Source organism: Apiospora aurea (assembly GCF_038362705.1).
Source record: "Apiospora aurea strain CBS 24483 chromosome Unknown utg000004l_segment0_segment0, whole genome shotgun sequence".
NCBI classification, from domain to species: domain Eukaryota; kingdom Fungi; phylum Ascomycota; class Sordariomycetes; order Amphisphaeriales; family Apiosporaceae; genus Apiospora; species Apiospora aurea.
In genome coordinates this window covers 2,774,446-2,891,442 of record NW_027117391.1, presented here as the reverse complement: position 1 = coordinate 2,891,442, position 116,997 = coordinate 2,774,446, and the positions used below count along the sequence as shown (strand labels likewise).

At 46.0% G+C, this 116,997-nt stretch overlaps 33 protein-coding genes across 33 annotated transcripts; 17 read left to right on the top strand and 16 right to left on the bottom strand.

Annotated features, from left to right (window-relative positions):
- Positions 1-24,817: 24,817 nt before the first annotated feature.
- On the bottom strand, positions 24,818-26,344 carry PG986_005669 (uncharacterized protein; the record flags this gene model as incomplete). Its single annotated transcript, XM_066841891.1, has 1 exon — positions 24,818-26,344. One exon carries the CDS (start codon positions 26,342-26,344, stop codon positions 24,818-24,820), a length of 1,527 nt encoding a protein of 508 aa, XP_066701753.1.
- Positions 26,345-27,253: 909 nt separating this feature from the next.
- Positions 27,254-29,447, top strand: PG986_005668 (MFS general substrate transporter; the record flags this gene model as incomplete). The annotated part of the gene is made up of 7 exons (XM_066841890.1): positions 27,254-27,508; positions 27,581-27,772; positions 27,837-28,011; positions 28,068-28,163; positions 28,214-28,717; positions 28,777-28,937; positions 29,070-29,447. The coding sequence occupies 7 exons, from the start codon at positions 27,254-27,256 to the stop codon at positions 29,445-29,447; spliced, it is 1,761 nt and encodes a 586-aa protein (XP_066701752.1).
- Positions 29,448-34,979: 5,532 nt separating this feature from the next.
- PG986_005667 (uncharacterized protein) lies at positions 34,980-35,852 on the top strand (the record flags this gene model as incomplete). Its single annotated transcript, XM_066841889.1, has 1 exon — positions 34,980-35,852. The coding sequence occupies one exon, from the start codon at positions 34,980-34,982 to the stop codon at positions 35,850-35,852; it is 873 nt and encodes a 290-aa protein (XP_066701751.1).
- A 412-nt stretch (positions 35,853-36,264) lies between these two features.
- Positions 36,265-38,092, bottom strand: PG986_005666 (nuclear assembly factor NAF1; the record flags this gene model as incomplete). The annotated part of the gene is made up of 2 exons (XM_066841888.1): positions 36,265-36,559; positions 36,630-38,092. The coding sequence occupies 2 exons, from the start codon at positions 38,090-38,092 to the stop codon at positions 36,265-36,267; spliced, it is 1,758 nt and encodes a 585-aa protein (XP_066701750.1).
- A 1,035-nt stretch (positions 38,093-39,127) lies between these two features.
- On the top strand, positions 39,128-41,063 carry PG986_005665 (Dextrin dextranase; the record flags this gene model as incomplete). The annotated part of the gene is made up of 3 exons (XM_066841887.1): positions 39,128-39,198; positions 39,271-39,949; positions 40,008-41,063. 3 exons carry the CDS (start codon positions 39,128-39,130, stop codon positions 41,061-41,063), a joined length of 1,806 nt encoding a protein of 601 aa, XP_066701749.1.
- A 6,064-nt stretch (positions 41,064-47,127) lies between these two features.
- Positions 47,128-49,083, top strand: PG986_005664 (uncharacterized protein; the record flags this gene model as incomplete). Its single annotated transcript, XM_066841886.1, has 1 exon — positions 47,128-49,083. The coding sequence occupies one exon, from the start codon at positions 47,128-47,130 to the stop codon at positions 49,081-49,083; it is 1,956 nt and encodes a 651-aa protein (XP_066701748.1).
- A 1,802-nt stretch (positions 49,084-50,885) lies between these two features.
- PG986_005663 (Clr5 domain-containing protein) lies at positions 50,886-53,015 on the bottom strand (the record flags this gene model as incomplete). The annotated part of the gene is made up of 4 exons (XM_066841885.1): positions 50,886-51,688; positions 51,750-52,291; positions 52,351-52,594; positions 52,898-53,015. 4 exons carry the CDS (start codon positions 53,013-53,015, stop codon positions 50,886-50,888), a joined length of 1,707 nt encoding a protein of 568 aa, XP_066701747.1.
- A 1,180-nt stretch (positions 53,016-54,195) lies between these two features.
- On the bottom strand, positions 54,196-55,802 carry PG986_005662 (Clr5 domain-containing protein; the record flags this gene model as incomplete). Its single annotated transcript, XM_066841884.1, has 2 exons — positions 54,196-55,573; positions 55,651-55,802. 2 exons carry the CDS (start codon positions 55,800-55,802, stop codon positions 54,196-54,198), a joined length of 1,530 nt encoding a protein of 509 aa, XP_066701746.1.
- Positions 55,803-58,448: 2,646 nt separating this feature from the next.
- On the top strand, positions 58,449-59,602 carry PG986_005661 (uncharacterized protein; the record flags this gene model as incomplete). Its single annotated transcript, XM_066841883.1, has 5 exons — positions 58,449-58,591; positions 58,653-58,719; positions 58,783-58,963; positions 59,031-59,334; positions 59,392-59,602. The coding sequence occupies 5 exons, from the start codon at positions 58,449-58,451 to the stop codon at positions 59,600-59,602; spliced, it is 906 nt and encodes a 301-aa protein (XP_066701745.1).
- Positions 59,603-59,967: 365 nt separating this feature from the next.
- On the bottom strand, positions 59,968-61,347 carry PG986_005660 (uncharacterized protein; the record flags this gene model as incomplete). The annotated part of the gene is made up of 3 exons (XM_066841882.1): positions 59,968-60,389; positions 60,485-60,768; positions 60,812-61,347. The coding sequence occupies 3 exons, from the start codon at positions 61,345-61,347 to the stop codon at positions 59,968-59,970; spliced, it is 1,242 nt and encodes a 413-aa protein (XP_066701744.1).
- Positions 61,348-61,957: 610 nt separating this feature from the next.
- PG986_005659 (uncharacterized protein) lies at positions 61,958-63,789 on the bottom strand (the record flags this gene model as incomplete). The annotated part of the gene is made up of 4 exons (XM_066841881.1): positions 61,958-62,176; positions 62,242-63,048; positions 63,106-63,184; positions 63,239-63,789. 4 exons carry the CDS (start codon positions 63,787-63,789, stop codon positions 61,958-61,960), a joined length of 1,656 nt encoding a protein of 551 aa, XP_066701743.1.
- Positions 63,790-64,716: 927 nt separating this feature from the next.
- PG986_005658 (uncharacterized protein) lies at positions 64,717-65,469 on the bottom strand (the record flags this gene model as incomplete). Its single annotated transcript, XM_066841880.1, has 1 exon — positions 64,717-65,469. One exon carries the CDS (start codon positions 65,467-65,469, stop codon positions 64,717-64,719), a length of 753 nt encoding a protein of 250 aa, XP_066701742.1.
- Positions 65,470-66,528: 1,059 nt separating this feature from the next.
- PG986_005657 (uncharacterized protein) lies at positions 66,529-67,601 on the bottom strand (the record flags this gene model as incomplete). The annotated part of the gene is made up of 2 exons (XM_066841879.1): positions 66,529-66,699; positions 66,756-67,601. The coding sequence occupies 2 exons, from the start codon at positions 67,599-67,601 to the stop codon at positions 66,529-66,531; spliced, it is 1,017 nt and encodes a 338-aa protein (XP_066701741.1).
- Positions 67,602-69,386: 1,785 nt separating this feature from the next.
- PG986_005656 (uncharacterized protein) lies at positions 69,387-69,923 on the top strand (the record flags this gene model as incomplete). Its single annotated transcript, XM_066841878.1, has 1 exon — positions 69,387-69,923. The coding sequence occupies one exon, from the start codon at positions 69,387-69,389 to the stop codon at positions 69,921-69,923; it is 537 nt and encodes a 178-aa protein (XP_066701740.1).
- Positions 69,924-70,705: 782 nt separating this feature from the next.
- PG986_005655 (S-adenosylmethionine-dependent methyltransferase) lies at positions 70,706-72,016 on the bottom strand (the record flags this gene model as incomplete). The annotated part of the gene is made up of 3 exons (XM_066841877.1): positions 70,706-71,241; positions 71,293-71,321; positions 71,616-72,016. The coding sequence occupies 3 exons, from the start codon at positions 72,014-72,016 to the stop codon at positions 70,706-70,708; spliced, it is 966 nt and encodes a 321-aa protein (XP_066701739.1).
- Positions 72,017-72,555: 539 nt separating this feature from the next.
- On the bottom strand, positions 72,556-73,137 carry PG986_005654 (uncharacterized protein; the record flags this gene model as incomplete). The annotated part of the gene is made up of 1 exon (XM_066841876.1): positions 72,556-73,137. One exon carries the CDS (start codon positions 73,135-73,137, stop codon positions 72,556-72,558), a length of 582 nt encoding a protein of 193 aa, XP_066701738.1.
- Positions 73,138-74,034: 897 nt separating this feature from the next.
- On the top strand, positions 74,035-75,448 carry PG986_005653 (uncharacterized protein; the record flags this gene model as incomplete). The annotated part of the gene is made up of 4 exons (XM_066841875.1): positions 74,035-74,138; positions 74,203-74,759; positions 74,812-74,938; positions 75,001-75,448. The coding sequence occupies 4 exons, from the start codon at positions 74,035-74,037 to the stop codon at positions 75,446-75,448; spliced, it is 1,236 nt and encodes a 411-aa protein (XP_066701737.1).
- Positions 75,449-75,552: 104 nt separating this feature from the next.
- On the bottom strand, positions 75,553-76,494 carry PG986_005652 (uncharacterized protein; the record flags this gene model as incomplete). The annotated part of the gene is made up of 2 exons (XM_066841874.1): positions 75,553-75,759; positions 75,799-76,494. The coding sequence occupies 2 exons, from the start codon at positions 76,492-76,494 to the stop codon at positions 75,553-75,555; spliced, it is 903 nt and encodes a 300-aa protein (XP_066701736.1).
- Positions 76,495-78,033: 1,539 nt separating this feature from the next.
- On the top strand, positions 78,034-79,968 carry PG986_005651 (uncharacterized protein; the record flags this gene model as incomplete). The annotated part of the gene is made up of 3 exons (XM_066841873.1): positions 78,034-78,459; positions 78,490-78,900; positions 79,507-79,968. The coding sequence occupies 3 exons, from the start codon at positions 78,034-78,036 to the stop codon at positions 79,966-79,968; spliced, it is 1,299 nt and encodes a 432-aa protein (XP_066701735.1).
- Positions 79,969-80,412: 444 nt separating this feature from the next.
- PG986_005650 (histidinol-phosphatase) lies at positions 80,413-81,462 on the bottom strand (the record flags this gene model as incomplete). Its single annotated transcript, XM_066841872.1, has 3 exons — positions 80,413-80,637; positions 80,705-81,244; positions 81,301-81,462. The coding sequence occupies 3 exons, from the start codon at positions 81,460-81,462 to the stop codon at positions 80,413-80,415; spliced, it is 927 nt and encodes a 308-aa protein (XP_066701734.1).
- A 1,180-nt stretch (positions 81,463-82,642) lies between these two features.
- Positions 82,643-85,170, top strand: PG986_005649 (uncharacterized protein; the record flags this gene model as incomplete). The annotated part of the gene is made up of 4 exons (XM_066841871.1): positions 82,643-82,707; positions 82,777-84,585; positions 84,650-84,785; positions 84,841-85,170. The coding sequence occupies 4 exons, from the start codon at positions 82,643-82,645 to the stop codon at positions 85,168-85,170; spliced, it is 2,340 nt and encodes a 779-aa protein (XP_066701733.1).
- Positions 85,171-85,344: 174 nt separating this feature from the next.
- PG986_005648 (uncharacterized protein) lies at positions 85,345-85,806 on the top strand (the record flags this gene model as incomplete). Its single annotated transcript, XM_066841870.1, has 1 exon — positions 85,345-85,806. The coding sequence occupies one exon, from the start codon at positions 85,345-85,347 to the stop codon at positions 85,804-85,806; it is 462 nt and encodes a 153-aa protein (XP_066701732.1).
- A 714-nt stretch (positions 85,807-86,520) lies between these two features.
- On the top strand, positions 86,521-88,161 carry PG986_005647 (uncharacterized protein; the record flags this gene model as incomplete). The annotated part of the gene is made up of 3 exons (XM_066841869.1): positions 86,521-86,747; positions 86,821-87,571; positions 87,628-88,161. Coding segments are annotated over 3 exons (1,512 nt in total), but the record flags the coding sequence as incomplete, so codon positions are not given.
- Positions 88,162-88,464: 303 nt separating this feature from the next.
- PG986_005646 (HET-domain-containing protein) lies at positions 88,465-90,726 on the top strand (the record flags this gene model as incomplete). The annotated part of the gene is made up of 2 exons (XM_066841868.1): positions 88,465-88,808; positions 89,340-90,726. 2 exons carry the CDS (start codon positions 88,465-88,467, stop codon positions 90,724-90,726), a joined length of 1,731 nt encoding a protein of 576 aa, XP_066701730.1.
- Positions 90,727-91,836: 1,110 nt separating this feature from the next.
- On the top strand, positions 91,837-93,231 carry PG986_005645 (uncharacterized protein; the record flags this gene model as incomplete). The annotated part of the gene is made up of 2 exons (XM_066841867.1): positions 91,837-92,419; positions 92,474-93,231. 2 exons carry the CDS (start codon positions 91,837-91,839, stop codon positions 93,229-93,231), a joined length of 1,341 nt encoding a protein of 446 aa, XP_066701729.1.
- A 436-nt stretch (positions 93,232-93,667) lies between these two features.
- Positions 93,668-94,699, bottom strand: PG986_005644 (uncharacterized protein; the record flags this gene model as incomplete). The annotated part of the gene is made up of 2 exons (XM_066841866.1): positions 93,668-94,363; positions 94,418-94,699. 2 exons carry the CDS (start codon positions 94,697-94,699, stop codon positions 93,668-93,670), a joined length of 978 nt encoding a protein of 325 aa, XP_066701728.1.
- A 1,463-nt stretch (positions 94,700-96,162) lies between these two features.
- Positions 96,163-96,546, top strand: PG986_005643 (uncharacterized protein; the record flags this gene model as incomplete). The annotated part of the gene is made up of 2 exons (XM_066841865.1): positions 96,163-96,329; positions 96,459-96,546. 2 exons carry the CDS (start codon positions 96,163-96,165, stop codon positions 96,544-96,546), a joined length of 255 nt encoding a protein of 84 aa, XP_066701727.1.
- Positions 96,547-96,760: 214 nt separating this feature from the next.
- Positions 96,761-97,477, bottom strand: PG986_005642 (uncharacterized protein; the record flags this gene model as incomplete). Its single annotated transcript, XM_066841864.1, has 1 exon — positions 96,761-97,477. One exon carries the CDS (start codon positions 97,475-97,477, stop codon positions 96,761-96,763), a length of 717 nt encoding a protein of 238 aa, XP_066701726.1.
- Positions 97,478-99,955: 2,478 nt separating this feature from the next.
- On the bottom strand, positions 99,956-100,498 carry PG986_005641 (uncharacterized protein; the record flags this gene model as incomplete). The annotated part of the gene is made up of 1 exon (XM_066841863.1): positions 99,956-100,498. One exon carries the CDS (start codon positions 100,496-100,498, stop codon positions 99,956-99,958), a length of 543 nt encoding a protein of 180 aa, XP_066701725.1.
- A 791-nt stretch (positions 100,499-101,289) lies between these two features.
- On the top strand, positions 101,290-103,046 carry PG986_005640 (cytochrome P450; the record flags this gene model as incomplete). The annotated part of the gene is made up of 4 exons (XM_066841862.1): positions 101,290-101,471; positions 101,595-101,805; positions 101,898-102,040; positions 102,098-103,046. The coding sequence occupies 4 exons, from the start codon at positions 101,290-101,292 to the stop codon at positions 103,044-103,046; spliced, it is 1,485 nt and encodes a 494-aa protein (XP_066701724.1).
- An 8,771-nt stretch (positions 103,047-111,817) lies between these two features.
- PG986_005639 (uncharacterized protein) lies at positions 111,818-112,687 on the top strand (the record flags this gene model as incomplete). Its single annotated transcript, XM_066841861.1, has 1 exon — positions 111,818-112,687. One exon carries the CDS (start codon positions 111,818-111,820, stop codon positions 112,685-112,687), a length of 870 nt encoding a protein of 289 aa, XP_066701723.1.
- Positions 112,688-113,135: 448 nt separating this feature from the next.
- PG986_005638 (uncharacterized protein) lies at positions 113,136-113,921 on the top strand (the record flags this gene model as incomplete). Its single annotated transcript, XM_066841860.1, has 1 exon — positions 113,136-113,921. The coding sequence occupies one exon, from the start codon at positions 113,136-113,138 to the stop codon at positions 113,919-113,921; it is 786 nt and encodes a 261-aa protein (XP_066701722.1).
- Positions 113,922-114,173: 252 nt separating this feature from the next.
- Positions 114,174-115,817, bottom strand: PG986_005637 (amino acid transporter; the record flags this gene model as incomplete). Its single annotated transcript, XM_066841859.1, has 4 exons — positions 114,174-114,270; positions 114,322-114,797; positions 114,887-115,443; positions 115,517-115,817. The coding sequence occupies 4 exons, from the start codon at positions 115,815-115,817 to the stop codon at positions 114,174-114,176; spliced, it is 1,431 nt and encodes a 476-aa protein (XP_066701721.1).
- Positions 115,818-116,997: the final 1,180 nt, after the last annotated feature.

Genomic DNA, 116,997 nt, shown 5'->3' with positions numbered 1-116,997 from the left:
TAGTAAATATCGTTTTTAAAATAAAAGTAAACGTTAATTTATTAAAGAGCTTATAGCTTAAAGTTATTTAAATAGTTATTAAGTTATTAAATATATATTTTATTTAATCTTAATAGTGACGAAGCTTTAATAAAGTATTAAATTTATAGTTTACGAGCTATTTTAAATAGTATAATCCTATATAAGTTAAAGCTTTTTAAGTAGATTTAAAGCGTAATTAAAGCGGTATATAAACGTTTAAATATAGAGTTTATATACTCGATTATAATAAAGTTAAAGGTCGATTATATAGGGAGTTTAAAGTATTTTTAAGGGATTATATAAGGTATTTAATAAACTATAAAGCTATTAATATTTATTATATATAAATTTTTAAATTAATAAGAATTATTATTTTATATAATATTAAGTTTAATAAAGATTTCTTTTATTAAAAAGGGGAAAAAAGGGAGTTAAACCGGAATAGGGAGTTTATTAAAAAAATCGAGGAGATTATACTCCTTTTAAGCCTTAAATTATTATTATACGTTACCTTTACTTTTTAAACTTTAATATTATAAGAGGAGTTAAATAATTCTATCGATTTTATTTTTTATCCCGGAGGGCTTAAAGGTTAATCCCCTTAAATTTAAAGGGTGCGGTAGTTTTTAATATACTTATTAACGAGGCTTTAAAGGTAAGCTTAATATTTAAATTATATTTAAAAGGTTATAGAATCGATTATAATAATACGAATAATACGGGACTCCTATTACTAAGCCGTATATTTAAACCGAAAATATAGTTTAAAGCGAAAAAGCCGGCTAAAAGCTTAAAAAAGGGAACTAAGGTAAATAAATTATTATTATTTATTTTTAAAAAACGTTAAATAAACGAGCTTATTAATATAAAGAGCCTTAAAAATCCGGAAGCTTTTAAAGGATAAGAAATAACGTAATCCGATAAAGAATAATAATAATAAGTTTTTAAAAATATTTCTTTTATTATAAAAAAGATTTAAAATAAAATTATTATAGTTATATTATTAAAAGTAATAGAGATATTTATATTTTAATATAAGCCGCGTGCGTATTATTAAAGGTATATAAAAGGGTTATAAAAGTTTAATTAAAAGCGATTATATTTATTATAGTTAAAGAAATAAAAGGGTAGTAATATCGAAAATATATTTTTTATATTAAATAGCGAGATAAAGTTAAATAGCTTATAGATATTAAAGGATTTTAATAAATTAACTCTTTATATAGCTTTTACGATAACCTTATATATATTCTTTATTATTTACTTTTTTAATATTAATAAGGCGTTACTATTAAGAGATAAAGAGTATTAACGTAGTTTATTACTACGCGATATATATTATTTAACGACGCACTTTAATTTAATTCTAATATAATTAAACTTTAATATATAATACTTTTATAACTATAATATTTAATTAATCCTAAGAAAATCGAATAGTTTTAATAATTTAAGCGATATAAAACGGATTAAATTAAATAAATTAAAGAGTAATAGTAAAAGCTTATAATATACCCGAATTAGCTTTATATTATCGAATTTACGACCGAATTTTAAAACGCGAAATCTAATTAAAATAACGTAAAATAAATTTAATTAAAAAGGAGGTACTTTATAAATATATAATTAATTTAAATATTTAAGGGATATCTTTTAATCTCGCTAATATAGAAAATATAATTAATCTCCTTACCGCGTTACGCGGCGGTAACTATTTCGATAAATATTAAATTAAGCGCTTTATTAACTATAATCCGGATTTAAAAATTAAAATAAATTATTAATATAATTATTAAAGGGTTTTTTATAAGGATTTTAAAGTTATTTCTATTTAATTTACGTTAATCGCGAATATAAAGGCGAAATATAAGATTATCGATAAAAATATTTAGAATTTTAACGAGATTAGCTTTATAATAAATATAATCGGGTTAATATTTATTATAATATACGTCGAGTAACGTAAAAAGGTAAAGTCGGTTTAATTTAATAATTAAGAATAGGTAACGGCGATTAAATATATTAATTTATAAGGTTAATATATTCCGCCGTTTTTAATTATTTAAAGTTAATATTACCTCGCGAATTAATCCCGCGAAATTAATTTATCGAGTAATTAAATAATTAAACCGATTTCTAATAATTAAATTAATAATAAAATAGGCTTAAATTAAATTAAATATTTTAATAAATATATTAAATTATAAACGAAGGGTTATTATCGCCTTTTAATTCTTAACGGTTATAAGAATTATATTTTAACTGAATTCGATATATATTATTAAAATAACGATATTATTATTATTAATATATCTCCCTATTTATTATATTTACTTTAACTTCTCGATATAATACTTTATTCGCCTTTTAATAAGCCTTACTAAGGGGATTACTTAATTAGCCTACTAGTGTAGTTTATACATTACACTAGCCCTACTTTAAACTACTTTACTATTAAGCTCGTATACTATTAACTTAAGTACCTCTTCTTTTTTTCCTTATTATTTTATATAATTACGTTACTTTTATATATAATATTATTATAATAATAATATCTCTTTAAAGCTATTTACATAATAAATCTTTATTAATTAATTTAATTAACCTCGATCTTAAATAATAAACTTAAATAATTATTTAAAATTATTATTCGATACGTTAAATAAATTTAAATAGTTTAATTATTATCCGAGAGCCTTTTATTAAGCGAATTTAAGTAATTTAATAGAGATTTAACCTCCTTTCGATCTTTCGATTAAAATTTTTACTATAAATTTAACCTTTAATCGCGTTATTTAAATAAGTATTAAATATCCTTTATACGAATATAATTAATAAGCCTTTAATTTTAAAAATTAATAGCGTTTATATTAAACCTTAATCTTAGAAATAAACGAATCGATTATATAAATAAAGCCGAATTTAAATAAACGTTTAATTCCTTTAACTTATTATTTTAATGAACTTAAATAATTTAAATAATATTTTAAGTATTCTTCTTATTATTTTATATCCGTTTTTCTTATTTATTATATATAAAAAGCTAGCTATTTATTTATAGTTCGTATAATTTTAATTACTCGAAACGCGAGTAAAGAACTCGAAATTAATTTAAACGACGCTTTTATTAAAGAAAATAAAATAACCGACGATAATAATAACGATCGACGCGATGAGTCCGCCACCGTTAAAAACGATTTTAAGCTTAATAAGGTTAAAAATAATACGATTTATATTTAATAGCTTAATAAAGTATTTAAACGTTAATTAAAAGCTAACGATCGACGCGATAAGTATATTAATATACTTTATTAAGCCTTTTTAATTTTTAAAAAGCGTAAAAATAATTTTAAATAAAAACTAACTATAATCTTAAAATTAACGGAAAGAATATTAAAAATATCGTAGAGAATTTTAATAAGTTTCGTATTATATTTAAAAAGATATCGACGGGTAATTAATTAGGATAATTACCTCTCCGTTAACTTAAAAACCTTATAAGTAATTAACTTAACGGTTAATTTAATAATTAACTAGGTAACCGACCTAATAATTCGACTTAATTATTAAGATTTAATTTAAATCTTTAACCTTTTATTTTTAATAATCTTATTAAATTATTAACTTTTTAACTCGGGAAGATAAAATTAATAATTAAATTAAAATAAGATAATATCGATATATTTAACCTTTATTATAAAGATAAGAACGATATTAATATAGTTTAATTTAAATATAATTTAATTTTTATTAATATTATTACTTTTATCGATTATATTCGATTTTTTATTAAGGACGACCTTAGCGGTTTTATTAATAAATAAATTATAAACTTATTTTTAACCTTATTTAAAAGTTTAGCCGCTATTTAATAAAATAACGAATTTATCATCGCCGACCGTCGTAACTTATAATAAGCAAGATTTAATTAAATACTTAATATTTTTTATTAACGATTTCGATTTAATTCTTTCGAAGCGATTATACGATTTATTTATATAACTTTATTCCTTCGTAATATTATAATTAATAATAATATACTTTTTTAATTTTTTAATAAAATATTATAATACTTTTAAGCGATAAGTATTTTTAATTAAAATAACTTTAACGTTTTTAACGTTTTAATATAGATTTAATATAAAACGTAGTTAAAAATTAAATAGTATTTTTAACTACTTCGATAATTTAAGACTTTATTTATATATATATAAGCTATTATAAAAGTTAAATCGAATCTATTTATTTTAACGCGATAAACCTACCCGAATATTAAATAACTTCGATATAATTATAAGATTAAAAAGGACTTTAATTAATCTTAAAGTAAATTTAAAAAGCTTTAAAAAAGTAAATTTTAAGTTTTTAATTTTAATAACGATAACGGTAATCGTAAATAAAAAAAGAGTAAAAAGTATTTAAAGGATAAAGCCGAAAAAAAAAGCCCGTAAGGAGAAGTATAAAAAGAAAGATAAATTTAACGATAAAGAGAAAAAGTCTTCTTATTATATTAAAGAATATAATAATATATTATTTAATTTTTTTTATATTTTTTTTCTTTAATTTTAACTTTAACGAAAAGGTTTATACTTATATCGTTTACGGTTAAAATTATATTTACTTTAAATATTATATATTATTTTCGATTAAGGAATAGATTAAATTTTATTAAAAGAAATATAATAGTACGAAAAAAATATTATTCTCGCCTTTTTTTATTACTTATTATATTACTTATTACTATTACGATTAATCTTTTTCTTCCCGGAATAAATTTTTCTATTACGTTTATAATTATAGTAAAGTTTATAAATATTAAAAGATCGATTTAAATACCCTTTTTTAGCCTCTTTAAAATAACTTTAATATTAATAAGAATAAATATTCTTATATTATTAAAGAAACTCCGTTAATCGAAACTTTTAATACTTTTATTAATAGTTATATTTACTTTAAGGTAAAAGCTTATACTTTATTAAATAGAAACTAAGATTATATTTATTTTAATCTCGGAATAGGTTATAATTTAATCGATTAGGATTTTTTAATTAAATTAGATTATATCGTTTAAAATAAGAAGTATCGATTTAAAGATATTAAACGAGTTAATATTAAATAAAAGGCTCGATTCTCTATTTACTTTAAAAGAATTAATTTTATAGGTAAGCTTAAGTTAATTAAGTTAATTAAAGAAATATAGGTTAAGCTTAATCTCGCCTTTAATTTACTTCTCGATAATAATACTTTATATCCCTATAACGTAATTATTAATTATATAATTATAAAGGTTACCTATAAAAAGTTTATAAACTTCGAGATTAACTTTTAAGTTTTACTTAAAAATAACCCTTATAATCGACGAGTTTTAAATATATATAAAATAACCCTTAAATCGAAGGAATTAATATATACTTAAGTCGATTATAAACCCCTTTTTAAAGGCCGTGACTTCTATTTTTACTTTAAAATAAATACTATTTATAATACTATTATTAACCTTAAAAGCCTTTAAGTTATTATAATAATTAACTCGATAAATAAAACCGTTACTCTTTTTTAAAAGAAAGAAGTTAAGTAGTATTAAAGAGAATATAAATACCGGATTCTTTAAAACTACTTAAAAGGCCGGTATAACTACTCTCGTTATCGTAGCTACTTTAATTAAAATCGCGTAAATACTTATAAATATATTAAGTTTCGAAACTTCTATTAATATATTAACTATTACTACTTAAATTACCTTTAATTATAACACTACTATTTATATTAACGCTAAGTTTATTATAACGCTAATTATAATTATTATTATATCGAATATAATCCTTAATTTAAATAATCTATATATTAATTTTATAAATATTACTTTCGATTTAACTTTTATTAAAAATACTCCTTTAATCGATAAAGTTTATAATATTATTATTAACTCTAATAATTATTCTCTAATTAACTTTTACTTAATAAACGTATTACTTATAATATCACTTAAATTTAATAAATTAAAGATTACTAAATATTTCTCTACCCTAAGTATTAAAAAGCTTATTAACGTTCCCGAATTAAAAACTAAAAAAGGTATAAATATTTATATTAAAAAGAAATCTTTTATCGATAAACTTATTAAAATTATTAAAAAATTTCCTAAGCTTTAAAAAAATAATAAACCGATTAAAGTACCCGAGGACGAATAAATAAAGATCCTTTTAATTAAAGGATAATAAAATTATAAGCTAAATTATTAATTATACTCTTTTAATAAAAAAGATTAAGAAGTAATTAACGTTACTTATAACACTCTCTATAATTAAGGAAAGATAAAATAAATAAATAAGCCTTTATTATTCGTTAACCCTTTATTCGTCGTTTAACGATAAGTTTATAATAAACTTAAAAAATAAATTATTATAAATTTTCGAGTTCTTAATTCTATCGTTATTTTTAATTAATACCCGTTATTATTATAAAATAATATTATTTTTAGTTTATAAAGAAAATATTTTATTATTATTATCGATATAATTACTTTTTTTTATTAATTTTTAATATATAAAAACTTTCGAAATAAATTTACTATAATAAATTATCGAGGTTTTAAACAATTAATAATTACTTTTATAAATTTTCGGAATAATTCTATTTATATATAATAGTTTATAAATAAACTTTTAATAAAATATTAATACTTTTACCGTACCTTTATTAATAATATTGTTATTTTTTTTAAGACGAAAAACGAATATATTTAATATTTAAAAACGATTTTTACCCTATTTAACTTTTACGATATCTTTATATCCTTTATAAAGTTATTCCTCGGTTACTTTTTTATTAAATTATTCGGTTATCGCGTTAATAGTTTTAATTTAATTAATATTAAAGATTATTTCGTTACTTTTTAAAAACTTATATTTCCTAGTAATTTAAAAGCGTTTAAGTAATATATTAATATAGCTGGATTTCTTCGTTATTTAATACTTTATTACGTTTAAATTATTAAACTTTTTTAAAAGCGTAAAATTATATTATTTATTAAAGAATATAAATAAAGTAAAGTAATTAACGGTAATTTAATTAAATATATAGTTTATTATAAATCTATATATTATAAGCCGATAAATTTTAAAACAGCCTTTTTTAATGCTTTTTAATTAATTATTTATAAAGATACCGTTTTATTTTACTTTAATCTTAATAAAATCCTATTTATATAGCTTAATAAATTAATTTAATATAGATTTAACGTTATAGCTTTTTATTTTAAAATTAATTATAAATAAACTTTAAGTTCTTTAATTCCTTTAAATTAAATTTAACCTATTTCGTACCTAAGTTATATACTATCCTAACCGGAAATTAAATATAATCCTTTTAAGCTCGAAGTAATATATTTTATTTAAATAATTAAAAAGCTATATATTATAATCTAATCGAGTAATAACTTTATTATTATTTTAATAGATTATATTACGATTAAAGAAATTTATAATTAAATAACCCTTAATATAATTAATATAAATCGATTTAACGCTCGATTTATTAATGCCTGTATTTATTTATTATAATATAATTTATAAATTTATTATATAATAAGAAAAATTAACTTCCTCTTTAATACTAGAAGCCGCCTCTTAATCGTTTAAGATATTAAACTACGTTTTACCGAACTTACGACGTTAAACGAGGTCTAGTATATAGAATATAACGCTTACTTTTTAAAGGCCGAAATTTTATTTAATAATTAATTTCGTTAACGGTTAATTAAAGGATAATAAATTAATATTTACCTTAAAACGATTATTATAAACCTTAAGCGAAATATTAAAGTTAATAAAGTTATTAAGAATTTCTCTTATCCTAATTATTTTTTTAAGGTCCGCGATAATTTACTTTATAATATTAATCTTTTAAGTTAATAAAGACTTTATATATTATATAAATTTATTTATAAGTTTATAATAATAACTTATAATAATCGATATTATTAAGGAGTCGAAAAAATATTAGAAATATTTAAAAGTTTCGTTATTAAAAATAAAAAATAATTAATAAAATAGTATTATATTTATTACTTTAAATATTAACTTAATATAATAAATTATTAACCGAAGATTAATAATTATTAACCTTTAAAAATAAAGATTTATTATCGATATATAATATTATAATTAATTTTATTTTAAGTCTCTTTTAAATAAATATTAAAAGAACTCCTTAATAATTAAAGGAAAGGAAATATAATTATTATTATAATTATATAATAACTATATTATATTAAACTTTTAAACGAATAATACTTTTTCCTAGTAACGTTTAATATATTATAAAGGACTAGGGAGAAATTCTAGGAATTTAACTCTTTTTTTTAATTAGGGAGTGCTATAAGGTATCGTTTTTAATCGAGACTTTAAATTTATAAACGATTTTTAAAAGGATATATAGAAATTACTTAATATACGCCTATTATTTATAACGGTATAATATCTTTAAACCGATAGTTTTTCGAAATATAAGAATTAAGAAATCGAGATTAATATATATTTTTATATATTTATATTTTTTAATAAAAAAGTAGTTAAACTTTATTCTTTTCCTTTAATAAAATATAAATAATACCTATTAACGTATAATTAATTCTATACCTTATAAATAAATCTTTAACTTTAAAATTCTAAGTCCTTTAAACGTTATTATCGATATTAATGTTATAGGAAAGAGTCTTTTTAAAGTCCGTTATATATATAAATATATTTATAAAGACGCTTTTTTTATTATAGATTATATAATTATTACTATTAAATATTATTACGATCTCTATTATCGAGCTATTAAGTTTAATGTTAATAACGAGATTTATTTAAAGTTATATTACGATTATTATTTATTTAATAATCTTTTATAAAAGTATTTATAATAACGCTTTAGTCCGTTTAAAGTATTAGAATATATTAATAAATTAACCTATAAGCTTAATTTCTTTAAATATATTAAGGTTTATTTAATTATCTCTATTAAATATTTAATATCCTCTTTAAATAGTAAAGATATCTTTAATAAACGAGGTCTCCTTTTAGGTTTTATCGAAGCTAATTAAAAAGATAGATTTTTACGTTATAATATTAAAATTATTTTTAATTATAAATAAAACCGAATTAAGGATAGTTATAAATATTTTATTAAATAAGAAAGCTTCGCTTATTATTAGAATATTTAAAAATAAAAGGATATTTTAAACGGCCTTAAAAAATTAACTAAGGAGTATTAAGTATAAGAAGGTAAAAGGTTTATTAATATATAATAACCTTATTATAAAAAACTTAAAAAGTAACGTTCCGTTTTTTAAGGTAATTAACCCGATTATATATTTCCGTCGCCCGTTATAACTATTAAAAAATTTAAACGCGAAAGTTTTCGTTCCCGTAATTATTTTATTATTATTAATTTATTTAACGAAGGTATTCTTAATATTTTTAATATTTCGCCTATACTATTAATTAATTAATTAATTAAATAAGGTAGAGGTCGCTTTTATAAAAACCCCGTTAACGTATTATATATTAATTTAGTTATTAATAATATATAAATCTTTAAAACTTTAATTTAATTAAAGCGTAAACGTGAAAAGCTTTATAAGTATTTATTATTAAAAGATTAATAAATTACTTTTAATATATAATAATAAATAATATATTATAATACCGCTATATTATAATATAGCTATATTATAATATAAAGAGAATTATATTATAAAATAATTAAGGATATAACGTGGTTTACCACTACGCGACGCATATCACTTGGCGACGCACCTTTTCCACTTCTCGACCCTTTTACATAAATTAATTCAACCACAACGCTTAAAATCAATTAAAACTACTCGCTATCCGATTCCTCGCTTGATTCTATATCCTTTTCACATGTTCGCGCATTATGACCTGTCTCGCCGCAAACACCACAGCGCCTTCCACCGGTCGCCCTCCGCTTCGACGAACCCCCATTTTCACCTTCATCGGGCGCTGAACGCTTCCCTTTTGCCTTCTCGTCCTGTAGCTGCTGAGATTCCTCAATAGTAAGGGCTCCTCCAAGCTGGACTCGCGACTTTTTGGCTCTCCGGCGCTTAGAAAGTGCCAAATTAGCCTCCTCCAGCATATGCATCCTATCGCGCATAAGGGTCATTTCATGGGCCATTTTGGTCATACCCTTCGCCATCTGGTCTACCGCATCTAAAATCGGCGTCGGAGAGCTTCCTTGATGGGTAGACACCCTCTTTTTGATATAAGTAGAGTGCTTAGTTGTTTGTTGGGGTTGGACGGCGTTTGAGGGTCGTAGGTACTGGCCGTCCCTGGACGGGATGGGTTAGGTGTAGGCGTCCGGAGACGCACATTCAGCTTGCTAATTACCTCGTCAGGGTTATGAGGTACTAAACCAGATGCGCTGAATCCAGATTTGATGTTGGCTTCCGTAAAAACAGTAAAATGCGCGGCTTTAAAGGCGATAAAGAACTCGAGCTTGGTAATATGGTTTATAGAAGCCTTGATAAATAGCTCGATTTCTTTCGAATAAGCACGTTTTAAAGGCGAATAAAGTGCTATATCGAGAGGTTGGAGCAAGTGCGATGAATGGGGAGGCATACTAATAGTGATAATATCGTTGTCCTGGCAGTATGCCTCGAATTCGGCCGAAATGTGGCTCTCGTGGCCGTCGAGAATCAGGAGGCGGTAGCGACCCTTCGTCTGCGATCTGGTATGTTTATCGAAGTGTTTGATCCAGTCTAGGCCTGTCTCGTTGTTGGTCCAGCCATTGGAAGTCGGCTTGATCACCCAGTCGCCCGGTAAATCGGTTTCGCGGGACCAGTTCGCGAGGTGATATTGGCCTTGAACGATCAAGAACGGCGGAATGCACCAGCCCTGCGAATTAATGCATTCAATCGCCGTTGACCATTCCCGATTACCAGGCTGGACCGACTTCGCCTTTCCACGCCGCTCGGCGCGTGTTACGACGAGTGTTGACCCGATCATGCCCATCATGAAGCCGGTCTCGTCGAAATTCCAGATGTCTTCGTCGACGATCCCGTATTTCGCCTTTATATTCGCGACCAGCGCAAACCAGGCAGAAATAACTTTAGAATCCTCGCAAAGAGCCCTCTGGTAATCGTACCGACGATTCATTTTGGTCTTCAGGTCCGGGTTGCGGTCGATAAAGCGCCTGACCCAGTGCTTGCCGACGCGGTCGCCGCCGCGCGACGCGGTAAGGAGATTAGCCATATCTTCTACACCAGCGAGATCGGGAGGCATCCCTCGGATATCCAGATCAATTATATGCTTGCGAAGTACCTCCTCTTCAGTTGGATTTATTTTACGTCGTTTCGGTCGGATTTCGCGTTCTGAAGTTCGGCCGTGGATTCGATGGCGTAAAGTTGATTCGGGTATGTTGTAAGCTTTTGCTGCTGCTCTTTGGCTTATTTGATTCGGTCCGTTTCGTGTCGCTTGAATTGCTAAAACTATCCGATCTTCTTGGGATTGATTAGGCATTATGGTTGTGGAGGTATTACGCGTTGAAGTTTAATTGTATTGGAATTGAATTGAGGTGCGTCGCCAAGTGATATGCGTCGCGTAGTGGTAAACCACGTTATAGTCTTATTATATATATTAAATTTATAATTTAATTAAAAAGGATTAAAGAGGATTTATTAAGGTCGGTAGGCTTTTTTTAAGCCGCTAGTTATTTAATAAACTTTATTAAGGGGATTACTTAATTAATTTATTAATATAGTTTATATATTATATTAGCTTTACTCTAAGTTATTTTATTACTAAGCTTATATATTACTAGCTTAAATACCTTTTCCTTTTTTTCCTTATTACTTTATATAACTATATTACCTTTATATATAATACTATTATTTTTAAAGTATATTTATTTAAAAGAAATCGAGCTATTTATTAAAGCTTTTATAAATTATATTATTAAGCTTAAGTTCTTTATCGCCTTTAAAGCTATATATTTTAATATTTTTATAGAAATTAATATTAAATTTAAATTTAATGTATTTAATTTAATACCTTATAACCTTAATAAAGTAATTAATAAGCTAAATATATATCTCCGGATACTTATATTTAACTTATCTCGTTTAAAGACGGTTAATATCTATAACCTTTAAACGCTATTTAACCCTTAATAAATAATTAAATATTCTATTTATATTAAAAAGAAGGTATTTATCTATTAAGGAAACTCTTCGATATCGATTTTAAATACGATAAATTAAATATCGAAGGGTATAATTAAAATAGTTTATAAAATAACCTTTATATATAATAGGATATATATATTAAAAGAGGTTAATTTAATACTTTTTAAGCACTAAATAATTAAAAAGTCGTGAATTTAATTTAAAGGAGCTTTTATTATTAAGGAATTTTAATAATTATAAAATAAAAAGTAAAAAGAAAGCGTTTAATACTTAATAAAAATGAAAATAAAGGTTTATTAAAGCGGAGGGCGATTAATAGAAAGCGTTATAATATTTATAATAAAATAAATTATAATATATAAATATATAAAAAAGATATAGAATTAAGTAAAGAATTAAATAGCGAGTAATTTTAATTAATTTTAAGCGTTATAATTAAATTAATTTATATAAAATAGTCGAGAAATAGAAAAGGTGTATCGTTAAGTAATATATATTATATAGTGGTAAACTACGTTATATTATTTATATTATCGTTATAAAGGTATATTTATTAGAAAAAGTAATTAAAAAGGCGGTATTTAAGCTTTATTTAAAATTACCTTTATACTTTTAAAATAAAGTAGCTATTTATCTTAAAGGGGAGTAGGTTATAATCGTTATTAAACGAGAAGTTAATAACTTAATAAAAATAAGGGTTTAGGAAATTATTAAATGCCTTTATAATAATACCTTATTATTATTAAAGTAAGTATTTATTAATAAATTTAATAAGAATAATGTTTATATATTATATAAAGTTTAAATTTATATATAAAGCGATAAGTAAAATATAAACTCGTTTATAAGTGTAAAGGTTTATAGTATAATTTAAATATCGAATTTATCGTTAAATAAGTGTTTAGAATAAAGCTTACGCTTATTCTTTTTAATTAAAAAGGGTAGTTATCGATATTATATAAGCTTCGAAGGGGGCTTATAAACCCTTTTATTTTAAGCTTAATTAAGTATTATAATAATTATTCTCCTCCCCCGCGAAATAACGGTTTTTCGCTACTTTATAGTGGTTTAATTTTAAATATATAAAAATAATAAAATACGTTATTATTAAAATACCTTACGTTAAAAACCCCGTAATTAACTCTTATAAATTAATTAAAGTAACCTATTCGTTTTTATTTTAATCTTTTACGTATATTATAACTTTTCGCGGAACGCATTATTTTTATAATTATTTCTTTAAGGTTTCGCAGCCTGTTTAATCGCGTTTCTTTCGATTTTAAATTATTATTAATTCCTTTTCTTTATAACGATAATAATATTATTATATTTTCTATTCGTTATTATACCGCGGCTATTCGCGCTATTAAAAAATAAATTCGATTTTTTTATAAAAAGTACCCGAATATAGTAATAATAGGCTATAAAAACGCTTATTACTTTTATATTAATACTTAAATATATAGGTATAAGCTTAATTTCGACGAAAAGCTAGATTTTAATTATACTTAGTATTTATTTAACTCGTTTCGTTACGGTATAAAAAAAGATAGTGCTGTTTTTATTTTTAATTATTACGGTAATAAGAAAACTTATAACGAAGTAAGTTATACTCTTTTACCGAGCTTTTTTAAAACTTTTTTTATAATACTTCGTTAATATTTTAATATAGCCTTTCGCTATATTTACTATTAACTATATCTTTTTTAATAAAATCTTCGAGTTTATTTATTTATTTTTTTAATTTATAAATAACGACGATAAATATAATATTTCGTTAAAGGGTCGTAAAATAATAGAAAACGCTTTTTTATTTTTAATTATTTCTTTTTATCGTTTCGTAAAGAATTATCGCTTTAAGTTTAGTATTATAAGAATTAAAAAAAATAATAAAATTCGTACGGGTTTTTTCGGCTTTATTAACGATATTCGTTAACGTTTTCTTAATTATATAAGCCGACTTTTTTATTTATTAAAATAAAAGTTTTACCTGTAAAATTAATTTTAAGATAAGTTTTACCTGCTTTATTAATAATATTATATATAATTCCTCTTTTTATATTTTTTAAGTTTACGTACTATTTTTAAAGCTTTTCATTAACTTTTTCGTAAAGCTTAAAAAAACACCGTAATTATAAATAAATTACTATAGTTTACGGCCGCCGGGATAATTACGGCTAATCGACTTAAAATATTATTAATTATTAAATTAAAATTACCTTTAATTTAACCGGGGTTTATTACTTCGAAAATAACGAATAAGAGAATTTTTAAGCTCGTTTCGGCCGGTATTTAACGTTTTATAATATAAGACTCTATATTTATATCGAGTAAGTAAATATCGATCGTCCCGGTAATACTCTTTCGTCCCCCGGCTTTTTTTCGCCTGCGCCCGGTCTTTTTTAAGATCCTTTAAGCCGTTTATTAGCTTAGTTTAATAATAACGGTATGTTTATCGAATAATTTAACGATTTCGGTAATATCCTTTTTTAATACAATAAGGATAATAACTTTATTAATTAATTTAATAACGATAGAAACCTATTATAATTTTTTTAAATAGTAGCGGTTTTCCCGGTTATTTTTTTAATATTCTTTATAGTTTTTTAATCGTTTTTTAATTTATTTCCGGTTAATTTAATCCTATTTATAATTAAAAAGTGTAAACGTAAACGTAATTACCGTTTAAATATATAGATTTAAGTTTTACCGAGTATATAAAGGTAAGGCTAGTTTCCGGTTTATTTTTATTATTTTTTTTAAAGTTTTTTATAAGGTTTTACCGCTTTATTTACCGCGTTTAATAAATAAATAATATTAATTTTATAATTTCTTAAGTTTTCCCCTTTTTTTTCCCTTTATAACTTTTCCGGGTATTTGTTTTTAAACTATAAAACGTTCTTTAGGGCGTTAATTAAATTTTCCGTTAGTTTTTACTAGTTATATTTTATAGGTTATTTTTTTATTTAACGAGGTAGTATATTTAATTATTATATATATATATTTTTTTTTATTTCCTCGATTTTTTATTCTTTATTGTCTTTTAATTCCGATATAAGTAAAAGGTTTATAATAATTACTTATTATAGTTTTAAAAACTATATAAAAAAAACGTTATAAAGTTTAATATAATTTTTTAATAACGCTATTCGATATATTAACGAATCGATATATTTTAAAATTTTAAATAGTTTTATAAACTTTAAGGTTAATTTCCGGTTTTAAATTTTAAAGTTTTTTATCGATAAGTTTATTATTTAGCTTACTTTAAATATTATAAGTTAATAATAGTTATTATAATACTTCGTTTACGTTTTAATAGCTTTTCGTTAACGTTTTTTTATATTATTTCGTAACTTTTAAAGTTTTAAAAGTTTATTTCTTATTACCGGTACCTTTCTTTTCTAAGAGTTATTTTTAATGAATATACGAAAGTTTAATTAATATTTATATATTATTTTAAATAAAAAAATATTAATTATTATATTAATTATAAAGTTAATAGTAAAGAAAGTTATATAAAAAAGGTTTAGTTAAAATTCCGGTTATTTTATAATATAATACTATAGATAAATTTCTAGCGTTTAATTTATTCGTTCCGTTTATTTATCGGTTTAAAGGTGAAACGTTATTAAATACCTTAATTTAATTTAGTTATAATAATATAGTTTTAATTAAAACTTATTAATAAATATAAAGCCTTTATTAAATACGATCCTTTTTAAAGCTCCGAATTAATATTTGATTTTTACGTGGAATAGGTTTATTAATTTTATAACGTTAATATTCGTAGATATAAAAAAAAAGAAAGATAATTTAAAATATTTATTTACGATTATTAGTATAGAATTTATTGGTTTATAGCTTAAAAAAGTTTTCGGAAATTTAATAATAAAATCTATAGTTTATTTTTTATTTAAGCGAAATAGTTATAATAATAATATTAGTTCGCTATAAGGTCGGTAACGTTTCGTTTTAAATTTTTAATATATTGCGTAGTAATTAATATATTTTTTTATATTTTATTTTAAAGTGGATTAATAGAATTTTTTTTTAATAAGTCGGTAGTTTTATTTATATCGAAATAATTATTATAAAGGTTATTATAATATATTTTTAGTAATTAAAACTTTAGCGATATTTAATTGGGAATATATAGGTTTTTTTTATATAAGAGTGTTCCCGTTTTAAAAATAGTTTATATTCTTTTTAAGGGGTTTTTTTTTATAAATTTTTTTATATCTTTTAGGTAAACTCGGCCGTTTCCTACGCTTTCGTAATAAAGGATTAAAAGTTTTTAAATGCCTTTTTTATATAGATTTTTTTTAACGCAGTTATTTCTTTAATTTTTCGGTAAGTAATTTATTAAGCTAATATCGACCGTTTTAATATCGGTTTTATCCCGTACACTGTTTATATTAATATACGGGGTTTATATTTTAAAAGTATTATTATAATAGTTAATTTTTTTTATAATATAAGTAATAATATTAGATTATCTTTTTTATTAAAGGTATAATTTAAGCGTTTCGATAGCTTATCGGCGGGGTTTTTTTTCCCGGTTAATAGTTTATAATAAAGTTAAACGGGGCGAGGTATATATATTATTATATTTATCGGCCGTTTAATCGGTTAATTTTTATAAAACTTTATAAGTTCCGGTAATTAATAAGAATTTCGATAAGGTGCTTTACTTTTTTAAAGTAATATTTCTAGTGTTTAAATAATAATATAATCGTAAATATTTCTTAATTAAATATATTATAATTTAGTTTTATCCCGGAAAACTTTTTCGAATAAAAAGTAATAGGGTACTAATAACCCTTCGAACTTTTCTAAGATAAAATTCCGTTTATAATAAATTAAAAAACGTTTATTTCTAATTATATTTATTTCTCGAGGTCGAAATATAATAAAAGTAGTGCTTTTTAAAACGCCTGTTTTAATTATACGAACGCGTACTTTAAAAAGGCGTTTAAAACTAATCGCCTTAGTTTTTATTTAATTTCGTTACCCTTTAATAGTTATATTAAAAAGGTAGCGATATAGGAATACTTTTTTATAAAACGCCGATAAAAATTATAAAACCTTAAAAATACTTAAATATTATAAACGAACTCCGGCTTTAATTATTTTTATGTCGTATTTATTTAGGCTGTATTTATAAATATATTTTTTATAAAAATATAATATCTTAAAAAATTTAATCCTTTTTAAAAAAATAAACACTTAAAGGTTTTAATATATAAGTCCGTTTATAAAAACCTTTTTACTACTATTCGGAGATGTTTCGTATATATTTCTTTATTTAATAAATATATTAATATATTATTAAAGTAAACTATATATACTATATTTACTAGATTTCTTAAAACTTTAATAATATAATATTAAAACGTAGTAAAGGTACTAATTAACCCTATAACTATTATAAAAAACTCGTAATAATTATATCGGGTTCGAAACGTTATTTTCTATTCGTTTCTTTCCTTAATTCGAATACGGTAATACGTATTTTTTAGGTTAATTTTAAAGAAAACCTTTAACCTAAAAACTTTATTTAATAGCTTCGAAATAAGGGGGAGAATATATCGATTTTTAACCGTAACTTTATTTAAGCCTTTATAGTTTATAACTATTTATATTAAACTATTTTTCTTTAATACGAAAAATATTAATACTCTTATAAGGCTTTAAAACTCTTAAATCTTCCCTTTAGCTTTTATTATATTAATAAACTCTTTTAATATTTATAGTTCTTTATAAAAAAAGAGTATATTAATTAATATAGGGGTTAAGCGTTAAGGATAAGGTTAATTATATATTCGGTAATATTAAATAAAAGAATAAAATAGTTCTCTATATTAAAGAATACTTAAAATTTATAAAAATATAGTAATATAAAGCTTCTTTAAACTTTAAGCGCCTTTCTTAATAAGTTCGATACTATCTCTTAAATAGGAATTATTATAAAACACGGCGCACCTTCTTATACTATACGTTTAAATAAATAAGGTTTAACTATTTAAATCTCAATAAAGTTTAAAATAAACCATTATTAATTTATCCTTGAATATATAATAATATTTATTTTTTAAATTATTTTAAAAAATAATAATAAAAAAGCTTCGTCTTTCTTAAAATCTCGGTTAATTATAATATATAGCTTATAAAAATAATAGATAATACCCCGTAAATCGATAATATTAAAATTAACTTAATATACGCCGTATATAAAAACTCTTAGGCTATTAACGAATATAATAGGGATTAATTAAAAAAGAACTTATTATAGTTTTAATTTTAATATAAAAGTGTAATTAATAAGATTAATACCCGAATAAATATTTAAATTAATATAAATAATAATAGGAACGGATTTAAAAAATAAAAAATAAATAAAAATAAATATACGAAAAGTCTTAAAAACCTTAACGAAAGATAAAAGCGATAATAAAGTCGCTCTATTTATTAAAACTTCCTGCCTTTTCCTATTATACGTTAAATTAATATAGGTTTCGTATAACTATTAATATAATAGCTTTTCTTTTAATATTAATAATAAGTAATATCCGAGAAATCTAGTAGGTTCTCGAAAAACTTTCGTCCTCCTCGCGGCCGTTTCTCGCTTAATTTTTTATTTTCTTTATTCTTTTAATTTCCGTGGTATTAAAAATCTTAATCCCTTTTTCGTTTATAATATTATTTTATATTGTAAATATTAATATCGTCGCGTCGTTTTTTCGATATATAATTATAGGGTTTTTCGAGTAGTTTTTTTTTCGTTAAGCCCTCGAAAATATCTCTTATCGTTTAATAATAAAATTAATTATATTATTTCGACGTTTAAATAATTAATCGTAATAACTTATAATTTTTTTTTATAAAAGTTTTAATAATTTCTTATAAAAAAATATAGCTTATTATTTATCGGTTCGTTTATTTATTTAAGCTTTTAAAAAAGCTAAGTATTAATAAAATTAAACGGGGTTTTATTTTAGTTATTATTATATATGTTTTAATTAAACGGTAACTATAATTTTTTCGTTTATCGCTTTATATATTACGAACCTCGTTTATTTCCGATACGTTTTTTAATCCTTTTAAAGGAGATTTATTTCTTTTTTCGAGTCGAAACTTTTTTTAAGCGGTATTATTATTTAATATTATAGTTTATTTAATTATATATATATAGTATTTTTACTCGCGCGCTTTAAAAGTATTTTTTAAAGCTATCGAAAATTATTCTTAGCTCTTTTATTTAATTATTTTATTTAACGCGGGTAAAACGTGCGTTAAGTTTATTATAATTAAACTTAATAAATTTAATAAGGTTTAAGTTATTATCGATAAACTTTAATTAATTTTCGGAAAAATTTAAACTTAACGTGGTATTTCGAAGAAAGGGCGATATATCCTCGTTAAAACTTAATAGATTTTCTTTTAAGTTTCTCAGGGGTTTTTTATATATTTAGCTATCGGTTTTTTTATATTTTAAGGGTCGTAATACTTTCGGTACGGGTATAATACTAATTAATTTTAATTATTTAATTCGTTTTAATAAAGCTTCGATAACTTTCGTTTAATTATTAATCGCTTATATATCGTTATGGTTTTATATTATTATTTAATTTTTATTAAATTTTAAAGTAATTAAATCGGTAAATTCTTTCTTAAAATCTTTTTTATAGGGTTTTAATAAAGCTTCGCTTTTTTTTTCGTTATAAATTTAATATTAGCTTCGAAGCCGCGTCGCGTTTTATTACGGATTGTTTTTTTTTTTTTTTACCGATAACTTAGCTTAGAACGATATTTTTAATAGGTAAACTATTAATAAAAGCGTAAAAATTATAAAGGTTTATAATATAATTTAAGTATCGAATTTATTATTAAATAAGTATTTAAGATAAAACTTATACTTATCCTTTTTAATTAAAAAAGGTAACTATCGATATTATATAAGCTTTAAAGGGGGCTTATAAGCCCCTTTATTTTAAGCTTAATTAAGCATTATAATAATAAGTATATATACTATAATATTAACCGTATAATCCTTTTAAATTATAATAGCCTTAATTATAAAATTTAATTTAAAAACGAAGTAATTTAATATAGTTAATATATTTTTTAATACCACTTTCGTTAAAAGATTTTTATCGGTATATTATAAGCTCCTTTTAAAGTATAAATAAATTAAGATATATATTAAGCTTTATAAAGCTTTTATAAGTTAAAAGAGTCTCCGTTATTATAATATAACGATTTTTTTAATATTCTTCGTAAATTAAGCCTTATTAATTTAAAAGAGGAACCCTATTTATTTTATAATAAAGAGTATATAATATTCGTAGTTTTTTATATAAATAACTTCTTAGTTTATTACTAGAAATTAAAGTAAAATAAAGTCGATAAATTAATAATTAATATTAAATAAATATATAAAGTAAAGGATTAAAGTAATATAGTTTATTACTTTAACGTAAGTATACTTAAAGATAGAATTAATAAATATTTCTAGTTATTTTATAATATTTATTTAAAGAAAGTAATAATTAAATATAGTTTAAAGGTATTACGGGCTATAGTAATACCTTTATTAATTAAGGAGTTATTAAAGTATATTAATAAAGTATTAAAGTTATAAATTAAAGCTTATTAAGAATAAATTAAGTTATTACTTTAACGTAGTTTACTATTAAGTCGATTATATTACCTCGCCGGTTATTAATTTAATTAACACTCCCTATTAAACTTTAATACGTTTTATCTCTATAACTATAATACTTAATTCTTTATTAATAAATAAGCTTAAATTAATAATTTAAGCGACGCGAGACCTTATAAAACCTATTAATTAAAGGGTTATTACGAAAGCTTTCGGCGTCCTATAATTAATAATTAACGACCGATTAAATAATTAAATCTTATAATACGAAATTTAATCTTTATAACGAAACTTAACGTTAATTAAAAAAAGGTACTTTAAAATTATATAATTAACTTAAATACTTAAAAAATACCTCTTAATATTATTAATATAAAAAATATAATTAATCTCTTTACTATATCGCGTAATAACGAGCGCGTTAATAAGTATTAAATTAAACGCTTTATTAATTATAACCCGGATTTAAAGATTAAAATAAATTATCGATATAATTATTAAAAAGCTTTTTATAAAGATTTTAAAGTTATTTCCGGCTAGTTTATATTAATTACGAATATAAAGACGAAATATAAAATCGTCGACGAAAATATTTAAAATTTCGATAAAACCGGCTTTATAATAAATATAATCGGCTTAATACTTATTATAATATACGCTAATCGGTGTAAAAAAGCGAAATCGATTTAACTAGCTAATCGGGAATAAATAACGGTAATTAAATATATTAATTTATAAAGCTAATATATTTCACCGTTTTTAATTATTTAAGGTTAATATTACCTCGCGAATTAAACCCGTAAAAGCGGTTTATTAAGCGATTAAGTAATTAAACCTACTTTAAATAACTAGATTAATAACGAAATAAACCTAAACTAAATTAAATATTTTAATAAATATATTAAATCGCGAATAAAGGGTCCCTACCGCCTTTTAATTATTAATAACTATAAAAGCTATATTTCGATTAAATTCGAAATATATTACTAGGATAATAATATTATTATATTTAATATACTTCCTTATTTATTTTATTTATTTTAACCATTTAATATAATACTTTATTCGGTTTTAAAATATATTTATTTAAAAGAAATCGAGTTATTTATAAAAGCTTTTATAAATTATATTATAAAGCTCGAGTTTTTTTATATATTTAAAGCTATATATTTCGTTATTTTTATAAAAAATAATATTAAATCCGGATTTAATATTTCTAGTTTAATCCCTTATAATTTAAATAAAGTAATTAATAAGTTAAATATACGTCTTTAAACGCTTATACTTAGCTCGTTATATCCGGGGACGGTTAGTACTTACGACCCTTAAACGCCGTTTAACCCTTAATAAACGACCCGATACTCTTTCTTTATTAAAACTTAAGTCTTTATTTATTAAAGAAGCTCCTCGACTTTAATTTTAAATATAATAAACTAAATAATAAAAGGTATATACGTCGTAATATATAAAATAATCCTTTTAAAGGAAAAGAATTATATACTTTAAAAGGTTAATTTAATACTTTTTAAGTACTAGAAAGCTAAAAAGTTATAAATTTAATTTAAAAGAATACTTACTATTAAAGAATCTTAATAATTATAGGATAAAAAGTAAAAAGGAAGCGTTTAACGCTCGATAAAGGTAAAAATAAAGGTTTATCGAAGCGGAGGACGACCGGTAAAAAACGTTATAATATTTACGGCGAGATAGGTTATAATACGCGAATATATAAAAAGGATATAAAATTAAGCGAGGAATTAAATAATAAATAGTTTTAATTAATTTTAAGCGTTATAATTAAATTAATTTATATAAAAGGATCGAGAAATAAAAAAAGTATATCGTTAAGTAATATACGTCGCGTAGTAATAAATTACGTTATAATTTTTATTTTATCGATATTAAATTTAAATCGAGGGGGTATATTATTAATAATAATAATATTAAACCGATTAAAAAACCTTTATATAGCCTCGTTTAATATATATATAAAACGCCGGAAATTTATCGCTTTAATATATATAGTTTTAAGGGCCGGATAATATTTTAAAAAACAGTGTATTTACTATTTATTAATAAGGTAATCGACTTTTTTTATAAGGAGGATACGTTAAGCGTATATATAAAATAGCCGGTACGTTAATATATAGTTTAAGCTAGTTTAAAAAAAGGTTTATTTAATTAAAAAAGTTTTTTCTATAAAAGTAAATAATTATAAAGCTTCGTACTTCTCTTTTTCATTAAGGTTTTCCTTAATTTAATTATAAAAAGTGCCTTTATTAATATTATAATTTTTAATTATATATTTAATATTTTCACCGGTTCATATAATTTAAATCACTTATATAATATATATTTCTTTATTAATTATAATATTAATAAAAAAAGAAAAGAAAACGAAGAGTTTAATATATTTCAATTAATAAACAAATAAAATTTAACCCCTTTATATATTATTATTATTGCTTAAGGGCACTAAAGTCATCTGAAATCAGGGGGGTCAGCCAGAGGGGGTTGCATCTTACACTGCATTCTGAGAACCCTCCCTCCAGGAGGTTCGTAGTAGGCCAAATCCACAAAACAACCAGCACAGCTTTTTGATGGAGCCTGACAACTCCGACAAGGTTCTCCCTCAGCTCCGGCAATGGATAAGCTCGTACGACGACAGCTCGGCAAGCTATTATCTTTTCTCGCCAGATTGGGAAGTGATGGAAAGAACTAGATGGGAAGAATACGAGCGCCTTGAGGCGCGTCGCTTGACGTCCCATCTCCCTGCTCTCGAGGGGCAAATATTCGTGGAAAGTCGCCAAGAAACACTGCTTCAACTTAAACGAGAGAAATACTTTCCTCTAAATGAAGAGCTGTTCGATATCTGTCCGCTGGCTATCCGATTAGACCAATTCGAGGGCCGTGACGCCCAGGATAGGCTGAATCCATGGAATTCCTTACTTGAAAGTTGGAAGCGGTTTCAAGAACTCTTTGCTTTAAGCGATGCCTTTCAACGCTTCTTGTCTCCTTCACAGCGCGCCTCATACCTACTATTGAAGGAATGGTGGGATTCATCCTACTGCGACCGGTATTTTGCGACAATGGCAATTGGCTACCTCGAGGCGCGACGGCATAGGCAAGACGACCTAAGTCCATCTTTGGAAGAGATCTTTGGTGCGAGAACAAACATTTCACTCTATCACGCCTCCTGCTTTGAATTGATCCTACTCGAATTCCACCCCCATAAATGGCAGCCCTACTTGTGCTTGATCTATCTCCAAACCCTTCAGTCTCGGCGATATCGTGCTGGATGCTACGCATTGATACAGCGAATATCTTTCGCCTCGCTTTCCCCGCCTGGTCCAGGTGGTGCCACCAAAAAGCTTTCCCGCCGTACTTCTGAACAAGCCACAATGGACGCGCACGGAAGACCGCCCCGATCATCCTCGCTATCTATGGGACACGGAACAAATGAGGACCGTTACATTTGATAGCATCGCCGGGAGTTCGGAGTACATTTGTATCAGTCATACATGGGGTAGATGGCGGCGTAAGCGCTTACCGGCAGCCAGGATACCTGGCGTGGATTGGAAGGTCCCAAGGAACTCATGATTTGACGTCAAGGGCCTGCCAAAAAGGCTCAAGCGTCTAGGCCATCGGTACATATGGATCGACCTATTTTGCATTCCCCAAGATGACTCCCCAGAGGCGGACATCAAGATAGCACGACAAGCCAGCATATTCAGAGGCTGCCAGGTGTCCATTGCTTGGTTGAACGACGTAGAATCTTGGGATGGTGTCAAGAGCGGTCTACGGTGGCTGAATCTGAAATTGCAAAAGAATACTATGCGAGCTTACGAGTCTGATACGCCGGGGCATCGCTCGGTAACTGATGAGGACCTTGCTGCCGCTGCCCAAGCTGCCCAATCTCCAGCCGAGCTTTGCCAGTATCAAGACCCGCTGGTAGAGCCAATCAGTTGGTTCTCGTCACTCTGGACCCTACAGGAAGCAGTACTCTGTCCTGGCATCACCCTCTGTTCACGAGACTGGACCGAGTTGATCATATCAGGTCGGATAAATGCTTCTTGCAGCGTCCATAATGATGACATCCAACCAGGAACTCGACGTTGCTCCTTCTCGCTGTCTTGAATCCAATGAAAGCCACTTGATCTCGACGCCGCATCTCTCAATCCATCAGTGGCGCATGCAAGCCTATCTTGCATACCCTCGGGAAAGTCCCTGGGCCCATCGTGGAGGTATGTCAGCGCAAGCCATGCTATATTGGCCTCGGCATCAGCCCAGCTCGCAAGATCGGTAAGCCATGTCACCACGGTCTCAGCGTTACGAAAGATTTCGGCCTGTCGCGCCAGTTCCACCTGGGCAATAGGCGCAAGCTTCGAGTCATGTCTGTTTTGTGGGATGCAAAGGAGGTCCATCCAAATGAACCTTACGGCGAACCCCATGTCTCGGATAATACGTGGGAGCCGTTGCACGTCGAACATATTGTTCTCTGGGACCTTCCATAGAGGGACACCGGGGACGTCTGTCCCATCGCCCTCCTTTCTCCACCTACCCCAGGTATGGCTAATGATGGAATAGGATACCGCGCCAGATTCCGGTTGCATAGTACCAGTGTCGACAGTACACCCTTTATTGATATTCCATAGGTATCTTGGATTCCGTCTCCGGACGCTATCCTTTGGAAGCCAATTGCAGGGATTCGGTATAGTAGACAGACCTACATGGCATTTCTTGATCTGAAGAGGGGTGTCTTGCGTGCCAAGCGGGTATCTGTAACTACTTTCGGAATGTGTAGTGGCATGACTAAGACACGTATACCCTAGCCTCATAATTGCCGATGACTGAGCTGCCTTCCGTGTGGCCGAGGATAGGAACCTGTCGGTTATTAAGATAATCAGCTCGTATGCGAACAGTTCTAGCATATCCCGATGGTAAGTGGATCCATAGAAATCCATCCCGATCCTAATCGTCATGGTTTTAGGAGTAACAGTGATGATCCGCTCCCGGGTCTTGAAACGCAGTTCATCGTGGCCACCCTCAAGCAATTGGCCCACGGCACGCCATGTTGCTCGTTCACTTTCGAGCATAAGCTGTTCCGGTTCTGATATCTCTTCGATATGTGCCGAAGCAGCGATGTTGCCGTCTGGACCACTGCCATTAAACAAAATATGCGCGAGAGCAAGCGCGAAGAGGTATGGTTTCACGTCGTTGGCGAGTTCTGCATCGATATCTCGAGTCCACCATTCATCCAGCAAGGCCACTTCGTACCTCTGTGGCGTCGAGAGTGTTTCGATAAAGTCTTGATTCGCGGACAGGGGCGGATTTCCAGCATGGGAATAAAGCAGAAGAAACAGAGTTCGAAGTCCAGTGCCTGTATGTCCATTGGCTGGTCGCTCGATGCCGAGGAAAGCTTCTATTTTAGCACCTAAAGAAGGGTCGTCGCCTTTGTCGTTCATGGTGTAGCGTCGCGTATGTAGTGGTAGATATTTGCATTGAGCCTAGGTGCCAAAGAAGTGTGCTGTAGCTACAGGGACAATGTCAGACGTAAGCACCAGAAGAGGGCCATTTTGCGAATGTGGAGTGGCGATAGATCAAGGGCGTTGTGCTGCTGCGTAGTAGAGCATCTCAACCTTTTACTTGATTGCCCTTCGTGTCGTTCTGTTTCCGCCCAGGAAGATGGTCAATTGTCTTGATAAGTTTAGATGCTTACGGAGGACAGTACTCGCAGATGGCCTCTGAGCGGCACACAGGCTCGCACTAACAGGCCTTACAGGCCCGAGTGATTATTAGGCTAACAGCTCGGGCCCGGACTAAGTGCATATCGTGCATATCTGAGCATATTAACAACGGTGGGATTTCAGATAAAAGAAGCCACGGCGTCTCCATCGTCGCATCACATTTCCATCCCTTTAAATAACCTCATGTCACGTTGATGCCTATCATATGAATTTCAAACTCAGCATCGAGCTCTTGGATTACCGCCTGCCCGCCAGCTGACTCGTGCCAAGCCAAGTCAAACATGCTTGGCAAGGTGCCATTGGAAACGGTGGCTGACAAGGCTTGCAACGGTAGCTCTAGTGACCGGCGGCAAACTCGGGCGAGCTGGACATGAGGTCTTACTCAGCACCCCGCCATTTCCATATTGCTTACGTTCCAGCTTTATCCTGTTGCCTCGCAGCCAGGCGTCGGGCTGATGGCATGGCCAACGAACATCACATGAAGGCGCTTGAACGAACATGTATCACTGACATACATGACTTACCCGCCAACTTTGAACTCAGAGCCACTTTTTAAGCTTAATACTAAGCTCCGCGGCTCTATCCGGAGTTCCGGTTGGCTTAGTATCTATACGAGACATCACCAAAATGCCGCCAGATACACCTACGCGCGAATACGGGAACCGAAAAAGGGTAGAGGAACCGATTCCCCTCGCTGACTTCTCACTCGATCGTGGGCCAGAAGTTGGCAGTGCCAATGGACCGCCGGCCGTGGCTTCACCAGCCAACAGCGATGAAGAAGACGGGCACGATTGGGTTTCCGGGTGGAAGCTGGGTATCATCATCACTGCCATCACTTTACCCTGCTTTCTTTTGTTGCTCGATACTTCTATCATTGTTACGGTGGGGACCGCCTATAAGCCCCTTATTGAACCGTTTTCGATGGTATACTGACAAAACTCGATCGCAACTCAGGCCATCCCTCAGATTACGGACGACTTCCGTTCACTTCCGGATGTTGGTTGGTATGCTGCGGCTTACATGATCTCAAGGCATGTTTTAAATGCAAGCTCCATCATTCTTTCAAGACACCCTCCGGCTGACTTCTATCCCAGTGCCGTCCTACAGCCCCTGACCGGTCGGTTCTACACCAGCTTCAACTCCAAAGTCAGTTCAGATGCAATCCCCTGGGACCACCCGCACGCCTTCTGACCTGCTCGTTGGATTATAGTGGGCTTTCGTCTCCTTCGTCACGCTCTTTGAGCTTGGATCGCTGGTGTGTGGGGTGGCGACCTCGTCCACCATGCTGATCATTGGGCGCGCGGTGGCTGGGATGGGCGGTTCCGGCATCGTCAACGGCGCTTTCACCATCATTGCCGGGTGTGTTCCCATGCCGAAGAGACCACGTACGTCGGTTACTTTACTCCCGCTAAGTAAACCCGCTGGCTAAGATGTTTGACAGCATTGATCGGGTTCGCTAGTGGCATCGCTCAGCTGGGTCTTGTTACCGGTCCCCTGATCGGGGGCGTCCTGACAGAGCACGCAACATGGAGATGGTGTAAGCGGCACTCCCCTATTCATATATGGCACTCAATGACCCTGGAGTAGGCTTCTATATCAACCTTCCCATCGGCGGTCTGGTGCTCGGTCTCATCGCATTCGTCCACGTCCCCGACGAAGTCCCGAAGGCCCCGCCCCTGTCCGTCTTCCGCACTCTCCCGTCCGATCTCGACTTCATCGGTTTCGCAATATTCGCCCCCTCGGCCATCATGCTACTCCTCGCCCTGCAATGGGGCGGCAATACCTTTGCCTGGAACAGCTCCCAGATCATCGGCTTGTTCGTCGGCTCCGGCGCCACGTTCTTCGTGTTTTTGGCGTGGGATCACCATAAGGGCGATGACGCCATGATCCCCTTCTCCATTATCCGCCAGCGATACGTTTGGGCTAGTAGTCTGACCTACGGCTTCTTCATGGGCTCGGTCTTCTGTGCAAGCTATTACCTCCCGATCTACTTCCAGGGCGTCAGGGATGCCTCTCCAACCATGAGTGGTGTTTATATACTTCCCTCGGTGTTGCCGAACATCCTATTCGCCCTCGCAGCAGGCTGGCTTCGTGAGTCAAACCTCGCCGATATCTAATCGTTTTACATTCGCACTGACTGAAGTTGATAGACGGTCGTGTGGGCTACTATTTACCATTCAGTCTTATCGGTGCCATCTTGGTCTCAGTTTCCAACGGCCTGCTCTCTACGCTCTCACCTACCACATCGACAGCTAAGTGGATTGGATATCAAATACTTGGAGGAGCCGGTCGAGGGATTGGAATGCAAGCTGTAAGAAGTATCCCTTCCATCCCTTTCCCCATTTTCCCCTTTTCCCTTTTTCTTCTTCTCGCTCTCCCTTTTCCCAGTTGATTGCTCCATTGCAAATACTGAAGAGACCCCTTTCTAACACACAAAACCCAGTCCATCATCGCCGTACAAAACACCGTCGAACCCTCCCAGATCCCCGTCGCCATGGCCTTCGTCATGTTCAGCCAGGCCTTCTGCGGGGCCGTCTGGCTCGCGTTCTGCGACCTCATCTTCACCAACGGCCTGCGCGCCCTGATCCCGGTCTATGCGCCCTCGGTCGACCCCCAGACCGTCATCGACGGCGGGGCCCGCAGTCTCTCGGCGGGCTCGGAGATGGACGCCGAAGCGGCATGGAGCATCTTGGTGGCGTACGCCAAGACCGTCGACCGCGTCTTCTACTTCGCGGCGGGTTTGAGTGTGGCGTCCTTCGTGCTGTCCTGGTTTCAGGGGTTCAAGGATATTAGGAAGAAGAAACAGGTTGTGGGGGCCTGAATTGATGGGCTACCTGCTTCGGAGCAAGGGGGTTCAACACACCCCATTAAGCTTCTTTTCATAAGTGGTTTCCTTTTCGTGTTTTTCTTTTCTTTTTTTTCTTTCCACTTTCATTGCCTTCAAGAGAACAGGCCAGAATCATAGGTGTTGCGTTTCTATTGGTGGTGATGTATATGTACCGCCTCGCACACCCTTGCACCCTCGGCAGCATGAAGACACATCCTTGAATTTAAAGTCACAATTTCATATGCAACCGTATATACTCACAGGGCGTTTTCTGATCATATTTTACGTAGATAAGCAGTACCATGCAGTTATCACAGAATACTTATGATCTCATAGCGTAATAGGGGCTGCATGTCAGCCAGCAGAAGCAAATAATGAGTTCTGTCATTGCGCTGACAAACCACGTCCTCTCACTGAAGAAGGAGCTCAAGCATCCGTTCCATAACAATGTGTAAGTGCTGAGTACTGTGTTGCACAACCACCTTCTACGAGTTTGGCTAACGCCACCGGGCACTATTATAGTATCGCCGTCCTCTACCACCAGTACCATGACTTGCAGACCGCGGTCGACAAGACGTATGAGATGTTGAAGTGCAACATTGAACGGCTGGCTGATGGCGGGAGAGGCGAGACTGTTGGATCTCTGTCCGGGAAGACGGGGAGATTCGGTTGCAATTGTCGGAGGCGCCAAGACGATGATTACCGGCAACATCACTTGGAGCATCCAGAATGAACGATACGGTCTAGGGATTTCGAAGTGCGACGGTACGACGGAGGTGATGATCTGACGGGGAGTTAGAGTCGGGCTCTTCTCAACACTCACGTATCTGTATGGCGAATAGGTGGTTGGCTTACCTGGGTTGGATGAATGTTTCGTGATATCGTGGCTTTAATAACGTCAGTAAAGGCATTCTGTTGTAGAGCTTGGCGCCGAACTCGTTGGGGTGGAAGGACGGCCAGGCCTGCCTTTGTGTCTATTCATAGAAACAAGAGACGTATATCAATGGTGTATCATTAATATTGCCTGTCTTTGGTCAGAAACGTCTCCTCGCTGGAAGTTAGGAGCCAGCGTCATATGTCCAGTGTCCTTCGGAAACTTTTGCAATCAACATGTGACAAAAGTTAGCAACATACGTAGTTACAGACGTCACAGACTTAGGCGAGGGGACCATCCCTCCGCTAGGGCGGTAAAGCATCGCGCAAAGGGGGCAAACAGCAACACTTCATACACAACAGACCAAAGGCAAACTTAACGGACCAGTGGCGCTTGCTGTCAAGAGCTCAAAATGTAATTCCACGGGCATTCGGTTAAGGATAACCCAAATCATTGTATGCCTCTCTCTGCAGCAGAGTACCTCTCTCAATGGTTGCTCTTTTGTCTTCCTCGCCTGTGTGGGCCTCCGGAGTGCCCTTTCCAACATCCTGCTCTCGTTTTGACCCAGATCCTGTGGTGGAAGCGAACAAGTGATGAGAGGGAAAGCTTCTCAGTTATTCCAGTCAAGACTTTCCGCGTCCTGGTCTTAACTGATCCGTTGACGCCCTCACTGGGGCAAGAACTGCCAGGACAACTTACTTTTGTTAGTCATGGTGTTAAATTTAGTATGTCTTCCTGTTTCTCAACAAATATATATGATACTTACATGAAGTGATTCTACAATTCAGCAAGGTATCCGATATCATTATGGTTCGATTGTCGTGGCTTCATGTGTACTGAACAAAGATCCCTTGCTCGGCAAGCAGTGGGGAAGTGTACAATGTATGTATGTTTGTATTAGTGTTTTCAACACCCGGAGGTGGGCTAAACTACTCTAAAGGCCCTTAAGGGGTAGACTCAATACATGATGACTCAAAACGACGGTGCGGTCTCATGCTTCTCCAGTGTTCGATCACATCTCGCATATAGAGAGTGTAATAATGTGTGACCAAAAAGTAAAAATAAAAAGGTGAAGGGAGTCATAGGACTGTAGCTCCTCCATGACTCAGGGGTATGCCGGGGATACCTTTCGTCCTGCGTGCCTCGTTCCAAGTATATAGTGCAGATTTCTTTCACTTTGAGTACTCTCAACGACCAGGACTTTAACCAGAACAACTATTTTAGACTAAAATGCGCCCGATGCTACTCAAGCTCTCAAACAAGCAATTAGAATCAAAAGGCAAGCAGTATCCGAAACTGAATCTAGAAGGGGGTGACCGGGTCCGGGTCTCCTCCGCAGAAGTTTCAATATACGATTTGTCAAGGTGTAGCAGAGGAAAACGTCAGAAAACTTCAGGGGCGCAACGGACAGCGCGATGTGCTTTTAAACACAACGCGGCTGAGCCTACACGCTAATACTGCTAGCGATATCGGGGTAGCTGTATTGCCTTCGAGGCTGATAACACAGGGAAAACTCGGAGTAGTTGGCCAATCATGCGCCTTGAGGGAAAATTTGGGGTTACCATCAGGGTCGTTTATGGCCTGGACTTGTTATGTTTTGGGGAGAGGCGGCCAAGCATGGTGACACGATATATATTAGGTGATATAAGCATGTCGAGAATGCTGCTTGAGACTTAAGCCGGCCACCCCTGCTACGGGCTAGGGTAAAAAATAAAATAATAATAATACTATAATATAGAAAAATTTAATTAAAAAATAATAATAAATTTTAAAAATATTAAATCAATTATATAATACCTCGATAATACTTTCGGTATTACTCTTAGAGTTAAATTTAATTATAATAGCGTTTTACGCCGACGATAATATAGTTACTATTAAACCTTTTTATGTATCCTTTACTATCCCCCTTTATATACGATATATATTTACTATCGTTATATACTTTTAATTAAGGTCGGGGAATATTTTTTACTTCTTTTTCCTCTTTTTTAAAATTTACTTTTAGGATAAACTTTTCGTACTTTAAATTACCGATTTAATTTATTAAAGTATTAAAATCTTTTTCGAGCTTTTTAAATAAATAACGCTAAATAATACTATTAAATATAATATTATCACTAATAAATAAGGTAGTAAGCTACTTAATTTACCGAGAATTAATTAATATTATTAATTTATAAGAAGTAAATTAAACGTATAAATCGATCGATAATAGCTTAAAAGGTTTAACTTAAGCTTACCGGTTTATATCCCTCTTAAGTTTACTATTTAAGGGCTTATTAATATTACGGGGGAAGATATTAATAGCTTTTTAACTACTTAATATATTAGTTTTTTTAAAAGCTATTTTATAAGCCTCGTATTAATGCTAGATAAAGTTTTTTTTACTTATCGTTATATTTTAAACCTTTAAGTAACGAAGAGTTACTATTTAATAGAATCTCTTTTTTAATATATAGAAAAAGCCGAGATTAAAGGGTTAAAAGAAATATAAGGTGTAAATAAAAAGGAAAAGGAGCTAGATTTTATTATTTAAATACTTTAATATAAACTTTATAATAACGTAGTTAAAATAACTATTTAATATAAAAAGCCTTTATTAATCCTTTTACACTAGTGTAGTTTAAAAGATAAAGATTTTTTAAGCTATATAAGCGTTAGCTTATTACTCGTTTACCTTTTTAATAACGCCGCGAAAAGTTAGTTTTTAATTTTTATTATTAGGTTTTCCTCTATCGTTAGGAATTATTACTATTAAATTAATAACCCCTTAAATATAATTAACAGCGAGAGGGCTTAACTATTTACGTTAACGCATTTAATAATTAACACCTATTTATAATTAATAAAATCTTTAATAATAATTCGTTTTAAATCGGTAAAACCGATTATTATTTAATTACTATTAAAGCTAGTTTAATTACTTATTTTATTAACGTTATAAATATACTTAATAAAAGTATTATAAATAAAGTTATAATTAAACTTATTAAAAAACTCTTATATATTTTCCTCGAAGGTTACTATAATTCGTTTAAAATTTATCGATTTTAAAAAAATAAAATTAATTAATAAATAGCGCCTATAAAACTTTTTTACTTAATTCTTTCTAAGCACGGTATTATTACCGGCGGCTTTAAATATACGTTAGGCGAAAATCCGGAAAATATAATAAAAAAATAAAACGCCGAGAATATACTACGTAAAAATTTAAAATATAATCTAAGCTTCTTCGATTATAAAGAAAGCTTAAAAGAACTTATTTTTTCTCGGATTATTAAATAGCTTTATATTCGCGCGGAAATCGTAGTCTATAAAACATTATATAATTTCGCGGCGAATTTAATTAATCGATTATTTAAAACAGTTTAAATCGTAGCTTATAACTTATTCTCGTTAATTATTATTATAAATAAAAAAAGAAAAGGAAAAGGAAAAAAATGATATATTTTAATTAATTCTACGATAGAAAATAGCTAACTTATATATACATTTAAAGGTAATAATCGTAAGGGTTAATAAAATAAAAGGGTAGCTTATAATAAAGGTAACCGGCTTATTCTAAGAAATAACCCCCCTCTTTATTAAGTGTAATGTTTTAAATATATTAAGTAATAAATATTAATCGAACGGGAAATACTTCTTTTTAACTTACGAAGCTCTTTAAAGACTATTATCTTTTTCTCTTATTTTAATACTTCTCGAAAATAACCGCTATTATTTTATTTTTTAAAATATAATATAGTTAAACTTATTTATTAATATAATAATAATTTCTTAGTCTTTATTATTATACGCCGTAATAATTTAAATTTATAAGTTAAAGTTAATTAATATTTTATTAAAAGCGAAATAAAGTTAAAAAAAGAAAAGAAATATTACTTTATTATATTTTTAAGTAATTAAATATAAAGTTACTCACTTTAAAAAAATCCGTTTCGTGTAAATACATCGTCTCTTATATCTATCGCTAAAATTTAGGTCGGTCCCGGTAAACACTAGAGTTTACTTGAGTACTTAAGAAGGTAGCCAGAGTTTCGAAAGATTTCTTTCCATACGAAGAGTCTACCACGCAGCTTTTCCTCGGCTTGCTATCCAGTCACCGCTTCCATTCCAGGGCAGAAAAATGAGGCAGTTAGCGTTCTACCTGACCGGGGAATTCTTCACTTTATCAAAATTCTGTTGGGCCATGAGCAATTTCGATGCTTTTAATCTCGTGAAGGAGCCGTGTTGTCCGATCACCGAGTTGCGGTATGTCTCCGGAATTGTTGTACATGCCCCAAATAGGCAACCTTCACACGTACTTTGGTGTTCAAATTTGTGTCCGGCATCGAACCCCTGCCACTAAGGTTGGATCTGTGTCCACCACGAGAGCTGTTTCTCGCAAGGCCTCACAACTCTAGTAGGTCCACCATTGCTCTGAATACCGCTATTAGTGGCAACAGCCTGCAAGAGAACGTTGGTTACTCACTGTACTCAACTGTTACTGAACGCATATTTTCTCTATATATATGGATATAAGGTCTTCAATTCTTTCTATATAACAGGGGCACTTGCTCTCGTGCTCGTCATGGCCACCAGAGCATCCCGGCCGAGATCGGTATTCCCAAACGTGCTTCGACTACTCATAATTCAATATCAACGTCGCTATGGTTAGACACATCTTAGCCTGGGGGTGCGAAGAGGCGAGGGGCGGAAACGTCGTTGCGCTGGCGCTACAGATCCCGGACCGAACTCCACCGAGAGACCTGTCCGACAGCATTACCGACACCATGCCAAGCCCCGAATCTGACAGAGCGGCAGAGATAGGCAGCACCACCGTAGTAATACGACCGAAAGCGCCGCGGAACCTCGATACGCTTACTATTCCTGAAAAGAGGGTGGCAAAGAGGACAGCAGACGGCACCGTCAAGGCTCTGCTGGGAAACACATCCAGCTTCCCCTTGTTCAACAAATTGCCGCCGGAGCTGCGTATCCTCATCTGGAAAATGGCGGCCGAGCAGGGGCAATGCCTCGAGATGGGGCAGATGTGTCGGTGCACCAGCAACCCCGGCGCAGTGCACTTCAAAGTCGACATGGAGCTTCTCAAAAGGCGGCTCGCCCTGTTGCACGCGTGCCGCGAAGCGCGCTTGGTTTTGGCTCCTCGTTACGATGCTTTCGAGTACAAGCGCAGCAGACAGGGGCTTGCGAAGAACAACAGCAGAGAGGGGTTCGTGGAGGCGCCGGGAGACCTTTACCTGAGACCGAGTCGTCTAGGAGCCGGGGACGCGAAGCAAAACGAAGACAAGCCGGAGCTGACTTGGAAGTTTGATCACAGCTACGTGCCAGGCGATCTGAGCTGGCGCTATAACCAGCACCCCCATATGCTCGTGGACTGCCAGCAGGACACATTCAAGGGGAGACTGAGTTGGGCTGGCATACCTTATTGTGCCGCCAAACGCGATGTGGTTCAATGTGCTCTTAAGAGACCTGAGGAACCTCTGCCGGGCAGACATTCTGCCAATGGCATTTGGAAGAATTGAAAAGGGGGTAAGTATAATGTATCAATTAGCTTTAGTTAGATCCAGGAAACGGTGATGCAAGGGTCCGGGAGAATGAGGTGCTTCTCAGCAAGGAGACACGCTGAGTATTTAGCATAATGAGAATCGAGATCACCAGCAAAACAGCCGACCTAAACTCTGATGATCAGCATACCGCTTGACTCGGTTATTGCTATGCGATTGAAGGCGTCCCCAGTCTTCCAGTAGGGTTTTCGTATTTGTTGCGCTGAATCCAGCCCTTAGCGAGACCACTAATGCGCAAGAATTATCTCCAATCTCACCTCTTCTCGATTCCCTCCCTTCTTCCGGCTTCCGCTAATTATATGTGAACTCAAGGTCAGCCCCCAAGTGAGTGTCGTCAATAACCGGTACAACAATCTTAGAGTCTCCTCTACTAACCAGATCCCCCTTGCTGAGGAGGCCATTGTCCGTTTTGGGGCGGGTTCTGCCCTTGCATTTGACTCTGTAGCGCCGCGAGGAACGCGGGGTTGTAGAATGCAGCATTCTGCGCGTTTTGCGTCTGTGGCTGCTGCTGCTGTTGGAATTGAGGGGGTGGCGGGGGAATGAAGTTCTGGGGCATGTTCTGTGGCCAAGAGGGGAACTGGTAGGGTGCGGGAGCTACTGGCTGCTGACCACCGGCGCCTCCGAAAAATGGGGGGCAGTGTTGGAGGGTACTGGCCTTGAGCAAACTGCGGCGGGGGAGGTGGAACAGCGAAATTCGGAAATTGCTGAGTTGGCGCTTGCGCCTCCTGACCATACGACCTCGATGCCTGTCCGGAGTCGCCGCGGTGGTACCCGCGGCCGCCACGTCCACCTCGGTCATGGGCACGGCCACGCCCTCGGCCTCTATGGTCGCCACGACCGCCACCGCGATGGGGTCCGCCAGATCCGTGACTGAATGGCGTAGCAGTAGGTGCAGCACCGGTGCCGAAGCCAGCAGGCCGGGCCAGTGGTCTATAAGGGCCATCGTCGTCTTCCTCGTCATCATACTTCAAGGAGCCGGGATCGGCCGCAGCATGTGACGTGCCATCATGGTATCCGCCACGACCTCCACGCTTACTAGGTGGGCCGTTCGCGGCCCCGGCTTTGTTGGGGTTGCGCGCCCTCTTCTTCTCCTTCAATTCCCTCTTGTAGGCCTGCTCCTTCTCATCATCCGAGAACTCCATCTCGTCCTCGGCCACCTCCTCGTCATGCCAATTGCTTGCATCTGTGCCCTTCATGGCCTTCAGGGGCCCTGTATCGACGAAAGTGGAATGTTCGGGGATGAAGAAGACTTTAGACCCAACGGAGAGGCCAAAGGATTTAATTTCCTCCTCATTAGTGAAGCGAGCCGTGTAACGAGGTTCGCGCACACTTCCAATGATGTTGTCCATGGCGGCAATGACCACCCTGTCCTCGTTACAAAGAACAGAACCCGTTTCCAGCGCGCGATATTCGCCAGTGGCGCTAGACTTGACAACGATGATACTGTCAACAATATGTTCGATGTGGCCTAGCTCCTCCATTTTGGTTTCGGGCGTGATGGTGACATCAGGCTTCGGTATCACCTCTTCAGGGATTTCGTTCTTGGTCCGAAGTTGACCGCCAGCGCCGGCACCTTTACCACGGCCTTCGCCGTCATCATCTGATTCGGCCTCCATGAGAATGCGCGCCATGGTCTCGGGGTCCAGCAGCGGCTCTCCTTCATCATCCGAGTCATCATCGGAATCGTCAGAGCTGCTGGAATCGGATGAAGACTCGTACGGCGAAGAGTCCTCTTCCCATTCGGGCTGATCACCTTCGGCCTGCGTTGCCGCTTCATCTGCCGGGGGAGCCTGGGCCTCAGTGCCCTGGTCGAGCATTACCGTATTCTGCACAGCTGTTGGGGGCTGTGACTCTGACGGCTTGCTTGTTTCCACGGGAGCGGCGAAGAAACCCAGCTGGGCCTCTAAACTCTGAAGTAAGGAAGGCGGACTGGGAGGCGACTCAACGGCCGTCGAAGCAGAATCATCCTTTTTGGTGGTAGTTCCAGCCGAGTCAATTTCCATGGATGCGCGTGCCTCGTCTTGGCCCGCTGGCTCCTTTGCCACCTCGTTGTTGCTGGCCAGAGTCTGTTTCTCATGGGATTCCGAGGTGCTTGGCTCCGTGAGAACCTGATCTTGGGGCGGAGCTTGAGCAGGTCCTTGTTGTGCCGGCGGCGACAACGTTGAAAGTCCAGGAATCTGGAAGAACTGCGAACCCATGGTGAAATCGATCTCACTGACCAGTTCCGAGGGAATCAATGTATGAATTTCAGAAGTTGGTGTGTTCTGAACTGGCGCAAGTCGCCTATGGTCGCAAGAACTCGAGAGGCCGCACACACCACTTGGATCTGCTTGTCTGCTTGGAGAATGAAGAATGAGTAACAAAGTGACCGACAGATCTATTTGGCAGCGGTACTGATGCCTACGGGATCTAAAAGAGGGATGATGCAAAGAATGGTATCGCGGTGTGAGCCAACCAAGCGGTAGAGATTTGTTATGAAGGTTCGACTTGTAGTAGCCTGTCAAGAAAAAAAGTCCAGTGGAGCCTGGCTTAGTACCAAAATTTAGACTTCGGGATACCGCTAGCGCCGGCTGATAAGCCCTGTGCAGCTGCGCAACGATGGGGCCTGTCGCCTGTAGAATTTCGGTACGGAATTCCGGCCGCCATTCTCTGCGTTCCCGTCCGTTACTTACTCAATGCACTGTCTCTAGAAACTCGCCGGCTCTTTGCTTTCACTGACCGGTGCCGTTCCACTTCGGACTTGGCTCAACATCGGATGGGCTGTGTTTGGGGTAGAGCTTCACATAGCCAGCCCATAATAAACATGAAATGGCAAAATGTGGTATTTTGTAAGCCTTTTGATTCAACGAAGGACTTCCAGGTTGATGTTTCTACGTCTGTAATTGTACTACAGCAGGCTGGATCTTCCGTATGAAAACCCATCTGAAGGAAGCACCTGCCAAGATGGATCAATTGATTCTGGTCCGATATATCTGAATCAGATTGGTCAATCAACGGTCTGGCATTTTTGGCGGGTGCGGGTACAGGTACAAAATAAGTGCCTAGGCCGAGCTCCAGTGGGATTAGTGGCAGCTTCACGTCATGATTGCTCGGATGCGCTAAAAGACCCTTGCGAGCCTCACCAAAATCTCCAGCTCAGCTGTTCTGGTGCGGGCAGCTGAAAGATGACAACTTCCCACCAATTCCACCAACACCTCGTTGCCAGCCATTGCACCACATTGCAATCCCACACCATGGCGCCGCCGGCAGGAGAAGCAGAGCAGCGCGAGTTTGTCCACCCGACGGCAAGCCATGCTAAGAAGAAGTAGGTTGTTTCCAGCTCTCTCTTGCGATAAACGTGGCGATTGCCCCGCTAACGAATGCCCTCAACACCCAGGCGCCCCTCGGCTTTCGCCATGGAACCCATCACGGCCTTCTACATTTTCCTCGGTGCCAACATGATCTCGGCCCTCTGCGCTCCCATCCAAGACTGCGACGAGACCTTCAACTACTGGGAACCCACCCACTACCTCTCCCACGGCTACGGTCTGCAGACCTGGGAGTACTCGCCCGACTTTGCCATCCGAAGCTGGCTCTACATCAGTCTGCACGCCATTGTCGGCAACATCAGGCGCCTCTTGCCCCAATCAACCAAGCTGAGCGAGTTCTACTTCGTTCGATATGTCTTGGCTTTCGTATGCGCACTATGCCAGGTCTTGCTGTTCCGCGTCGTGAGCTTCACGCTCAATGCTCGAATCGGCCTCTTCTTCCTGATCGCGACCGTCATTTCACCCGGTAACTTCCATTCGGCCACCGCGTACCTGCCGTCCAGTTTCGCCATGTACATGTCTCTCTTGGGAGCAGCAGCCTTTATGAATTGGCGGGGTGGCCTGAAGACGTCCCAGGGAATCTTCTGGTTCGCGGTCGGTGGTGTTGTTGGCTGGCCCTTTGCTGCTGCTCTTTGCGCCCCCTTCCTCCTCGAAGAGGCGATTTTCGCATTGATGAGCGATAAGGAACGGCTCTTCGAAGCCTTCATTCGTCTCGGCCGCGGTGCTGTGGCTACCGTTCTGCTACTTGTCAGTACATGGTCACTTCCTGCTCGTTCTAGCCCCATGCTAACAGTTGTTTTCGCAGCTCGGTGAGGGTACCATTAACTGGTTCTTCTATCGCAAGTTCGAGATCGCGTCGTGGAACATCGTCAAGTACAACCTGTTCTCCGAGACCGGTGGCCCTGACCTGTACGGAACTGAGCCATGGACCTTCTACTTCCGAAACCTGGCCATCAACTTCAATATCTGGTTCGTGCTTGCGCTTCTGGCCCTGCCGCTCTTCCTCCTCCAGAAGGCGTTCTCAACACGCCATCATGGCTTCCAGTCAGGAATGCGCACCATCATTTTCCTTATGCCGTTCTACATGTGGCTGGCCATCTTCACTTTACAGCCCCACAAGGAAGAACGCTTCATGTATCCGGCTTATCCGTTCTTGACTCTTAACGCTGCCCTGGCATTGCACATTATCCTCAATGCTTTTGGGCATACCGATCCCAAATCCCTTATTGGACGCATCCCTGCGCGTCTCAAGCTCTTCGCCGTCACCTTTACTCTGTTCTTATCCCTGGATCTCGGCTTGGCGCGCATCGTCGGACTGTATACCGCTTACTCGGCCCCCTTGAAGCTGTACACGCCCTTGGGCGCTGGCGTATCTGGGCAGCAGGGAGTCGGTGGTCGGGGCGATTTCGTTTGTCTCGGGAAGGAGTGGTATCGATTCCCCAGTTCCTACTCTCTCCCGCGCGATATGCACGCCAAGTTCATCCGATCCGAGTTCCGCGGGTTGCTGCCAGGTGAATTCTCGGAAGCGCGTGTTGGCTTTGGGTTCTTTGGCGGGACTTGGCTCCCCACGAGCGGCATGAACGACCGCAACGAGGAAGACATGGGCAAATATGTCGATATCCGACAGTGCTCCTTCCTGGTTGATACGCAATACCCCGAGCGCGGTGGACCACTCCCGCCCAACGAGCCAGACTACGTGGCCGATGAGCAGAACTGGGATGTGGTCAAATGTGTCCCATTCCTCGATGCGGAGAAGACGCATTGGCTTGCTCGAGTCCTCTGGGTGCCGGATTCCAAGCTCGTGCCTGAGCGGTTCCGAAGGCACTGGGGACAGCATTGTCTGCTGCAGAAGAGGAAATGAGAAGGCGAAGGTTAATCACCATGGATATTATATCTTTCGCCATTTTTACTCATGTATATCGATAGTATTCTTCCTAAATCATATACGTAGGGATCGAACATATTGTCCCAAACTATTAAGCAATTTCAGTATTGCCTCTGTGATACGATGCACACTTGGCTCTGCGAGATCCCCATACATCTTGCTTTCATCGTTTTTAGTGTCGAGTTGACACCGGTTCTCCATGTATCTAGCGTGGGTCCGATATCAAACGTGAAATGGTTGAGGGCAAGTCCAGTGTACTTCTCAGCAACCCGGGACAAGCAGTCAACCAATCATTACTTACACCAACGGACAGTATTGTTTCACTCAGGGGCGTATGTTTAGACAGCAGGCCCTCGGTCACTCCAGCTCAAGAACGTAGACCGCTTTCTCGAAGCAGTGCAAAAGCGAGTTGTTGTACCAGATCGCGCCAGGGCCGTCAGAACATAATAGCCGGTTGCCTATCAGCCCTCGGCATAGTCGCCAGGGTCGTGTACCGAGAAATGACAAATGCCAATACGAGGCCAAAGTATCACAGTGGATCAGGAGGTCACGGGCTTCTTCACTAACTGGGCGTTGTCCTGTTGGTTGGGTGAAAAACCGCCGTCGTCGCACAACTTGGGCCAGCCGTTCTCGTCTATCTCCAGGCCCTTCCCGCGCCGGAAATTCCCGTTGGCCACGAGCTTGTCGAGGAGTCCGTACAGGGTCCGGACTGTGGACAAGGGTAGACTCGTCGTCGGGAACCTGCTGTCTGTGGTGCGTGCCGGCCTCGATTATGGTAGAATGCCTGTGCGAGGGAATAAGTAAATGCACGAGGAGACATGGGATGACACTTGATGTTGACGAAATGGCGTGGCAGTCGCAGCCACGAATATCCATTGGCTTCATCGCCCTCAAATCTTGTAACTGACGGCCATGGACATCTGAGGTGGCGACGGGGTGGTTCTGAGAGGTAAATCCTTGGTTGCTGGCGGGAATCCTGCTACTATTCTGCTCATGGGCCTAATATAAAGTCGCCTCTCTCTTCAACGTTTCTGGTTCGCTTCACCTCTCTTATCTGAACTGGTCTTTCGGACCATCCTTTCCAACAGTCAATCCTTGGGGTTGATCCACTAGCAGTACATATATGGAGTTACATATATATCATTCGTCGCTACTGTTTGTATTTCAACCATACCCTTATATCGCCTGTTGCCCTGGCTCTGGTACGCAGGTGATCATCATCAGCATCTACCCCCATCATTTCTATTTCAGGCTCAACGAAGGCGGAATTGGTATCAGTACCATCTCCGGGGCATTTATGTAAAGAACTCTAGCAGTCGCCATGAAGAGGAATGAGACTGTTGTCGGAGAGCACGAGAGTCTCAACTCTGGCCCCGAGCCCAGCGATGAGACTTGTCATCTCAATAACCATGAATGGAGACTGTTCTAGCGATGAGGGCCTCGAGTATGGCCATAAACCAATGCCATAACTGTCGCCAGGATCAGTAACAACGTAGCAGTCTGCTAAAAAAAGAACACCAAGTAGCGAATTTCAAACTAAACCCAGCAAAATTGAATCTACAAAAAGTCTACAGTACGTTTTGATGTTTAATCCTATTAAATACTGATTTCTATACCTTGTTTCACTTGCTCGTCGGCCATGACAGCCACAAGAGAGATTCAGTGTAAGATTTCTTTCCTCCGCGATCATTGCCGCGACATGACGGATCAGCCCGACGTCCGTCCCTTGAGAGAACATACATTTGGATTTTGAGGAGATAACCCTGTAATAGAAGGCGCTCGATTCTCTGGAGTAAGTAATTTCACTGCGATCCTCGGCATCGTTGCGCGGTTCTATCCCCGCGCTTTGCGCATATGTCGTGATAGATATCCCGGGATAGGTGAGCCCATTGAGGGTCGTCGCCCAATGAAGGAGTGTCGCCATGTTGTTCCCAAAGCCGAAAACGAGACCCTCCGCCCAACTTTAGACTGCCCCATGAATGATAAGTCAGTCAGTCTCCTGCCGGAAAAACTTGGGGCACGCTACGTCAGTCAGCACGTGGAGGTTTGGGCAATGCACACCGCACCGGCCAGTACCCAGAATCCCCTCAGGGCGCCGATCGCCAAAACGTGGAGATGCCGACCCGCATCCTACCGGAAAAGGGGAGAAATGCGACCACGGTCCCTCTGCACAGTCTTTCCACCTGCCATGCGTTATCTCTTGCCGCCCACGGAACAACAGCGGTTCGAGGACGACCCAGGTGCTCGTGGACCAGGACGGCACCAACGGAGTCAAGAACGACCTCAAGACTGTGGGAACCGACTGCGAACGGCGGCTCAAGCTTGATCGACCGCTTGGCCCAGGGTCTCACCATCCGGCAAGCAGGGCGAAAGAAGACGCAGCAGTAGTAGTAAAACAAGCAGGCCGCTACACAGATGTAGACCAGCTGCAAACGTCCGATTGGATACAAAACCTGCCGAGAAAGATGGATCAGCAGCGCGGCAATTGAGACTGCCATCGGGAATCCTTCGGGCCAGTGGCGTCCAGCTAGCCCGGGGTATCCGACCTGAGGCGTTAAGGCTGGAGTAGACCGCTTCTCTGGCATTGCTTGGTCGACGAATCACACCTCTCTACCATGCAGCCTCAACGTCCAGATACCATTCTTATTCTTGCATGACGCCGGTTACGGATCGCATTCTGTGGCATTGCTTTGCTACGAGATTGAAGGGAGGGAAAAAACAAAAAAACAAAAACAAAAAACAAACCTTTGATGTTATGGAGAAAGCGGGACGAGTTCTCAAGAGCCGAGCGTGCATGCATGTCCAAGCAGAAGCAACACGGGCCGCGCACGCCCACCTCCAGCTGTCTGGATCTCCAGCCGGCGCAAAAACACCAAACGTAGATCAGGGTAGCGGTGTGAAAATGCACCTTCCTTATCTTCGGCGAATATGCATTGCATACACACATCTATGGCGGCACAGTATTGCTTTTTTGCCTACTTACATGGACGTTCACGATACCTTGGCGAAGCGGGCCGGGTGGACTGGCTTGGGAACCTGCGGACCAGGAACCCGCCGAGAGATGAAGCGGGACGTAAGTTGGGCGGCACGGGGAACCACTCAGCCACAAACGCGCAATGCGAAACGGCCATCATCTCTTTTTTGTTGGGTTTCGAACCTTTCGAGCTAGAAACGCCGACTTGGTATCATTAGTGTGCTTTGCATATTTTCGCGTCAAGGCAAGCATGAGGCATGTCTTGGAGAATATGTACCTACCCAGCGCTGTGGAAGGGGGAATGGAGGGTTCTGATGAGGCATGGCATAAGCCAGCCCGGACCACCAGGGCGGGTCGGGAATGTTCTGCAAAAAGAAGGATGCTGACAATGCGATGGGACGTGATGATTAGAAAACGTCATCGCAACACCCTAAATACCTTGCGCACTGCAGTGCAGTTGGTTGTTGCTGCCCGTCTCCAACTTCTCGAATGATCATCGTCAGCACAGCGCGTGGCGTGGTGTTCACGCCCAACGAGCCAACCGCTGGCCAAAACAATCCAAAAAGGCTGCATTGCCCTGTCCGTTTTTAATACGGATCGGCCTTCTTCGAGGGCAGGGATGACGACGAGGCCAGGAAGGAGAGCATATCCTGGCTCTCAGGCCCTGGGGCTAGCTCGATGCGATGAGCTGCACCTGGCTGTCAAGTTTCAACAGGAGAAACTGGGGAGAGATCATCTGATTGCCCTGATGCAAACGCGACTCGCGGGTTGAAACGAAACAAAGAAAAAAGGAATCCCGAAAAAACCTTGGGACGAACTCAATCGGAACAAACACCTGTAACAGCTAGACAGTTCCATGATTGGGCTGCCCGATGATCGATCCACCGCTGGAGGTCCGTGGCTTTCAAGACTCGCCGCCAGAATACGAATATGAAGTATTAGTAGACGCCTCCAGCTTCAGGTTGCTGCCAGCTGCCAGTCTGTCGTTTCTGCTTCTGGAAGAAGCCCGACGAAGTCAATCATCGGGTCTGCACTGCGCTGCTCTCCTCGTGAAAGCGCCAGGGCGGCGTTCGGAGTAGGTACTCCAATTCTCACCCAAAGCCGCGGACTGTTTTAGCAGCTGTGATGGGATGGCATGATGAAAGCTCATTTCGGCTAAGCAGCTGGAGCTCTGCACTGCCGGCCAATCAAAGAGCTCGTGTTCCTGGATTGTGGCTGCCTGCGTGCCTGACTAGCGCTCTTTAGTCGGAGCCAGCGCTGGGCAACCTGCAGTCCAGGGTTTGGGCTAAGGGGTTTTTTTTGTTTGTTAGTCGGGCGCTACGAAGAAGCCGCCTGTTTGGGTCTTCTGTTCGCCTTCCTCACCTACCTCACCCTGTCCGTCCGGTAACTTGTTGTTTGCACAAGCTCAAAAGTTTGAGGGTCCGAGGACATTGACAGAAATGACTGACTGACAGTGAGAGAGAGAGAGAGAGAGAGAGAGAGAGGAGAAGAGCCTTTTATGTCAGGCCTGTGCTGCGTATGCAATTGTCTCACCTGCGTGTCTGTCTTGTGTCTCTTGAGAATGACAGGTGCTCATGCTCTGTTCTGTTCTGCTCTGCCGAAAACAGGCTGAGCTTGGTCCTCGGGAAAATCAATCGAATGTAACGTGGCCATGTGCCCCCGTCAATTGATTCTATTGCAGGAGAACATACGTATGCGCTTGCTTCCAATATTGTGATGTGTGTATGTGATTGCGTACGAATATGACTTCCTCCGTAAAAAAAAAAAAAAAAGGTAAACAAAGGTCGGAGACATGTTCCGCAAATTGTATGCTATCAATGTCAACCCTAAGACCTTGCCCAAAGATGATTCGCATCGATTGATTGATTTTCTGCTTCGGCTTCTGGCCTCACCATCCAGAAATAGAGAAAAGGCGCATCAGTGAAACAGTGTACAGTAAATACTACAATAATCCAGGAGGCATGATGGTGCCAAAATTGGACAAAATGCCTCTTCGCTGTGAATAGCAGCGCACGGCATGACCAATACCACGCACTGATGGTGGCCCGAAATTGTAAAGGATGCAGGTCAGCCAAAATTGATGGAGATGTTCGTGATCTTCGACTGTTCCCCTCCCAGCTTGAGCCACTCAGAGCCGATCCTGCCAGATGGTGGCTCCACCCACGGGCTCTCTCTGCTCCCGCCTTACTGGAAGCGGTTAGCAGCTTATGGTCGCGAGAAAGTGATGATCCCTGATCCCTGCCTGCTTCTGGCTTGTTCCTGGCCTGGTCCTGGGCCTCGTACCCTCATTAGCTGCAGGCTCGCAGGCAGGCCCAGGCAGGCCCAGGTAGTTGTGCCGGGGCCCCAATACCTGTCGTATGCACCCAGGCGTTCACACACGCCCTCTCCAGGAAAACGAACGACCATTTCTCTCCTCCCGTCCCCTCTCCCGCCTTTTTCCTTCTTTTCCCTTACTTCGTCAAGTCGTTGCGACCCTACGGCCTCTCCTCCCTACCCTAGAGAAATCTGGCTTGTGACCTCACTATCACGACCAATTCTCGTTCCATTCTTTCCTCCCCCTCCTCGCGACTCAACTGCAAACACGCCTATCAAAACAAACGACGCCGTCGATATCCGTAGTTTCGATCCCATTCCTTAATTTCACCAAAACAACGCCTTGCTGGTCAGCACGATTCGATTCACTGCTCAACCCAGTCAACACCAAGCGCGTACATTCCGCTCGTTCTCCCCTCGACCCGGATCCAAACCCGAAAGTAGCCCATTCAGCTGCTTGACGTGCAACATTCACGACGACGCTCTTGAGCGCATTACATTCACTGATCAAGTTGGACTGTGACGGTCTATTACTCGCACTCGACTTACTCGCAAGGAGGACCCGTACGACACACACGGCTACCGACACATACCACGCACCACCACCTCGATGCAGTGAAGCGCGCGCGCCCTACTTCAAAAACAACCCTCGCGCGCGCCTGTGTAAATCTCGGTTCATAATTCAACCTTAATACGACCCCAGCACAACGAATCGCCAATACATACATATTACCGAGTAGCAAGTAATTCAAAATGCCTAATCACAAGCATTTTCACCGGCGGTCGGTGGGTGAGAAGTGGGGCGATATCAAGAGGGACATCAAGAACATCGCAAACGAGTTGACGCACAAGTCGCCCGACCAAGCGCAGATTGAAATCAGAGCCCCCGCCCCTTCGACGGTGTTCAAGACGGTATTCAAGACTATGGCGCCAACTTTCACAGGAGAAATTGGTGGCTACGTAACGATGAGCTCCGGTGCCGACGGCAACCCGACTGTAGCGGTATCACCGGCAGCTACTTCCGATATTTCCCCCTTCAAGGCTCAGGCCCTGTCAAGCAATGGCGGGGGTGTATTGCCAGAGTCTCTTGTTCCTACTTCGGCTGGGGCTTTCAGCGACCACACCGGCTTGGCTATCGAAACCGCTCCTACCACAGCCCGGAACCAAGCGAGCAGCACCCTCGACCCTGCTGCCAACAATGTCGCCACTCCGTCGGCTTCATCCTCCGCCGCATCAGACTCTTCTAGTGAAGGCGGTGGTGCGGCAGTAAAGGCAGGTATCGCCATTGGTGTCCTCGGCGGTCTCTTGATCATTGGCTTGGCCGTTTTCTTCCTCTTCAGCAGGCGCAGAAAGCAAATGGAGAAGGAGCGCGCCGCGGCGGAAGCTGAAAAGAGCAGCCCCCCGTTCGGCGGCGCAGCTGTTGCAGCAGCAGCAACCCATAACCGCCAGCCCTCGGTTCACTCGACGCACACAACGCGTACCACGGCCACTGCTCCCCGCCTGAGCCTGCGTCCGGTCACTCAGTTCCTCCCGGAATTCGGTGAGCGACGTTCAAGCAAGGGTGCCGCCATGGCTCTGGCCCTGGGACCGGCACCCTCCAACTCGCAGGCCAACCGCCCGGCTGGCCAGAGCCCCTGGGAACGCCCGATGACAGCCCAGAGCAACAGTCAAGATAACCCCTTTGGCGACCACGCAGAGCATTACGACGAAGCCTCGCGATCTGCAACTATGGAGCAGCCCAACAACCCCTTCGATGCGCCCGAGCATGTTGTTGGCGTGGCTCAGACAACCGATGCGCCTCGACAAGCCCCTAACGGCATGGCTGCCGCTGCTGCCGCTGCCGCCGCCGCCTCTGGAGCTGGTGTTGCTCGCAAACAGTCTGTCCGCAAAGACGTTCCTCAGCCGCTCGACCTGACCAGAGTTAATGAAGCACCTCTTCCTCTTCCGTCTCTCGCTTCGCAACCCAGCCCCACCGGTACCGAATTCAGCTTTACCTCGGTTGCTCCAGGTCAGTCCCCCGGACCGTCGCAGAGCGCGAATGCTATCGCCGCAGCGGGAGGTCCCGCTCACTCGACTGTCCACCGTGTTCAATTGGATTTCAAGCCCTCCCTCGAGGATGAGATGGAGCTGAAGGCTGGACAGCTTGTCAGACTTCTGCACGAGTATGATGATGGCTGGGCTCTCTGCATCCGCCTCGACCGTTCTCAACAAGGTGTTGTCCCGCGTACCTGTTTGTCCACTCGTCCTGTCAAGCCTCGTCCTGCCGGTGGTCCTCCCGGCGCACGCAATGGCCCGCCTATCAACCCAAACCGCGGTCCCGGTGGCACTCCCCGTGGACAACGGCCAATGACACCTCAAGGCGGACGTCCCCAGTCGCCTGCCATGAGCCGTCCCCAGTCGCCTGCCATGATGGGCCGTCCCCAGTCCCCTGGGATGCGAGGCCCGCAGTCTCCAGCGGGCATCCGTGGTCCCCAATCTCCCGGTGGTCCTATGAACGGAAGACCCGCTTCTCCTGGGCCTCGCCCCATGAGCCCTGCTGGTGCGCGAGGACAGTCTCCTGGCCCCCGGCAGCGAAATGGCAGCGAAAGTGGCAAGAGCGCACGCCGCATGACCCCGCCGGGTCCTAGCCCCCTGCAGCAAGAGCAGCAGCAGCAACAAGCACCACCGAGACCTATGGCTAGGAAACCGGTGCCCGGTCAGGCGTACTAGGCTGTAAATCATACGGACGGCTTATAGACTTCCTTCGGCGTATTCTACAACGGTGTCGAATTCCTTCCTTTCGGTCTGCTAGACTGGAGCGTCTTGCGCTCTGGTCTCCACCTGGCCTTTCACGACTTTCTGACGAATCTCAAAACCCCATTTCCTTGAAAAAGCAACCTTCTCGACACTCGCTTGCGACACGCTCTGTACTCTTTTGCGTACTTCATTTGCTTTGACTGTGGATACTTGGTGTCGCCCCTGCGTTTCCGCTGCGCAGATCAGCGTTGACATCTTCGAATACCCCGATTGTACGCGGTCTTTTTTCTGTGCTTTTCAGAGCTGAGCAATCTGGTACTTTCTTGTCCAACTTCTGGTTCTATGCGAAGGGTGGTGTGTTCACTCGTGGTCTGAACGCTTCGGAAATTTAATGATGCTCGAACAATCTGCCAGGCTTGCTTATACTGCTTGCTGGTAGTTCGGGGATCCTTATTATCTTAATTTTCTTCGTGTGGATTTGGGTGCTACCCCCAAGGCACACTTGGTTCTGGTCCTTTTCTTCCAAGCACTAGAACATTGGCAATGCCTACATTCTCCCCGCCGCACTTTAACAGTGCTGCGGGAACGAATCCAATGGCGACCTGGGCGTTGGACAGGATGTCCTCCGTTTGGGGCATGATTGTGGTTGACGAGTTTCGGAGTGGGAACTGGGCGACAGGCAGGCCCATGTATTATTGATGGTAGTGGACAGGGAGTTATTCGCCGTTGGGCGATGACGGCTGGTTCATTGGGGGACGGCCATGTCGGCACTTTTGTTGGAATAGTGCTGATGGCAGGGTAGGGTGGCCAGATGCTGTGTAGATACGATAGATGGTTGAGAAAGTTGAAAACAATCTAGTGATGCTCCTGCATGCGTCCCACAAACAGTATTACCACCCCATCCCAGTGAATGCAACTGCCCAACCTCGAACTGTTTGTTCCTACACCGATATGGCAGAAAGGAGACTGTTGACTTGGTCCATGGACATATGATTAGTTGTCGAGTTTGTTATTGACATCCCTGCGTGTAAGGCCCGAAGTCCACAAGGCATAGTAGCAGCCAACCATGTCTCTACCTGTCTGCATCTTCGAATCAGATGTAACCGTCGTCGACGAAACCATTGGCGATCATACTTCATTGGGTAGTCATGCCCGCCAATCTCGGGTATATACAACAATCGTCGGTTTCCAACCACCCCCAACTACGCTCACACATCCATCATGTACGTTAGTCGCCTTGATGACAGTCCCCCTCCGAATAGCAAGTCGAAGACGTAGAGCGCTACCGTTACCGCCCGGTCCTTGTGCTCTGCCGCTCATCAGCGGAGTCGTCGGTATTACGGCCTCGATTTGGCTGTTGTGCGCCTTCGATATGGAAAAAGGGGGGTGGGTCTTGATAACGGGGAAAACGAGGAGAGATCTGGTGCTATTGATCCGCTCGCGGCTACGAATGGAATACTTGGTCGGCCCCGTCTCTCCCGGGCAATTTTCAAGCAGAGGGGGCTGTGAGCATGCGGTATCATTTGGAAAGAGTGCGACACGAGCAATGTGACAGCGGAGAATCCCCTGGATGCGATTGGGAAAGAGGGGTTTGAAAAGCAAGGAGAAGGAGTGTCGATAATTGAATGAGAGAATGAGAGATAATGTTGAATTTCACGCGAGGTATATACTTATATACAAACGATGGGATATCTTTACGGCACCAAGAGAACAGCACGCTACTCACCACGAACCACGACAGCCTACTCCCGACCAAGTACCCCATCCGTTCTTGTTCAAACATAGACCTCCCTCTCCGCATCCGAGCACCGCGGCCGCGACAAGTTGAGCGGCAAGCACCGCAGATTCTTCCCCTCCTCGAGCGCCGCCAGCAGGTCCCCGTAGTCGAGCTCGAGCATCTGGGCCATCTGCACGTAGTTGCGCCGCCGCAGCGTCGTCGCGGCCTCGACGATGCGCTCGCCGAACAGCGCCGTGTCTCCCGCCTCGAGCTCGAGGATGCCCACCATCAGCATCGCCGACGCGTACGCGCGGAAGATGATGACGAGGGGCTCGCCGGGCGTCGTGTCCATCTGCGCCGCGCACCGCCGCAGCAGGTCCTCCGCCATGGACCGCGCGCAGCAGCCCGTGTCTGTCGCCCCCGTGGCTTCCTCTTCCTCGGTCTCCTGCAGCACGTAGAAGACGTGGTACAGGAAATCGAAGAGAATACCGATAGCGACGGGCGACTCGGGCCCCAAGTCGTCCTCGGCCTTGCGCAGCGCCTTGCGGTACTGCCGGACAAAGTTCTTGCTCGAGGCCGCGGACCCGCGCTGGTACCAGGCCAGCGTGTTCCAGGTCATGAGGATGGTCGGGTGCTCGTGCCCGAGCATCTCCTCGAGGGTGCGCGCGCTGGCCCGCAAGCCGCTGTTGAGCGCGTGCGTCACCACGGCGTCGCTGCATTCGCCCTCGAGGAAGGACCGACTGAAGCGCAGGATCCGCGACACTGGATGTGACGACACCGTCGTGCCGCGGAAGTTGTTCTCGGTCGCGTCGCACAGGAACGTGATGAGGGAGCGGAGCAGCTCGAACTTGTCGTCGTGCACTACAAGAGGGATTAGTTGGTTATACACACTTCTCCAAATGAACAAGATGAGTAAGCATACCCATGACACAGATATCGTAGGCCTTGCGCCACAGCAGCCAGAATTCGTAGAGCATCAGGGGGTGGAGAGTCGTCACCCCTTGCTTGAGCATTTCGCAAAAGGCGTGGATGGTCTCGTAGGCTTCGCGGACGCAACCAATCTTCATGAGGTGCAGGGTCCACAAGATGGTGGTCTCGGACTCGGTGAAGTCGAAGCGGTCGTGGTCGGCGCGGACCTGCTTGGTGCCCAGAGCCTCGGCGACCCAGCCCTGGCCCTCGAACTGCGACCGCACGTACGCGCGCGAGGTCACGAGCGGCAGCTCCTGGAAGGCCAGGTGGTCCGGTAGGCTCAGCCAGCGCGGGGCCACCGACGGCGCCACCGCCGGGTTCATGTGCGTCATCAGCCGCCCGCGGCGGTGGCCCCGCGTAACCGTGGAGCACTCCTCTCCCTCACCAGCTGTGGTGGCGGCAGCAGCGGCGATGGCCCGGGCGCGACTGGGATGCTTCCGGGAGATGTTCTTGAACCAGCCCCATCGCTTGAAGCGCGTCTTGAACATCTTGGTACTTTTAGTAAAGCCATTAGCATGTACCACATCTTGCTTTCGAAGTTAGCAAAGACTTACGTGGCTGGGAACAAGTAAGCAGCCTTCATGATCTGCTGGACTTCTTGCAGGGTCCGCCCTTCGACCATGTACAGCTGATATAGGGTCGCCTTGTAGGCGTCCCATTCATCCTCGCTGTACTGGCTGATGCGGCCCACGCCCCGATGGGCTCGAGAGCATCCGGCCTGCTGCTTGTTCCGCCTCGGCTTCTTGGGCGTTGATCGCGCGGGTTCGCCTGCAGGCGGCTGCAAGAGGCTCTGCGAAGCTGCATGATGGGGTGCTGACGGTTAGCAAATCTGTAGACCAATCAGGCAAACGAGTAATGCAGTCAAAAGCAAAGCCGCCACGTGGGATGTACCTTGATCGTCGGTTAATTGAAATGGTTGGACTATTGCGGTAATCCCTCCGGGGGGACTGTAGCACTCAAATTTCGGCATTGGCTCATAGCCTGAGGCACAGATTAGATCACGCCGCCATCATGCATTGAGGGTAGATATAACTGAATGCAGCAGGCTGCAACGACATGAATGCAAATGTCTGCGGCAATCTTGTGATGGGCGTTGCATACTCTGAATGACGATGGGAGCATTGCTCCCCGACCTCTCTCGCAATGCTTGCCCTGCATTGCTCGCAACGCCACCGGCGCTTCTGAGGTCACCTGGCGTGAAAAGGAGGGTTGACTCCATGGCCAAAGGCACAGACAGAGCACACAGGATATAGACGATTGCTACCGTAGGCGGGCAGGTTTCTCTTGCTTGGCGTGTGAATCGATAAGAATAGAATTGGGCACTTTGCTGCATGAACGCCGCACTAGCCAGCATAGAGTCCTGGGGAAGGAGTGAGATGCCCGTGGCAAAGGGAACCAAGGGGCCGGTGCTCGAATTAAACAAAAACAGTCAGCAATGGTCCCGTACGGTCGGGTCATATATCAAACGCTCGCTGGCACACACTTGCTTCCGCGGAGACACCAGCGCACGCAACCAAATACCGAGCCGGCACGCACGTCAGCAATTGGGCGAACAGGGGTGGGGAGGCAGGGGTGCCAATGCAACGGAAGGGAAATGAATGGCCAACCCCGATGCAGATCCCCAGCGAGAGGGTTCAATGCAGCCTTCGCGTAACAGTGCCTTCAGTCGTGTCGGAAAGCCATCATCTCTATTACATAAAGGGGGATGGACACACTCATCATGATGTGTACCACACGCCGAGACGCCCTCATTTCCATCCTTTGAGCCGGATTTGGAGCAGCAGCAAGAGCCCGCGCGCTCTTGAAGCAATCTAGGGCTGACTAAGGGGCAGCGAACCGTTGTTGGGTCCCGATGGCTAGACCCCCAACAGCAACGTACGATGTTTATCGGTCGACTCAGGATGAAGCCCACACAACCTTTAGTGGGCAAGACTATTGACAATAAGGTGCTCACGATGCAAGCGTGCGTTCCCAGCGGCTGTTGGTGAAAACATTTCGTACCCACATGCCTGACCGGTTCGTAGATCACCGTGGTGGCGGACAGCATGCGTATCAGTAATACATGACCCGGCTTCTTGGCCAAACCCCGCAGAACATGGTTCTAGGTGGGTGATCGACTTCCCAGCGGTGCAAGGTACCAATGAGAGATCGCGCAGTGAGCCGTCCAGAAGTTCGTCATGTCCAATATATGACCCGAGCACAAACCGCATTGGGTTAACTCACCCCGTGATAATTTGTTCTTTTCCGACATTAAGACATCAGTTCGGATATCTACACACGGAAATCGCTACGGATGGAATCCCGAATATCGCCCGTCACCGTATTTGGATACGAACAAGCCCGATTCGGGCATCGGGTACAGCAGGGGCTCTGAATTGGTATTGCATTCGGAGGTCATCTTAGTCATTGACAGCTGCTGCGCGGTCACACACTATCCTCCACCCTTGGTGGAACCTCGTCCGTAGCTGGTCGGCGACCTCTATGCGGCCGATCTGGCGATTGTAGCGTTCCAGTTCGCCCAGGGCACGAACGGTATGGCGTGCATCCGGACCAACCGCCTTGAGACACGCGTCATACCGTGCTTGGTATGACTCAAGCGCCTCATCTTCAAGCCCGAGGCTCTCCATGGTCTGCGCCCTCAGGTACCAGTATACGGTTTGTGTCCAGATGTCATAGCCGTCCGGCGTGGCCTCGATCCGTCTCCCGATATCCTCGAGCAGCTCGGCGGCTTCGGTGTCGAGACCTGCCTCGACATAGATGGTGACTAGTTCGAGCTTCGCCCACATGACGTAATCCAACGTCCAGTATTTGACGTCGGCAGCCATGTCGTCCACCATCTGCTGGATGCCGGCCTTTGCCGACATCATCGGTAGGCCGCCAAACCGGTGCAAACTGCGAATCAACTCGAGTCGATGCACGGCAAGCTCTTTGTGGCGCGTACCCAGACGCTGCTTGAGAGACTCCCACCAAGCCTGCAGAATCATCCAGAGGTAGGGCCGAATCGACACGACACCGAGGGCATTTATGTGGTGCCATATCCGACTGATTGGGTGGTTCTCCCCGAGTACTATGGGGAACAGGCTGGCTGAATACCGCACAAAGGAGGCGCCGAGCTCGGGGCCGGCTTGCAACATGTAGAAGGCCACGATTAATGTCTTGAGGAGCATTTCGGGCGGTTGCTCTGTTCGTATGATAGATTGGTACTGCTGGAAACAAATCTGCACCATTCGGAAACCGGCCTTAGTGTCGCCGCGGAGGACCACCTCCCTCGCGACACCAGCTTGGTTCGTCCAGAGGCCCATCTTAGGACCCAGCTCCATGCCCCAGTCATTGGAGGCATTCCAAAACCGGTTCTCAAAGCGTTCATTTGTCCAGTCCAGGATGCATCGCGCACATTCCTCAGGTAAGCGTAGTATATCCGGCGTTTTCACGGGGAACGGCACCTGCGGCGGTGAGTTGGCGCGATGAAGCAGCCTTGTCGCCGCTGACTGCATGCTAGATAAGCGCGTAGCAACTGCATCCCCAATGGCAGCAGGATCGTCTTCTTCACTGCTCGATGAAGAAGATGGCGATGAGGATGACGAAACTGGCAAACGATTTGAGAGAGGTAGTACTTTGATGGGGCCTGTGCGGATGATGCTCTTCCCGACTGCGATGGGATTCCTGGGAGGTCCGACGAAGCCGCGCTTGGCTAGCACCTGGCGAGCGTCGCGCTGCTTGCGGCCCAGCTTCCGGGCATCGCGATATTGGCCTCGAATGCCATGTTCGTTGTCGTAGCTGTAGTTTGTGAGCGGAGATGTTGGTCTTCGTCATTGAACGATGGAGGGGCCCGCGAGCGAGCGGCGCAGACTCACGTGTCCGAGGCCTTGGGGTCCAGCTGCATCATGTTCATGTCCATCTGGCCGAGGAGCGATTGGGTGCCCTCTCCACCGAAGCACCCCTGCTCTGCGGTCCTGCGCGATGCTTCTGTCGTTGGGTAGTCCGACGCTGTGTGGACGGGCGTCATGGGGAGAAGGTCAATTGCTAAATGCGACTTCCTGCATCTAGCTTCTCAACAAATGCGGGCGATGACTGGTATCATTCGATGCTGATGATTAATTGGGAGGAAGGATAGTCCATCAAGCGTTAGGTAAGCGAGACGGAGGGCGGGCTTTTGAAAGAGACCCGTCGAGGCTCAACCCTCTTTGATCGATCTCGTTCTCTCTAGCTCTGTAGCGCCCCTTCCGTTCCTCACACTCAGCCCTTTCCTCGGACCTCCTCTCTTGCCCTGTCTGCCCTGTCTGCCCTGTCTGCCCTGTCTGCCCTGTCTGCCCTGTCTGCCCTGTCTGCCCTGTCTGCCCTGTCTGCCCTGTCTGCCCTGTCTGCCCACTGCCCGCCATGGCACACTAACCCACACAATCTGCCACTCACCAACCGTTCTGGGTCTTTCCCACCACCGGACGTCGATTCCATGACACCCATTCGCAGGGGCCCCAATGAGCCAAGCATTAGTGGTAGCTGCCTAACATCCTCCCGTCTTTGCTGCCAAAATTCTTTGATGATTGGTACGGCTTGGGGGGAAGGGCGTTACATTTGGGGCTGAAGGGGTCCGCATATTGATTATGCATCCTAAGCTTGACCCCAAATAGCAAATACATAGAACATGGTCCACAATTCAGTGGGCGCCAAAGTCCCAATCCCCCCATCCCCCAGTCCCTGAGTCCCTCATTCCCCTCCTTTCCCGCACCTCTCTTTCCATGATGTCAGGCGATTCCGGGCATTGGAGTTTTTCTATTAACCCGCACGAGACGGCTTCCTGTTGTTTTTCGAGTTGCCCTCAACCACCACTCGGTATGCATCTCCGTCTCGTAAAACTATATCCTAAGTTGCCTGGCAACCTGGCACCTTTGTCCTGTAGAGTAGGGATATGTCAGTACCAAGTGATGACCCGGAGAGTCGGCTGAGACCAAAGGCCGAGTATTTGGTGTATGCCATACGACCTACGTAGTTCCCATACCCTTATTGATCCTTTGATGGGCCCATGCCGCCAAAACGGGTTCTGCAGTGGCGATCTCACCTTTTGCGGCCTCGATGTTGCGCAACCACCTTATCAACCGTGGAAGAGCTCGCGATCCTCTGCCAGGGGCCAAGGGCGTTCAGATCTCCCACCAATTCGCCGCTCATGGGCCATGGCAGCTTGGTTCTCATCAAGACAGACATTAGTTATCAAGAACCCGCCCCCAGGGCCCAGAGATGTGCCGTACAAGTAGACTATCGCCGGGATGTTTTCTGCAGTCGTGCAGCTTTGCTGTTTGAGGTGCGGTTGGACGAAGCTCGCTAGGATCCAAACGGGCATCGGCAGACATCAAGATTCATCAAGGCGTTTACGCTATGCCGAATTGGATCGTGCCTCCTTGCTGCTTGCATCTCACCTCAAACCCCGAATCTCCTGGCCGAGAACTCTCGCGACCTCGAGGAGTCGAAGCTTGGTGGTTGATCTCACTCACAGACTCGCGGCCTCACAGACGGGTTAGCATCGATGCGGTAATGGTCGCGTTGGCGGATCCTTAGTTCCTTGGCCGCTAAGGATATTTCCGAGCTCGCGCCTTCTGCCCTCAGCGTCTGGTCCCACCCCCGCAAACATCCAATCTTTTCCTGTCAAGAAACCGCAGTGATCACTAACTCTATTGTGCGTAGCCGCATTGATCATTGCGCGCGGAGCACTGGCACTGCTTCCACTTGCCATCATTCTGCACATCTCCCGCCGTAGTAGGCCGTGGCAAGCCGACGTCTGAAGTGGACGAAGATCCCGAGGAGGTCGTACGAGCCAGCATCATCTTGACCGGATAGATCCCCGGGCTGCCTCGACGGAAGTCCCACTCTGGACCCACGGTTTGCTATATGAGATACAGAAGACACCACCCTGATGGAACATTGATTGATTGCAATCGCAATCCCTGAACGTGTCGGTGTCGTTGGCCGGCAGCTGCTCGCTCACTGGGAACCAACAAACAGCCTGCCTCGCGTAGCACCTAAGCTCGAACACCTCGTACGGGAACTCAATTGCGGCCTCCCGCACGTGGATCTAATGCCCGCCGAGCTGTACCCCGCAGCGACAAGAAACGACCCAAAACCAACCAGACCCAAGCGGGAACCTTAGACGAGAGCATCTGGGACGATTTGAAGCATAAAAGGCAGAGTACTTAGGTTAAGGGTCTGGGGGTGTTGCCTGCTAGCATGCCCGGGAGGTGGACGGCCCAGGTCACAGGTGGCTGATGCAGCGCATCGATGCGGCGGGCAAACTCTCGATCGTCCAATGGTGTGGCTAGAGGGGGGTGCTCGACAGGGATCAATCTCGACATCACTCAGCAGCAGTGACGACACGACTTCTCAACCTAAAACCTTGAATCACTCTCCCCTTCCAACATGAGGCTTGCTGACCACGCACGCTGCCAAAACGTAATGCGAAATGCCGACCCCTCTTCGGGGGCCCGTATCATAAATAGGCGGACGGTCGAGCCTGACAGGAAATCGAAAGGCTCTCTGCTTATCTCGTGTCTCTTGAGCCTCTGACGTATCAGGATATTTCGAGATAAACTATACGCAACCTCATCACTCACTCGCCAGTGCATCTGTAGCAACCACTTATCAGCTCAGCACCACCGTCTTCATTATGGAGGAAGTTCTCAGGAAGTCCACGGCCACGGCCACGGCCACGGCTACCGCCACGCCGACCAGTTTCCCCACCGTCACGCCGGACCTGCCGACTTTCTACTTCACTGACGTCGCCACTGACACTGGCAAGCGTACGCTATGGTGTGTATACCCCGATGCATGCTGCTATTGGACAGAGCCTTCAACTCATTCTTACCCCTAGGGTTGTCACCGTCTTCATGGCTCTGTCGTCGCTTGCCTTCTATGGCATGGCTATGAGAGTCCCAGTTGTAAGTCTTGTCCATGGCCCCACGATGAATATGATTTGTCTCATGTAGACTGACCATTGGTAGCAAAAACGCCTGTTCCATGTCTTGACTGCCTTTATCACGACTATTGCCTTCATCTCGTACTTCGCAATGGCCTCCGGTGATGGAATGAACTTCCACGTCTACAAGGAGAAGACCACCAAGCACCACACCGCCATGGAGGTCTACTCGCGCCAGGTGTACTGGGCACGCTATGTCGATGTAAGTTTTCGCACACCCTGAGATGTTATGCTGCACGAATGCCGACCAAAGATGCTAACAACTCTTCTCAGTGGACCTTGACCACCCCCTGCTGTTGGCGGATCTGAGTTTCCTTGCTGGCCTCAACGGTGCCAGTATGCTCGTCGCCATCTTCGCCGACGTCATCATGGTCCTCACCGGTCTCTTTGCTGCCTTTGGTAACAGCGACGGTCAGAAGTGGGGATACTACACCATGGGCTGCGCCGCCTACCTGGTCATCGTCTACCAGCTCGCCATCAATGGCCGCACCGCCATCTCGAACAAGGACACCAAGACCAAGACTTTCTTCACCATGATCGCTGGCTACACCCTGCTCCTCTGGACTGCCTACCCCATGTGAGTTTGAATTCCTCCTGAGTATGACACGGAATAAGATACTGACCATCCATTTAGTGTTTGGGGAATTGGTGATGGTGCCCGCCTGATGAACGTGGATGCTGAGGTCGTTTGCTACGCCATCCTCGATGTCCTGGCCAAGCCTATCTTCGGTTTCTGGTTGTTGACTACACATGACAAGATGTCGCGTAATACTGCTTCCATTGAGGGCTTCTGGGCCTATGGTCTTACCCAGGAGGGTGCCATCCGAGTTGGAGATGGCGCTTAAAAGTGGAACGTGCTCAATCTCATAAGGCACGTCGTCCCTTGGTGGATGTGCGGCCGAAGCTATACGACATTACAGCACCTCTTGCAGAGGCCTAGCTGGGACAGGAAAGCTCAAGGTTGCGAGCTTACCCTGGCGTTCTTCGAATTCGACGCTGTTCATGGTACGGGGGTGTTCAACTGGCATTGATCGTGCGAGGTTCCAGATTGATCACATGTTTTTTCATCTATGTATTACTTGATCGATGGTTATGTATGATTAACGGTTTACGATCATTTAATAATTGAACGCGTTAGCATTCGCACCGCTGCCGGAGACCACACTCACTACCTTCTTTACCTTCTGACTTAATGCATGCCATGTTCATGTTAAGCTGAAGCTCTTAATACCCTGTTGTCAATCCAACTCAAATCGTCCGGCTCGCCTTCCCAACCCATGAACACATCTCTGGGTCTGGTATATGGCTCCACACTCGTCTCATTCAGGACAGTCGTGACAATACTTGCCTTCATCGCCGCCTCGTCGTAGCCCGGGCCCTGGTTGCGGTAGACGGCCTCCAAGGTCGTCGCGGCGTCGAAGCGCGGGTCGGTATCCTGCCATTTGATGTAGCCCGCGGGAAGGATGCTCGCGTCTAAGTAGGAGTTTATGAAGACGCTGCGGTGCAGCGCGTTCCACGGACGCCCCAGCGGACACTGGCCCTCGACCGCCGCCCCGATGGCGCTGTTGGCGGCGATGACGCGCGATGAGGATACGTAGGCGCCGTACTTGTTGGGGAACGTCGTGTTCGTGCCTAGAATAGATCATCTCACCCATTAGCGCATCCGCCTAGTCACGTTTCTCCCGATAACCGAAGACCCATGGATCAGAAATAGCTGAAAGGCGTACCTTTCCAAGCCGTAATCCCACCCCCGCAATTCCGCAGCGCCAGCGTCGACCTCTCCACCCACGCCGTCCCGAACCCATACAGGAAGTCCACCTCGCCCGCAACGACGCAATCGTAGAAGAACGCGCTCCCGCGCTTGCCCACGTAGACGGTATCCTGGAAGCTATATAACCCGCACCCATAGAAACTAGCGCGCGCGTAGCCCACCCCCAGCGCGAGCGCGGGGCCCACGGACCGGTCCGAGGCCAGGTTTCGCAGGTCGATGTTGTACAGCCGGAAGTCGCGGCTGCCCGGCGGCGTCGCGGGGGGGGACGGGGTAGCCCATGGGCCCCGTGCCGGTCAGGGCGGCTTCCCAGGTCGGCGCGACGGTGAGGACGCTGGTGACGGCGTTGTCGGTTATTTTGCCGGTGCTGTCGGGGTTGGCGCGGGACCAGACCACGGTCACTTCGTTGGCGTGGTCCGTGTCGGAGTGCACGTCGGCGTAGGGCGCGGACCCGTTCGGGGACGGGGCGCTGGTCTGGCCTAGCAGGGTCAGGGGGCCCGGGCGCGTCACGTTGAGCTGCTCAGTGTAGGTCCCCGGCGCGATGAGGATGGTGTGCGCGGTGTCGTCGTGCGGGAGCGAGGCTATGGCGGACTGGATCGCGGTGAAGTTCGCGAGCGGGCTGGCTGCGCTCACGAAGAGGGTTCCCGGGGGACAGCCTGCCAGGGGACGGCAGGTCTTGCGCTGGCATTCTGCGTAGGTTCTGACCGGAGGGCCCAGGGACACATCGTCAACGCCGCGGCGCTCGTTTGTCGTCGGGGCCGAGGTGACGAGTTGGCTCAAGGCCAGGGCCGGGAGGATTGCTACACGTCCGAGCTGCCACATTGTGTTTCGCTGGATATCCTCACTGCATCAGACCAGGTGAAAGGGGATATCAGGCTGGCCATTGACCAACGTGCTGGCCTAGGCCCAGTATATGTAGTCAGGCATCGTTGCCCTCCCATGACCCATCTGCATTTGACAGGCAGCTCCTGCGGTGTGCTCCGTATGATTATTACAGATGCCAGGGGTCGGGATTGCGGGGAGGTTGGGGTAGACGCGGATGAACCAAATCCACGAAACACACAGCCTGTAGGGGCGATTGCGGGGTTCCACTTGACCCCTGGGCATGCAATCGTCAAGAGATTTGGGGTGCGCAAGCGAGGTCCCGTGAGAGTATTTAGCCCTCTGGTGCTCAGGTTCTTTATAGTAAGCGTAATGAATTCCACTGGCAGACTTCATGATGGTGTCGTAGCTGGGAGTGGAACTGGCAGGGATAAGACTAGAAACATCGGGATGACCAACCACGGTATAGCTAGAAATGGGTATTTGCGTTGACATCGGTTGAACTCGAGATAATTGCTCCACCTTCCTCCATCTGTCTGCTCCGTGGGGTATTAAAAACTACTATTATATCTCTTTCACCTTAAGCGATAACTAACACCTCCATCTCCTGTTACCAGGGCCACAAAGACATCGCAATCGACGACTCTTCCGTCCTTACAGAGTATGCAGCTTGGAATCCTTGGTCATCCGGCGGAACCTCTTGCCGAAGGGGATGAACAGAGCCAATCCAATGACGCAGATCCCGACAGTAATGGCCAATGAGCGTCAGGACAGGGGCCAGATAACCTCCAGTCGCAGCCCAGTCATTGAAGAAGAAGATCATTCCAAACTGCATTATTAGTCCAGTCAGTACCGCATTCGGCGGGCAGGGAGGGGAATTGGAGATATACTTACACCAAACGTATTCTTGACAATCGTGGCGGCGATCATGATCTCGCCCGGAAGCGACTTGTAGCAGTCCACGGCATAGGCGATGGCGATAGCAGGGATACCGACGACCTGGATGCCGACCAGCATGTAGCCAGCGATGACAGTGGCGGCCCAGGGCCAGCTACGCTGGTATCCGACGGCGGTGACGGTCATGCCGATCAAACACAGACAGACGTAAGGGATAAGGGCGGGCAGGCGGAACTCGGCCTCGAGCACACCACGGTTCTTGCGGGCGCGTCGCAGCGCGATCCAGTCGGCAAAGGGCCCCGCAGTGACCAGGGCGATGGCGGCACCCACGACGAAGGCGAAATTGACGAAGCCGATCTGGTCGGGCGTGAAGAGATACGGCGGCGGGCCGAAGATCTGGGCCTGGGTCAGGTTGAGCGCGAGCAGGCAGTTGGCCGCGAAGCCCATGGCGAACGCGGCCCAGAGAATAATGGGAAACGAGAAGATTTGGATGGGCGAGACAATGTCGCGCGTCACCTTGGCGAGGCTATAGTTAAAGCGCATACGGGGAATAATAGAGAACTGCTCCCTGGAGGGCCGGCCGACGGGGCGGATCTGGACAGTCTGGGACGCGGTCGACGGGGTGGATGTCCGGCCCTCGGTGTCGGATCCATTCTGACCCTCGCTCGGCTTGTCGGACTGGTAGGTGATGTTGAAGAGGGAGTTCGAGGGCGAGCCCTGGCTCGGGCGCTCGTACTTGGTCTCGGGGTGGGCGACAATGGTCAAGATCCAGCTGACGCCCTGCAGCATGGTGCAGACCCAGAACTAGGACAGAATGAATACGCACTCTGAAATCTACGAGGTATTGATGGCATGACTTACAAACCACCTCCAGCTGATCTGGGATGCGATGGCGCCCGAGATGATAGGGCCGATGAACAGACCCATGAAGTAAGCCCAGCTGAATCCCTTGTTAATCCGGCCCCTTATCGAGTGATTCATGGGGGGTACTTACAAGTAAAAGGTCATGCTGCGGCCTCTCTGGTGGACGAACAGGATATCCGAGACAACCATGGGCATGATACTCTCATTGGCAGCCGCGCCCAGCCCAGAAATCACACGAGCGCCAATGAAGCTCGAGTAGCTAGTGACGAGCCCTTGCCAGATGTTGGCGAGGATGCAGATCAGGCCGCAGATGATGATGACGGGACGGCGCCCGAAGACGTTGGCGGCCGGCACGATGAGGAAGTTGGCGTAGCCGAGGGTGATGGCGGCGGCGCCGAAGAGCATGTTGACCTGGGGCAGGGTCTTGTGGAACTCTGCCTCGAAGATCTGGGTCATGGGGGCGATGGCGAGGGGGGTCATGATGCTGATGAAGACGAAGACGAACTGGTTGGCGATGATGATGGTCTTCCACGTCGTCGACCAGTTGAGCGGGTCGTCGAAGTGGTTGGACGGGTGCGGCACCAGCACCAGCTCGTCCTGGGTCAGCTCGCCCGTCTCCTTGAAGACGACCTCGGTGCCGGGGAGGAGCTCATCCTCTCTGTTGGTGGTGTGGGGAGCCATTGATGCCGATCGAATGGGTATGGACACCCACGGATCCAGTGGTAGCTTTGCAGACGAGTGGCTACTGAACCTATCTCTTGAACAGAAGAGCGCGCGCGCGAGGATCTTATAGAGGGAGACATGGCTCTTCTCACAATCAATGGCCCGGTATACCACGAACGCCACATTCGATAAGCCGACTTCGGTTCAAGGTGCAGGATTTCTATTGACACAAGCCGTTGACCCAGATCCTCCAATAGGGCTACCCATATCCCAGCATTGCCGGTAAGGGACCATGTGCTCCATCCGCTGTGGTCTACTCTGCAGTTCCGCGGAAGGCTGGGATGTCCCCTGCGACCTGTGCATCGTGGCGTCGGACGTCCGAAGTCAATTTGCGTCACCGGTCCGACAGTCGTAGTAGGTCAATGGGGGTTGCGATCAGGAATGCAAACGAAAAGGCGATTCTCGATGGCTCTTTCCTTCCTCCGAAGTTCTGTTCGCGATCTTTTGAGAGAGGTCGGCGTGGTTTTGACCTCCAGGGCTCAGATACACTTTGGTGTTGGAAACCTTCGGCGCTCTTGCAAGTCCCAGCCGCCTTCAATTCCCAGGCCTGGTGTGCTTAAGTACTAAAACCCTCTACAGTGGGGAAGCCCGCTCGGCCGGGCTTCAAATGCACAACTGACAGGCAAACATTCCACCTCTCCCAGCTGAGACATTCCGCGAGCATGGCAACTTCAAGGGTTCTTTTTATCAAAGGCAGGACCTAGAACCTCGAACTTTTAGTGTACTTGGAGGTAAGCAGAATAAATACATGGTTCGGTAGGCAAAGCCCAGCGCCAACATACGTACTCCCCCGATCCTATACCCATACCTAGCCCTTCTGGCATCCTCTTACCGACAGGAAGCTGTGATACCCGACTAAGCGCTGTACTGACATGCGTTCGACCATCAATTATTGGCATGTGCATCATTATAGTAGTGAATCTGGGGAACCTGCGTCAGCCCGCTTCGAGAAACACCCACCACCAGGGAACGAGACCGTCTTACCGTCTGATCCGAGCACCCGGCCGGCGTCTGGTAGGCGTACGCGCCCGTGTTGATGAAGAGCGCCTGGCCCTCGCACACGAGCCACGCCGCGACGTTCTGGCGCTGCACCTCGGGCGCGCTCCACGTGAGGGCGTCGCCCTGGAACGCAAAGGCCCCGAAGCCGTTCTTGGTCGTGTTGAACCACGTCGCCAGCGTCCGCTGCGTGAAGTCGGACGCGGGCTTCTCCACCCACATGTACAGCGGCGGCGCACCGCCTTCGCCCGTGTTCTCCACCAGCTGCCCGTCCACCACGTTGAACTGCCCCGCCGTCGTGTACGACTCGAGCAGCGCCGTTCCCGCCGCCACGGCCGGCTTCGTCTGCAGGTACTTGTGGTAGTTGGGCGCCGCTACGGCGCGGATCCAGTACCAGCCCTTTTGCAGCGTCGTGCCGGGCCCGGCTGCCTGTCTGTCTTTGATTTCGAAAGTTGTCGGCTGGGGTACGCGTGGGTTTCGTCCGTAGGGCTCGTCAGGGACCAGCGTCAAGGTCATCTCGGGCGCTGTCAGTGTAAAGCCTGGCTCGGACTCGACACCGCGGGCTTGGGCTTTTTGGGGGGCATCCTTTGCCACTACAGACGCGGCAAGGAAGGCCAAGAGCGATGACCTGCTTAGAATCATGTCGGTGATGCCTGCTGAATGCCTTTTCTTTTTCTGAATGAAATATGGAACTCCAGAGGCTAACATACGTAAGTTGCCTTGAAAAAGTCGTATTCCAACCCAGCAAGGATTCGTGGCGATACGATATAAGTAGCGCTGTCGCGAGTGGCGATGCTCCGGCATTGCCATTCTAGGCCAACGGCGTCTCTCCTTCCACGGTCGCGCTCAGCTCGCTTCACCCTTGACTGGAGACTGTTGACAACAACTGCCTGCCTATTAGCGGTAAATGGCTATTAGCGCCCATATTCTTCGGTAAGGACTTCTGAGAGATCTTCCAATTCGTCGCAATGGACACCATTGGCTGAGTTAATCGCGGGCATTGTGCTTCAATACCATGGCTATTAGGCTGATTGCACAAAGCCACACGCATGATGGAAAACATCTACGAGGTAATCTACTCCAAATTCAACAACTCTATATAAAATGGATGTGCCGACAGGCTGCTCGAGGCGACACCTTGCTGAAGTCAGGTGTCACCCGTGGAGGGCCACCATCGCTGAGAAGGGCGAACCCTCCGCGCACGTTGGTGGATCAAACCCCTTTTCAAGTCCACGACAGAAAGACCGGCTTTATCACATCAGGCTGCACCAAGCTTAAGATATATTTTATTATCCTGAGTATATATGTAGCAGTACATCTGTTTTACGGCACTTCACTTGCCCCCGTTTGCGAGACAGCTCGATGACAGACCATTCTCCCACATTCAAGGACCAGCTTCAAATCAGCCTCTTCCTTGCAACATGTCTTCAACCCCTTCTTTCCACGTGCTCACACTGCATCAGAACTAAATTGCAACATGCCAGCCCTCAGCGTCCTCGCGACCGGTGGGCAGAGGAGCACAAAGATCCCCGTCCAGCATTGCATCTCCATACTCAATCGCGAGGCCAGTCCCCTTCGAACCCAGCCCACTGAAGAGTATACCAAGCAGCATCGCGATCATGCGCTCGCCAAACCTGTTGGATGCGGGGCAGAGGTGAGGTGCCAGTCCAAAAGGCATGTAGGCATCCTTCTGGGTTTGAGTCAAGCCTTGGCCCATGCGTGGGAGGAAAAGTCGTGGGCGTTGTGGCCCCAGATGAAGGTATCACGATGGAGGGATTCGATGTCTGCGGCAATAACGACTGGTTCTGCCTTGTGTGTGGGAATGACGGCTCGGTGTATGCGTTTCGTCGGTGGGTAGAGCCTAAGAGCCTCCTGTAGAATGGCGTCAGAGAGCGATTGCTGTTGCAGAAGAGACGGTTGGTGCTTACCTTGGATATCATCAACGCGGTAATTTCCTTTTCGCTACCTGTGCCCAAGTGGCTTGGCAAGTCGGCGAGTAAGCCCCTGGCCAAGGACTCCGTCGTGACCCGGGGTCCATCTGAGCCAATGCCCCTGAAAGCGATGTGCACATAGGTCAAGAGAACGACTCGCCACAGCGTTTCGAAGGCGGGCAGGATGATGTTGAGCGGGTTACTCTGCTCTCCGAGGCCAGAGAGATCGTACAGCTGACCGTTAACGGGAAGCATCTGGCGGATCTTGGTCACTAGACGGTCCTGTTCGCGCTTCGATACTGGCCTCGAGGCGTCCTTAGACTGGACCCAGAGACGGTTGATGTCCTCGGTAACGCTGCGGGCGGCTTGCAGATCGATGTTCTCCACTCCTGGGAATAGGAAATGCAAGACCACAACGAAGCATAGGATCCGTACGGTCGAGGTTAGGTGTAGCCGTTGTTGCTGTTGATCACCCAGATTGTGTCCTGACTCTGTTGACAGGAGGCGCTGCAATGTGTCTTGCCCAAGCAACGAGAGGTGTCGCCATTGTTCATTGTCGGCATTGACTCCACTGATCAGAGCCGTGGCGTAACGAACAAATCTCTTGTGCACCCAGGTATCCGTGGTGGTGAACGCATTGTTGATGCCGAATGCAGCAACGAGTCGCTGGTTTGGGAAAGCTCTGATCAGCAACCGTTCTCCCAGAGTACGAACGTTGAAGAACTTGAAGTTGACAATTCCCCTAGCGACATTAGCCTTATGGATCGAATGGTGGCAGAGTACGTCCCACTGGCGGCACACCAGGAAGAAAATCAAGAGGGCTAAGAGGATGAGAGTCCACATGTTGACTCCGAAAGGGGGTTTTAAAGGGGTAAGGTTGTGTGGGTCAGGACGCAGAAGCTCTGGCAAAGAGATGCAGTAAGTCCGAGATAGTACTCAGTGAAGGCTAATGAGATTTGCTTTAGGTGAATCTCTGGATATCTACTGTGAAAATGTGTCGAGTCAGAGAACCAAGGTGATATATGTCTCAGATGCGCTTCATTACTACACTTCTGTGTGTCTATTCTGTTTGTCCGTCTGCGTTAAGATTGGCTTGTTCAGGATATAAGAGCTGTCGGCTAGTCAGTCGTGTCTTCATGCGTCCTTCCGTACCGTCCAGACTTCGATTGAATATGTAGCTCAAGCCGATATTATGGCAAACGCATGGAGTGCAGGGTGACTGACTGGGAGGTCATGGGCTTCCGGAGGCGGTTGAACCATACCCAGGAGGAGCAGCAAATACAAAGACGTACATCGGACCCGGAGAAGCAGATATGCCATTCCATGTCGAGTTTGAGAGAACATGCTGGGAAGAAGACTGCACAAATGCCACAATGCATATCCTTCTGTGCCGAATCTCGGTGGGCCTTCGTTCATCCTCTGTACTCTGCCCTTGTCCATGATCAGTCAGCCTCAAACAAAGTACTCGATACATGACGGCAACGGCACGATGTGAAGTATCAAACGAGCCTAGATTCATTGATAGGCCCAGCATTGATGTGCAGGCCTCCGAATGCCGACTGGAATGCTGTAGCCGCGCTCGGATAAGGTGGGAGTAGAGATAAGGCGCCCACCCGTGCCTGTGACCAAACTCGAGATGAAGTCCCCAGAAGCACCTGGAAACCTATAGAATATATTACCAGCATCAGTCCAACATGGGAAAGGACTTCCTTCTGCATATGCAACTAGACGAAAGCGGTGAAATGGGGTACTCGCGGGGATCCTCAGCCCAAAGCAACCAGCAGCGACAGTGAAACCAAACGGACTTGCATCAACTTGAAACTCCATAGGCAGTGGAACGATCGCTTGATTTACCGCCGTTGGCTTGTCCGACACCAGGCAGATACCACATCACCGGAAGCTGCGAGGCTAAAGCGGGAGGCCCACCGCCGAGAGCAGAATTTTATTGGGGAGGCCGAACTGCGAAATCACAGTCTGCAGGCTGGATCTGATTCGGAAACACGCGCAACTTGATACTGAGCGACTGGCCGGGGCTCCCGGAAAGACGGAAGACTCTTCATATACAGGAGTAGGTAGATTTCTAGGTCCCAAAGTGGATGGGCGCAGTTTTCTGGGTTGGAGGAGCAATCACAGGCGATATTGCGTCTCTCAACAACGGATGAGTATTCCAGGGGGGCAATACTGGACTGTAGAGGGATCACTCCATTTTCATTGAATAGCTCATCTCATAACCAAAATTCACTTCCTTGAGCTACTTTTTTTGTCATGGTGACCCCTTTTCATGGCGGAATAATCACTACGGTTGCGCTTATGATTAACAATGACTAGATTTTATTGTGTTTTGTCCCAACAACTAGTATATATATACATTGTATTGTATGGAACGAAGATGACGGCACGTGAAGGGTTGTGGAGGATAGGACAGGATAGGACAGGATAGGACACAGCCCCTGACACCCCGAGGTTCATTCTCAAGTTCTCCATGTCTGACATCATAACTGCCCGGCATGATCCAAACGTATCTTCTTCAAATAGAGTCATATTCCCATAACGGGCTTATAAAAAGAGAACTTGTTCCACAAAGGTACCCGAGTTTCAAAGCATTTGAAACCCAAAGACATAGGCACCATGACTAAATCTCAGAAAATCAAGATTTCCATCGAGCTCAAGGTGGAACTCCCGCAATCCTCAAAGGGCAGGGGTGTCCAGTACGTCCACGTTACCGAGCCACCCCCTCCAAGCGTTAGCGATCCCCGGGCCACTGACGACCCCGGTTCGTACCCCTCGCACCAGGCCAGCGGAACGCACGGTCACCGCCGCTTTCGCGGTCGCCGGAGCACGTCAGTAAGCCGCGGACGTGCCGCCAACCATGATAGTTGCAGCAACGGCCACGGTCAACACTGCGACCGTTCTCCCAAAGGGAGCAGCCGCGAGGGAAGCAAGAGCGAAAGGCCCGGCACACCTGCCCGATCGAATGCCAGTAGCTCCCCCGCTGGATCCGTCCACCGTGGCGACCGCCCCGGTCCCGATATGGGGGACCAGGCCAGGACTGAAACGTTAGAAACCCCCCTAGATGAACAAATAGGAGGTGAACGGGGTTCTCCTCCAAACAGCATGGAAGAGGACCAGATGACCACCGTAATACTTGTTGCCCCGCCGGCATGAGTCGAATGATTCTTCTTTTCTAAGAGAAAATGCCGGAGTGTAAAATAAAAACCTATTCCAGAACATAGCTCAAATCTTGTACCTGAGAGAACAAATAGATGTACTCGGTGGCCTGGGGCAGGTAACGAAGTAGCTCGTTATAGTTATTTCTAATTCTTTTTCTATGAGACTTGTCTTCGACATATTGTTGTCAAACATCACTGAATGTTCACCTCCCCAGCCACCCCCTTTTCGCACTTGATGCAGTAGCTAGAGCGATCGTAATCTTAGAAAATGAGAATATGCCCAACGGCCCAGCCATGTAGTCTGCTTGTAGTCTGAGAAGCTAAGAAAAAGGAGTTATTACTTCGGGTAATGACCACGAGGGGATTTGCTTTCACGCAGCAATGCTAATAGTCCCCGAAGGGCATCCCTACCCATTACCGCCCCTTTCCTGACGACTCGTCGCTACCTCAGCCAGAAGTCGTTAAGAAAAGGCCACGAGGAGTAATCTCCTGACTTTGGATCTGCCCACGAGCGGCACCAGCCCGCCGGACCATGTTAGGTACGGTACCCCGAATCCTGGACCTATGCAGAGACTCAATAAGAACATAATATTCGAAGGGTGAGAAAAGTATCTGTACAGCTGGGTCTGCTCATATATATCAACAATCTCAATGGTATGTGAAGTATGGCATAAACATCGGGAACATCTTAATGTGATAGGGGCCATCCCTGATGCCACTGGTCAAATATCCAAAGTGCCCATATTCAGCCGGGCCCTACGCCGGTATACCAGCTGGTTACCCTGCAGGGGGCTTCTGCCCATAGACGACGACCAACAGGATATAAAACTGGTTATTCCGATCGCTGATCTCCAACTTCACATTGTTCGCCAGCTCCTCATACTCCAGATCGGACATGCCGCCCCGGAGGAAGATGGGCTTCGCGACCTGGAGGTCGCCCGTGCGGGTCTTGACCAGGGCGTAGCTGCCGGCGAGCTTCAGCTTCGGGTTGCTCGGCCAGGGGCTCATGGGGATGGGGATGAGCTCCTCCTGCACGTTGACGAAGCCGACCTCCTCGAGCCACTGCTTGTACTTGCGCGGGCACTGCAGGTCCCGCCCGAACTGGCGCATCGTCTTCAGGAACGTGGTCACGTAGCGGTGCCATACCGAGCCCTCGGCGGTGCCGCCGTGGCGCATGGGCTCCACGGACTGGTCGACGTACTCGATCCAGCCGCCGGGATTCACTGCTCGCGTGATAATTAGCGGAGCGTTTTCCTCTGGTAAGCAGAACGAGAATAGCTTATCACATTCGCTGATAACGGTCTGGCAAGGGCCTGCAGTACTGCTTCGAGGAGGTACAGGAAAGGTGTTTCAGGACCACTCACAATTCTCATAGGCGTGACGCATAATCGTCCTATGGTCTTTGAAGCACGTCACCACGTAACGCAAATGTACATAATCGAATTTGTGATCTAAGGCCATTCACACGTCAGCCACTACATCCATCTTGAATGGTACCCAATCGTGCATGCGACCCGAATGTTCGGGTCGATGCAGGGGTTGGTTGCTGTTTAGGGTTGGTGGCCGACAGCTGTGTTTGCTTGCTTGCTAGCAGTGCGCGCCAATCGAGAGCCGCACAAAGCCACCTGTGACCTCTAATCCGCTATCATGATAACACGCGTAGAAGAAAAGTAAAAGAAGCACTCACCGTAAGTCCAGGGGTCTTCCGAGTCCTCGCGAATGAACCTGCAGTTGGGCACCGTATCCTCCATGTCCGGCTGGATCAGACTCAGGTCGGTGCCGATGACCTCGCTCTCGGGGGTTCTCCGTGGCGTAGTCCAGCGCCCAGATGCCCGTGCCGGTCGCGACGTCGAGGACGTGCTTGGGGCTCTGCACGGGCGCGACGGCGAGCCGCTTGTCGAGCAGGACGGCCGTCATCTCGTGCTGGAAGTCGAGGCGGTCCTGCTCGTCGGCGTCGTTGGGCAGGTAGTACGTGTCCTCGCGGTAGGCCTGGTACATCCGGCCGCCCACGCCCACCTGCGAGGCCGGGTCCGAGATGGAGGAGTTGGTCACCTCGCGCGGGCTGTCAAACAGCGCTGCGGGATCCATTACGGCGGCGGCGGCGGCAATCCAGAAAGAAAGAATGGGCACGACTAATTATGTATGCTGTATATCGTGACGTTGCCGAAAGGAAAAGCGCAAACAAAAAGAGGCGTTTCTGAGCCTGTCACTGCAAAACTGACAGTGCACGCGCAGAGGTGGCAGGCCGTATATCTCATATGCAGGTCAAGCCAATTACCCCGCTGTATCACACCTACAGAAACTGGGCCGCTTGCATGCGCATACCCTGAGTAAACTGGCAACAACAATAAGGTAATCTTCAAGAATAGGTTAAATGTTCGTGCCATGCGAATAGGTTCTTGAAGCATAGCTAAGTGGGTAGGTAATCATGGCAGCGCACTCTCTCAACCATTGATACACTATATGCACTCTGAAGCGTCACATGCTTGGGATGAGAATTAATTAGCGTAATCACTGGATATGTATGTACCTGAACTGTAACCTAAGCTACAGGCTAAGAGGATTCGGCAGATTCACCAAGCTGCCGACCCTGCCACCTCCACCCGGGAGAAAGTCCCCGTCAGGTCTTAAGCGAGACTAATGTGTCCTCGCTTGTTGATATATCTCTGCTTGTACCAGATACTCGCGCCCTCCAGCGTCTGGAACAGCGCCAATGCGTACTGAAAGATAAGCACAGTAAGCCAGATGTTGCGCGTCCATTGCGGCACATACATCTTGCCGTCGACGCACAGCAAGCAATCCAGGGCCTTGTCGCGCGCCGCGAGCATAAAGACCAGGACCAGCGTCGCCAGCAGGACGTCCAGAACCGCGAGCCCCAGCTTGGCCGTCAGCGGCGCGAAGAGCCCGTCGCCGCTCTCGTCCGGGTCGCCGTACGAGACGAGGGTGCGGCCGCGGACCGTGACCTTGACGGGGAAGGGCAGGCCGTCGGCCAGGCGCTGCAGGTGGGGGTGCACGGCGACGGCCACGACGCAGACGGCGTTCCAGGCGACAGCGGCCCAGCACACGGCCAAGGCGGCGCGGACGTCGGTGAACTGGTAGAAGGGGCCGATGTAGGAGTGGCCGTTGAGCAGGGCGAAGACGCTGAAGACGAGCAGGACGGTGCGTAGGATGGGCACCAGCTGGAGGCGCGGGCCTAGTTCCGACGCCATCGTTTGGTGCTGTGGATATATGGATACAAACGACTAGGTTAGGGAATCCGGGGTGGTTCAACTAATTAACGATCGTCTAGGGCGATTCTGCCCCAGTCCAATGATAATAGAGTTTGCAATTGATGAGATTCCAGCATCAAATGGGTTGTTGTCTTCTGCAATTTGGGCAAAGCTGGACCTGAGACTCGCGCTTCTACTTCAATGGATGGGACAGGGCATGACGTAACTTGCTGAACGCGCGTTTTCAGTGGCATTGCATGGGCGAGATTTCAGGCTAAACCCCCTCCTCACCTATTCTCACGCATGACCCTGCTGCTGTTTCAAGTGTCCATCACCAACGTCGCAGCCAATGGTTAGTCAGCTTGGTCAAGGCCCTGTCAAACATCAGACAAGATTGACACAATTGACAGCGTCCGATCGAGCCACCGACTCGGGTTCACGCCCACAAGCTTGACAGGCGGCGTTTCGAAACGATCCTCAGAGTGACATCGCTCGGCACACACACGATAGGAACATCCCGCCGTGAAAAGCCAGTTGCAACAGACGGGACCACTCGTCTACCCCCAGTTTTTGACGATGCCCCCTGAAAAGGCTGTTCTGGCCCTCCAGCGGGACCCGAGAACGCCGCAAATCGTTTCTTTCCCCGGACTGAAGGTTCGCAAATCTGTTTTGGTCGCAAAGAGGCCAGGGTTTGCGGTTTCATCGAGCGCACTACGCACACGGCTCAATTGCCGCGGAGTCTACACGGGTTGGCCTCAGGGACAGGAATAGCATCTTAACATGGCAGAAGCGAGGCATCCTTCCCCGGACGTATATATATATATATATATATATATATATATGGAGTCGCCGCACTGGATAAATGTTGTCCGTGCAGGTTGGACACCCATCATCACCATGAGACGAACGCACACCATATTTACGCTTCTCTGCGTGCCGCTGCCACAGGTCTACGGCAAACTGTTGGGCTTACACGATGGCCAGCTTTCACATCTTACTTCGTCCACTGGCTCGTTCTGCCCCTGGCACCGAGATTATCTAAGTCTGACTCCCGAATGGGCGGAGACGGAACGCTCCCCCGCTGGAGCTGGTCGCCGGGTCCTGTGCCGGCAATCTATCCCAAGAGATATGCGTCTACTCCAACCCGTCATTCGGCAACAGTCAAGGGATTGCCTTTTTGACCAGCCCCAAGCGGGCGGCCCGGCTCGCACAGTCGACCACGTTGACAGACCCGTCGCTCCATAGCCAGACCGAACGGTTGAACATGGCCACCAATCCCAAATGGGAGGTGCAGCCGATCGCTGGAAAGGGGATGGGCGTGATCGCGACGAGCCATCTCAGTCTCGGAGACCATGTCATGAGCGCCACCCCGGCCATCGTACAGGATTCCGCAATCTTCGAGCTGTCCGATGACGAAGCAATGGAGCTGAGAATCCGGGCAGTCGAGCACCTCCCTCCGGTGCTGCGGTCGGCCTTCCTGAAGCTGACTACCCACGACCATGCTGCCTCTTTGTCAGAGCGAATTGAAAAGATCATCGACGTCAACTCGTTTGAACTCGACCTCGTTGGCGACGGTGAAGATGACGAGGGCGAGAAGAGCTGGCTTGCCGTCTTCCCCGACAGTAAGCATTTCCACAGGCGGTTACGGGTCACAGGCTAACCAAGACACGATAGTCTCACGACTAAACCACGCATGCCGGCCAAACGCGCAATACTATTTCGATCCTCTCACATTGACTCAGCATGTCCATGCGGTGCGGGACATCCACCCAGGAGAAGAGATTACAGTCTCGTATATCAAGTAGGGCGCCCATACCCCGATCAATACCCATACGTGTGAATAGAGAACTGACCTGAGTAAAGTGCTTTTCAAACACACCGACGACGCCAGAAGAAAATTGCGAGCATGTGGCACTTCGGATGCACTTGCGACTCCTGCTCCAAGAACCGCCATCAGATCAAAGCGTCGGACGAGCGGATCCTGCAGATCCAGAAGCTCATCAAGGAGTTCCAGGACCGCACTCTGCGTTCCAAAGCCACGCCGCAGGCAGCCGAGTTGCTGATCTCGCTGTATCGCCAAGAGAAGCTGTGGTATGCGTTCTACGAGGCGTACACCATGGCCGCCCTGGAGTACAGCTTCGTGGGCGAGGAACGGCAGGCTATCATGTACGCGCGGCTGGCCATTGAGCACGGCATCGCGAGCGCGGGGCCCGACGACGAGAACGTCGAGATGATGCGGAAGCTGGCTAGGGACCCTCCGAGCCATTGGAGTTGGATGTATCGGATCGACATACAAGAGGGGAATATCTAGCCCGGATGCGTTGAGCGTAATGAGATGTCGCATAGCGAAAGAGGAGCCGAGTTAACGGATACAATTGTACATATATTCAGTGGCTATGTATATACTTCGAATACCTACGCCGAGAGGAAGTCCTCGACCTTGGCAGCGAACTGGTCCGGGTCCTGGAGAGGAGCAAAGTGGCTGACGTTGGTCAGAGTGACGCGCTGGCTCCCGGCGATCCAGCTGTTGAGCAGCGCGGGCTCGGCCAAGGCGACGGCCTCCTCGTACTGCCCGTCGGCGATGGTGACCTTGGCGCCGAGCTTGATCCGGGCGAAGTCGGCCTTGGTCCAGTTGGGCTACGTCGACTCGAGCGTCTCGACGGCGGCCGCGAACGCCTTGAGGTCGCCCGTCGGCTGCAGGGCCGCGTACTCCTTGGTCGCGCGCCCGATGAAGGCCGCGTACGTCGCGCTCGACGAGAAGGTCGCGTTGGTCGACTGCGGGTTGTGCCCGCCCCCGAAGGCGAAGGCGTGGTCGACCAGCGTGCTGTCGTGGCTGTCGAGCAGCGCGGCGAAGGTGCCGATCGCCATGTCGCTCCAGCCCACCCAGGCGGCCTTCGCGATCCCCAGCGTCTCGAGCAGGGCCGAGGCGTCGGACGCGTACTGCTCGTACGTGAAGGGCGTGCTGTCCATGGTGCTGCGGCCGTGGCCGCGCGTGTCCATGACGATGACGTGGTGCTTGGCCATGAGGGACTTGACTACGTCGCCTGCACGCCCGCCGACGGAATCAGCTCTGTTTTGAGGGGATGGCGTTGAGAGAGATGAGAGATGGGGGCGCTTACCGTAGTAGTCCGAGTTGCCGAAGCCGCCGTGCAGCATCAGGACGGGGACTTGGCCAGCGGCGGCGGTGCCGAACTCGGCGTGCCAGATCTTGACGCCGTTGATCTCGGTCAGGGTCCCGGCCGGGTTGCCGGGCAGTTGGGGCGTGGGTGGCAGGGTTTCCCAGACTGGCGTGGTCTGCGCAGAAGCTACTGCTGCGAAGCACGAGATGAGGCTCGAGTAGATGGTAGAAGAACGCATTGTGGGAAGTTAACGCTAAGCCGGGTTGAAGAGCGACACTGAAGAGAGTATGTGATAGCAGGATAATGCCGCGTCTTCAAAGGAACGAAATGTAGTGAATGTGATACTGGAAGAAGCAGTGGGTGAAGAATTCAAACAAAGAGAATGGACGCATCAAATATGTTTATATATCCATTTCCCAGTACTAGGACGTGAAGCTGTACATGATCTCTGGCATCGAATACAAGACCTCGGGATGTGACCAGAGCATTGACAGACACGGGGGCTTGGAAACTATGTAAGTCGGCGTACACGACGTACGTTGCTGCCGAGTCATGCCCATCCAGGGGGGGCCTATCAATTTTGGGACGAAAAGTCAATCCTCAAACTCTCGTCTAATAATATCCAGGGTCTAGAACTCTTCCATGGGACTTTTGGCTCAGGGGACTTGCCGCTTTCTTTGGTTGTTCAGAAGAGCCCAAGGAGCATTGTTGGGCTTGCCAGGTCGTAGACAGATCATGCCATGAGCACAACACGCAAGACGAATATCCAAATTCGTGCACATTCAACATGCGCAAGTGTGTGTATAGTCGCATTACTCAAAGGACTATAGTTGAATCGTCATTTTCCTGTTGGGCGAGTCCACAGAGGAGAGAGGATTGCGGCCGAACAGCGCCGGGCTTTCGACCATATTGCCGACTAACCAATTGGCACCACCAAAACCAGTCAACATTATGACCGATCAACAACAAAACCGACTCTTGAAATACTATATCCCAAGGTTATGACCGTTATTCCAATCTACATAGAATTGATTATACCACCCTACAGTACACTAGTATTGGCACATGCTGCTGCAAAATCTGGTTACCCGAGTGTCCTGTCAAAGGCACTAATTAGGTAGCGTCCTGTAGAGGTGGCTGTCGTCGCCCACCATGGAACCCAGATATTGACACCAATATATTTTTCATTAGCAACATTATTTTCCATCGATCGGGGATGTGGTCTAGTGGTATGACGTTTCCTTAGCATGCGCTACTCTCTCCTAGAGTTCTGTAGACCAGCATGGAAAAGGTTCTGGGTTCGATTCCCAGCCTCTCCACGATATCTTTTGCGTTTCAGTTCGCGAACTTTTTGCGACCCGCCCTTCCATTGCATATCACTCAGTGAGACGCCAGTCACTGTGCTACATTATGCTTTTTCATCTTGGGGTTTTCCTTTTCCCCTGGATCTGGAGGAACTTCGTCGCTATATTCCTCGTTCGGTGCACCCTAGATCCAAGACCGTGACGTATGAGGCATGCCAGTAATCGCTGCTGACAAATTCCCCTGCTGGTCAACAAACGGAGGTGTAAGACGGTCTTAGGTTAAGCCCAGCTGGAAGATGTATCCTCGACCCTTCCTTTAGGAACACGTATAGCAGTTGCTTTTTTTGGAAATTGCTGAAAGTGTCCAGCAACCCTTATCCGTGGGAATGGTGCCTACCAGCGTGTCAACCATAGAGTTGGCGCCGATGCACAATCTCCGGCTCGTCTCTAGTGATACCACAAATATAGACATCATGCAAATCCCACCAGCTCCTGCCGCGAAACCGACAGCAGCAACAGCGATCCCAGCGTCGTCCCCCAGCGCCTCCGCCGGAGACATCGGAGCCGGTGTCTCCAGCTCCACCGTGACGACCACCGACAAGGTCTCCAAGGTCCGGGGCGTCACCGTCATTGCCACGCTCGCGGGAATCAGCTTCCTAAACACCATGGGCTCGGCGATCCTGGTCTCGGCGATCCCGCAGATCGCGCGCGACGTGAACCTCCAACGGGGCCTCGAGCTCTGGCCCGCGGCAGTCTACGCGCTCGCCGCGGGCTGCCTGCTGCTCATCTTTGGCGCGCTGGCCGACAGCGTCGTGGGCGCGAAGCCCATGTGGGTGGCCGGCAGCTACCTCTTCTGCGCCTTCACGGTCGCGCTCGGGTTCGCGCAGACGGGGCCGCAGGTCATCGCGCTGCGGACGCTGCTGGGCTAGTCGATCGCCATGTGCCTGCCCACGGCCGTGGGGCTCATCACGCTGACCTTCCCGCAAAGGGGCACCTGGCGCAACGTCGCGTTCGCCATGAACGGCATGGGCCAGCCGCTCGGCTTCGCGCTCGGGCTCGTGCTGGGCGGCATTTTTACGGACACCATCGGCTGGCGCTGGGCGTACTACATGATGGCGGGGATCAACTTCGTGCTGTCGACGGCGTCCATCTGGTCGCTGCCGCACAAGCCGGTGCGCACGGGGAAGAAACTGGCGACGCGCCTTGCCGAGATCGACTGGGTCGGCGCCGTCATGCTGAGCGCGGCGCTGGGGCTGCTGATGTACGTCCTGGCCATGACGACATCGTCGTACCTCAGTATCGGCTATGCGAAGAACGCGGCGCTCCTTGCCGTTTCGCTGGTGCTGTTGGTCCCTTTTCCGTTCTGAATGCATTGGCAGACGCTCAAGGGGCGCCCGGCGCTGATCCCCCAACCGGCTTTGGCGCAATGCGACCTTCGCGTCGGTCTGTATCAATGTGTTCTTCTGCTGGGCGGCGCTGAACGGTCTAGAGTACTTTGCCACTCTCTAGTCAGTCGCTATCCTCTGACCAAAATGATATAGGGGGCAATTCGCTAATGCATCTTGCAGCTCAAGGAGTCGCTGCCAGTGATATTAGGTACATATGCCTCGAGGCATGTTGTGTTTATTAACGTACCTGCCCAAGGTATATACCTCTTGCTAGGATGTGGGTAAGTTCTGGACACAACGACTGCCGACAGAATTTGAGGTGGCAGCTACGAGGTAACCGTTAGCCATGCCCTTTCCACAACTGTATATACGAGACTCTGGGAAGCGGCAGGTCGATGCCTACTTCAGAGCAGCGGCAGAAACGGCCAACCTCCCAATGCACTCTCCAACGCCCTACATACTTCTTCGGGATTCCTCAACCAGGTTCTCTCCAATCTTCCCAAAGCACACTCGAAGCTGAATTCTGTTCTGCCTTTCTTCTTACCACAATCAAAACAGTTTCTTTCAACTCCCATCCTCAAAGTCGCTCGCCGCGACCACTTCCTCTTTCCTTCGAGTATCGCGCATAGGCGCCCCCAAAGGGTCGAAGGTCCCGACAAGATGGAGGGTGCCAAGCCGGTTCCGGTGGCCCTCCTTGGGGACACCAATCTGAGCGGCACGACAGTTGACCACCTGGCTCAAGCAATCGCAAACTCCCAATCTGCCCAGCACGAGCGGGCAGCACAACAAGTCGATGACCGACACCTGGCCCTAGCCAACGAAATCGACGAGTTGCAACAACGGGTCGACCGAGGCTTCGAAGCCACCATCGCACGACCGAGAGGAGGAGAAACGGAGGAGATTATTAGTCGATTCCACCAACGGAATCTGCATATCGTGCACAGGTCGGCCATACGTCCAGAGTTGCTTGGAGCAATCCCTGCAAGGAAGGCCGGCCGGCGGCCCTGCCACTCGGATTGATAAGTGTTCCCCATCATGTATTTCGTAATTTCTTTCTTGCCGTATCGTTAGCTTTCTGGTTGGGGTTGGGGTTGGGGTTGTTGTTTGGTTTGTTCTTTGTCTTGTTTCTGGGTTTGTACATATGTAGGTAGCACCTTCGAAGAGCCTGCGCCTCACCGTGGCGAAGGTGTCTAGTACATTGATTGCGAATGCAATCTATGGAAACTAAGACAGGCTCATTACGTACGTTAGGTATGTAGAAAACATGCTCACATATGTCATGTTTGTTGTTTGCTGGATGGTGTGGTTCAAGGTCTTGGCTATCGTGGATGAGCTCAATGGGGCCGAAGACCAGTTGATCAGTCTAGCGGGAAGAAACTCTAGTCTTTCTCATCTTTCTAACGAGGACGCTTTTGAAATCCCGTCTATGCCCATCTCTAATGATGCGATGAAGCCGCGCCAGTTCTAATCGAAGCTCTTCTTGATTTCCGCAACAGGAACCTTCTTATCCGCCAATGTGGCCTTCTCAGTGCCAGTAACACCAGGATGTGGCATTCTCTCCAACGTCCAAACATCCGTGACACCAAGGCACTCGAGAAACTCGAGGCCCCTCTTGTAATTTGTTGCTACTTGAGCGATACCGTGGCTGTCATCTGACATGGTGAACTTGCCGCCCATTTTCAGGAATTCCTAGAAGAAACATGTCAGTGTCTGCGCCCCACATACGAATGGATCCGACAGCTTCTGCCAAACGCACCTCTGCAATGGTCCGGCATGGATACGGCTCAGCCAGGCCTTTTCTCAGCGCACTCGTGTTGCACTCCAGCCAGCCGCCATAGCCAGCGACGAACTGTAAGTTACGGACAACCTTCTCCCACACGGCTGTCCACTGGCGAACGTCCCGCGCAGGGTCTTTGCTCATCAGCCGGCAGAGGTCGAAGTGGCCGACCACGCGAGGCTTCAGTGCCTGCAGCATCTCAAACTGCTGGTCGTAGTATCGCTCGTAGAGCTTCTCCTCGGTCCCTCCGGCAGAGTCAACAGCCTTCTGGTAGTACGATGAGTCATAGTCGATCGGCACGGCGTTGACGTGGTGGAGGGAGCCCATGAAGTAGTCGATGCAGGGCTCGGCTGCGAGGGACTGGATAAAGGGCCCATAAGACGGCCGTAGCCACTCGCCCTCGAAGCCGATCAGGATATGGATCTGCGAGGCGTAGGCGGCTTGCAAGCGCTTGGCTTCTTGGAGGTAGGCCTCATGGCGGGGAGCAAGCTCAGCCAGGGATTGCTCTGGGTTATCCAACTGAATGTTCGTTAGGCATAGGTATGCCAAGCACTGGCGGAGTAGAATATAGTTACCTCTTCAGGGTACAGATCGTCGAGATATGTTCGTGGCATGTGCTCCGTCAGGCCGATCGTCTTGTAGCCGACGCTGATGGCATGCTTGATCACCTCCTCCAGCTGGTCCTTGGCGTGACCTGGGCAAAATTGGCCCGAATGGGAGTGCATTGTGAACGCCATCTTGACAAGATTGGTCCTCTATATCTGCAGGTCCCAGAGCAGTTGCGACAAGAAAGGTGTACCTGAGAATACCGGCGGATCTCACACGTGAGGTTTGGTGAGGGGCGGTGGGGACAGAAGGTGGAAGCGAGTCTACTAGCAAACAGGATCTATGAATCTAGGAAATGGTGAAACGGAGAAGATATGGGGAGGCAGTTGCAATATTGTCTTGACATTTCTGGTGGATTTACGAGAAGATATGAGTGGTAGGTATTACTTTTTCTCTAATAAGACGTACTAGACAAGGTTGAAGTCCAACCGAAATGTTGCGCAGTCAGATCCATGGATCTTTATCGGAGGCGGGCTGCCAATCGATAAAGCTGCCACCATCACGTTGTCTTAAATTCTGCAGAGGCCCTGCCTGGGCTCGGGACAACGCTATCTTATGTGGAAGTCTTCAGTGAATACCCTAGTTGGCACTAGGTTCAATGATCTGCATACAAGGAATCTATCACCATCCAGCCTTCGCTATGGGCTGGGTAGAAGTGGAAGCAGATGCTGGACAACCTTGACGACATAACATCAGCCCTTAATTGAAGCTCTGATAGGCAGTGCCCCTCCCCCGCACCAGCGATTCCAGCTGAAAGCCAGCCGCTGTGTAATTGCACTGAAGTGCCTGGGAGGAACCCACTCTGTGCTGATGATCCACAGTGCAGCGTAGCACGGCCACCTGAGCTCTCTAGATGTCGCGTGGCCCCACTAAAAAAAGAGAGAGCCGGTGCAGAAGCTCTCATCCTTTCAACACGCATCGCGCCTTTGTCATCCTGGTCCGAGACTCCATGCAAGCAGAATTTCGTCACCTTTTCGCATGATTGACCAATCAAAACAACCCTGTCAAAAAATATCGCCAGAACCAACTCCTCCAGCCTTGCATCTGAAGCTCGGCCATAAAGTTCCAGTGCTTGCTTGAGCTACCAGCTCTGATCCTGACGCCTTGGCCCTTTCTTCTTGGAATCCTGCGACCAAGGCGCAGTCACTACCAATCCGAAAGGTTGCCTGGTCTTCGTGGAAAGTTGCGGTCACATACTTCAACCACAACCAGCACCGCCGTCGGAACCTCACCAGTCGAATCGAATCGAATCGAAACCCACAATGACATAGAAGAGCATTCTATACGGCCAAAAATCGTCACATAGTAATCATGTTATTCGCCGAGGAGGATGCGTCGCATCTCAAATCGTGGATAGTCAAGCGGCTTGCTAATACGTGAGTTTGTTCCTTGTCAGCTTTCCATTCCACTCAAGCTCAAACTGACCCGATACCTCTTTCTTCCAGCTCCGATGCCGATTCAGATGTCCTCGCCGATTATGTTTTAGCCCTGTTGCGACACGAGGGCGACACCGCGGCTATCCGACAGCTCTTCGAAGACGAAATACCCGATTTCCTTCGAGAGGATTCCGCCGCCTTCACCAACGATGTCTTCCAAGCCGTCCAGTATAAATCATACCTTCCCGGAGCACCGCCTGCTCCTCCCGCCCCTTCCGCCCATCAAAATCTAGCCCCGCCGGCCCCTCAAATACCCCAGGGCCCATCCGCCCAGCAGTTTCCTCTGCCGGGCCAGGGTTTCGCGGATTTCCAGCATACTCCTTACGCCGACACACCCTCCGCCTTCCCCGGGTCTAATCTTCGCGGCGGTAAGAAGCGCTCGTATCGAGACCTAGACGCGCCGGATACCCAACAAATGAGCTGGGGCGCATATGGCGCCAATCCCTCCCAGCAGGGACCGCAACCACCATATAAGCAGGCACGAAGAGGTGGGCCTCAGGCTGTACGCGGCGGTCGGTTTGACGATCCATATGCATCGCGAGGCCGCAGGGGTTACGGCGCGTTTCCTGGCCCCTCGGGTCAACATGGCCCTCCTTTCGGAGCCCCGGACGATGCTTACAACCCCAACCAACCTTTTACTGCGGCTCCATCCGCAGGCATGCCCCAGCTGGATGCCAACACAATCATGGAGAATATTCGCCAACTGCAAGAGCTAGGGGCGCAAATGGGAATACAGATGCCGCAGGCTCCTCATTTGCCGCGACCGGTCTACTCGGGCAATGCCGCCACGCCCAAGCAGCCGCCCCGAAGGCGAGCGCCGTGCCGAGACTATGAGACTAAAGGTTTCTGCTCCAGGGGAAACAAGTGTATGTTCGAACATGGTGCAGGGTCGGGGTTCGTACCAGCATTCAAACCTCCGCCGTCCGGAACTGGGGAAGAATACGATCCCAACAATGCGGCACTGGCCTTGCCTTTTGAAAACCCTGGCCAGCTTATGCAACCGATCGAGCCGTTCGCGCCGCATATGCCTCCGAGCAACCGTCGGGACTCTAAGAAACCTCGACGGAAAGGAGGCCGGCCGGATTTCGCGGCAGAAGGTCCGATTAACGACAAGACCAAGACCCAGATCGTGGTGGAAAGCATACCCGAAGAGAACTACACCGAAGAGGCAGTCCGCGAGTTCTTTAGCCAATTTGGGGCCATTGAAGAAGTCGAGCTCCGTCCGGCGCAGAAGCGCATAGCTATTATCAAATTTGATACGTGGGATTCAGCAAACGCAGCATGGAAGTCGCCCAAGGTGGTCTTCGACAATCGCTTCGTCAAAGTCTATTGGTTCAAGGACGAGTCTCATCTTCCGAATGGCAAGCATGCGAATGGATCCAGGAACGGCGCAAACCATTCTATGAATGGCGAGCAAGCTGACACTGAGCCCGAATTCGACATGGAAGAGTTTAAGCGGAAGCAAGACGAAGCCCAGAAGGCACACCTCCAAAAGGCGCAATTGAAAGAAAAGGTCGAGCGTGAGAGGCAAGAGATCGAACAGAAACGCAAGGAGGTGTTGGCCCGCCAAGCAGAAGAGAAACGCAGACTTCAGGCCAGGTTGGCTGCCAGTGGTGTCAAGGAGACATCGCTATCTCCCGTCCTGCGAACGAGTTCCTTGCCCGCCTCGGAGGGTGGCAAACCTTCGACCCAGGCCGAGGCCCTGCGGGCCAAGCTGGCCGAGCTTGAGGCGGAGGCGAACTCCCTAGGAATCGATCCCAACGCAGCACAAGATGAGACTTCCACGTGGTCCACACGGGGACGGGGCAGAGGAAGGCCGTACAGAGGTCGTGGTGGCTTCCCTCCCCGGGGGGTTCCGTGGCGGCTATGGCTACCGAGGCAGGGGTGGTGGTCTCGGCGGGGATGTGCACACTGCGTATGCCGCTTACTCATTAGACAACCGGCCGAAGATCGTGACATTGACTGGCGTGGACTTCACTGAACCGGAGAAGGATGAAGCTCTACGCCACTACCTTCTCGTATGTGCTTTCGCTTCTTTCAATTGTGCGTATTGATTCGACTAACATGACCTAGGGCATCGGCGAATTCACGGCAATTCATAGCGACCAGACCACAACTCACGTCACATTTAAAGACCGCAAGACGGCAGAGAAGTTCTACAATGGCGTGTCAGCCAACAAGAACATCCCCCAGGTAGATGGAACGGTGGATCTGGCTTGGGCTACTTCGGCACCCAAAGCCGCTGCCGCCGCAGCAGCAGATGGCGACGTCGCGATGGCTAGTGGCATCGAAGAGGATCAGTCCATGAAGCCCGCGGCGGAAATCGACGATAACAGTGGCTTTGGTGACGCGAGAGACCAAGGGGACATGGATTACGAGGGTGGCGACTGGGATATCTCCTAATTGGCAATTGCATCCATCCGCTTATATTGTACAATGGCAGTTTTAGAGACGAATGATACCATACGATTATGCCGTACTAGACGCATCAGAAATTGGCTAAGTGCCGCTGGCGTAAACATTTGAAAGTGTTTATTGCACTGGATTAATCTGAATTTGGAATGGGGCGTGCTAATAATGTTCTGCATCTGCATCTGGAAGGTTTTCCTTGCGTTTCAAGCTAACGTCAGCGTGAGCAGTGACGACGACAACAGCAAACCGACAGGCTCAGGCTGTGTCTCCCCCCAGAAGCAACAGCAAACGATGTACCCAGACCACCACTCGCCTGCCGGGTACAAGGTCAAGCTTCGCCGAAATCTCCGAGGCTCAACGATGTGTGGGAGTGTTCCGAGCACCAACCACTTCCGACACTTATTGGAAGAGGAGTTGTTTACTGCAGCTGGCATCACCCCCAAGGCGGTACATGAGGGCTCCACGGACAACGGGCAAAGGACACCCATGACGCGCGCTCGTATTCAGTATATTGGTGCAAATACAGGCAGTCAAAGGACGAGACTTCTCGACAGAAGCTCCAGCTCAAGATTCCCGGAGACCCGGTCCTGGGCACCAAGCCCATTCCAATGTTACCATCTGCGCTAGGCCAGAAGCTGATTAAAATTGGCATACCGCTCCAGGCAGCATCAAGCCCGACGACCTCGGGCTCGTTCCATTCTCTCGAGGCCTTCCATGCACAGCCATTCCTTAGATGGGTTGGAGTTCGCACCAAGTTGACAGGCATTGGATGTCGGTTGCATCCTCACTAAGTATGTAATCATCGATGGCTCTTGTGCGACGAGCGCTAAATTCAGACATTTATCCTCCCGCAGGAAAGTGGTACCCACGAGCTCTTGTCCATTCGTATCTTGCTCTTTGCGGTCCGGTAAGCTGACGGCGGTGTAATGATCGTCGCCTCGCGCTATGCTGGACTACCTACCCTAACAAGCGCGCCTTTCCAGATGGCACATTGCCATTGTTGCTCGGCACCGAGAGTTTGGGTATTCGCAAGGCTTTTTGCTGTTGAGAATGGGTCCTGAGGAACATTGCACCGTATCCGTGCCGCGTCCTTGTGCTGCGGCAAATGTCCGAGGAGGCGGCCCGCTCTGGAACATCGCTGGCGGCCTCAGTCCGATGCCACCCCAGATAAAGAAGCGACCCCATTTATCGGCATTCGAGAGCCGCAGGCCTAGGTTAGGAGTTGGGTTGTCTATCGCCATCATGGGAGTACACATACGAGTCCGGATCCCTCGGGGGTTCTGGTCAACCCACTGGACTATGCGCCATTGACACCGCCTCTGGTTTAGTTTCAAATAAAGTGTGGCTTCTTTCAGCTCAGTCAACATGTCTCTGTCATGCAAGTCCTCGATCGCCTCCAAGGCAGAACATTTCGAAGTCGAGGAGGCCCCCCCGCGGGATGCGACACTCGAGAAGTTTGCGCTGCTCAAGGACAAGACCGAAGATGAGCTGAAAGCCGTGGAGAAGTCCCTGGTTCCAAAGCTGGACTGGAAGTTCCTTCCAATGGTCAAAGCTATGTTGCTAATGAAGTATGTGAGCATCTCCATGCCTTTCTTTACCCATTCGCAATGTCCCCCCCCTCCTTGAGAGCCGCACTAACAGTCGGCTCGGCGACAGCTACCTGGACAGTATAAACGTCTCCAACGCCCACCTCGACGGTATGCAGCGCGACTGCCACATGACCGACGTGCAATGGTCCGCGGGCATCTCGCTCTTCTATGTCGGCTACATCATCTCCCAGGTGCCGGCCAACATCATGGTCGCCAAGGGCAAGCCCCAGTACCTGATGCCGTGCTTCATGCTGCCCTGGTCCGCCGTGACCATCTCCATGACGGCCCTCAACTCGGCCTGGGGTTTCATGCTTTGCCGCTTCCTCGCCGGCGTGACCGAGGGGCCCTTCATCCCCGCCGTCTCCCTCATGACCTCGTCCTGGTACAACAAGAGCGAGTCGCTGCTGCGCATGAGCATCTGGCACGCGGGCAACGTCGTCTCCAACATCATCTCGGGCCTGCTCGCCGCCGCCGTCCTGCAGAACATGGACGGCAGCCACGGGCTCGCCTCGTGGCGCTGGTTCGTTCTCATCGAGGGCGCTGTGAGCATCGCCATCGGCATCGCGGCGTTTTGGTTTATGCCTAATTTCCCTTCGTCTACGAGCACCTACTTCATGTCCGCCGAGGAGGCTGAAATGGCGCAGTACCGTCAAGAGGTCAATGCCGGCGGTATTTCTGAGGACGACGAGGGCGGGCATTGGGAGGGCGTCAGGCTCGCGCTCAAGGTGGCCTTCACGTGGCTCTTCGCATCGAGTCATTTCTTCATCATAATCGGGCAGTTTTTCAAGGACTTCCTACCATCGGTAAGTCGATCGTTGTTAACCTCCTATTATTAAAGCAAGGCTAACACCTCTGGCAGATCATGAACACCTTCGGCTTCTCCAAAACCAACACCTACCTCCTCCAAGCCCCGCCCTACGTCTTCGCCTACAGGCTGACCATCGGCATCTCCTGGTCAAGCGGCCGCCGGCTCGAGCACTGCTGGCACATGGTGAACGCCATGGCGCTCTGCCTCGTGGGCGCGCTCGTCATGATCTCGACGCTGTCGCTGGGCCCCCGGTACTTCAGCCTGTTCCTCCTGTGCGGGGGCCCCTTCGTCGCCCTCAATCTGCAGATCTCCTGGGAGACGGCCGCGGTCCCGCGCCCACGCACCAAGCGGGCCGCCCTGATCGCCATCGCCAACTGCGTCAGCAGCGTCAGCCACTGGTTCACGCCCTACTTCTTCCTCCGCAGTCAGGAGCCCCGGTACCAGACCGGCGGCGGGGTTATCGTGGCTGGATGTGGGCTCGCTATCATCTCGTATATTGTGACGCGGTGGTGGTGCGTGAAGAAGAACAAGGAAATTGGAATGGAATGGGCGAGATCAACGCCTGGCGTTTTGTCACTTGAATAGCTGCATCGGGGATAAGTGTCGACTGTGTAACTATAGATGCTAGATGTCCTGCTCACTTGACACTGTTTCTATAAATATATGTGTGATCCCCATAAAATCTATTCTTCCAATGCCCTATTTTACCGGGTACTTATCTGCATCAGGCAATGGCTTGCAGCTAGTTGCTGACATCGTCGTCAGGGGCATGCACCTCTGCGGCACAGCCACCTGATCATATAATCTCAAAGGTAGCGATTATTTCTTTGAGTTACCTGACTTCTATCTGTTGTGTTCTTGGAAGTACGTTGATATGCTGAATTCAATATGTTAAAGCATTTCAAAAAAGCGACTGAGGTTCCTTGTGAACAGCCTCTGCCACCTTACCCTTATCTGCCACTTCAGGGTGACGAGATTCGCTTGCTGACCGTTAATCCCGGCTCTCCCGATCTGGAGTCCGCATCGCAGATATCGTGCAGTCTACAGCATGTCGATCTACCCGGTAGCCGGGACAGCGGCGTTGGTGGTGGTGTCGCAGATTCCGGCCGCCACCGTGGTTATGCCCGAGACTGGCCCGAACTACAAACAGCGCCAGATAGCGCCCGGCTTCTCAAGATCGATTCTTGGGTCCAGAAGCAAGCCTTGTCGAAGTACGATGAGAAGTCACAGCAGTCACTTGACAAGGACGTCGGGGGTTGGCCATTGGCCCACGAAGAAGATCTCCCATGGAGGCATAGCTGGGGCGACTACGTCGCGCTCTCGTACGTCTGGGGGCCGCAGACCCCAGCCAAGACCATCTTGATCGACGGTCTGCCGTTTCTCGTGGGACCGAACCTGTACCTCGCACTCGAACAGCTGCGCAAGAGCCAAAGGATCCGGCAGGGCTTCAAGGTCTGGATCGATGCCATCTGCATCAACCAACAAGACATCGACGAGCGGGGCCAGCAAGTGGGCCGCATGCGCGACATCTACGCCTCGGCCTGGCAGGTGGTCAGCTGGCTGGGCGGAGAGCAGGACGACAGCGACCTCGGCATTGATGCGTTACGCTACATGGCGCGCTTGCCGACCGAGCCTGGCGAGATCGAGGGGCTGTACCGGGTCAAGCGCGGGATGGACGTCCGGCCTCTGTTCATCGCATGGGACAGTTATGAAAGTCCTTTTCGTAAGGAGGTTTTCAAAGCGGTCCTTGGCTTCCTTACAAGGCCCTATTGGCGCCGGATGTGGATCTTGCAGGAGGTCGCCATGGCGCACCCCGAAGCGCCGGTCTTGTGCGGAGGGAAATGCCTTTCCTGGGCGGAGATTCGCGATGCTGCAGCGCTCATCACCGCCGACGAGGAGCGCTTTGGTCGTTTAGTTACGGGAACGCTGCCGTCTACATGGAACTTCGAAATTGGCCAGGCCAGACTCAGTGAGAGGAGGCACTTATCACCAGAGAGACTTTGGAGGCTGATGATCGAGCTGCTCCGGGTCCAGAGTGACCAAAACGATGCATCACTTCCGGGAGTGGCGACGGACATCTTAAGGCCATTGTTGTTGGCCCGTGACGCGGCCGTGACGCAAGAGAAGGACAGGGTGTACGGGATACTCGGGATCAGAGCCGTAGCGGAACGAGTGTCTCTGGTGCCGGACTACACCCTGCCACTTGCCGACAATTTCCAGAGCTTCTCTTCGGCGCTCCTTCAGGGCGGCAACATGGACCTCCTCCGACTTGTGTCGCTCCTCGACAAACCCATCTACACGAAGGGCTCGCTCGCCGGACTCGGAAGCAGAGTGCTCGAGGCGGCACCGTGCGTTCATAACCTCCCTTCCTGGGTCATCTGCTGGACGTGTGCCGCACTGCCAGCCGCGCATTTGCGAGCTCCGTATCGCGCGGGCGGGAAGCCGACTGTCGAATCGCAGTCTGCGGTGGTGATATCTGACTCGTGTCTCAGGATACAGGGCTTGATCGTCGATACTATTGTCAGCTTGGGGACATGCCATCCAGCGGAAGCCACAGATGACTACCCCGTTAGTGGTTCTAAAGGCAGTAACAATCTATATGGTGGACTGGATGAAACACGCGAGGCACTATGGAGAACAATGGTCGGCGACAGTATAGCTCAGGGAGATCACCCGGCCCCCGAAGAGTACTCCTGGCTCCTGGATCCACGAATTTGGCGTGATGCCGTCTCGGGGGTCTTTTCCCACGGGCTCGGTTTGGAGAGCGTGATGAAGCGGAATGGCTCTCTGGAATTAGGTGGTTACAGTCTGAAGGAGCTCATATTTGGCCCGGGAAGAGCACGAAGGCCGTGGGGGGAACGTTACTACAACTCGACCAAGACGCAAAGGGAAGCTTTGGCCTGGGCCGTGGACGTGTTGGCCTGGAGGAGGCTGATGAGCACGGAGGCGGGGAGACTGGGACTGGCTCCCGCCAGCGCTGCTGTGGGAGACAAGATCGTCATTTTTCCGGGTTGCGATGTGCCGATGGTTCTGAGACGGCGCGATGCTGTTGACGGATGGAGGCTGGTGGGGGAATCGTATGTGCATGGATTTATGGAGGGAGAGGCCCTCCAAAAGGGCGTCTTGTTCTCCGACATTGACATATATTAAAGTCAGGCAACGGTTAGACCGGGCTCTTGAATGATTACATTCGTGTACCCCTATATCAGTACACAGCATCGACCGGGTTGTCGCTAAAATGGTAAGTCCCCAATGCGAGCTACGTAGTCTCACGAACTCCATCGGCATCAAATGGTTGGAGAAATCATAGAAACTCCGAATGCAATATTCTATGTTTTTGAACAACCCCGAAAACATCCACTGGCAACATGGTACTCAGTAGCATGAGAAGTTCGGTCGTACCTATGTACCTATGTACATAGTCTGTACCAGCTTTGGTGACCAGCACGTACCTGTTGTAGAAGCATCTCCAATGTCCAGTTGTGGAGAACAGCCAGTGGGAGAGACGTGTAACACATCGCCCCATATGATACCTAATTTGTTCGTTTCTTTGCCAGCAGCTACAAAATAGGCTCCTCTTTGTGAGCACTGATGCGGACGTGAAATGACGAATTAGACAAGACGGGGAACGTCGAGGGCATGATGAATCGTCATGCGGAGCTATATTTTTGCTGGCCAATCGAGATACATGTCACTTGCTTATTAGGTAGTGGGCAGTTCTGGCAACGATCTCTTTCATTTGCTTGGCTTAAGCCATTCGTGTCTAGCCTCAAGATCCAAGGCAGCATACACAGGACGCTTAGAAGACCATGGTCCTCGCGATTGAATTTAAGAGGAAAGAGCCATCAGAAACGACACAAAGATTACCCACGGTGAGTCATGGCACAAGGCTGCAAGGAAGGAACCGTAGAGGCATAGGCACCTTGGGTACGGAGCTTGATCATTTGCGCTGCTCGCGCCTGACAGACATCCTTCAAGTAAGGAAGCCGCGTGGTTTGGAAGTGCCTTCCCGATTTGCCACACCATTCAAAACCGGGACTCATTCAGCACGCCTTGCAAACCAACTTGACGGAACGCATCAATGTGCAAACCAGCTTGACACTTTTCGAATCTTTCGATCCAGCCCCCGCCCTTTTCTTTCCAACATTAAAATCAAATTCAAAGCAGTCTCCTCACTTCAGCAAACCCACATCAGCCATGCCCAAAAGATGAGCATCCAACTTCCCGAACTGGTGTCCCCCATCGTGGACCAGCTCCATGATGGCGGCCATGGACGCATGGCTTCCTATGCCTCCATCTCGCCCGTTTGGCAGCATGCAGTCGAGCGGCACACATTCGCATGCCTGGGGATCCGCAACACAGAAACCTCAGATTTCGCCAATGTCTTCTCCAAGCATCGAGCCCGTCGTAATTACCCGCGTGAGCGTTGTGTTGACTTCCATTTCCCTGAGCCTGGTGTCACGAATGATCAACATGGAAAAAAACCAGCAGATAATCCAGAGTACTGTTATATTGCTTCTGGGAACACTCAAACAATGGGAAGACCAGTCCGATATGGAATCACCCCAATCCGCTACTCCCCTGATGCTGTCATTTGAGTGCAACGGCGTCAATGAACTTGGGCAGGCAGGACAACTTCTTGAGCTGTCACATAACGGCCAAGCCCTCCAGCCTCCTAAGTTACAAAGAGTCAGGCAATTCTTCGACTCTTCTCATGGCGGCTTCGGTCTATTGTCACCCATGGTGCTGCACCCGACCACTGTGCGCGAGATTGCTGGCCTCTTTTCTCAGTTACAGACACTCGAAATTCGAGGCATAGAAGCTAAGATGCTGCTAGGGGAAGGTATGTGACGAAATATGTGCGTTATTGGGAGCCTGAAACTGACTTCCATTGTAGATCGCATAAAATACCGCTTGGACTTAGCGTGTGGGCTGGACTCGCTGTGTGGCACACTGCCGCTTCTGCGCAAGTTCACGATGGAAACGTACTTTGACGACGCCTGGCATGATCCTGGAATATCTTGTCAGGACTTTACAGTTGCGCAAGGATTTGATCCGCTCTGTGAGGCCATCAGAAGATTGACTCAGCCTACAGTGGAATCGTTGGAGATTGGGAGAATAGCAATTTCAGCAGATCTTTTCACAAATAGGCGTCAGAATGCTGCCGGGGATGAAAATTCATGGAAGCGATTGAGAAAGCTGGTCATATGGACGATTCTCTCAGACTCGACTGGAAGGTGGTATTTCACTAATGGAGGCTCAAGGGGTAGAGGTCTCGGATCGTTCCTGGAAGACTACACTGATACAATCTTCAACAACATGCCCAGGATGTGCTACTCCCAATTGGAAATAGGTACCAAGGTAACGCGAGGTTTGGAGGTTGCTTACTATAGCTTTGGAAACCATTCCTCCAAACCCGACAAACGAGAGGTGCGACTTACTTGGTGGGGGAAGACAAAGCAGTCACTACCGGACAGAGTCAGGGCTAATTGGGACGAATGGCTTGAGGGAGGCGATATTCACGAGACGGAACAGGGTTACATTGAAGAGAGTGATGACTCTGATGATACACTTTGGGACGATGACGAGGAAACTTCATCTGTTGATGAGGCAGGCTTGCTTGATGCAGAGGAAGATGCTTCGGGCGAGGATTGAGACTTGACAAATGTAGCTCAGCATAAAGGAAGAATAGCCCCCCAGAATACATCGGTAACTATGAACTTACGCAATATAGATTCGTCAGTTTTGAAATAACTAGCGGTAATGGGATGAGTAACTGCCGAGAAATAACTAGCGGCAGAATAGCTAGCAATGGGCATTACTGGTGGTATCACATACATGGAATCATTATCTCTGGCATTGTTTATGAAGATGCAAATTCTTCCTGGACGGTAAGTCGCCATGCCTTGACACGATATGTATGACTCTTTAATGGCAAAAGAGCTGCCCCCCGCAAGATTGTCCCGTGTTGTACAATCAAGGATTACCTAGTGCTATTGGATACATGGCTATCCAGATGAGTAATATAGAATGCAATTGGACAAATTTGCTTGCAGATCATGTTGGGAAAATATCATATCAAAGTAATCCATTATTTCGATTTCACCACCCAGTCACTCTCATTCTCGAGCCAATCACCCCACGACTGCAGCCCCGCGTGCTCCTTGCGCAGCGCGCTGAAGTCGGCACCGAAGCCTTCGTCGTGAAACCAACGGAACATACTGCCAAACTCCGCCGATAGCCAGAAGAGTATGCGAGCGACGAACTGGAACGTCTCGGGCATGTCGTGCCCCGTCTTCTGCTGGAAGACGGCGCGCAGGTCGGAGAGCGTCAGCTCGTCCCCAGCCAGCGTGACGCTGCGACCCGCGTAGGCCTCGGGGCGGATGAAGGCCTGCGCCGCGAACCAGCCGATGTCCCGGGCCGACACGAGCTGGAGCGGCTTGCCGTTGAGCGACACCCGCATCCCGGTGGCCATGATCTTGGTGCCGAAGCCGACGGTGAAGTTTTCCATGAAGGCTACGGGGCGTAGGATGGTCCAGGTCATGGCCGGTCGTCCGTTGGAGGAGGCGGCAGCAGCGGTAGCAGCCTGCTCGACGAGGTGGTGCTCGATGTTGTACTTGCTGACGAAGTGCGGCACCTGGGTGGGGTTCGAGAAGGACCGGGCCTCGCCGCCGCGGTCGGCCGAGGTGTAGACGAAATGCGCGACGCCGTTGGCTAGGGCGGCGTCGACGAGGGCTTTGCCCTGGCGTTCTTCGCTTTCGGGCGAGGCGCCGCCGCCGATGGCTGTCTGTGGGATGATGTTAGAGTCTTGTAACGTCACATGTACATCGGAGTTGCTTACCTGGACGCTGAAGACGCCCCAGACTTTGGCGTTGTCGCCGCCGCCCAGTTGCTTCTTGACATTGGCGAAGATGGCGGGGACGTCGTTGAGGTCGCCCTGGACCAGCTGGACGCCGCGGCTGGCTAGCTTCTGGGCGGTGCCCGACGCGGGGTTGCGGGTCACGGCGACGAGGGTGTGGGTATCGAGGGCACCGCTCGCGATGAGGGCGTCGATGGTGGCGCTTCCCTGCTTGCCAGTCGCTCCTGTTACCAGGATGGCTCTCTTCGAAGCTTTGTCGGCCATCGTTTAGTGGATGTTTCGGTCCCTTCTATTGGAACGAGGCAGAGAAAAGAGGAAGTTGGTGTCGGCTATGTTGGTTGAATTGAGGGTTTGGTAAGGGGCAGTAGCAGATGTGTAAAGCTGGCGAGAATGAAAGGTGAGATGGATGCATAATGTTTCGATTCCATGGAGGCATGAACGGGTAGTTATATACATCATCACGATCCACGATGGCTCCCAGGCTCCTGCTTGTAGCGAAGTTTGCTGACTGTCCCTGTCCACGTTGTCGCTGCACGCATTGAAGCAATTGGAGACGAGCACACACAATTGAGCCGCCAGCTTGGTGTTTGGTAAGCCGCTACGTGGGCTCGGCGCTTCGCGTTTAGCGCCCCGGCACAATCAGACCTCCGAGCGTAGGTGCTTGATTTGAAATCGGGACAGGTATAGATAGGGCTGCCAGCTGAACCGGGGACGGGCGCTAGGAAGCATCAGCTCGTCATCGACTAGGGGCGCCAAGACATTTACGAATCCGGCATGGCACAGCATGGTTCTATCCAATAATGAGGTTGGCATTCCGACCAAAAGAATGCATGGTGTTACGGAAACGTTATTGCCTTCAAGGAGCTAATTGCAACACATGTTGCTTTGCCTGTCCTCTTGTACTTGAAATGGCCCAGCCCGTCACCGCGTCCAGCACGCTGCCCCACACTACCCGCCTGGAATCCTGCCGTACGCGAAAGCAGCTTGCTGTCCTGAAGAACCCACTGAGAGCATGAGCACCAACCGCGCGATACCTCATGCAAATAGCTCGATGGAGGTGCTGAGACTGAAGCGTGATGGCACTCAAAGAGCTCAGGGGCTAGGGGTAACTTTGTCTCTGCGGAGCTTTTCACTGTCCCGAAGGAGGACTTCCCACGGGGTGTAGCCAGGGTACGTAACATTCCCGTAGAAGGTTCTCGTTTTTCTGGAAGCCGACTTCCTCGAGTTTCCGATCTGAGTTATATAACCGAGCCATATATAAACCATTTCGTTCCATAAACATCGGCATCTTTGGTACATCTGAGGCTCTGCTCTGGGGCCCGCTTTGATGTAACTCGGCAATGCTACCGTGACTATAGCCAGGGCTGTAATTCTAACCGGGCAAGCCATGAACTTTAAAGATGAGGCGAAAGGCATATGCCGTCAAAATTAACTCTAACATGGTAGCACTTGCCAAGCCCCTGTCATGGTAGTAACAGACCGCCCTATACTCAGCTTCACCGAGTGCACACTCGACAAGTGTGGCGATACCTCAGTATATCGAAGAGTCAGTCGATGGACTGAATGTAAATACCACTCCCCCCATTTGCAACTCTTCAGATCAGGTCTATAAAAGGGTCCAACCCCGAGAGCTTAGTTGTTTGAACTCTTCACCACTCACTCCCTAATCGTCCTTCCCAGTTACTACTATTACTACTACTACTACAGTAATCAACCAACCGCCCAACATGCAGTTCACCAACCTCACCTTCGTCCTCCAGGACGCCACCATCGCCGCGGCCGCCGCCATTCCCGTTAACGGCGCCTCGGACGCCCTCCTCGACAAGCGCGACCCCAAGGTCGAGGTCGATGTCCAGCAGAGCAGCTACTGCATCACGGGTACTTTCGGTTGCAAGTAAATTTGTCGCCGCGGGGGACTCTCCGACCAATGTAATCTACTCATGTAAGTCCAATCGTTCCGGAGTTCCACAACATCATGCTCTTGACACATGCTGGGCTCATAAGGCTGACTCGTTTCTTTAAGTAACCAGCGAACCGCGCAGCAGTACACGAGGATGCGACGGAGCGGGGATGATGGCTTAAGCAACGCGGAGAGACTTATCTGGCTATAGGCAATGGAAGTCGGGAGCGGACAGGAACGGGTGGTGAAATGACGGAAGACACACATGTATGGATCAAGATAGACGAAGTGAAGACTAATAGACAACAATCTCTCCTTCCTACGATACGCTTAATCAAGCATGTTACTTCTGGCTGTGATATCCGGAACGCTGAAAACACATTACCAAATGACTTAAACCTCGAGTCTCTTCTTGCCCTTGAACACTACCATCCCCGGCTGCTCAAGGAAGGGTCTCCAGAACAAAGGGTCCCCTTTGATGATCGGGGCGTTCTCGGGGGCTCCGTCTCAAAATCCGTGATCCCGTACCTCTCCGGCACCTCGTACGAGCCCGCCATGCTGACGTTCAGTGTGCTCGCCTCGAACTCGAGTGGCGGGTCTAGCTGGATGACATAGCGGTAGCTGAGCCCGTCGGGCGTCTCTTCGAAGTCCTTCATGTAGACCCCGTAGCGCCTGTCCAGGGTCGGGGCCCGCGGGTCGCCCATGCGGATGCCCACAAACCGCCCGCCGGGCTTGAGGTAGACCGCGCAGTTGCGCCACATGCCGTCGTACTCGGCGCGGTCGCGCGCGTGGTCGAACACCCAGGCCGCGATGACGAGGTCGTAGGTCCCCTCCTCCTGCAGAGGTAGGTGGCCCAGCGGCTGGGAGACGTCGGCCTCGTGCCAGCGGATGCGGCCGACGCCCTCGCGGCCGAGGGACGCCTCGGTGGCGGCTTGGCCGGACTGCATCATGGCTGCCGAGATGACGACCACGTCGACGCGGGCCGCGCCCGCGTCGAGGTCTAGGACCGTCTGGCCGGAACAGTCGTCGCCTAGGGCGAGCCGGAATAGCTGCGCTTCGAGGTCGCCGTAGGGGATGGATGTCGAATAGTTGTCGTACGTCTTCGACTGTTCATTGTACTCCTTGGCCACCTGGCTGTTCATGTTGAAGAATCTGTGCCGCTTTATGGTGTTGCTTTGTACTACGTACGCAAAGATAGGCTGGCGTGTGATCAGTGAACACGGGGAAGTTTAGCGGAGCAGGTTTTTCGGAAATCATCAAGTCACTATAGCGAATTTGTCACCTGGTCTTACTTACCCCTCATCCGCGTACCTTCCTTTTCCGGAGCAGCTCCGCGGGCAATACTCATGAACACCTTGGAATTCCGGTCTCGGCGATGGCAGCCAAGGAGATCTATTACTGAATGCCTGTGTGTGGTAGCAGAGAAAATGGTGCTTTGTCCAACACGGCCAGTTGGGAGCTTCATTGGATACAAAATGGGCATAAGTAGGTAATCATCTCCAACGCCAACGGGACTGTAACAAGGTTTACACGAGTTGTTTTCAGATTTTCATTTTGGTAACTATACTTTATTTATTGTCAAGTTGGTCCAGTTTGACAAGGGGTGTGCTCTAATCAGCAAGCAGGAAAGAGACAATGGAAACGTAAACTTCATCCATGAATAATGACAAGGTTCAACATCACGAATATTGTAAGTGAATTGGCAGTCTGCCGAAGACCCCAGAAACGAAAAAGAGAAAAGAAAGAACGAAACTCCTTCACTCCTTCACCCTCGAAAAACTAGACGTCTCGAAGCCCAACACAAAGCTACCACATTCTTTTCCAACGTCGCCATCTCGAATCTGTAGCTGCTCAGGAGTTTAACAGGAATCTCACCTTGTCCGGTTGATAAACTGCTTCTTACCTGGCATGAATTGCCAAGCATTGGATACTAAGGGGACAGTCTCGCCGAATCCAAGGGCCTCGGTTGACTCGAAGATCCAACAGATTACAAAGGTTGGGAGCAGTACTAATTAGCGTCCCGGTCGTGAGAGCTAACAGCATCTCCAGGAAGACGTCCATCTTCAACGTGTCGGTCGTCGTTGACAGCTTCCCCAAACTGCCTTGCGTTTCCCAAAAGGTTTAACCGCGCCTCGGATAGAACCCGGACCAATCGTCAAAGGCTGTTGGTGATATACCGCGGCCTCGTCCGTTCGACTCACATACTGCATTGGATCAATCCTCCAAGTCACGCCATGATACCAACACCCCGAGGGTAAGAGGCTCAGCACCCTATCACATGCACAACGAACCAACACATGCATTCACAATGGTGATAAAATTTACTGTCTCAAGATAAACGAGAAGCAACGCAGAGATCGTGACAACAATTTTCATCCGCTTTAGTTCCCGAACGGTGGCAGAATGCGATCTTTTTGTTGCCAAGGGAATGTTGGTGCAGGGAAAGATGCAAATGGCAAGATTTCTTGGAGACAACGCGGCTAACGATTGCCAATGAGAGGTCTTGCATGAAGTAGACCCATATTTAGAGACCCAAAAGAAGTGAGATCGTCTTAGGTAGCATTGGCGGCTGGCGGCTTGCTATAATGTCCACCCAGATGTATCCAATAACCTACTAGTTGGGACTCAGCCCTTTCGCCCAGATGCATAGGTGCAAAGAATGTTATTATTTCGGGCTGCTTGTTGGCTAGGGAGGGGGGCTGGGTTGGTTATCTGGGTTCGTGTCGGTTCCTCTTGAAGGCGGTTACCATAATTGGTATGGAGACAAAGCCAATAGTCACCAATCTCACTAACAAATGCTATCCGCATATGTGACTGTCTTGTCAGTTCAAACCGGCCACATTTGAAATAAGTCCAGTAGCACTTATTTAGTTGCAGACTGTGGTTGAAACCTTGCAGCCTCTGAGGGAAGTAAACTTTGTGGCTACTCGTGCGTTCCCATCGATGAAGCATCACGCTCATCGAAAACCTTCATGTTGCTTCCCGCATTGGATCTAGGTAAAGACCTGCCCCAGTTGTTGTCATCTTCGAAATTCACTGTCATCAGGCCCGAGGGAACGTCTGGAAGCCGTTGTGGCTTGCTTTGGTCAAGTCCCGATATCTCTTCGGCCGATCTCAACGTATCAAGGACGCTGTCGTGCATTTGGCGGGCTCTAGCTCGCCAGCCTCTGCGTTTGGCGCTCTGGTGAGCCGCTTCGCGCTCCTGCTGCTTCTCCTGGCGAGCCTTGATGAGCGATTCTCTCTGGACAAATAGAGCGCGGAATGACACGATGCAGGCTACGAGAAAACCTTTCCATGCACATGGTGAGTATTGGTCATTGTTTGACACTCATTGAGAAGAGGATACACCGTGGCGTGTGAAATGAATAACGTACCAACGCTCAACTCGCAGTAAAACCAAAACCATGTAAATGTTACACTCTGTATCTTTCCATTTCCGGCCCAAGAGGAGTGAAAGACACTTCCACGCACAATGGTGATAGCGATGGTGGCGAATACCAGACCGAAAACCACCGTCAGGAGTATCTTCTTGCTCCGACTGATCCGGCTTCTCCAACAGACCGCGATTGGCAAACCGACAACTTTGGGTTGTTGCTATGTCAGCCAGAGCCCCTTTTTACCTAATACCAAATATGGTGCAGGAAGGCAAACGCAATAAGCAAATCTGACAAAGCATCGACGACTGCAGAGAAGACAGGATTGATGAAGTTACGGTGCAGTACTGTCTCACTGGTGCACCTATCGCTGAAGATATCGTTGATATCTGAGAAGTAGCACTGGAAAGCCTGCATGCCAATTTGGGTGGCAGTTCCAGCTACCGTGAAGAGCAAGACGCTCCACCACACTGGGTTAAAGAAGCGGATGTTGGTGCCGAGGCGGCGGAAGAAGATCAAGAAGCTCAGCTCTATAACCAAGACGCCGACCATGGTGATAGTAATGCTGGCTCCGAGAGCAGCAAAGGCCTTGCCTGAGTTGGGCAAGAAGTCGGGACCCGTGACAGAAAGGTCACCATTCTCAGCCTTTGCGAGGTCGTAGGCATTCCTCACAAAGAGCTGTATCAAGATAGCCTCAGCGGTATGGAGGACCAATGCAATAAGCATAATGTAATCGCCATACCATAGCCGGCGAAAGCAGGCATAGCGGATGTAGAGTCGAACAGCCATCGCGATGTCGCACAGGGCAAAGAAGAGCCAAGTTAAGACCTTACATATCGTCAGAACCAGTCCAAGTCATGTGGTAGTTCATGATGCTTACATAGAAGGCAGTTGGTTGGATCACATCATTGGAGGTCGGCAAGATAACCTGGGTGGTCGTATTATTACTGGTATTCATGGTGTATAGTGGAGTGGGAGTCTGAATGGAAGTTCAATACTTGAGTGCAGGAAAAATGCAACAGACTAGTCAGAATCATACAAAGAAATAGACAGAGTCAGCTATCCAGAGACAAAATCCTCGGGGTTGGGATGTTAGTTATACATCAATAGAGACGTACCGAGGCCTGATGGGGAGGTTGCTTTCAGAGGCGTATCATCGGCGGTTGTCTATCGACAGGCTTTTAGGCTTATGGAATTTGGTATGATGTTTCGGATATCCACTGTCGCCTTGGAGTAAACGATTCCAACTCAAGTGTCGCACCGTGGGGACTTGGCACTTTGTGACATGCCTGGTGTAACCCTCCAGAGGGGTGTGTCTTTAACGGACTTCAGCAGCCCCCTGTCGTTCTAGAAGTAAGGGGGGCTGCATGAGTGCCAGCACAAGGGTTTCGGTCCGATGAGGTTGGTGCACTTCATGTTGGTTCTCTGTTTTCATTGGTGTTGTTGCCAATGTCTCCTTTTCCCTTCTCACACATGAACTCTTCCAAAATTTCAATGCAATGACGGATTGCACCGCGAAATATCCCCTTCCAAATTCAGATTTCAGCTCAAAGCTAAAGGCTATAATCACCAGCTAAAACATGGCGTCTACTCTGGCTATTGTCGCCGGAGCAATAGTTGCACTCCTTTACGTATTCCTCCGCTTACTCCTTTATTGCACGCAGGATGCGCGAGAGCCGCCAGCCATTGAGACGGGTTGGCCATTCATCGGCCCCCTCGTTGGCATGTTGAGGGAGAAATCACGCCTCCACTTCCGCCTACGGTTCGTTTGAATTTCGAATTCTCCCTTACTTTATACTTTTCACTTTTCCTTCCCTTCTTATATTTCTCGCCCCAACCAGAACATCAGGGGATCCCACAGCTAACATGGACACGTGGGATGTAGAAAACAATATCGACTGCCCATTTACACGTTGCGCATGCCTTTCCAACGAATTTATGTAGTCAACTCTCCTAGCCTCATTCCCGAGCTCGAAAAGCAATGGCGCGCTGTCAGCTTTGCCGCCATCGCTGCCGATGCGGGCCACGTGGTCGGCATGAGCAAAGAAGCCCAGGAAATCATGCACCGAGACCTGATGAGCGAGCATAGCTTCAGCGTCAGCTGGCCAATCTTCACTGCACCCGCAATAGCACCCGGAATGATCTAGACATGACCAGCAGAAGATTCGTCGAAACTTTGTCTGCCCAGCTAGAACCCATAAGATCCAAGGGACGCCCTGTCAAGGTTGGCCTATACGGCATGCTGCGCAAACTCATGGAGATCTCTGGGACAGAGGCTATCTGGGGGCCTCAGAATCCCTATCGAGACTCAGCGATTTCTGACGCCTGGCGGTGCGTTCCAGTTGCCCCATCATCAGCCTTGGGAACACTACTAACAAACCGAGTTAGGACCTTTGAGAACGGATTCTTGTTCTTTTCCATGTTCCCGTTTGCCACTGCATTGTTCCCCAAGTTCTATCAGGCACGTGAGCTTGTCGCCGCCGCCATGATGGGATTTGTGCGGAATCGTGGCTTCGAAACCGCCTCTGGACTTGTCCGCAAGCGCTATGAGCATCACAGCAAGCTGTTTGGCTTGGGGACCGAAGACATTGCGCGCGGTGAGATCGGAAACACATTTGCCGTACTGGGCAACATTGCACCTTGTGCGTGGTGGGTAATCTTCCACCTTGTTTCCGATGCTCGTGTGTTGAGCGAGGTTCGCGAAGAGCTCTTGGCAGCGGCGCATGAAGACGAAAGTGGCTGTCACCTTGACATCGCTAGCCTTCGCGAACGCTGTCCAGTTCTCCTGAGCACGTTTCAGGAAACGCTGCGTTACCGTGCCGTGAACCCGGGTCCACGCGTGATCCTCGACGACGTGGCTCTCAGCAACGGCATCTTGCTGAAGAAGGGGAGCATGCTGATGATACCAGCAAGGGTACATCATACTGACACCACAGCGTGGGGCGAAGATGCTGGAAAGTTCGACCACCTGCGTTTCACTCGCAAACCCACGGCAACAGGACAAAAGAAGTACAACCGGGTCGCATTCCGCGCATTCGGTGGTGGTGACGCGCTTTGCCCCGGACGACATCTCGCCAGCAACGAGATCATGGCCCTTGCAGCGCTGATCGTCCTTCAATTCGTCGTCGTGCCTGTTGGGGGTAAGTGGCCTGAGCCTACGTTTGAGAAATCACCCCCGACTGGATTCCCCATTCCAGACAAGGATATTCAAGCAGAGCTTCATCCTCGAGATCCGAACAAGAAGTGGAATTTCACGTTTTCGGGAGCAGAAGAGGCAATCGGATTCATTTCGGAGGATGCCATGGCGGGGGCGAGACGACCCGTCATAGCTAGTTGAGAGGTACACCCCCCCTCACCGCAACACTTTACCTATTTCAAGTCCACCTCCTCGGGGCATTCATTTATGAGTTGGAAAATTTGCGCCGCTAGTGTAACGTCCATAGCTACTATACTGGTGATGTCTGCGGGCGACCCATTTACCATCATGTTCCCAAGAGCCAAGATGTAATTACATCGTCACTTCGCCTAGTCTAGTCACGGAACGCGACAGGCATGTCCACAGGGTCTGGTTTGAGCCGTATGTTATGGCGTTCGCCAGAAGATGTCTGACTGCTGGGCAGAACAGCGTTTGTCTTTTACCCAAGGACCTGCTGGAGGACAGAGACCCCGTGACGCTTCGCCCTGAGACTATAAAAACCATGGAACCGTTTCTCCCTCCAAGCGATTCGCTAGACCACATGATGAATATCATGTTGAATTTCTCGGTTGGGTCCTTGGATACAGACATTGCTTGGGGAATCGAAGTGATTGTGGGCATCACTTGTATAAATGTCGCGTACGGCTCTGAGCGCGACCCCCATGGGGAATAGTGTTTTAGACGACATCTGGCGAGTTCAGATTCTCAGTATCCAAACAAGATTAGGAAGAAGGGAAAGACTAACTTGTAACGACGGCAAGGTAGACAAATAAGTCGATGCACCCCCCTACGCTCACACCCCTCAACGGACATAGGTAAAAACACCATCCCTGATTAACACCACCTTCTTTCTGCAACTATATATAAGTCAGTTTTCGTCGCACTTTCAATTAAATTACTTTTTTCTTTTCGTCTTCTTTTTTTTTTTTTTTTTTTTTTTTGCACTTAACGTTATAGTGAGCGAATTAAACCTTAATTGTGCGATTTAGGACGTTTCCCGCGGCGCGCGTGTTAATGCAGCCGCCTTAAAGCACCGGGTTAGCCGCACGACTTTAAAAGCTCAGATAAAAGGCCGATTAACTCGAAAAGATAGAAATAAGTCGCTTTAAGTGCTAATTCCGGTAAAGGAGTCTCGAATTACGTCTTAAGCTTTTATATAAATCTTATTAAGTGTTATACTACCGTATATCTACCTTAAGATATTTACTTAACGTATATTTAAAGCTAATAAAAATTATTATATATTAAAAAAACGCTAAATTAATAATTTTTTTAAGCGCCACCCTTACTTAAATTTTATTCTTTTATATACTATAAATTTTCGGCGTATTAATAACACTTTTAAGGAAAATATTCGAGAGTTTTTTAAAAGGCTTAAGCACGATTTTTTAAAGCTTATTTTACCGGCTTTTATTTAAAATTATAACGAAGTTAGTATATAATTAAGTGCCGGTAGTAATTAAATAGTAATCGGCCTTGTTAAAGTGCGAAGAGTTATCGTTAAAAACTCTATTAACTGAGAATAAATAACTATAGTAAAAGTAATTAGTATTAATAGCCGGTTTATTAAACCGATAATTATATTTAAAAGCTAATAATTTTAACTATAGTAGTTTCCCGAGGAAAATAATACTTTTACCGATTAAATAAAAGGTTAAACTTTTACGGCGTTATTATTATTATTATTATTATTAATAGTACGCCGTATGCCGAAGGCCTTCGGTATATCTACCTAGTTCCTCGTGTAATAAACCGTGCCGAAGCTGGACTAAAAATACACGCTGCCAATATTATAAAATTTACTTCACGTGCTCGACGTTACCATGTTGGTTTTTACCCACCAGTTTAGTAACCCTTACTTTAAGGCTTAAAAAGAGATTATCCAGGTTCGGGTAGTCCTTTAATCTCTATTATTAACTTATACAGCGGCAGTTAACCGGTCCGTAAAAACTATTTTGCGATAATTTTCGCCGTATCTTTTTTTATAGTAAGCGCCGTTAAATCGCGACGAGTTCGTAACGGATTAAGTGTTAACTGTTTTACTAGCTGCTCTTATTTTCCCTCAAAGTCTTTATAGTATAAGATCAGGTGTTCAGCTATCTCTCATCCTTTACCGCAGTTATATAGCGGCGTCGGGACGTTTAAAACCCGACAGGTGAATAGGAACGATTTAAGCCCTATTTTTTTAATACGTGCTTATATTAAAACCAATACTTCGTGTTTAAATATATCGTCGTAACGACGGCACGTTTTTTAGTTTAACGGCGATTTTATAATTAATTCGCGGCGGCCTCGCGTCGAAATAACGGTATAGAACTATTTTTATTCCCATTTCTTTTTAAGCGTTTATTCGACCGTTTAATTATTTAGCTATTGTCTGGTTGACGTTAATTAAACGTCGCTTGGTTATAAAGTTATGGGGGCTTCGCTAATAGCCCTTTAAGGTCTCTTTTGTCTCTTTTTTTTTGTGCTACGTTTTTTATTAATAATTTCTACCGTTTTTATATAAGCGCCGCGTAGAAATTATAGTTTCCCGGTAGTTTTCGTGCGTATCTCGAAGCTAACTGCCTTCGTATTTAAATAAAGGTCGAGGGGAGAAACTACCGCTTTAGTTTTTAAGTAATATTAAAGGGTCGCTTTATATGCTCTTATTACGGTCCGGAGATAAGAGTTTTAAACTATTATAAGGCTAAAAGCTGGCCTTTTTTAATATTGCTTATTCTATACTAAGCCGACGTTCCGTACGCGAGTACGCTACGTATTACTTTCGTATAAAGCTTTTTTACCCTTCGTACCGGATATCCTTAAACTAACGCTGCGAGCCTAGTGAGAATTAATATCTAAGTTACTATTTTCGCTTTAATTTTTAAAATATAGTCCTTTTATTATAGCTTCCGATAAAGCTAAACGCCGAAGAATCTCGCAAAGATTACCGGCGTTATAATAACGTTTTTAAGGCGTACTTATAGCGTATAAGCTTTTCGCGTTTTAATAAAATAAATAAACTCGCTTTTTTTAAGTTTAAACTCTATCCCTCTCGTGCGTACCCAGCGGCTATAAATCTCTTAGGCTTTTTTTAAGTTTCGGTAATTTGTAACGTAGTTTAGCCTTACGGTAATAAGATTCGTATTATTCGCGAATCCGACGATAATAAACTATTCGTACGCTTTTACCTCTTCGTATAATATAGCGATATAAAAAATAAAAAAGGATCGGTAATAACGGGGAATTTTACGGAACACTAGCGCGAAGCTGGATCTTTTTTAACGACTTGCCGTCGAAATAAAAGTGGACCGATTTGTTCGTAATAAAGCTCTCGACCTATCGGTAGACTTAATCCGGCAGTCCTTTCTCGCGGAGTATAATAATTAATTTTTTATAGTTAATTATATTAAAAACGCTTTTAATATTAAACTAGAAAAGGGAAGCGACGCATTTTTATTGCTACGTTATACGAATAACGTCGATAATTAGTCGAATAGTTAACTCGGTAAACCGCTACGTTCGGTTTTTTATTTAGCTTTTAAGTAAAAACGAATACTCCTCGGCTATTCCGGTAATTCGCCGGTTTATAATTATTTTTATTATTTTCCCGACCGTACTAAGTAATAAAATAGGTTTTTATTTATTAAATGTCTGCTTTTCGGTTACTGTTTTATTTAGCTTTGGGATTACGATAACCTTTACTGTATAAAAACGTTTAAGAAAGTAAGCAAGCCGGAAACTCGCTGTCGCTAAACCGGCTAACGTCCGGAAAAGGGGTTCCTTATACGCTTTAAGGAAATTAAGAGGTAAAAGGTTTTCCCCTAGAGCTTTCCAGGGTCCCGTTTATTTAATAATATCTCTTATTTCTTCAGCCGTTACCTTTGCCTTAATAAGGGTAAGGCTAGGGGTATAATTCGGTACGGTATTTAAGTCCGTAAGGTCGGTTTCTAGGTTAAAAAAGAACTTTTTTAAAAAAGCGTAGCTTTCTCGTCGTGGCTTCGCGTTTCGTTAATAGCTTTTTTGCTACGTCGTAATTCTAAGATTCCCGCTGTTTATAGTAGCGTCTAGCTCTATAGTTAAGCCCATCGTTTAAGCGATTAAAGTGTTTTAAAATCGTGGGAGGCAGCGGTGATTACGTAGCGCCAGCTTTTCGTTTTCGTTATTTAAACGATTCTTTTTAAGTCCGTTTTCGATTTAGTGTATTAGTTTTAAATATATTACGAGGGTACTGCGAGATAAGCTTAGTATCGTTATTTCGTTATAGTCTACGTTTTTTGGACCTCCGGTAACCATTAGGGCGTACTTTTACTAGTATAAAGGGTTTTTTTTAAGGCTATTATATCGGTAATTTTTCGTAAGTCGTTTATAAGGTTATTAATAATTTAATCTAATTCTTTCGGGCTTATTAGCTCGGCGATATCGGTTAAATGTGCTTCGGTTTTTACCCGTATTAGCCCCTTATTTAATATCGTTTAGTTCTATCCCTCTGTTTTCGTTTTATTACCTCGTAACGAGTTGGCTTCTAGTTCGACGCGGACAACCTGTGCCCTATGGTTAGAACCTTTTAAGCCAGGGTTTCTTTTATATAAAATTATCGTTCCTTGTGTTATTTAGGCTAAGTTTAGCGTAGAATCTCTTTATCCGTAGCGTCGTCTCGTAATTTCTTTATATAGCGTAGCTAGTTTTAAGTTTTATTAGTCCGTAAAGGTAAAAAAGTTGTCTGCTCCGTACGATTTCCTGCTATATACGTTTTAAAACGGATGGTATATGTTAAAGTTTTCGACGAGTAAGTATCGCCCGGGGTACGAGGTCGTATCGAGGTTGTTTAAGGGGCTCCGCTATTAAAAATTTTTTTAAATTAGCGAATATATAAACTATATAATAAAGCGGCTACTTTTTCCCCTCGGTATTATAACGGTAACCTAATCGGGGTTTATTTTAATCTTTAGTTTAACAATATCGAAGCGTTTATATATATAAATAACCGCTCGGCCCTCGCCGTAAATTATTCGATATCTAACTATCTCTAAATAATACGCGGTTTACGTGCGGGGGTTCGTTTATATTTTTTATAGTATTAATATATTATACTCCTCTTAATTAATTAAAATAAATACCGTTATTACTTTTAATACTGCGACGTTTTAATATATTATTTATAAACTTATAATTATAAAACTATAATAATATTTTACGTTAATAAAAGAACAACGGTGCCGCGCCGGCTTTACGAGCGTATTTTTTTACCTTAGCTGCTTATTATCGAATCGAATCGCGGGCGGCCTCTTTTTCGCGAAATTATTATATACCCTTCTTTATCGCTAATAGAGAACGTTATTGGTAATAATAAACGCCCTGTTCTTACCGAGCTATCGCCGGTATTACGAACTTCGAATTAACGAGGCCGGTAGGTATAAACTTCTCTTACGCGTTTTCTTTACTAAATCGTTACGGGGCAGCCGTAATCCCACGCCGTATATTCCTTACCGTAATTAATATAACGTTTCCTGCCTCGTAGTCCTTTTTAAAGGCATTCTTAGTCTCCCCTAAAATATACTACTATAAAATAGTAGCTATATCGCTGCTGCTTCCGATAATACTTAGCTATATAGTTATAACCGTAACAGCGGTAGTACTATTAAATACAAAGGCTGGCGTTATACGGTTCACAGTTAAAAATCTCGGAATCCTATATTAAACCGTTATTATACAAATCCTTTACAATTTAAACAAAGCTCGCATATAAAATAAAGAAAGCGTAGCGTACTTCGGGATTCTTCGGCAGGCTACGTTTACATTTCGAAATTTTTCTCGGGTTATATTTATTTACGAGTAAACTACGTAATAACGCGGCTTTATCGTAAGTATCCCGTAGTTTTTTCGCTGGGACCTTTTTCGTAATAACTACGAGTTTTTTATAAATAAACTACGCATTAATCCCGAAAACGTTTAAAACCTATCCATTATTCTCTATATATTTCTTCGCCTCGTTTTTAAAAATAAAAACGATATCGCCACTAAATAATTTCCTCGCTACGATAATCTCGCTATACCCGATTATTATATTAACGCTCTATACAATATTTACTAGCCTCCTTTTTTAAATATCGTTAAATTAATTTACACTTTTAATTACTATTTCGCGGTTTCGACGGATTAAAACGATAATTTTCGGTTACTAAGTAATAAAATCGCTACTACGCGGCGTAAATATAATTTAAGCCCAAGATTTAATTTATATAGCTTTAAGATCCTACGTAACTTAAACAATAGCTTTTCCGACTATTTTTCGTAATTCTCCACGGATTATTAACGCGTTATCGTCGTCGTCGAAATATAATCGTAATTCGATCGCTTCGATACAAAATTCCCTAATTACTTAAAAAATCTCTTTACGCTTACTATTAAGGGCTATTAAATTAGCGATTAATTTCTCTAAATACTTTAATCCTTCTTCGATACCTCTTTTCGAGCCATTTTCGCTATTAGGACGCGTTTAAAGCGTTTAAAGTTCTTAATTATACGCCGCAACGTTGTTTCGCGGGTGGTATTAATTTTACGCGAGTCCGGCGCAACCGGTATTAATAACTATCGGATTATCCATCGGATTATCTATACCGTAGCGCCTTAGCTACGTCCCCTCGATAAAGGTTCGGCTAAGTTAATTCGACCTCGTAAATTTAAATAATAAAGTTTATTTTCGATTATTCGATGGTTCGACCGAGTTATCGATCTTTTCCCTTTGGCCCAAGTGCTGTATATTCGGCTTCCGCGCGATATATTAAGAAATATGATCCTATAGTTTACTTGCATGCGAGCTTATTAACCCTTAGGATATCTATAAATCCTGCTTTTATAATTCGTAGGAGTGGCTCGTTAACTCGGTGCCTATAATCTTGGGCGTCGTGTAGAAAGATATTTTTACGGCGTTACCGAAAAGCTAAACGAGTAATAAACTAGCGTTAATATAGCTTAAGTAAACCTTTTTCCCTTAAATTACCCCCAATAATACCGACTAATAGCGCTTCTTTATACTAAATAACTACGCTTCCTACTCGACCGAAGAGTTTCTATTAATATATATCGAGAATAAAGTCTAGCTCCTCTTCTTTTTAGCTTACACGTCGCACCTCTTGCAACCCCTAGATTTAAGGGTGTTTAGTATACTTAAAAAGAAATACCACCGAAAAGTTATACTATACTATTTAAGGCTTAATAATATAAGGATAAATAAAAAAGAGTTTTTTAAGGTATTACGCGGCGGTTAAAACTTTTACTTTTAAACTATATATTATCGCTAGCGAATAAAAAACAGTTAGCATTTTCTTTTATAATATTAATAAACCCCTAAACTCTCGGTTCCGAAAATTCGAAGCCTCGTAAACGATAAGACCGGCTAAAAAGCTAACACCGAATCCGGAAGCCGAATATACGGTACTTCCGTTAGCTACTTTAATTAGCTCCCGGTAAATTAAAAATTTAGCCGAAAAGTTAAAGAATAATAATATGCGATTCGATAGCGTAATATGAAAAGTACTGTTTCGAAAACTTTAAAAAAGCTTAAACTCTTTAAACGGCCAGGTCGGCCAGCTCCAGCACGAAAAGGCTTAGTTAAAGGCTAATTTAGAAAAAAAAGAGAAAAAAAAGGAAAAGGCTTATTCTTAACCCTAACCGGAAATATGCATCGATAATGGAGGTAAAGGAAGCAAAAAAGGAGGATACAGGTGGCTCGCATACGCCGGCGCGTGTAACTCCGCCGGCATCATTACAGGAAACACTAGAATTAAGTTCTAATGCGGAAAGTAAGGCCTTCAGTTTAATTAAAATAGAATAACGTTGTTTCTATGTTTTTACTATTTTTCGTTGTTTTTCTATAGACTAATCTACTATGTTGTTGCTTGTGGTGTTTTTATTTTTCGCCGATGACCGTTGGGGGGTGTAAGCGTAGGGGGGTGCATCGACTTAAGATTCAGATCATCAAACAGCTATAATATGCTATGGAGACGGAAGTAACAAACATGCATGCATCCGCAACGGAACATCTTCGGTCACGGATAGATGAGCGAGACATCTGCCACCTTCCAAAAGTTCAGAAGTCGGAGTTTTCATCCACCAACGTGGCTGCTAGGGGCCGCCCGGATGCCACCCTTCGGATGCATGTTTGTCCGAATTAGTTGGACCCGACAGGCTGGAACTGTACAAGGGAGACTTGCTATTGGCTGTTATGGGAGTTGCTCGCATATTCTGCTCAACGTTGATTTGCCAAAATGGACTGAGCTCGCTTATGATTTTACCGGCAAGATTGGATGCCTTGGCTCGGGGGAGGTTAATATCTGCAATGAAATACAGTCGGAAATATTGATGACTGCATGGACGCCAATGTTGGCATTACAGCCGAGATGTTTCTCTCGATAGCTACAAAAAGCGACATGACCGATACATGTGTCTGCCCCCCCCCAAAGAGGGTGTGCCGGTGAAACCAATCGGACGAATTTCTAGCACCCGGGAGATACCCAGATGCTCCGCGGGCCGGTCTAGATTGCGGTTCGGAAATCTCCTTGCAATTAAGCACAAGGATCATGTCGAATCAATCCGCCTAGTTGGCTACCATGAACTTCGAGAAGGGGGGTCAGATGAAGTGACCAACCTCAATATGACGGTAATCTCGGGCCGGGTTCAGGTCTCGGGTTAGTTGTTGGACCAATTTTGATTTACGTAGGCGCTTCGAATACCCGTCAAAATCCAGTTTGGTACTCGGCTCCGGTGTTTTGTATAAAAGGGGTGTTTCCGGATGTAATATATTATTGAGAAACTGTTCAACGTGACAAACCCCAGCAGGAGTAGACATAACAGACGATTGCGCATCCGCAATGTCGCTTTATACGGCTCTCTGTCTGGCTTCTTGCCTCGCGAGCCTGTCATCCGCTATGCCCACCAACGGCCAACCCGGTTGGACTTCGATGCATCCCATCTTACCCAACCCCAACCAGCCCGGCCCGCGACTAGCGAACATTCCTCCTCCCAATGTGGTCACCATCTCAGAGGCCCATCTCATGTCTTTATACAACATCACCGCCCCGCCACTCCCAAGCGGCCGCCGCCCTGCCGCCGCCCAACAGCCGCAGCAGAAGCGCGAGACCATCGGCCCCGACGACCGGGTCCGCTGGGACGACACCAACTACCCCTACTCAGCCATGGGCCGGCTCACGGGCCCCACCTTCCTCTGCTCCGCCTCCCTGATCGGCCCGCGCCACGTCGCCACCGCCCGCCACTGCCACTTCCCCGAGATCCCCTACTACTTCGCCCCGGCCTACAACGGCGGCGAGGTCCTGCCCGGCGCCCAGGTGACCACGGTGCTGATGCCGGCCGCGCCGTTCCCCGAGGGCGCCTGCGGCGAGCCCTACGACTGGGCCATCTTCATCCTGGACAAGCCGCTGGGCGAGCAGCTCGGCTTCCTCGGCGCTAACTCCATTGACGATAGTAAGCGCGGCAAGCCCATTTTCTATAACTATGGATACCCGGGCGACAAGGACTCTGGTAGTCGGCCGTACCGGCAGCAGAGTATTACGGTTAGCACGGAGAAACGCTGCGATGCGACGGGGCCCCTCGACACGGACGCCGATACGTCGCAGGGCCAGTCGGGCGGACCGCTGTGGCTCGAGGAGGATGGGAATATCTGGCAGTACGGCGTCTTCTCGCTGCTGTGGTGGGTCAACGGCGTGTATGCGATGGCCTCGTTCGCGTCGGGGGACGGGTTTGTGGCTGGCGTTTTGCATGCGCGCGAGACTTGGCCTTAAGGTGGCTAGGACTGGTACTACTAGGCAAGTCCTTTGCCTGTTGTCGAGATATGCAAGGATATTAAGGGGCATGAAGACTTCTAAATGACTATTTACATTCTATCTGGATTTTATATACTTCATCTGCGGTGATATGGCTTTGCGTCCTGTGGTGGCCTGTCCCTGGCATTGTTACGCATTGTCTATAGCCGCGAAGGTTTCCAACAATGATTCCTTCTTCATCAGGTAACAAAGGGCGATTGTATGGCCCAAAGACATGTGGCACCGTTTGTTCCGGGGTTTGGCGTTATTTCCCGTCACCGACGGGTAGTATATAGTGTTCCAAGGGGGTCTCATAGAATGAGATTGTTACTTTCAAACGATTCATGTTGCATAGTTGCACCACTACACTCAATACTCACACATTCACCCCCGATTTGGTACCAGAGACGTCTGCGATACAGCCGCCATGTCTGGAACACGACGACAGTCGAAGGAACAAGCAGCCGTTGGGACGCTCGCTTACGAGAAGAACCTCTATGAGGACCTCTGCAGCTTCTATGCCCAAGGATCCGACGATGCGGCAGCGGATTGGGAGAGACGCCGGAGCTGGATGCTTGAGCGGGCCGATTTGAACTGCGGTACGGTCAGGTTCGTCCTCCGGACCTACTACAAGCGCTTCTTGCTCCCCGAAGACGAGCCCGAGGCACACGGCAGCCGCGAGGCGGGAGTTGCGATACAGCAAGTCCGGCTCAAATACAGCTACAAGCTGACTCACAGCGAATGGGGCGAGTTTATGATCAGCAAGGGCTTGACGGTCGATGAGACCGTCGCGCATCTCATGCGTGGACGAAAGATTCACGATGATGGAAAGACGAAGAGCGCAAGTGCGCCAGCCACCCCCGCCCGAGCAAGTCCGATGAAGAAACGGTCGTTACTGCCGGTGCCTAAAAAGCCAACTACCAAGATGGGCGGGACCCTGAGGCCCATCACCGAAGAGGAAGATGCGATGGCAGTCATCATCTTCCAGGCCGGCCGGTACGACCTGCCTGAAACGTATCAGCACCTTGTTACTGACCTGAACGTGGGAGCAGATGCGAATAAGATCTCCGTTACGGCACTTGCCATCGAGAGATCAACTACCATGCCCATGCCGCTGTCTATTGCTGATGAGTGGCAGAAGGAAGCGACCGTGGTCCTCCGTGTGCTCGTCAAGATGATTGATCGTAAGATGGAGTTCCTTCAGAAGGCCTAACTGGAGACGCTGGGCTTGGATCCGTTCGTCTCGCTTCAGAAGAAGCCTTGGCATATGTGTTAGGTTACTGTATCTGGGGCTCACGGTAAGTTGTGATAATATGGCGTTCATAGATCCTCGTATAAGTCATCAGTAATTGGAACTTTTAGAAATAAGCCAAGCAAAATGCCGATTGAGTAGATTACTAGCTGTGGTGAATTTAGAGAGTTCAGTATCCGGGGACGAATTTCACCATCTTGTTGTCGGCCCCCTTTACCCAGCTACCGTCCCAGAGTCGTCAGCACAACTAAAGGCGGAACCAATCTCGCCATTATTGTAGGCTTCTTTGATCGACATAATCGACGCATATCTAGCGAGATTGTTGGCCATGCATTTATTGGGGTTGGCGCATTGTACTCACGTTCCACAGACTGTAATAAAGGCGCCCAAAAGGATCAAACAGATATGCAGCGCCCACTTTGTTCTCTGGAGCGATGTCCCCCTTCGGTATGCCGCGAAGTCGTGGAGATAAAGAAAGCCCGGCAATATGATAGCCATGGGTGCAAAGCAGACCGATCCGGCGAGGGCTAAGATGTAGTTGAAGATGGCGATGGACTGGGACAAGACGAAGGACGCGGCGCCAATCGCAAGTGTGCTGCCCACCCAAGTTACCCAGTGTGTGATGGTGTTTGACTGCAAGTGCCGCGAGTTTCGAAGAAGACGCACAAATACATATTTGGCGGCGACATGCTGGTTGATGGCACCGCTCGCAATGAGGCCGACCAGTGCAACACCGTATGATATCTTCTTGATGAGATCGCCGGCGCTACCCAGGGCGGGGTTGGACACCCACTTGCCGCACCAAGCGTACACTACGACAGCAAATGAAAGGTAGCACTAGTAGATGGTAAGATTCTATAGTGGTATGACTTTGAAGATGTGACCCCTGAGGGCGCAAGTGAAAAGGGCAGTGGCTAGTGACTCACCGATAGAACGACGCCCATACAAGCATACACAGCCTTTTTGAAATCCCTAGGTTTCCTCATCTCACGGATTACCGGCAAGAACGAACTAGACCCCGCGCTGGAGATGAAGATAGTCGCCGTCGCCGTCATGCCGGCCACAAAATCCGGGTAATTGACCGCGACGAACCCGAGCTCGAAGTCGCCGGTCGGCGGCGCGGCCCCGGGCCGATCGCGCGTCGTGACGCCGACGGTGACGATGAAGACGGCAACGAAGAGGGAGACGAAGCCGGCGATGGTGACCCAGCCCATGTTCTTGAGGGTGCGGACGAGGGAGCAGGCCGTGATGATGGCGGCGGAGACGAGGCCCCACCAGACGGTGCAGAAGGCGTGGTCCGAGAGCGCGTTGAAGGCGACGGACAGGCCAATGATGCCCGAGCCGGTCACGAGGACGTAGGCGACGAGGAAGATGAGGCCGACGAGCTCGCGGAGCCAGGGGCCGCCCAGGGTGCGGGCCATGTCGACGATGGAGTGGCACTCGGGGTGGCGGTTGCGAAAGTTGCCTTGGACGATGGCGCAGTCTAGTAAGTATCGTCATATTGTTAGCAGGAGAACCAGCATCACGCATATCAAGTCAACAGCAGTCCTACTTACACGTGTTGACCGCCTGCCACGCCACTAGGGACAGAGTGCCCCCGACCGCACCCAAGGCGTAGAGCGCGGTCGGGATGGACAGGATGCCGGTCGAGAAGATGATCTTGAGGAAGATGACGGTGGCCCAAGGCCATCCGACCGTGCGGAAGTCGACGCCATCGGCATTCTTCTTGAAGACCTCATGGCTCTCGAGATCTGCATCCGAGCCGGGTGGCAGCTTCAATGTCTGGTGGTCGGGGCCTTCGCCAATAGCTCTTGCATCCGGCACGTCACTTTCTACTTCGTATTTCTTGGAATCCATGATGAACTGAATTGAAGTATCAGGCCTGCATGGGATGCCGAGACCAAGTTGTAGAGAGGTGAGGAAGTGAAGGGCTCGTATGTGAGATATGTGAAGATCGAATGCTCTCTATCTATCTAATGATATCCCTTTCAAGCAGATCATAATTGCAGCATGTAGTCATTCAGCAAAGATACGGTATAGTACGAATGGGGGCAACAAGCTTGCCATACGCATTAGATAACTATGCATGTACATGGAAGAGTGAGCGGGAAGAAACACCGGGCTTATCAGAGGCAGCGCAGCCGTATCGCGTCTTGTCTGACGTAGTGGTGAAAGGGCCGGAGTGACAGAGCCGATCATCGGTCGGAGGGGCCCCGAAACCCCAGATTACCAGACCCCTGCATCTACCCCTATCAACTGCCGACGCCTATGATATCAGTCAGAAAGGCGGGGTTATCTCGTCCCCGTCGGGCTGTCGTGACCTACGCATCTTGATGTTACAGGGGCACGACTGGGGATAACGGGCGCTGAGGAGATAAGGCATTTAGATGTGTTTGATGCTACGCGAATAGACGGGTACTTATAAGGCCATGTCCCGTAAGATGATTCTGACTTGATAATGTCCTCTTATCTATTTTGACTCCCACAAACACAAGTACGGATGAAACTGCAAGGACTGCGGTGATGGATAGCCCCTCAAACTCCTGAGATCAGCGTTCGTCATGTAGCTGTACATGCCTCGTCTGTGGGAGTCTGGATTGTGTTCACGGTCAAGTTGTAAACCAGCAGATTTCCTGTATGAGGTGTCCAGTTTGGCACCCCATCAGCACCCTTGGCCACAGTGAAAGCTGCGTTGCCGCTGTTGTACTACTTAGCTACGACACCGTATGACAGCGAAACATCTAAGATGCAACCCCTATCGGCTGCCCCCCCCTCAAATGACCCCTCCAGATTTTAGATGATTCTAGAGCCCCTAAGCAATAATAACAGTATATAAAGGGGTTAAATCTCACTCGTTTATTAATTAAAGTAAATTAATCTCTTCTTTTTTTCCCTTTTTTATTATTATTAATATAATTAAAGAAGCTCGTATTATTTAAACGGTTTAAGTTATATTAACCGGCGAAAGTATTAATTATACGGTTAAAGATTATAATATTAATAAAGGTACCTTTTATAATTAACTTAAGGGTTAATA